This window comes from Cygnus olor, chromosome Z, assembly GCF_009769625.2.
Source record: "Cygnus olor isolate bCygOlo1 chromosome Z, bCygOlo1.pri.v2, whole genome shotgun sequence".
Lineage (NCBI taxonomy): Eukaryota > Metazoa > Chordata > Aves > Anseriformes > Anatidae > Cygnus > Cygnus olor.
This window is the reverse complement of record NC_049198.1, coordinates 11,301,996-11,446,174: the sequence shown is the minus strand read 5'-3', so window position 1 is coordinate 11,446,174 and position 144,179 is coordinate 11,301,996. Positions and strand designations below refer to the sequence as shown.

The following is a 144,179-nucleotide window of genomic DNA, read 5'->3' as shown; positions in this document are numbered from 1 at the left end:
GCCAAGAAGGGTGAGGACCATCTATGATGGGTCTGGTGGCCTTGGTGGAGCCTATCAGTATGGGGCAGGGAGCTGAAACAGAGCTCTGAGCATCTGAAGGAATGACTTGAGTATGAACACAGGCAGGAGATGGGAAGAGGAGTACAAAAAATTCATCTTCAGTAGGTGTACTAGTATCAGCAGGATGGGTTATAACTTTAACGTTTCGCTTAGAAAGAGCGGGAACTTCTTTCCTACTCTTGTTGGATGGATGTGAAACAGCAATTCACCCCTTGGGGAAGGAGCTGATATGTAATGAACATGGCATCCTCCACCCCCCTCCCCAAACACAGGAGAAAAGTAGATTGGTGGAAGTAAAGACTTAAGTATTGTTGACTTAATTCTCTTACACTTTGACCAGCACAGATTTAAGGTACTTGCTCACTTTCCTCACCGTCTACGTACAAACCCATATCTGCCATTATGAACTCTAGGAGAGAACGAAGTATTACTTGCATTATATGGTCAGGTAAGGTTCATGCTATTTTTGGATGAATACAGGGTGCAGAACCCATGAGTGATTTCATTAAGAAAACATAGATTTACAAAAGAATTTACCAACACATGGGCAACAATTGGAAAAATGCAGAGTTACACTCCCAGAGACAGTTGGGCATGGGACACAGGGAGGATTTTTGTTTTGTTTCTAACAAGAAGTAATTCCACAAGTGGAAATCATGTTTATGATCCTTTTCATAAGCCTTTAAAGAAATTTGTTTGTGTTGGACACTAAACAGGATTTTGGCAAAGGAGTGACAAAGAAATAAACTTAACACTCTTTAAAAAGCACTGCAAGAACAGGATAAAACATATATCTTGTGACAGTTAGTATCCTGAAATAGGTTATTTCAAGGAGCAATCGCAAGCAGTAACCATCTGCACTTAAATGCACATCAGACTTCTAACTTCAATCCAGGTTACTTTTCAAAATCAACGTTCACCAAACTCTTGTTGAAATGAGCAGGCACAGAGCCAAGATTGCACATTTATACCAGTAACTTCAGCTCCCACTGAAGTTAATGGAAGATCTGCCATTATCTGAAATAGGAGTTTTTCACACATGGTTGAAGTCTGGTGAGATTTGGGAGCACTGTTTGAAGCCAGATGACTGTATTTGGCTGATTTGTTGTGCCCCTGACTTAGAGTGTTCATGTTTTTGAGGTCTACTAGCAATAGCTGACAAACCTGTTTTGCTTCCCCATTTCACATCCCTTTAAGATACCTATTGGTCATACTTTGCTGAATCAATAGTGTTATGAAATGGATCCGATACAAAACCAAACCAACTGAAAACAATTCCCTTAGAAGTGGCAAGTCAGTCATTAACTCTAACCTCACATTTGGCAGCACATACCTCTTTGAGATACATGGAGGAATGAACTAGGCTGCAAGGTAAGAAATCCTCACATTCAGTCTTGATTTTTACAGGTTACTCTAGTGCAGTCATATTATATATTATACACATTACATGTGACAGTGTCATGCTCAGAATCCATTCCTGGACATCGACTTTCCCAGAAAAGACACACAGTGGACTGGTTTCTTCAGCTGGTTTCTTACATAAATCTGCATAACCTAGGAAGGGAGCTCTAGAAGCAGGTACATCTTCACTGCAGGGCAAGCGTTTGGTCTTTAGCAAAGCTGACCTCCAGAAAGCCCAGCTGCATCTCCCTCCAGGTGTCATCTCTTCCACCCCTCTGTTACCCTGGCTCAATGGTCAGTCTTCTGGGTTGCACCTCAACAGCCCTTGTACCTTGCATGTTAACATCCCACAAGATTTTCCAGGGTTTCTTTCAGGGAACATAAAGTAAACATGTGTCTGTCCATCCCAAAGCCCTGGCAAGAAGCATCCCAGCCCTTCTGATGCACTGCAAGCTGCACAAGGGGAATGAGGATGTTGCATAGCATGGTAGCTCATGGCCAGTGTATTTTCCCTTGCTTTCATGAGATTATAAGGAATCAAAACTTTATTAAAAGCTTCTAATTGAGATTCACAATTCTTTGGTCTTTCCCCAAAGACTCACACACTGATTTAGTTTACAACCAAGAACTGTTAAAAAATACTGCATTGAGAACCGTTAAGGACATCTCAGCTGCCAGGAAATGAAGTGTGAAATGGCAATAAAGTCAGAAAATGCAGCAAACCCTGCTCTCAGTGGCCTGGCTCAGACTCCTGCATGATGGAGTTAGAGATCTGCTGGGGGCCTGATAGGTTTACCCAGCTGTAAGCTGGGGTCCCCTACCTCTGCAGGTTTCTAGCTCAGGGGCTGCCGCATGGATTTTTGGGCTACCTGGTTATCCACCTCCCAAAACTTCTGGTGCGGCAGTGAGATGGGCTAAAGGGAAGGAAGGTCCACAGGCAATGATAGTGGTACCACTTCACTAAAGAAAAAAAAAATGAAAAAAAAAAAAAGAAGAAAAGAAGAAAAAACTTTGGAGCAAGCTTTGGGGACATGGAATTTAGGGTGATCAAGGATTCTTGACTGCTTTCAGATTTCTTCTGTTTAAAGCAGCATCAGCCACCAGTGTCTGCTTACCTGTTGGCTATTTCTCAATGCTTTCTGGCCTGCAAGGACAATTTATCGGTCTGTTCAAGGAAATCTGTAAATCACTGAACTGAGAACAATAGTGAGACACAGAAAAGGGCTGTGACACTCTGTGTACCAAAAAAATCTCCCAGACCAACTAAAACTATCAAACATTACCAGCCAGGCCAATGTTACATGCTTTCAGACTCCATCAATATTTGCCAAGAGTAGAAGAAAATTTCATCCCTTCTTTATGGACAGAGTGCAGTAGAAAGTAAATTTTTATCACTCCCTAGGGTCTTTTGTGAGGGTTCATAACTCAGACTGTAATGACAATAAAATAATATTAATAGTAATGAATATATGCATAATTACTCAATAATAATCATAATATTGTCAATATGACAAAATAATGATGACTGTAATGACAGCCCCAGCATACCAGCACAACAAGGTGAGAGAACTGTCTGTGTCAATCTATGTACCAGTAGTTCTCAGCCTGTATCATCAGCTTTGATTAATTATTTTGGGGTCAGTCAGTTCAGATGTATGTTAAATAATATATTTCCCTATTTAAATCCATCCTTTTCACCAAGCGTGAGGGAGTGGAGTGAGAAGGAGCATGACACTGAGGTAGCTTCCTCCTTCCCCAAAACTACAGCCTCCTCAAAACATGTTATATGCTTTACAACAGAAACTGCATTTATCATAATCCAGGAAAAATCCCTTTATATGCTGCAATTTCCCCTCCTGGCGATGGTGTCAAAAGACTCCAGCCGTGACTTTAGTTCTCTCCTTCCCCCTTTTCTGAACAATACCCAGATATACAACCCATGCTGCTTGATACTTTCCCCTTTGGCCCCGGCTTTGCTCATTTTACACCCATCTTGACAGTTTTGGCCTCGGCCCTCTGCTTTTACAGCCTTTTAGCATTTGTCACCTAAGTGTCTTCCCAATGGCTTCTCACACAACTTCTGCCTTAAATTTTCACCCAGGTGGGGTTGGCTAAGTGCTTTGCTTCTTATGTCCTGCAGTTTCTCTCACTGCTACCCTGTTAGTCACCCTTCTGTGGGTTCTCCATGCATGGAGGCTTTCAAGATTCACTTAGATGCACACAAATAACATTTGGTGTTGGCAATAGTCCTGACCGAAGCAGGAGCCTGGGCTAGATCTTTGGGTTACCTGACCTCCATGGGTCTCTCCCCACTGCTGTTTCTGTGATTCCTGCATGAGATAACATCTGCAGGGATGTTTTCTGTCTCTCGCTTTGCATTTGGGACCTCTGATCTATAACTTTTTGTAGTTTTCGAACTATAACTTTGTACAGCCTTTCTGCTGTCTTGAGAGCACTTGGTCATGCTCAGAACAAGGTCCAGAAAAAATCTACAGTTTCAATGAAATAAGAAGTTCTCTGAAAATTGATAGCACCACCAGTCCAGTGCCCATATGACATGGCTTTGGGTTAAGGTGTGCCTTACACTGACAGACTGTCTGCCAGTGAGTAGACTTCACAATGTTCTTCCATCACTAGATCATGCAGTCAAAGCTTACAGTGGGCTGTGTCCCTTCCTGCCACCCCATACTTATTTTGTTGTCGGTTCCAGGCTGGAGAGCTGGTGGAATGCATTCTTGCAAAGCCTAATCTTAAAACCATTGAGATTTGTATAAAGTTTTGGATCAGTCCTGCATCCTAATTCCAGAACTGGGCAGATGGCAAAAAGTGAAGCGTGTTCTAAGAGAACATATTGGAATATCATAAGAAGCAATAATGAGCAAAATTTGTTTTTTTAGTGAAACATTTAATATGCATGACATACACTACACAATTACTCACATTCTTAAAATGAAATGGATAAATGTTTCCAGCAGGCATCATCTTCTAACAATTCTTTCAAGTTGATGCCAAAGGAAAAAAAAAAAAAAAAAAAAAAAAAGCTAGTAAAAGTTCTGTACAGAACATACCATTATTTTCTCCAAAGCTATTAGACGTGTTTTCATGAAAATTAGAGTCAGGTTAAGAGAGAGGCATCCAAAATATATTTTCTCTAAGGGTGGGGATAAGTAAGTGAATCACGTAAGACCACTGTTTCACGTAAAACATTGTTTCCATTAGAAAAGGGCTGTGGACGAGAGCTTCCAAAACATATTTATCTGTATTTACTATTTCAATAAATATTTAGCTAAGCTAGGTTCAGATCTGATCAAATATCCCATACAGGAGTGTAAAATCCTGAACATTTTATCCTGTTAGCATACCTGGCAACATCAAAATCTGTCCACTTCTAGAAAATGTGCATACCTCCAAGGTTACTGAACCAAACACAAAAAGTTGACCATCTGCTTTCTGATCATATTTGTATTACTGGTCCATTCCTCTTACATACACAGCATGTGAAGTCATCCCAAACCCTCTCTAGTCTGTAAGCCCCCTCATCTTTCCAGGCTCCTATATTTGTTTCTTCAGCCACTATCTCAGTACCTTTTAAGCAGTTTTAGAAAATTCACTCTGATTTCGCTGCTTTAAGAGACTTGTGCTAACTTTACACTAAAAATGTTCTGGTGTTATTCTACCACTCTTGTAGCTGCCTGCTTTTCTGTCTAACCACGCAAATATATATACATATATATTTTTCTTGCTTGTCTATAAAATTCCTGGCATGCAACAGATGCTGACACAAACTAAAAAAGTCCTGCTTGCAGGCTGGGATCATATCTATGTTTTACAGTCAAAAGAAGTCTTTAGATATCACTCACTATTACTACATCTATTTTTGTCATTTCAGATGGCACCTGGGCAATATTTCAAACACCCGGACCTACAAAACATGGGCATGCAATTTCCAAAGTGCTGAGAACAGGTAAGGCACAACAGAGCAGCAGTCAGCAGCCAGGAGAAAAGCAGACCATGCAATGAGCCAGCTGTCCTGGATACAAACACAGCTGTGCAAAACCAGGCAGTGATGGGAATTTGGAGACTGCAGGGCTTGATCAGGATCAACGCTTAAGTTCACGCATCCAAAATGTCCACAGGTTCTTTGTTCTGTTCACTTTTTTCTACTTTTTTTTTTTTTCTTTTTCCCCCAGATCTCTGCTTGAGGATTATTTAAGCAGTTGTTCATCCTCCCCCAACTATCACCTTTCTCTTCCTTTTCCACTGACGTAGTCTTCGTTTACTCAGCAATGGCTACTCTTCCCATCATTTGGAGGATCAATCGTGGTTGCTACCTATAGATAGCAGCAGTGACAGGCTGCCTACACTTCCAAGTGAACACAAATAAATAACGTGGAATTAGACCATCTTTGCTCCATTCACCAGCTTTCCCATGTGGAATAGGTGGCCACTGAAATATCTGCAGCTGCTGTTGCTTTGTCCTACAGCTCTTCCTTTCAGGGAGCACCTCCCATGGGTAACCTCAGCGGACATGCTTGAGCAGCTGTTGGACCAGCTGACCTCCAGAGGTCCCTTCCCACCTCAACCACCCTATGATTCTGTAATAGCAGGTTTACAGCTCACCACAGAGGTCAAGTGTAAGCGATCTGGACCTAGAAGTGATCTGGAGAGATATAGTGACATGGCTGGTTCTACCACTCACAAAGTTACTGAAGCTATAGGCATGTGTCATACACAAGGCCTTGCATGATACCTCAAACCCTATTCAGGAGCAATTAGTAGGTCAATAAGTTGCTGGGGCCAATAATTGGAAGGAGACGTTGCCTGTTATATTAACCCATTGTGAAAGAGCATTGTCTTATGCTATGAACAGTGGGGTCAGACTGGGCCCTTCTATGCTTACCAGTACAATCCTCAATGTGGCTAGTCACATGCCCAAAACATCAGAGGAATGAAGTGCCTATAATCTTCCTTCAGCTTTTCTCACTTTAAAAATGACTTGTAACATTTCTTCAGTGTTTTCTGTTGTTGAGATGACTCATTACACACTATATTGCCATGTAACTGCTTGCAAAATGCCGTTCCCTCTGTTTTCACTGCATATCATCCAGTCCTGCTATCTATGAAGGGTTACAACTGTAACATCTCCCCAGTCTACACTGTTCATCAAGACTCATGGTTTGCACTACTTCAGTTTGTCCATAATTGCTCACAGAAAGAGCAGCAAAATGTCTAGAATCAAACAAGATCTCTACTTCATCACTGAAAGGTTCAGAGATCATTTCACAAAAGACATTAAAAACAAAAACAATTGGTAATGTGGAAACAAACTAGTAAAAGTTGCCAGCTGATATGAGCTGGCAATTATTTTATTTCAAAATAATTAAAAACATCCATTCTTCTTCTGCTGGTAGTTATACTCACTAAATTTTGGATCATTTTGATTATAACCCACACTAGAAATGCGTTATAAAAGAAAATTTCAGCCCATTGCCATCCAGCTGAGGTGTGCAAAGCCACTGCAGAGTCTGACTTTGTCTCTGAAGCTTCATTCCCAAACACAGCCACATAAGGCACAATTAATACACAGTCTTGTGATTATTTATTAGTTATGATGTGCATTCACATATCTATACATATGCCCTTGCTCTTGAAAATGCATTAATGGAAGGGACTGGCAAACTAGTACTCAGGTTCCTCTCCTTGGAGGACAGCCTTTTTGTGAAGAAAACCAGAGAAATAAGAGAAAGAGAGTTATAGCACAGCTCATTTGCCATCTGAGATCCTCTTCACATCCTTTGTGGTTCATGTTGACATCCCTCAGCCACACTGGCCAGCAGTGCACGCAGGGTGACCAGGCTCCCCACATCCCTCCAAACACAAACATTTGAATCTACCCTCCCTGCTAGAGATTTGGCAGAGACAAGGGGCAAAGGGAGGACACTCTCCTTGCTAAATCTGTGACAAGTATGAAAGACAAATCCAGGTCACATATGACAGTGCCCAATAATTTTACGCACTCACAGAGTCAAACAGCAACTAAGAAAGCTTCTGGAGATTTGAACTTTGTTGTTAGGCACATGCAGTCAACCTGTTTCCTACTTCTGTGTCTTTTTCTGGATCCTTAACTCTTCTTCCCTGCATGCTTTCTCCTTTAGTCATACCAAAATTCTTCAGACAGGGACTGTCTTTCATTTCACGTAAGGAATGTGCCTACTGTGCCCTCAGCCCACCATCTAGCCTGAGGCTCCAGAGAAAGAAACAAAAATATTATTACTAAGAATAATAGAATAATGAGTTGTCCTTAGAAACCTCACATGCCCCACTGTGTGTCCTGTTTTTGTCCCCTCCTGTTGACCAATGACTGGGCATATGAAAAAAGATGCTTGATTCAGGGTTACCCTGCGGAGACTGGTTTGCTATTCTAACCAAGTTCTGGGAATAACAGTACATTCTTCATCTTGGAGAAACAAGATACAATAATAAAGACTATTAATGAAATATTGTATTGTGTTCTCATCTTTGGTGAGCCTGAAAACATTTTCCACAGTGAATGAAAATAAATAATCAATAAAGGAAGCTTTTTCTAAAGGAAACAAAGCTGAAAATCATCCCATAAATTTACAGTCAAATGCAGTGTATTTTTATACTGACCTATAAAATGTTTATAAACATTGTTCATTTTCAGTACCATGGACCACTGATCATTCAGTAGATGGCAAGGCAGTATCTGATTCATTTTTACAGATATTTTTCTCACAAAACTTGATTGCATATTCATCCAAGCCCACCACATGCCAGTTCTCCTCTGTTTGTCATAGTAACCACAGCTGAATGCCATCTCAGCTGCAGCAAAGTGTCCTGTGAAGCCTGGAATGTATTACTCAACTCAGAAAAATAAGGGCATGTAACACCAGTGGGTTCACTGTTTTTGAAAGGAGAAGCATCATGTTTTAAAGCATTCAGTACATTCAGGAAGCATACTTCAGGATGCCTCTCCTGGTGTGTTTTGTTTCCCTTACTGCACTGCGGACAGCCCCATGTTGTTATTTCCCTTTTTTTTTTTTCATACCCTAAGTGCAGTTTCCCTGCTCTACATGCATTCTGGCACAATGGGAAAATATTTTGTCCTGTGCTATGCATAGTGATTTCCTCAGAAATGCCCTCTCCTGATGGTGAAAAAGAAAGCAACCTGCTTGCCTGTGACTGCCAGCCAACATGAAAAACCATTTTCTAGCGGTTGACAGCGCTGCCTGGTTCAGAGGCTGTTCATCCAGGAGGAAAAGTGGTGTGATCAGTGGGAACGTAGCCTCCAGAAAGATACCAATGAGCACAGACGATCCATCGACCCCTCAGCCACAGGGAAATCAGCAGATTATAATGGTATAATGCCCTGGGTATACAGCTCGCTCTTGTTTCCTCTGCCACAGCTGGTTCAAGTACACATCTGCATGTTTGACGGTTCATAAATATATACATATATACATATACATGTATATATATATATATATACACATGCACATGAAATAGAAATTCTTGCTAGCACGATTGACTTCCAGTGAAGCTGAGCTTCAAAACTACCCAACTAACCAGGAACCTTAGATCTTATTGTTAAGGATATTTAAAAGCCTAACTCTTACTCCATTGTGCTTTGTCCTTTGATACATTAAGCATCTCCCGCAGCTTATTGAGCAACACTTAGAGGGATCCAGTTTGGTTAGCCTATTTTTATTTGGTTTTCCCGAACAACAAGAGCACTCTCAAGGGTTTTAGAATACACTATAGGAATGTTTAAAATAAGATTTTAACCTTATACAAAATCCAGGGCAATGGGTTATCTTCTCCTAAATCTCACAGTTGCCTTCTTGTATCTATGTGCTAGCTATTCAGCACAGACAATAAGAAAAAGAGCTTCGCATTACACATTTCTTTTATATTTTGTTAAGAGTCTCAAGAGATCATTGAATTCTGTGGAGCTGCCAGATTCTGTCCTTTTATTTACTCTTGACAGTGCGACAGAAGCATGTGTGGTGAAGGAATACAGCAGCAAGCTTACTTCCAGCCTGCTCTGCCCTTTCCTGAAATACCAAGGCTAAACACTTACTTCCATGATGGGAGCAGCCCCTTGTGTCTAGTAGCAAACATTGAAGTGGAAATAGTGTTGCAAAGCAAAAGATGATATCAAGTAGAAGGACGGTGTAGATAGTGGCAGATTTATCAAGGTATCCAAGGAGCTGTAGCCCTTCTGCTAACCTCAAAACTGGGTGGCAAGTCTTCTGTCATGGGGCTGCTATTAAATCATTCCTTGTGGGACAGTGTGGCTTTACCTAATTTTATGCTCAAAGCTGACCTATGATACAATGCAGCCCTGGCCCTGACATCCGTTATAGAAGGTTGAAGCTGGACATTGAGCTGTGCCGGCAGCCTACTGGAGCCACAGAACACAGAACAGAGTTCTGGGGCTTGCAAAAAACTAGTGAAAGGCAAAGGCATCTTGCCCAGGTGATGGTTAGTCACAGCAGAGCAAAAGGCTACACGGCAGCTGAACCAGGGAGAGGGTTCACCAGAGGCTGGATGTCACTGCAAGTTCAGCTACTTTAACCAGCAAGTACGGGACAGCCTTCACCAGGCAGTGAGCACTATATTAACCCTAAATTGTGTCCAGATGCACAAAATTTGTGCTGGTGCAAGTCCTCAGTTCCAGTGGAATTCGCACTCCAGCTGATTCTGGGGGAAGCCAGGACAAGGGACCCATCTGTATGGCTCCCACCTCCAGTTTTGCTAAGAAAAACCCTCTCCCTCCACAACCTCTGCAGTAGCTAGAGTTAGGGACTCAGCTCCCCATCTGTTTGGGCCTCTTCACAGCAGTAACAAACACATTGTGCATGCTATCTAGAACACAAAAGCACCCACAATACAAAACAATAAATATTTTTGGCAGGTCCTTCTTAATCAAACATGTCCAGGCTGCACTCAGAGGGCCCTTCTTGGCCAGTGGGCTTGTTGTGAGCCGCAGCGCACACCTAGAGGAGTCCTTGCCTGCACACTGCATTAGGAGACAGATGAAATCAATCATCACTTGGAAATAACTACAATGGAGAAGTGGCTGGAGACACAGGTGCAGAGCAATGGATGACGAGCTTCCACTGCAGCCATAAATCTGAGCAAGAAACAGATGCCTCACCCACCCCCTAAAAGTGACTTTCCCTCGTGTAACTCAAGCCAGGCTGTGTCTCCTCTTTCAAGTGTCAAAAAGCCTTCGGTGCCTACAGACAGTGTACATGGTGGGAACTGCCTAGGCAAGCTAAAATAGAGGGCACAGGGGAGATGTCTGGAGCAGCAGATCTCTAGGAAACCTTTCCGTGCTTTTTAATTTCTCCTCCTAAATCACATTCTTTCTGCATTCACTCCTTCCCCTCCTCACTGGCAGGGAGCACTGAAGGGGGAACAGCAGGAGATGGTGGGAGAGCTGCTGAACTGCCTGACCTTTTATGCAGGAAAGTATCCCACCAAGAAGACATTCCTTCTACTGCCCTAGTTTCTTTTTTCATTAAATTTGAAGAGGTAAAGGAGGACCATTCTCCCCTCACCATCATTCAACAGGGAAGGGAAGCTGAACACAACACACAACCAATCCCAACTGTGACATTTTCTTGCACGTTTTAAGGGTGCTGGGGGATTTCAAGGCTGCCCAGGCAAGTTCTGATGTCCAGGCCACCAGTCTCAGTGCATCTCTGCATGCTCTGGGATCACAGCCACCACCACAGGGCAGCCCTCTTTGCTCAAGGCACAATGTCACTGCTGCATCAAGTGCATCTGGGGCTCAGCCCTGCTATTCCCCTACTTACACTCTCCTGTGCATTGGCACAGGCTGTGTTCCTGCTGTCCTTCAAGCATGCACATGCCCAAGTTGATACCAAAAGTTACCAAGGGTGGCATAATAATATGATAAAACCTCTTCCATATGTCAATACACCTGTAAGGGTGTCTGTATACCTGTGACTGTTGTTGGCATTGCTTTCACCACATCTCTGCAGCTGGCAGGCTGGTGGGCTCCCAGCAGCTAGGATTGCTGTGCACACTGCTAATCTGATCTGGCTGATGCATCCTTCCCTACAAAAGTGTGGCAGCCCACACAGGAGCAAGAATTGGAGAGTGCATTGAAGCATGCCATAGGTTTTTGGTCTCTTAGTTGCTGAGGCTGAAGATCTGGCTTTTTGGCCACACACTGTGGGTCTTGCCTCAATGCAGAGCTGGGACGTGACCAGGGCACAGTCCCACAACACTGGAGTTCAAAAATGCATCTGCATTCCCTGGAGCAGACATAACCCAAGGGCCTGGTTTCCCAGTGAGAACTGGGAAAGACCTTGAAGCCTGGGCTCAGGAAAAAAAGGTAGAAGCCTAGAAATTAAACCTGCCTGGGTTTCTTGCATGAGAGGGCAAGGCAGTTCCACTGCATCAGCTCTAGTTCCACCTAAAAGGCAGTGCTGAAACTAAGGAGAGCTAAGCAAATTATCTCAGCAACAATGGTGTGAGTCTGAAGTTTAATAACCACTTTCTTCTGACAACTCAAATTACTCTTGTTCAATTGCAGTAACTGTGGTCTAATGCTGATTCTCCTTTCAGTGGCATTAGCATGTATATGGGAACAACATACATTTTGTGCAGGCGTATATGTAAGTAGTTCATATGTTGGGCCTAAAAGCTAGAGCAACAAGTGTCCAGAGATTGGAGTTACAGTCTCTCTGAAATATATATTAAATAGAACAAAAACAGTTTAGTGTAGTATGTACAACATCAAAAAGTGAAGACATCTTTCAGGACTGTCCCACATCGGTGAAGAAATGCCATGTCATATTTCCTAGTGCTACTATTCCCTAAGCAATACAACTTATGCCACAGACTGGAACAAAATACAGCCATTATTTCAGAAAACATTAAATTTTAAATAAACATGAGGAAAAGAAAGGTGTTGAAATAAATTTAACCTCTGATTATGTCTTAGATTCCAAAATAAAAATCAGTCTTGAGTCTTATCAGCTGAGAAAGAATTAACATAGTCTGGACAAAGTTCAGTGTAACCTTGGCTAAGGAGAGCCAAAAGCCACTTGAGCAATGTTTCAGACAACCCTGTGCCCTTGCAGACTCTTTCCCAGAGAACCTGGTTTATTGTGCCCAAACCAGTACTGAAGTCCAGAGAAAATAAAATAACAACCCATATGAGACAGCATCAGTCACTGAGTTCTGAAGCCCAGGGAGGTTAGGTTAAAAACTGCTGCAACTGAGAAAACAAGTTCTCGTTTCAAGAACGTTTGACCGGAATAGCTGATCAGACACCGGGGCTCTGGCCTCCCACCCTGGATCTGCAACCGATTTTTGGTTTCTTTATTTATGTAAAACAATAAGCTGTAATAGGACCTATTTTCAAAGTAACTTAAGACTTGTTGCCAGAAGATGAACAAACAGCTCTGATCACCGAGAAGCTGCTGCAGCAATGCAGTATTGGAGTAATTCAGCTGGTGAGGAAGCAAGTATGAGTGGTGGGATTTAAATCTGCATTCAAAGCAGCAGTTCTGTATGTTGGGTTTACTGATTTATTTGAAGAAATAATATTAGCATCAACAGGAGATCAGGCAATCATTCTTAGTGATGGGAAAAGCAGCTCCAATCCCTTCAACTTTTACTTTAGAAAAAAATATGAAAAAACATTGTTTTTCTCTGCAAAACAATAGGTTGAAGGCTAAGTCTTTTCACTGGGATACAAATTGTATATGTTAATAAACAGCTGCCAAGGATTATTCCTGATGTTTGTAATGAAATGAGATTTAAGTATCACACTTATAGCAGGCTAAAAAGCAAAAACAATCACATGTGAATCAGTTATTTTAGTGCACGTAATAGCAAATAAGGGTTGCAATTTCCAAAACAGTCAGGGAATTGTATACTTGTTTCCCAGTGAGTACCACTAGGGTTTGGGCACAAAAGTTCCTTGAGGTCCTGTAACAAGGGAGTTGAAGATGAACATTTTAAGCATGTGAGTTATCCCACTGACCTAAGACCACCCTTAAAAAGGGTAGCTGGTATTAGGTGGCTAGTATTTCACCCAACAAATCTTTTGACTGAAAGAGCATTTGTTTTCTTTCTCTTCCTCTCTTGAGTCCACAAGCAAGTTCCCACACATCTAAGGTGTGCTGGAGGTCAGTTACCAACTGTGCAGAAGAGGGAATAAAAAGAAAGCAGACTTACTTCTCTGCATTTTTGTATTTCACATCGTGAGACGTCCAGTTGCATATTTCTACTAGGACAACAGACTTCAGTCAGAGTGAAAAGACTTCACTTTTCACGTTACCATGTTCCTTCTAAAGGCTTTTATCTCTCTGGCTGCTTAAAACATACTATGACAAAGCTAGATTTTACCCCTCCTTCCCGTTCCTGGGTTGAACTGGTTGAAGTTCAGGATTGGTTTCACAATCAGATAACACTGAGCTATGCCCGTACCATGACCAAAATGTCCCATCCTACTCTCCACTCATGTTCAGATCCACGTTCCTGCTCCTTCCTCCTCTGGAATCCATTGATCCCACAGCTACACAGAAAGACTGAAATAAGTTGAATTTCAAGTGACATACAAAAAATATTTTCAGCTGATGCATTTAGATCAGCTGTACTCAGTCCATCATCCTCCTTTTGTCTGTGCACCAAGTTTCTGGGTCACCCATGTGTCTTGGGAGCCCACAGTTGATCCTGCAGCCTCAGACACTATGTCAGGACAGGCACTCCAAACAGGCAGAGATGAAATCAGAGAGCACAACAGAGATGAAAATGAGAGACAATATGTGGTTTGCACATGTCGTGAGCTAAGATTAAGACAAAATGAGAGATCAAGATACAACTGAATATAATGCAGGAGACAGACTGAATAGGCGAGGGCAGGAACCAGAAGATAAGGGGAAATCATTTGCCAGAAGGAGACAGAGCTTGAGCAAAACAGCATGCAGAGAAATGCGGTTTGCTGAATGCACAAGAAACAGACGTGAAGAAAACATCCAGCAAAGCTCCTCAGAACTGAAGTGAGGAGCAGCCAGAGAAAGCCATGTAAAGAGAATTATATTCTCTCCACAGTCCATCAAAAGTGTACACTGACATACCCAAGAGCATTGCCTTGTGCTTAAATTTTCAGTGTATGTCATGAAAGGGAGATGCCACCACTCCTGGGTAATGAGGCAGTGGAGATTATGGTCTGACCAAGTGAACAGGATTTAAATCAACAGAATTTCTGCTATGTACAATCAGGGTTTGACTTTTTGCATTTGAAGACTGATGATTAACATCAACTGATTAAAAATGTAGGAATATAAATAAAATGGTGCTGGAAGAAGGGGTTTTACCTTCAGGTGGTTTGATTTCAGGGAAGAGAAAATTATTTGAACTATTAAGAGACTATGAACATATTACTTTTTAGACTACATTATTTTTGTTTTTCCCTTAATTTCAAGTCCGCCTTTGGGAAAAACAACTTGCAGGAAAAAAAGAAAAGTTTGCTCTTACCCAGCAAGCTTAAGAGTGAAAGATGTTGGCAAATTGTACCTCCTGTGGGAAACAAGAGGCAGCAGAACAGTTGTTAGGTCTCAAAAGATCAAATAAAGATCTCAACTATGTCTTGGAAGAAAAAATATTTTGTAAGTATATTTCCCCTATGGACAGCCTTGTCTATACTCAGTCATGCTTATGCTATGTGATATTGTGATGAAAGTTCATATACTTTATGTTCAGTAACATATAAATCTGAAAGAGAGTTGGCTGTACCATTGTCACTGTAAGCCTGCATTTCCTAGAAAAACAGCGATCATTTTAAATCATCCTTATCACTTTTATTAATGCAATTATTTATTCCCAAATCAGAAATCGTGTAAAACATATTTCCTTTTAACCACATAATTCTTTGCTTTCCTTTCAGCCTGGACAGGCTTACAGTTGGTGTTAGTTTCTTGTGCCAGAAAACAGATCAGCCTATTGCCCTCCAATTCAACATCTTGTCTGAAATACCAGCGGCTTAAAACACCTTTCCCATGGAGGGAATACAGGATACCTTCCTCCAAGAAAAGCTGATTTCTAACCACTGCTCCAAAAGCTTTGTTCCGTTACTATGTCATGACATGGCTAGGAAACATCTCTGCATCCAACAACTTCAATGCAGCAAGAAATATGGGGACTTCTATAAATGAAAACACAGAATAGATGAAGTCGTCCCAAAAGGCCATAGCAATTTCCAATACGTTATACCCCCAGAAACATTCTTCCTTCCCTTTCTTCTACCTCACCAGAAGATCTTTTTGTTTTTCTGGCTACATCAGCAAATTGCATTAACAGCAATGCAAATGTCTTTTGTGAGATTAAAAGCTGTACCACGAAAATCATAAAGGGTTAGAGGAAGAACTTTTTGCTTAAATCCCTGTTGTTTAGCGTGGCACTTGAGAAGCCAAACTATTTGATTAGGTACCTTATATAAGTGAAGAACAGTATTATTGCTTATACTCAATATTAAAAACACACACAAAAGATCCATGTGGATCAGATGATCACAAAGCTAATAAACTTCTCATTGACTTCTAAGAAAAATTGCACAAATTCATAGTTATCCAGTTCCATCAGACCTGCTTCCTGTTCCAAGAAGAGTGAAAAAAGACAGTCAAACGAAAAGAGATTCACCCTGAAATTGGCTGTAAGCAAAGCCACAGAAAGACAAATATGCATCTGAACATTATTCCATCCATGCGTTTAGGATAGATTTCGATGCTCATTGATAGTATTTTTAAGAATGAACTAAAGCAGTCCTCTCTAGCTAAAGTCAGTTTATATGCAATCTGTCATATGTTGCTTAAGTTGCAGATCTTCCAAAAATAAGGAAAATATTAAAAGCTGAAAGAAAATATTTTAGAATTTTATTTCAATAAGCTAAGAAAAGATACACAGGGCCAAATTAATCTCTGTTGCCATCACACTGACCACAATAGAATTGCATTTGGAAAGTTCTGCATCAGCATTGCCAACCGTATATCTACATCTTACAAAATTAAAAGCTAATGCACTGAGCCAAATTGCTGCTGCTGTCTGCATGCCTGCAGATTCATTGGCTTTCACAGCCAAAGGGAAACTTTGCCTCAGTTCTGTCACTGTGCAGGTCCAATCCACCAGTTCTTACAGACTAGGACCTCACCTCTCTGCTTTGTTAATAAGGTATGAAGTCAAGATCTGTAACAGTCCTGATTCTGTTATAAAATTGCCCTCCTGGGTGTTCCAGTATTGTATATACATCGAGCAGTGGTAAAGGGGGCACTGTTTGAGAGCTTGGCCTTACAAGTCCACCACTGCCTGCTGTCCATTCCCCCACACTTCCCCAGCATCCAGAAAGATGGATGTGAGTACATTCCCCCATTTTTTTAATTCTCCCCTCACGTACATGCCTTTGTCACAGCCTTTCAAACCTGTCTCCACCACTCCTGAGGCAGTAGGCTCCAGAAGTGCTTTCCTTTTTCTGTCTCAAACCTCTCCCCAACTCATTTCACTGGTTTTACCTAGTATCACCTAGTTCTTGTGTTGTATGACATACAGAACAGCAATCCTCCCTTTCAGTTATCCACCACTTTCCAGATTTTCTAAATCTTAACCATAGACCTCCTCAGCCATCTCCCCACAGACTGAGGAGTCCCAGATTTTGCTGGGGCCTCACACAGGCACAGCAATTTCATGGATCTGTCTAGAAGTCCCAGAGTGTCTGCCTTCGCTTTGTAGTAGTAAACTTTGTTTTGTGGCAAAAAGAAATAGGCAGAAATTGTAATTCATTATAGTTAATAACTATTCAGGATGAAACCAAGATAGACAGTAGATAGGCATAAGGTTTGAAAGCTCAATATTTTAAGATCTCATTACTTCTTTGCAACATTGTTTTCTAGCAGCATATATAATTCATTACTCTGAATTATGGACTTGCACTAACTATGCTAATATTGACAGAAGTTTTATGCTCTCAGGCACAGATGAAAGTATTTTAGCTAAAAGAGGAGGTCTAACCAACTTCCACAGAAAGTATGGAAAAGCTGTGCTAACAAACAGCCACTGAGAACATCCACTTCTGTTCACATCCATTGAGATTAGACTGCCCACCTGAAACTGAGCTATGCTGTCAAAATGATACTCCCGTGCCTCAAATCCTAGACTTGCCCTGCCCTGGGAGCACTCAAATTGTAATAAAGATTTCTCAGTCTTCATCCTGTCCCATTAGGCCTTTGCAATGAGGCATAACGAGGCATTCAGAAGAGCCAGGCTCTGCTAGGTAAAGCAATCACAATAAGGCAATTTATAAAGGTCCTTAATTGAAGTTACTTAGTTGGAAATTTTCAAACATTCAAACACACAGTACAGGGGTTGCAAAGCAATCGAGTCAACAGCATTAGCAGAAGACAAATATCTTGTCAGGATGCATGTTGAGGAATAAAAGTCTAGTTTAGCTTAGTGACAAACCTTAACAATATTCTCCACATCACCCAGCTTTTCAAATATAAAATGTTATTCTGTAAAACAAATGAGAAACCAGCTGATACTATTTTCCCTTGCAGATTCCCTGCAAGGCCAAGTGTCTAAACCAATTGCACTCACATTTCAGAAAACATCAGCCTCCCAGGCTGAACACTCATCTGCCAAATTTTAGCCTGAAAGGTATTTGGGAGTGGGGGACACAAGACCAAATGTTAAATTCCACTAGGGCTTTTAATGGAAGCACTGACAGCACAACATCATAAATGCAACCCTATCTTCCTGGATGCTCTCTCCCCCAGCCACTGGTTGGCTCTTGATTTGAAACCAGGAACTGCTGAGATGTGCCATTTCCAGCTATTTGTTGTGTTACTTATACTTAGTGTAAACTCGTCCTGAGGACTCAGGGCCCCCTTCCTGCAAGCTGATGCATGTAGCCCTGCACAAGCTCCCATTATCTACAACAGGGCTTTGCGTGGGTGTAAAAGTTTGCCTGAGCAGGTCAGTTTGCAAAATCAAAGCCTAAGAGACTGTGCTTAAGTGCATTTCATCTCTGTCTCCTCTCCTCCCTGCAGCTGGGCCTTAGTTATCTCTCCCCCTAAGACATACTTCCTCTTCACTTCAATCAATCAAGGCTCACATCCCAAATTTCGCTGCACTGAACTCCAGACTTTCAAGCTCCCCATCTTTTTACTCAATAGGCATTTCACTATTTTTTTTCCTTTTTTCCTAGTTAACAGCTACGTCTTTACCCCTGCTAAAAGCTCCATCTGCTCCCCAGCAGATCTGCTCAGGCTCAGCTCCTCATAACCTTTACTCATGAATGAAGCTGAACTGCAGCTGATATTTTCATGGACTCGAACACAGACATATTTGATTCCCCGAGCGAGTATTCGACTCTTTGGGGACATTTGTTCATAGTCAAATTCTGTTCTAGAATAAACTTCCTATGGATTTGTTTTTAAACTTTAAAAAAAAAGCTTGTTTGAGCTAAGCTCTGTAAAATATATTTCGGAAGAAAACTATTGCGGTGTAACCAGCAAAACTGTCCTTTTAAGCCTGGCATAATAGTCTTCACTTTGAAGATTTTATTTCAAGGCCAAGCTTGCAAAAAACTGCTTCCATTACACCGAGGATCCTCAATTCTCCATGGTGTCTGAGCCTGGTTTTTACTCCCTTTTTTTGCTCTGATAGTAAGAATCAGGCTGGTCTGCTTTTACAATTCACAAATCTACTATTGGATACTATAGAGGGTCTGTCTGGTCCCAGATCTGTGATCTGCTTCTCAGAGACCACAATTCACAGAGGGGATGATGTTGGAAGGGATCTCTGGAGATCACATAGTTCAATCCCCCTTCTCAAAGTGGGGCAACTACAGCAGGTGACCAAGGGTCATGCTTTTGAGTATCTCCAAGGTTGGAGACCCCACCAACTCCCTGGAGAACTTGTTGCAGTATTGATCACCATTAGAGAAAAAAAAAGTCTTGTTCTGTCCTTATTACTCCTCACCCCACAAGGGATTTATATACATTTATAACCCCACCCCAAACCTTCCCTGCTCCATGCTGAATAGAACCAGTTCTCAGGCTGTCCTCGGGAAGGATGCTCCAGTGTCTTCATTATCACTGGGGCCCTTTGCTTGACATATTCCAGTTCGCCCATGTTTCTCTTGTTCTGGGGAGCCCAGCTCTGGATCTAGCACTCCAGATGTGCCCCATCAGTGCCAAGCAGAAGAATCTCAACCTCCCTCAACCATTTGCCATCCTAAATAAAGCCTCTTGTCATCAGGAGCAAAGCTACACAACTGACCCTCCCTTGTGATTTCATAGAATTCCAGAATGGGTTGGGTTGGGAGGGACCTTAAAGACCACCCAGTCCCAGCCCCCTGCCATGGGCAGGGACACCTCCCACCAGACCAGGTTGCCCAAAGCCCCATCCAGCCTGGCCTTGAGCATTGCCAGGGATGGGGCAGCCACAGCTTCTCTGGACAGCCTGTGCCAGGGCCTCACCACCCCTTGAGCAAAGAATTTCTTCATTGTATCTAATCTAAATCTACCTTCTTTTAGTTTAAAGCCATCCCCCCTTGTCCTATCACCCCACCCCCTGACAAAGAGTCCCTCTCCAGCTTTTCTGTAGCCCCCTTTAGGCACTGGAAGGCTGCTGTAAGGTCTCCTCAGAGCCTTCTCTTCTCCAGGCTGAACAAACCTAACCCTCATCCTGTCTGTAGGAGAGGTGTTCCGGCACCCTTGATCATCATCATATCAGTTCCCCTCCTCTTCTCACCGAGACCTTGAAAACAAAGGCCTGCAACAGGTCCTGCTCTACAGAGTTATTTGGCAGTGCATTTACTGGACTGGTGCACACAGGAAACATTCATCATTTACCAGTTAATCCTAGGTCTTTCTTCAATCCAGAGAAACTACACTGGCATAATAAATTACCAAATTCAGAATTCCAGAGGGGAAAGTTGAACACATTTATACATTGCTTTCCATAGGTACATTCACTATTACTTGCATTGCTGGATCTGCAGCTTTTTTTTTTTCCCCCACAGACATCTGCTTTTCCTTCAGAATAAAGTTTAACTTTGTCATTTTTTTGATAGGGCTTTTTCAGATTGTCAGCTTTAGAAGGTATTCTTTTTGCACTTCCTTATGTTTAGAAAACTGGAAAGACACAATACTGTTTGATAAAAGGACAGTTTGCATTCAGTGTGACTTATCTCCCCAAACTGCATAAAAACTATAAAAAACTATAAAAAGCATAAAAACTATAATCTTGCATTTTTAAATGTGAGGATAGCACACTTCAGTTCTACACATTTCATTCTCACAAGACAGCCACCTTTTTTCACCTTAAAATCTCTGCTGACCAGTAAAAGTAATAACCCAAGTATCCTCAGCAATTACTAAAGCTGAAATTCTTAACTGCAGAGAACACTCGACTTGCTGAAATGTATTAAGTGCATCTTTGACATAATCCCAATTAACTTAATGGATTGTTAGAGTTTGCTCCTAGATTTCTCTCTCATAATAAATAACTTTAGCAGCAGATTTATTAAATAAATGTGCTTTCCCACTTCTATTATAGGGAATAGTCACCTCGCATCCCCTTAGTATTCTATAAGCAGCATGTTTCCTGAAGCTTTACATAGGTATACATGGCAAGAGATACACTGATTTAACTTGTGTTTTTCCAACAAATTCAGACAAAACAGTTTCAATTTTCAATATGCACAGCCCTCCTACCTTCAAAAAAAATGCTGAAGGGCTTCTACCTTCAAATCCAAAGGGCTAAGAACCAGAGGCATCTTGTTTCACGTATTCAGATCTATTTCATTGCATCTTCACACCTCCTACACTATAAAATTAAAAATATATGTATACCACAATTGAACACAATTGACAAACTGACTTTTTTTTTTCCATTATTTAGTTGGTCAAAATAGAACAAATTGTCACAGAATGGTTAAAGTTGGAAGGGACCTGTGGAGGTCATCTGGTCCAATGCCCTGCTCAAGCAGGGGATTCGTGTATATTACAATATACACCTCAACAGTGTAATTTTTTTTCCTCACTCCCTCTCCCCCTCCCAAAACAACAACAAATTATATGGAAAAATCTGCATTTATTTTTTATAATTATTTCTGGGCTGAGACCAAGTTTCCAAGTGGAAGCAAATTTCTATGTCCAAGTTATAACCTCTGAAAAATAGCTTATAATGAGAATGCTGACACAATCTTAAGTGGAGTGACATGAACGGCGCCAATATAATGTAGTCAAAACATGTGGGAAATAAAGTATTTTGTTCCAGAAGGATATGAAATTCCCAACTCAAAATAAAGTATGTGTCTGGTATTTACTGGGTTCTACCAAACACAGCAATTTTGCAAAACGTATAAGGACTTTGGGGAGTATAGGATTTGATCACAATTCAAAACCTCTTAGATACACTTGAGACATGGGGATCCACAAGCCACAGCGGGTAACTTCTTTCCTTCCTTCAGAAAACCAAAGGGGATCCACCCTGAGTGAATAATACTAATTGTTAAAATAAGTGTTCAGCAAAAGATCTGCCTAGAAGAGGCATTCAAAAGCCCACATAAAATACAAAATATTATAAACCACTTAAAATGAACTGTGTAGTAACTATGCAGCACAGAAACTGTAACAGTACACCAAAAATGAAGAGTTTATATGTCTTTTGCAAGTCAGCAGAAGTAGTTTCAACACTGACATGAAGCAGAGCCTTAGATTAGCTATTATCATGTTATTCTTTATTAGTTGTAAAGCCCTTCTTTACCAGAGGGCCCTTGTCCTAACGGATTTACAGTTGCAGGCCCTCTGCCATTTGTTCCAGCCAATTCTTAAGTCCTCTCAAACTCCTAATGTCAAATGGATAAAGAGATCTGCCAACACAAACCCAATGACTGCGATGAAGAAACTGTATGAGCCAGTAAGAAATACAGAAAGAGTTAATCGCACTTTCACAAATCAGTTACTGTGGGAAATACAGAGAAAGAAAATATTTAAGAATGATTTGAATGAAGAGGTAGATTGGTGAAATAAGGGGAACAAGAAAACTGGCACAGAGTAGAGAGCAGCAGACGACACTTGCAGAGCTCTACCACGGCATAAGGCAAAAATGGAATAGACATGAAAAGTAAAAGGAGCAAAATAGGGTGGAAGTTAAGGCTTGTATGGGACAGGTTGATATTGTGCTGCACGGGCAAAGACAGCAAACAGAAATGAGGAAAAACCTAATGACTCATATCTGTCAAAGAGTCACCCCTTTGCCTTCCTTCCCTCCTGCCCTGGCTGTACTGTCTCACTCTTGATGCTGGCTTGGTCATTTGTCTGATCAGAGAGGAGTCACCTCCCCAAAAGAAAACTCCTCTTTTGTTCCAGCTGCGTTATTTGTTCTGTCAAATTAACAGAAGAAGATATGAATAGCATATGAATATATATTCTATGAATAGAATATGAAGAGCAATGGAGAGATGAATGGGACTATCTTTTCTGCATCAGGGAGCCTCTACAAAGGTTGAGCCAACACCACCCCATAAGATGGAGCCCTAATTTGCACACAAGTTTTTCAGCTTTGCTGAGGACCCTGTGGTGCAAAAGCATTTCTGCTGGTAGGAAGCTGCTCAGGCAGGGGCTGCAGTCTCCCCCATCTCTCTGATGGATCCACAACTGAATACAAACACAACTGAACTTCAGATATCTTATTATTAAATATCACTTTTTCTTAGCTATTTTAGCAGGTAATGATGTCTTTCTGAGGACTAAAATGTGCGAAGTTGGAAAACTCACCCTGGTATGCTGCTAGCAACATGGGTTTCACTGAACATTTCACAAATATAACTGCCAGTAGTCTCTTCATACTAGCTACCAAGTCTTGTGCACAGCCCATTGTTTCAGTAGAATGAACCCACAAAAACAGCTATTAATTACTGACTCTGAACCTAAACATACAATGCAACTCCTACTACTCGGTCAAAAAATCAACTTCACATCAGCGCGTTTTAAGCAGGAACTGACAAGTGGTCCCTCAGCTGGTAATACTTAAAATAATACTGACATCTAGTGGCCGGCTCTGCTCATACATGTCTTTGCAGCTCAAAGCTATTGCTGTGTGCATCTACCTGAATTTCTTACCGTCTAGTGATAAGAGTCTTCAGCTGGCAGTGTCACATCCCACCTAGTCATGAACTATTCAATGAAAATGCATCCTAGTTCTACAGAGATGACAATTTTTTTATTTTTTTAATGGCAAGGAAAGAGGAAAAATGCTATTCGTTCCATTTTGTAAATGAAAATTACTACAGGATAAAGAAATTAGGAAGCCAGACAACTAAAAGCTGATGGGGTCAATACTGCAGCCAGATGGGGCTGGAGTGACCACCCTTTCCCAGAAATATCAGGTGCTTGAAAATTGTCAAATCAGATGAGCATGAGTGAGGCACATAAGATAAATACCCTACCCCAACTACTTTTCAGTGTCAGCTAATGGGCTGCTGGGTGGCTCTGCACTAGAGCATTGCCACCTCTGTTTGAGCAGGGTGGAGACTTTGCAGGTTGAAGGGTCCTATGTTACCCATACACCAACACACCTGAAAGAAACTGGGACACTGAGACACCAAGACAGCTTCTCTTCATGGAGAAGAGAAGGATGAAACCCAGCCAGGACAACAAAGATTAGTGCCTTGTCCAGCTTTGTCTGGACATTTAACTTTTTGTTGAGACCTAAAGGCTACAAAGCAAATAGCTCTGCACTAGGATGACCTCCCCCCCCCCCCCCCCCCCCCCCTTTTTTTTTTTCAGAACTAAGAAAGTTCTGCAAACACATTTGAGTGGAACTCATTTTGGCCCAGAACTGTAGCTCTTCTCACTTTAACTGCCAGAATATAGGAAAAATCTAAATAGATGCACTTCCAAACAAACAGCACTGCACATACACTACTCCCACACTGCAGTCGCCTCCTGATACAGTAAGAAGCAAGAACAGACCCCTTACTTGTGCAGGGCATTTACATTTTCTAGTGTAAGACTGAAAAGCCATGCATATATTCATATGCTGAACTGTGGGATGGTTTGGTCAGAGATAAACAAGCCAATCTGAAATTCCCTGAGTGTTGGTTATTAGAGCATTTGTTGATAGAATATAGGTTGATCCTTCATCTTACCTGTTGCAGAAGTAAAATACTCCAGAGATGAGCAAGTCAGCCTTCCTCATGACGGAAATAGAGTTCTGCTATTTTCAAGCAATGATAGGCACATGCTTTCTGGAAACAAGTTACTGTTCTACAGACACACTTCATACAGCTGTTATTTTACTTTTTTTTTTTTTTAACCCTATCAAGAAGAGTCCAAAGACCACTGCTGAACCTCACAGCAGTACCTTGCCTCGTTTCAGAGCAGACTTTGGTGGAAGGCTATTCTCCTTTTTCCAGGTGTCACAGAGTACTGCAGATAAACAGGTACAAAAGCAGACGAGGAAGATCTCAAAGGCACTACTGCAGCTGCTACCAATATCCCAGGAGATATGCCCAACCACACTGTGAGAAGCTGACAGGGGTGAAAGGTACTTTAGGGAGAATTACAAAAGGTAGGACCATAGTAAGATTGCTGATCATTCAGGAATTTTTTTTTGTAGTAAAGAGATGAATTTTATGTCACAAAAAATAGCATATTCCAATACCAGAAGAACAAGTATGAACAGACCCCATCTTGTCAGAGGACAAGCCAAGAAGCTCACTTACAGTAATTCATCTTTACGCATTTGCGAAGGACCCCTCAAATTTTCATATATTTTATAGCATTAACAGCTCAGTGGTGTCTGAAATAATGAAATGCAAAGGCAATAGAGGCAGTATGTGGTCAGCATGATCTGTACTGCTTTTCATCTCAATGCTCTGGCAGAGTTCCGATAGGCTGAAACAAAATTCTTAGCAACTGTAAACATGTTATTCTAAATATCTTGCACAATGAGCATTGTCTTGTTTGAACATATTGCTCAAAGTAGTCATACCAAGACAAAAATGTATCTGCAAAATATCGGGTAATTAGGACATCAAATGGAACTGACACAGGAACATTTTTCCTGAAGGCTGAAGACAACTGTTTTCTAATATCCCCAACCCCATCATTAACACAGTAAGAGGGAGTTATTTAAGACAGTGTTTTTAACTTCAGCTTATTACATTGAAAACAATGACTCAAATCCTTGTCCCACCAAGTCAAAGCATTGAGCAAAGGTTAATGTGTCAAGTAGTGAAGAAAAGCACTCCCGCAAATGTTTCATTTCTAAATGATCCAACTTCCTCTGTGCAATTGGCAACCAGCAGTACAGAAAACTCAAACAAGCAAAACTACATTTGCCATTACAACCTAATACTCTCTGAGCTAGCTTCAAACCTTATTCTTTTCACAACAGTCCTCTATAAAACATAGAAGAGGTTGACCTTTAAAGTCCAAGCAAAGTACAGAAAGTATCTAGGAGGTTTAGAAATACTTTCAGAACGAAGGACTCCAACCCAGCAATACAGGACTAGGACTATCATGGGCTGCACACATGGAAAATTTTAAGTCTTCTACAAAAATACTTGCAGTGACCTTTTTACTCATTGTCTCCCCCGAAAGTCTCATGTCTCTGAAATAAAACACTCTTGAAGATTAACCAAGGGGTAGTCGAACTTTTATATAAAAGTTTTCTAATTCAAAGCTTGTACACTTGTAAAAGAAAAGGCAGTGATTTGATTTTTTTTTATTCCACTTCATTACACATAACGTTTCCATATATGTTGCATAAAAAGATCCATAATAGAGAAAAAAAGCAGTGTTTGGCATCAGAACAGTATTAGCTTACCTTGCACCCTGACTCCCATCCTAAATGCTGTACAGATGATGCCTGCAGAAGTACATCAGCAATCTGTCTCAAGCAGAAATGTAACCAGATACAAAACAGAACTGGAAACTTATCCAAACTACATATAGATTGTGGAATTATAAATTTATTGCTATATGTACCTAGTCTCAACTCTTTTGAAGACAAAACCACACAAAATAGAATGCTTAATTATAAAAAGCTAAATAAATTTGACTTTAATAGAATAAATACACCAAAAACTAAAAAAAAAAATGTCAGTTGTGCCCTTCATTAACATAGCAGACTGCTAATACTAAAGCTTTTAGCAATGACTGATTTAGTTTAGGTCACTATTGCCTTAAGTGAGACTCTGTCCAAGAACTTCCATATGAGGACGTAACAGGTCTCTTCCTTCAGCCAAGGATAAAATCTCCATCTGTAGAAGGCTCTAAGTTCTCATAAAACGCATAGAAATTTACCTACTGAGTAACATGAGAGCTTCCAAGTGTCAAAAGCACAAAAAAATCAAAAAATCATATAATGGTGTAGGTTTACAGTTCTAAACAGTGTTCATCTAGACAGATTTCTCAAAAAATTATTACAGCTTTTAGAAAAATGCTGTATAACAAAAGGATGTATCTGATGAACTTGTGTTTCAAGAGCAGTGATTTCAAATTTGAGCTTTATTTAAAAATGCACAAAACACTGGGTTATAGATTTTGCCTTCCAATTGACAAAAATGTTATTTCTGGAGGAAGACCTGAAGAAGTTCATAAAATCTCAATTTTTAGCTACACAACTCCCCCTCCTCACCTTTTCACAAGGCTTGTCAAGCTCGCAATGTTATAGTCCTGGCAGACACTTCTCTTTTCAACAGGTGCTAAGACTACAGAGCAAACAACCTCCATCAAGGTAATCTAAATATCTAACAAAATCTCTGAAGGAATGCATCCAACTCTGAATTTAACAAGTTAATTTTCAAAAGCTGTAACAACAGCATGTTTAAAAAAAAAAGTTGGAAACCCTGTAGTGATCACGGGGGGGGGAGGGGGGGGATGGATCATGTTTCCAGCAAAACAGTGACAAAATTAAAATACCAAGGCATGAATAAGTTTATAGCATGAGAAGGGATAAGAGCTAGATGATTTATTTACAAAAAAATTATTTCCCAAAACAAAAATGTTTGTCCCCAAACACTTTAATAGACAAGCCACAAACATCCACTGGTTACTGGAACTTTTTCTGATAGATAAAAGGCACATTACTGTGAAGCAGTAACATTAACAGATGTGTCAAAATGAGAAAAAGATACACACACTTTCCCTATCACAATCTCAGAGAGCAACAGAGTCAGGAAGAACAGTTCTACTACTTAAACAGGAGTACACAACACTGACAAATCTCTAAAAAATAAAAACTAAAAATGTCAAAAACATGAATGAAAAGAAAAATGGTATACATAGGGACAAGCAGGCAAAGTAACAAAGAAATCCTTGAACAATGTTAGTTTGTCTGCTTGTCCCTACATAGGAACAGGAGGGTAGTCTTTACATTGTAATTGCTACTCTTTTTCCACACAGAACTTCAGGAACTTTTCAGTTTTCTTTACATTAAGCATTTGCAGTTAAAAATGCCCTTCCTTACAAGGAGACAATATCCAGGTGATATCCATTTTTACCACATGAACTCTCTCACTGTAGCATTTTTCAAGTTGTTAATAATCACTTGAAGGAAAAAGCATTTGTACAGTACTTTCACTGTACACAATAATCCAAGCTAGTACAAAGAAAATTATTTCCTTCAGGATATATGTATGTGAGTTGACTAGTTAGCAAGATTAAAGCATACTTAAAATAGTTGCATTATCACAACACTAAAAAACAGCGTTGACCTATGATCGTTAATTGGCCTGTGTTAGTAATGGCAGCAGCTCTTGCAAACTATTATCATGCTGCTTTTGTAGGTATATACAGGCAATTGTTAAAAATACTTGTCTTGCAATGACAGTAGCCAGAGATGCTTAACTGGTCCAAGAGATGGAAAGATGCTTCCAGTCTGAGCACAAATAGGAGAAATGCAAAAGAATCACAGAATCATCTAGGTTGGAAGAGACCTCCAAAGTCACCTACTCTGATCTCTGACCACTACAGTTCCCTTTCCTAACGGATGGCTAACAGCAAAGAGGAAACAGAACAGGGCTCTGGAAGCTCTGTAAGGGCATTTCACATTCAGGGGGCTATCAAAAAGCTTACAAGACTACATAAAATCAGCACCATGACAAGACTGCAAAGTTTGATTGCTATATACCAGTTAAGCTTCAAATTCATTTAGCTGTTCATATCACATCAATCTCAAGTTTGTTCTTAATATTCAATGTAATTCACCTCTCCCCTACACGTTACATGGTATTTTAGTGAACAGAACTTGTCTTTCCATTTGTGAGAAGAATCCGGCTTTATTTTCAACAGCCCCAAGAATTATTCTGATACATTATCCTATCAGTGAAAGCAGACAACAGAAAACGTTAAAGTTCTTAAGGTGTGAAAAAGTTATTCTTTCCATAGCTACTCTCTATGCAACACAATTAACAGTGTTATGTAAAATCTTACCATTTCTTCACTTCAGCAGGTTTTACCTCATTAACTCCTGCCAAAGTGAACTGACACCTAACAGTAGTCTATTAAGCAAGGTGGCCAAAGAAGCATAAAATGTTTTTGTTTAGCCTTAAGGTATCTAGGTATACTATACCTACAGATTTCTAAGAACGTTCTGGTTGTTCCTCTAGCTTTTGCAGTTTCACAGCAAGATCTATTCATCTTTAGCATTTTGAGAGCCTACCTCCTCATGAAGGACAAAAATACTTTTAAAATTTGACTATTCATCTCAACCTCATTTCCTTCCTCATTCTTCATTGCATCAATGATGAGCATATGGATTCATTCAAAGCCGAAAGGAAGTACAATGAAGACCAAATTAAGCAGTAAGTGTCATACCAAGGGAACAGCTCTGTCACCAAGTTCTCAGCCTTAAATTATCACCAAAACTGATGGTATGTCCCTCTGCTCACAAAAGAGCATTATTTAAGATTCCCCGAAAAACTATCACTGAGCTAAGTGCCACTTATTTCAGTTCTTTTGCAGGTATCTTCACACTTTTACATATGTAAACTTGAGAACATGGGACAAAAGGACTTGGCTCATAGCAGGAAAATATTGCCTATCAGATTGCTCTTCCATACTTTAGTCAACCAGAGCTATAGTCAAAACTATAGTCAAAAATGGATCCTATCAATAAGGGGAAGACAGAAATGGGAAACATGTAGATGGAGAATCTTCTATCAACCTCAATTTGTGTTTCTTCCCTTTAAGCCACACTCGTTTCTGCTTCTGTGGCCATGTAGTGCTGAACTAATCAAAATTACTTTTAAAACATCTGTTTGGTTCAAGGCTACGATCAGATAAATTAATTCCCTATAAATCAATCACAGCAAGCACTCAAAAAACAAACATCCTTCCTAAAAGATCCTACGCTAACCAAATTATGACCAGTGATTAAAAAAATGGGTGAGCAGCCTTTTCCTATCCAGTCTACAGTGAAAGAATTGGATTATTGTCAGATCAAAAAATCTCCACTTTTCAAGCCCTTCAGTTTGGTATTTGAAAATGAGTTTCTACCTGCTACTTCCAAATTCAAAAGACACAGAATCACAGAATGGTATGGGTTTAAAGGGACCTTAGAGATCACCCAGTTCCAGCCCCCTGCCATGGGCAGGGACACTTCCCACCAGACCAGGTTGCTCAAAGCCGCATCCAGCCTGGCCTTGAACACTGCCAGGGATGGGGCATCCACAGCTTCCCTGGGCAGCCCGTGCCAGTACCTCTACACCTCTGAGTAAAAAACAACTGTCCAAAAGTAAATCTTCTATCCTTCTGAGCCTATCAAACCCCACCACCCACAAACACAGACCAAGTACAAGATGATTAAGTGTTCAAAATTCCAAATTACAACAGTTGCAAGAAACAAACAGCATTTTTCATAACAGCTTAAGAAAAAAATAGTGCAGCTAAGTTTCTATTAAAAATAACACTATGTCAACAGAAGTCTTCATTTATTTCCAGGTGTTCAAACTGTTATTACACATATGCCATTTAACTACTTTTTATTTGAACATTAAGAGAATTACAGTTGGAGGGCTCATATTTCCAGTGGCCTCTGTAGTAGATACCACCAGAACAAAACATTAAACATTCCACATGTTAACAATATGACATTTGAGTTACCAGAATTACAATTTTTTTTATTTTTTTTTTACTAACAGATCACATAAGAAATACGTAACTGGGGCATTTCCTTTAACAGAAATATCAAACTCAGTACTGCATTTGTTTAATTTCAATATGAACGTCTCTACATAAGAGCAACATCATACATAACAGTTTGATTTAGCACACATGGTACTTTGGCTACTCTAACTCTGATGTATGTTTCCTCCTATGCTCCATAGTAGGTATAAATTATAAAACATATTGCTAATATGCCCTGCATAAATATCAAGAACCAAATGTATCTTTCTTTTGCAACTTCAGTGGGAAAGCCAACAGCGTTTATTTTCATCTCATATTACAGTCTTTTTCATACATGCAGTTTTCTTCCATGGACACTTCTACATGTATCCTAACTACCATTTTTTCTGCAAGAAAATAATCTGTATTAAAAAAAAAAGAATTTTCTTATCTCAAATCAGAAAAACTACAGCCATAGACAACACATGACAAATCACAACCGTTAATCTCAAAATAACACTGAATGTGTCAAATTTATGTCAACTAACCATCAGTCAGCTGAGGTGCAAAGAACTCCCTCACAATTCAGGTTCTATTTGGAGCTCATTTGTGACACTGACTAGTTTATCTAGTTACCTTTTTTGTAGGACATGCAGATGTTAAGACCAGCGCAAGTAAAATATATTTCAATCAGTATTACAGGCAGGAATATATACCCATCAGATGGAAAACTATTTTCCAAACACACAAGCTAAGTAAAATCAAACGGCCCCAAATTTTACCAAGTAAAATGGGATAAACAGCTCCAGTACTTATCTCCACAAATTCAGTAAGGGGGTTATCTATAAGAAATATTAGCTCTTGATTAACAAATACTGATTTATTTGAACATCTCTACCATCAGTTTCCACAATAGAACTAATCACTATAGTAAAACTTTTTCCACTTACCCTCCCAAAATGAATGAATTTAATTTTCCACCTTCCTGAACACAATTATATTGTACTCTGATATTACAACTGCCATCCAATGACCTACTACCACAGTAATCTAATTGAGGATAATGTTCCTACTATTATGATAATCATGCACTTATGCATTTTAAAGTAGCCACATGGAAGTTTTGAGGTAAACAGTTGAAATCTGGTTGCAGTCAGATTTAAAAGGAAAAAATGCAAAAAACATGCTGCAAATAAAAAAGATCTAGAAACTGTCAATAATGATCTAAAGCAATTTATTTGATTCACTGATCTACTAATCTGAGAAATTTTAGCAAATATTTCATTTATACTGTTTGGTCCAAGTGTCCCTAAACACCACTCGAAGTTGTGCCCAAAAACATCTGCTACCACAACACATCTCTTCCTCTTCTATTCAACTTTTTCATAGCTCTGAAACTCGCATTTCCTGAGCTACACAAAACCAGATCTTAACTTCGAACTATCTCAAGAATCCGTAAGTTAAAAAGTAGATGGAAGTATCTAATACAGTATTTAAGTTAAACAATATATACTTAATTTGATGAGGTCACCTTCCCTCACCCTTCATGTATCATTTGTATTGAATTATAAACTTTGCAGCACAGGAACAGTCTGTGTATGGCACTTAGCAGAACAGGACTTCCAAGTATGTCTGCAATATAAGCAATTATATTAAGATATCCCACAATTAAACAGTAAATCCTGTTTATCTATACAAAATTTAAAAATATTTAAATTTACCATCAAATGGGAAAGTTACAGCTGAACCAATAAATTGTACATTCACTACTTAGTACTACATAGCCTTGAAATGACAGTTTTCATGAAGTTGTTTCATCATCTTCTTTCTATTAATTATGTCATAAAATGAACTCTTCTCCATTTCTGCTAATGTTAAGCTTCTTCACTGTAGTTATTATGTCAGCTAACTTTGAGCTTTAGCCATTTCTCTAGCAGACTGCCCGTTCGCTCTCTAAGTCCTACTTGAACATATTCGTTCTTCTTTCCATAGCCTCATGATGCCTACCAAGATCTCCCTTCAGCTGAGACATCTAGTCTAATAGAACATCCACTGGACACAGGCTTCTCTCCTCAGAATGTACGTTGGTAGACAAGCAAAGTTCATTACTTGTGGATCCACTAGGTACCAGTGCTCCACTGTAAGCACTACATACTTTCTATACAAAAGAAGAACCAGTTGTGCACATGTAATGCACGCAAGGCAAGCCAAATGGTTTGGTCAGACAGGGTGGTCAGGGCAAAAGCATGATAGCCTGATAGTCTGGCTGAAGCAATTTTAACCCTGTATGACTGTTTAACCTGTGTTACAGCTTATTTTAAGCACTATTGTTTAAACAGTGCTCTCAAACAAAAGCCCTACAAAAGCAGGTTAACTGCTATTTTCGATGGAATAACTATTCAGTATGTGTTCAAGAATTAATTTAATGCAAAGATTGAAAAGTGTGCCTAAACAATAACAAAGTTTGGAGCTTTTAAACGCTACCTTACTCTGAGGTATATGTCTATTACTGTAAAAGTTTATGCATCACACTCTAGAAACTAGGGTCCATGAATAAAGGCTAATTGTATTTTCTAAGACAAGCAAGCTATATAAAAATGGGAACAGACTGTGTGGGTGGTGTTAAAGTGTTACTGTTTAGCATAACACTCCATGCAAACAATGCAAAAAAGTCTATATACTCAGGACTGTTTACATCTGAATAAATAGGGAAAATTAGCAAATACAGTATTTAAAATTATCTACAAAAATGTGTTTTTACCAGGTATTCACTGCTTGTATCAAGTTTTAAAGCAGAAAGCTGAGGGCAATACCAAAGGGTATGAAACAAACAAAAAGTAAATGGAGACATTTTTAAAATCTCCTTAGAAAACAAACTGTTAACTAAACTGAAACAAAGCCTAAAGCCAATAGATGGCCTTATCAACAAATGTCTTCAATCAAAAGGCCATAACAACTATGCTTTACATATTACTTGATTTGTTTATTTTACACCATGAGTTGAAAGCAACACATTTCTTTTTAGTAAAGTATACACAAATAGCCTCACTCAGAATACACTTTTAATGCACATAAAAAAAGTATTCATCTTACAAATTGTTTTGCAATCCAAATATACAATAGCTTCGAAAACAATATTTTAGAAAACAAAAGCCAATGTAAAAAGACTGCTTAAACCAACAAAAATGATAAAGATTTCTGTATGGCTGTCTTTACAGTTTTCTTACTGCATCATCAATATCAGAAATCTGTTCCTTCAGCTGGTTCCACTGTTCTGGATTTAAAGAAATACCTGAAATGTATTAAAAACAAATACTTAGTACAAAAAGAGAATTGTTATCAGGATCTTGCATACTTTCAACCAAGACTGATTTCACACACAAATACTGTCACAACTCTTAATGCTTGGGCTACATCACGTGTACTAACAAGTCTCAGCTGCATGGTTAAACTACTCACTTAGAACCCTTCAGTTTAGACCTTTAGCCCAGGTCTGAACAGGTTTACCTTACAAAGAAAACGGGTACAATACAACATTCATTCACAAGTGTTTTGTGAAACACAGTAAGGGAAAGAGAGCTCTCGCCCTCATAGGAGGCAGCACAAAATGAGATGAGATGGGAAACCAAACCTATTTCAGTTGGCTGCTAAAAGCCAAATACCTCTGTAGACTGAACTAAGTATTTTTGATGTACTATACGTCTGGTTTTTTATGGTTTTTTTTTCTCTCTTGTGAAGAGAAAAATGGGGGGGGGCATGTCTTAAACCACTGTGAATTACATATGCTATAAGTAACATTTTAGAGATACTCTATTCTATTCCCTAGCACTCACAAACTAACATGGAAGGATTTTTTTTTTGTTATTGTTTTTAAACTTCAATATCACTACAGATTCTTGTGACATTCAATCAATAATCGCTCAGTACCCCAGAAACCATCTCCTCAGTTCTGAATTTTTACTTCTTCAAGCTTCAGTCCAGGCACATTTCCTTTTACGTATTAGCCTCCTCCTTCTTCCACTAATCTTTATGCCAACTCTATGTAAGTACAGACTCACAGGCCTACCTCTCACTCTCTCCAGCCAGGCTCTTCTACTATTTACCCCCTTTCTCCCCCCTCAGTGATCAGGCTTCTTTCATTGCTTTCTCCCTGTAGGTGGAGCAGGACCTGAAAACAGGTGAAACTATGAATTCCATCTTTGGGACTCATTGCCTTTTTCCCCCCCTCTTCTACCACCAGTGTTTTACCAGAGTACTGTTATTTTAAGCAGCAAACACTCCGCATTGTCACTCTTCTAGCCAGTTTTCCCACCAGTCTTTAGGTGGAAGATTTATTTTGAAAACAGTTATACCAGGCATGCTAACCATTACTGGGGGACCAAATGTCATCGAGTTGCCCCTGAACAACATACTATATGAACTGTACGCAGACATGAATTTAGAGCTGCTATTTGAAATAATCTGACAAAGCAACTCCTGTTGGAATTTTTTCTTCTTTTTTATTATAAAATTACAATTGTTTATATTGTTTGCAGCATAGCTTCGTAAGCAGCTCGTAAATGCATCACTGGAATATTAAACACTCATGCTATCACATTATTAGCATTATCCTAATAAAATGCCGTCCTGTTTGCCTCAATGATAAACATTTCCATCTATATCATAGAGATTGATCATCACTTTGCCTGCCCACCAAGTCTCACTGTTGTTTCCCACTCAAGCTTTTGATTGATGTGCTTTTAATTTCCACCTCAAAATACACCAGTTTAGTCTTCAAACATCAAAGTCTTTTTTTTTTTTTTGTTAGACAGCAGCAGCACATCCAAAAAATAAATTTTCTTATAAGGCGCCCATAATACTCTGCTCATACAAACCTACTGTCAGTGGTTATCTATGAGATGTTGAAAATTCTCAAGCTTTCCAAATATCTATTCACTGTGCTGCTCCTGGACACATCATAAAAATATAAATACCTTTAATCTTCAGAACAGAATGTTTCACACTTACCTCTTTCCTTTGCATAATGTGAAAAATGAGTAAAGTAAGCTTTTCTAAACAACCAAATGACATTAAGGAAAGCAACTATCAACTCATCCTCATCTTGCAGATGGCCCAAGTTCCAAAAACAGTTAAGTGAAAGGATGACATAAAAATTAGGTGTGGGAGTAGCAATTAATGGTTTAAAGGCTTATGTTGTGTTGCAGATTAGACAGACACAAAGTACTAAAACTCAAGCACTTCAAGTATTCTCACCTCAATTAAAATATTTTTTTCCAAAAAAATTAGTCATATGAAATATTTCTATTATTTTAATTTGAGATTTGATAAAAATGAAGAACACAATTGTTTTAAATAATTTAACATTGTATACCAACTAAACCCAAGCCTTTTCAGTCATATTAGAAATAAGAAAATCTGACTGTAACATAGGCGAGAAATTGAGTTAATTCAGTTAATCAACAGGGGAGAAAAAGTATGGTTAGATTTATAGCTCCCATAATAAATTTGCTTGTACCCGATGCCTTGTTTCCATTAATTATGCAGGATCCATTTAGAAAAACAGACTCAGGCCAACAAAACCGCTTCGCTTTTGTTTATAATGAACAGATAAAACTAATCATCTGTTAAAACAAAAATATTACTCTTACAATACCATGCAGTAACAAAGTATAAAAATCTGGTACACAGTTTTCCAATAAATTGCAGGCAATGTTTTAATACAAAATAAGATGAAGCAGAACAATACCTTTTCTGCCTGGCTTCATTTCACCTTCTTGATCCATCCAATATTCTCTAATATCAATTAAGACTTTCCCTTTAAAGTCACGAACACTGACATACCTCATTTTGCCAATCTGTCAAAACACATAGAAGGACCTTTTAGGTATTTTATATATTACACCATTCACTTTTCCAAACAGTATTAGACTCAGACATGTGACATTACCCACTGCAGCTTATTTTAGACATGAGAGAAACAACTAGATCAAGAGCTTAATCCAGAGTAGTCAGTAGGCTAATAGGTAATGACAATATAAATGGATGAAGGACTTAAACCAGTTGAGCATTCAATACTTTTTTTTGCAGAAGCGGCTCTCATAGAATAGAAATACCTATATTCTTATCAAATTGAATTCTTACAAAAGCCACTAATTTACTTTTGTTTTTTATTACCTGTATTATAACCATCTTTGTTAACAGCAGTTCTAAACAAAGAAAGAGGGAGCTCTATTACCAAATCTAAATTTGAGTACATTTCCTATCTACAAAAAAAAAAGCACTGAGATATTCACACAAGAAAAGCACAATTTCTAGAGTAGTCTTAGTGGTATTTGGTTGGTTTGTTTAAAACAAAGCAAATACAGATGGAAAATGAAAGGAAACGACCAAGTGGCCCCACACCTGTTTTCAAATCCTCTCGGTACTTCATTGGAACAGAGGGTAAAAATTTCTCACTTGTAACCGTATGTTCCAAAAAAAACCAAAACTTTCAAAGTTTACCAGCGTGTACCATGGCATGAAATTGTCTTTGTTAAAAATGATGCTTCGGGAATTTCTGTACCACAACAACTTAACTGAATTTTGAGGCCTTTTTTTTTTTTGAGGGGGTTGAGAGCAGAGGGGGAAGCATAGCGCACTGCACCACACTATACATTTAGCCTTATTAATTTTTTCCCACATTTGATAACATATTTATTCACACCAATTCAATGTATGTGAATTTGAGAATCAGAAACTAGATAATGAAAATGAAGCAATTAATTTAAGAAATGCTTAGAGTTCTGTATGTACTTTCCGGATACAGTTCCTGAACAAAGAACACATCCTAAAGCAAACAATTTTAAAACAGAAAAAGTAAAACAGCTTTATTAAGAATATCAAATTTCCTTAACTGATGCACTGACATAATTTAACAGGGGATAAAACACGTCTTACTAGCTTCAAGTCTGACCAGAAAACATGAACTCTTATATCAGTTAAAGTCATCCACAGATGTTTAAGTCTAAGCTGTTACTTCATAAAATAGATGTAAACAAGTGTGCTTTATGTTTAGTTAAAGACATTTTTCTTCTTATGCAGACCCTGTTGAATTATCTCCAAAATTAATTTTAAAACAATTGGAACACCTTTATATACCGTAAGCATGAAGCTTTTTTCTTACTTCAAAGTAGCCTTTAAAACGAACATGAGTTTACAGTTCACAATAGTATTTTGTGATTTATTAAATACTTCCACAGCACTACAAATACAACACAAAAATAAGCTATGATGTCAGAGCAGCTGAGTTCTTTCAGACTTAACTTGGTAACATGGCCATATCTGTCAGCACTGCTGGCAAAGGATATCCTAAGTAGTCTGCATATACAACATTTCTTGGTTTTACACTATAACACTTCACCGACTTCAAGTGGCTTAGGTCTCCTTCAAGTACTAGTACTCCAGAACATCTTTTTATCCCAGGTCTATCAAAGACCACTAGTGCGTTGCCAAGTAATTCCAGATTTGCTCTAAGAAATAAAATCTGATACAATACAGCAGATTAGAGATGCAAGTACAGTAAAAGGGTTGAGGATTTGAATATAAAGACTACATATCTTAATTCAACTACAGTAAGACATGGGTGCAAGAATATAAAGCACGCATTATTTAGCCAGTAAATCAACCTTAACTGGAAACAGGTCCAAATGAAAGTGCTGAAAGGCTTCATGCCTCTGTCTACGTTTCCTCTGAATGCTCATGTTAAATTCAGAACGTTTAGTTGAACTTTATGCAAAACAGTTGTCACTGCTAAAAGCTTTAATACTGGTTTCTAACATACAGTTCTAATTAGCAACAAATGTTAAAATCAACCAAAATCTAGATTTACCCAAGTAAACTGGTTTTTCTTAAGGTCCCGATACCTGCAATTCTGGCACCGAGTCATTTCTAAATAACTTTTTTTCCACACAGCAGCTGATAGTACTAGAATAACTTCACTGGATATAACACTATAATCACTGTAGTGTTCCAAGGGTTGTATTGCTTTAAAGCAGGGCAGTTAATGCTGCTCAACCTTCATACACAAGCTAATATGCTTTTTTATTAAATATCACAACTCTTTAGATACACTATTCTATTAAGTCAAAGATACTATTTCCAGGTTTCCATTACTTAGAATAAAATGCACTGAAATGCTTAGGTTACTTTCAAAGACACTTATCTGACTTCCTGTATGAGTTTCACCAAGTATATTTATCTACATTTTCCCTCTAAAGTGCCGGTTGCTTTTAAACTGCATACACACTGTGAAAGTAGAAATTGCCAAAAGGCAGCCTTCTATCTTAGCTGGTAACTATACGTATAGTGTTAGAAGAAGCACAGTAAAATAACATAAACCCCTAGAATGCAAGGTTCTGTAAACAGCTGAGCTCTGCAGGACAGATTAGATTCAGAACATTAATTCTGAAACTGAGGTGGTTACCAATGCAACACTATTCATTATTTCCACGATCAATCACCTCTAGAGAGCATCATAAGCTTATATATTTATCTTCAGGAACCTATGATAAGTAAAGACTTTACACCATGAAGCTGATGAACTTATTTCTCACAAGTCAAAAAGTAAATACAACTTAACTTTCTAAAAAGAATGAGAGTGTGGGCAAAGTTCGCACAAACTGAAATAATAAATTCTGTGAAATACCTTGTGTAGTGTGGCTCCATTCTGGACTGTCATTAATACTGTATCCAGACAGCATTAACAAACCTACCTATGCCTGATTTGGATAAGATGACATGATTTTTCTCAAACTAACCAAAGCACACGATGCAGAGCTTACATGGGCTTGAAGCCACAGATAGGAATCTACTGCACGAACCCTGAACCCTTCAACATTAACATGAACAAAGCTTCTCCTTAAGACCTCTAGCAGTGTCACAAATTGCAACAAGATAAACTTCTGCACTCCAATTGTGCCTTTAACAAATTCCAAAGTATACTAGGCTACCTATTAAGCCTAAAAAGGCCAAGACATGTAAATAAGATACACTTGGTCTCATACTGAAATAATTCTCTACTACTTAGATTAATTCTACTCTTAATGAGTTTCAAGAATAGTTACACCAACATCTGCTTTAAAAGAAAAAAAAGACCTAGACCTTGACAAAAATGCTGAATCTTCTGAATACAGCAGTCACAAAGACCTCTACTTTAAGTGAAGCTGTATACTTCCAGAACACAGCCTGAGGCTTAAAACATTAAGTCACTAAGTTTCACATCATTTGCTGCCACTCCTACACACAATATGGACATTATAAAACTTCTGACTATCCTATGAATGCTTCACTGACCAATTTCTATCAGTATCAATTCAAGCCACATCTGTGCAAATTCACTTGCACATCAGAGATAATTTTACTGTCACAGGGAAACAGAAAGGAGGTTTGCAGTATTATTAATAGCCCCAAAACAAAAAAAAAAAGTACCTAAAAAAAATTAAAATGCAACCAGAGCTTCTAGCATGCTATCACAGGTACAGGGGAGAGAGAGGAAGTAACCATTGACCAGCAATGCTATTTCTACAGTGAAACAGTTGCACCTTAGTTAAGGCACATTAAGCTGATGTAGCATAAAAAAAAAACACAATGCTTCACATAACAGAATAAGCAATCTAAAAAATATTTGCTGTTGAGTAACTAAAAGGCAGGCAGAGACCAAAGGTTTAGGACACATTAACGGTCAAGTACAACCATTAACACGGTGATGTCAATCGAAGCCCTCCCTCCAACTATACATGATAAACAATGTAAGGACCGATAACATCAAGAGTAACTGCCCTGTATTACATAATCAGTCACGCAGATCTTATTTCTTGAAGAGATTTTTTTTTTGCCATATTCCTTTGCACACCTACAGCCCAAAGCCGCCATTTCTTTTGCCTTACCCAAGATTTGGATCATCTTATTAGACATCCTTCCCATGCCCTTTCACAAACTTAAGTTCTTACGTACACTAATTCTTTAGTTTTTCCCTGCCCTTAACAAGCCACCTAGTCACAGATATTAACTCTTGACCCACTTCCCTAAAACAGGCAATTCAAAGCTACATAAATTCTTGCACAGCTTGCATGTAAGAAACTAAGTTGTGTTTTTGCAGTAGAGAACTAATTTTCTGTATTCCAAGGTAGTTGTGTAGTCGTAGCAGGGAGAAATGCTAAGCAGGTAAGTGGACAGTAGAAGGCCTCACTGTTCCAAAATAAGGTGGAAGCTTGACAAAAGCAGGATGAGCAGTGTGAGAACAGTAAAACAAAGATCACACGTTCTCAAAACATAGGAAAGGGGAAAAGAAAGGGAAAAAGGAGAAATTAAAAGGTTGAAAAAAAAATTGTACATATATGGTATAGAGGAGCATCGAGTAGCTTGTGAACCTGTAGTACTCAGCCAATGAGGAAACAGGGGAGGTGATCAGGCGTCGGGTAGTAGGGAATAAATTAAAGTTATGATTTGTTTACTAAATTGACAGGACGCCCGCCATTGCAATCGCAAATGAAATAGCTTCACAGAAGATCCTGTCTGAATAAAATTATTTGAGATTTTTCTCACATTGCAGTACACACTGCTACTGCTTCAGCTAACCCCAAGAACCATACGCCTTGAGCTCATAAATGCATCTTGCTGAAAAGGAAAAGATCTACATTCAGACGATCTTACAGTCTTTTTGAATGTTCAGTGAGAAAAACCTGCATCACAAAATAAACAAGCGAAACCTATTCCAAGACACCGTCTTATAAGACAGGAGTCAAGATGCCACTGACCTAGTGTTGTGGTTTAGCCCGGCTGGCAGCCAAACACCACACAGCCGTTCGCTCACCCTCCCCCCTCCCTCTCCGGGATGGGGGAGAGAAACGGGAAAGTGAAGTCTGTGAGTTGAGATAAAGACAGTTTATTAAGACAGGGAAAAGAATAATAATAATAATAATAATAATAATAATAATAATAATGTGTACAAAATAAGTGATGCACAATGCAATTGCTCACCACCCGTTGACCGATGCCCAGCCTATCCCCGAGCAGCCGGCCACCCCTCCACCCCGGCTAGCCACCCCTATATATTGTTCAGCATGACGTCAGATGGTATGGAATACCCCTTTGGCCAGTTGGGGTCAGCTGTCCTGGGTCTGTCCCCTCCCAGCTTCTGCTGCATCCCTAGCCTGCTCGCTAGCAGGACAGAGAGAGGCTGAAAAGTCCTTGGCTTGGTGTAAGCACTGCTCTACAACAATTAAAACATCAGCATGTTATCAGCGCTCTTCTCATTCTAATCCAAAACATAGCACCCTGCCAGCTACTAGGAGGAAAATTAACTCTGTCCTACCTGAAACCAGGACACTTAGCTAAATAGGAATGAAGAGTCCATACTTTGTTTTCCAAAAACCTTTCTTTCAAGAGCCCTGGTTAAAAATATTCCCACCCAGAGACTGTCCTGATTTAATATTTACAGTATATTCAAGATGAGTGCTGTATTTACAGACGAAATGATTATCTAGAAAGTTACCATGGACAAAGACCACGAGGGACAGTTAGATCAATTGCCACAACTCAGATTCTTTTCCTCTACTGAAACCTGGAAATGTTTTTTGAGTACCTCATCTGTACCACAGCATCACAACTCTCTTTGACCAGGGCTTCAGGAAACTAGGCTCTACACTACCACAACATTCATACCACCTCAAAACATATTGAATATGATGTAACATGCTACTTTAACCAGGCTTTAAAAGAATCATCAATTTTACCTGAAACATATTCTCATCTCTGTTACTGCTTTGCTTAGAAGAAGCGGCACCTTTTGAACTCTCACCCGTCTTTTGTTTCTTTACAGGCTTTTCTGGAGCTGCTTGCTTTTTCCGCTTCGCCTTGGAGCAAGAGTAAAATAGAAATGCATGAACCACACCTTGCAACTGTTAGTTACAAAAAAAGCTTCCATTAGAGGCTACAAACTACTACTACACACTGTATCACCTTCCTTTTGTGATGGCAGGCCTCCAGTACTGTACAATTTACACTGGAATTTCAAAAAAAATCTCCAAATGAGTCTAATTCTGTTCCCAGTGAAGTTTACAATAATACTCTGGCTTTAAAGAGAGTCAGATCAAAATGCATTTCAAAAAGCCTACTCTTTTTGCGCAGCAATATTATCAGTCCAATAGTTCTAATTAAAAAAATTAAGTCTGATGGAAGTTTCACATTCCTTTCTTCTGAAAACAACAAAAAATGCAGGACAGCTACCAACTTCTAAAAAAATGAAAAATTAAGAAATTGAAAATGAAAAATTGAGATAATAAAGAAAGGATCTGGAAGTCACCTCTATCTGGGGAAAATTTTTTTCTTTATTATCAGGGTCCCATCTTTGTCTATAGCATGATAAATATATTTTTAAAACATTCAGATGGTATTACCTGTAAATCAGATTACTTGCAGGTGCTACGAAGTTACTCTATCAATATTTATATGGTAAGCATACTCTCCCAGCCCATCTCCCTCCCACCAAGAAAACAGTGATACAGAGATACTAAAAGTTAGTTTCACCTGCTAGAACCATATTGTGGGTAACCTCTTTCAAAGAGAAATGGTTGCAACAAATATGGTAGGTTGTCAGAAAAAAAAAACCTTATACCCACTGAAGCAAACGGTTTGAGTACAACTTCTCCGGAATACATTTCCCTACCAAAAAGCCATCACCTGACCATTTTCTCTGATATTTTTATTTGACAGAATTCCTAATTTGCTTATTGCAACTAAGTCACATTTGAATCAATTCAGTAAAGCAAACTAGTTTTTTTCACATACAACATTAAAAGACCTGATGCATCATTACCACCTAGTGTTTCTAAAAAAGGTAATTCACTGTTGTACTCAGTTTTTGTTCATAATGACTGGTACACCAACAAAAACTTACAAATGAAATAAAAATAACTGGGAACATTTGATATATGCATTTAAAAGCAGTTAACATTTAAAAATTAATCAGCTCAAAGACACCCAGGTTGGCCCAGCTTTTAAGTAAGAAACTAGCAGAGAGTAATAGAAAATCTGAAACAGAAAAAGAACATGTAAACAAGATAAGCAAGTGGTAGGGGGATAACCAGGCAGGTGGAGGTTTTGACTTTGGACTTGCAAGGTATCCAGACACCAGAATGAAAGAGGGGGGGGGTGTCTCTCAAAAATAGTCCAAATTCTTGCCACAAGGGGCTGCTTATACCAAAATCTACCTCTTGCCACAAAACAAGAAAGAATTACAGAAAGCTTGTGTCTAGATACGCCATATAGAAAATATGGTATAAAACAAAATGCAACTTAAGAAAAAAGTTTACTGCAAGCCAAAAACCTCTTATCTACCCAAGCCCTAACCCTGCTTTTTTTTTCCTCAAGTGTTTAACAAATCATATGGAACGACATGCACTTTGCCACATAGAAGTTATTACAGTAGTAATGAACCGCATATAATTTTCACCTTTTTGTCAACTTCACTATCTGAATCACTGGCAGATGAGCTTGAAGACACAAGTTCCTTTGACTTAGGCATTCTACAAAGAAAAAGATAGCATGAGAACACTTTACAAGAAATACATCCCATTATATCTGGAAAGCAATCTTCAAACCTGTTTGTAAAGCTTCACCTTATTCGAAATCCTCCTAAATTTTCCTGCCTTTTCATATAAGCTTTAATAAACTGTTCACGCAATCTCAAACACCATTCCCTATTCCCTTTTTTGCTGCAACAGCCTTAAATGCAGCATCTTGGTTTCCAAACTGTTCAGAAAGGGACTTTTTTTCAAAAATACTGCACACTGCTATCCTTAGCTTGAATTCTCAATGCCACATTCATAAACTATTAAGGCCAGAGCATTATCTATATTCTTATACAGGCATTTCGCCTAGTTGAATAAGCCAGCAAGAGCTGTATAATCACCATACACTAAGATGAGCTTCCCCTCAGTAATAGGAAAGTCTGAAAAAACACCTTAGTTACAATGAACTACAGTACTGCAATTAATATTTCTACTGCAGCTTTAACACATCAGTCACTACGGTCTATTCACTTGCCAGACAAGCGGACATTCAACTTTCCTTGAATGCTTGCTGCCAGGTGTGTTTCTACATCTCTTTACTATGCAAACATGTGGTTAGATATAGCAGCTGAAGACCTTGCCTGCTACTAGAAACTCTTTGTGACAAATAAATAGTTCTTTCAAAATAAAAATAACCATCACAGAGAAATTGAATATAAAACTCAAACTATGGAAGACTAAAAAAAATATTAGAGAAGCGGATCTCAGTAAAGGGAAAGGGGTGTTTTTAAACGAACTTGTGGTCAAATAAACCATGTACGCAGGTAAAAATGGAGTCTGAATAATGCTAATGGCTCCATGTGGTTCTAAAGTGGGGCAAGTTCTGTCGTAATAGCTTGGAGCACAATGATAGAAGCTGTAACACTGAAAATGAAACACCGTACGTAGGAGCTAACAAACCACGCTACAGAATGGAGGCAGAGGAGAGCTGGAATGGGACAAGGCAAAGCCAAGCACAGCAACGGCATGAAATCAAGGGGCCGAATGAGACTGATAATCCAGGGTCAGGGGCTACAGACAGAGATTGCAATCCGCATTAAGATGAGAGAGCGACAATATGGAGGAAGGCTGGAAGTGGAAATTGGAGGAAAGAGAAATGGAGGGGATGGCGGTACCCCCTGGGGAGAGGCTGGCAGGCAGAGGGCGAGGCGACACCGCAGCACTGGGGAGAACGAGGGCAGAATGAGACAGACCACGGGAGGGCTAAGGGAAGGGAGAAGAGAAAGAGGAGCCGGGATGAGCTGGGAGCACCGGTAGGTGGATCCCAGCCGCCATTTTCCTCCCCACGTCTCTCCTTGCCCCCGGAGGCAGGGGGCGAAGGCCCGAAGAGGGGGGAGGCGCGGGCAAGGCCAGCCCCGGCCCTGCGGGAGGCAGGGCGGTAGAAGGGGGCTGCGGCTCATCAACGGCGAAAAACAGCAAAACCAGCCCAAAAAAAAAAATAAAAACACAAAAAGGGTCGGGGGTCGTCCGCGGGCAGGCTGCGATCCCGGCGCAGGGGCAGGGGGGTAACGGAGCCGGGCGGTTCCCTGCCGCCATTTTCTCCCTGGCTCGCACCCTCGTTGCCCCCCCAACATGGCAGTTTCTCCTCAGCGCCAGCTCCTCCTCCCGCCCCCGGCCCGCTCCCCGCCGGGGCAGCCCTCCCGCGGGGCGCAGCGGGCACTCGAGGAAAGGAGGACGAGGAGGAGGAGGAGGAGGAGGCGGCGGAGGGGGAAGCGCCGCCGCACGGCCGCCCCGAGCCGCCCGGGAGGCGCCGAGCCTCCGTCAGCGAGGAACCGGAGGAGGAGGGGGGGGGGTGCGGGGGGCGTACAAAATGGCGGCGGGGCGCCGGGGGGGAGGGGGGGGAAACCCCAAGACTCACGTCCTGCTCCGCGCTGGGCTCCGCTGCACCGCTAGAGGAACGGAAGTGACGCACCGCGGGATCCCCGCCCTTGCTCCGCACCACGTGAAGGGGCGGGGGGGGGGAGGGGAGGAGAGAGGAGGGGAGGGGGTGTTTAAAGGGGACGCGGCGCGTTGTTTCTTCCCCCCCTCACGGCGGGGGGGGGGAAGATGGCGGCCGGCCGCTGAGGGGCTGGCAGGGGGGGGGCTGGCAAATGGCCGCTTGCCGAGGGCGTTCCTCGAGCTCGCTAAGGGGACGGGAGGAAACGCGGTGAAGGGGCGCCGCCGCGCCTGCTTTGCATGCCGAGACCGCAGCCCCGGCCGTCACCTGAGGTGCTGTCCAGGAAAAAGCCGCTTCCCCTTTTTTTCCCCCCCTTCGTTTTCCTCCCTGCAGGTGTGTGGCGGGGGTTTGAGCCTCCTTGCCCTCCTCTGGGCGCCAAGCACAGGGATTCCCTCCTGGGGCCGCAGGTTCTCGGTTTCCGTGGTAAACGCTCGCTTTTAGAAAGCTCCCCCTGTCCCGGGTTTCGGGGGACATGACACCACAAAGCAAGCCAACCAACCCCAAAAATCTGAGCAAAAAGCCCTTGAAAATATAATTTGCCATTGTCTGGTGTGTATTCATGCCAAAGCATGCTGCATCTGAAGTGCCTCGTTGGTGCTCTCTCCTATGTCAGGACCTGAGAATGAGCAGTAGGCTTAATTAATTTAAACAAGTGTGCAAACATGTGCTGGGATAAGCCAAAATGACGCCTCATTTTGGGGGCTGTGCCGTTTGCCCCTGTCTTTGTTGATGGAGAAGACTTCTTGCAGTGCAGCAGCCAGGTATGCCGTTGGAGCAGGAGTGGTTTCTCATGGCGTCTTTCTGTATTCGCTTTGTTGCAGTTCATGGCCTTCCTTTGCGGATAAACTTGAGAGCAACATGGGTTTGGGCAGCATCTGTGAACACTTCAAAACATTTTGAGAAACAAGATGAAAAAGCTGAACCTCATCACTCTCTACAGCTACCTGGAAAGAGGTTGCGGTGAGGAGGGTGTTGGTCTCTGTTTCTCAGGTGACAAGTGGTAGGATGCAAGGAAATGGCCTCAAGCTGTACCAGGGGAGTTTTAAATTGGATATCAGGAAAAAAAAATCTTCATGGAAAGGGTAGTTTTACATTGGAACAGGCTGCCCAGGGAAGTGGTGGAGTCCCCATCCCTGAAGGTATTTAAGAGATGTGTCAATGTGGCACTGAGAGACATGGTCATGGTTTAGTGGTGGGCTTGTTAGTGTTAAGTGATGGTCGGAATTGATGATCTTGCAGGTCTCTTCCAACCTAAATGACTCTAGGATTCTATGATGAGATTTATTACCATTAAAATATTACCGCGATCAATGCAACTTCACACAAACTACCACAGCCTGTCATAGTTTAATAATCCCTTTTAGCACCAGTCGGTCATGTAGTGCTGTAAGCATGGCAGGATGACAGTACTTCAGATACTCACTGTCAGTTTACTTTAGCCCCTTTATCATTGTTATTACCGCTCAATCTGTGCTTTTGCTACCGTGACAATGTGAGCTTTTCCTAAAAAAAAAAAAAAAAAAGGGTAAACAATCGGAAACGGGAAGTGTACTCTAGTCCCAGCCCTAGCTTCCAGGTAAAGCTGTTATGGGTAAAGATGGCACAGGGTGCTATGTAATCTGCCCCTGCTGTTCCAAGAGCAGATGTCTCTTAATACAGTATTTAAATTCAAAAGTTTGGGGCTTTCTGGATTCCAAAGATCCCTGTTCATGAGACAGGGCCAGAAGGATAAATAAATTTCAAATGAGGATAATACCAAAAGTCACCAAATCCTAGACAGTGTTTCTGAAATACTTATATAAAGGGAGGTTGAGAGATGAGGTTTCTAGAAGGGATCCATTAGGTTTTCATAGTTTTCACTATGAAGTGAGGTAAATAATCTCTCAGTAGAGCCTTTTTGACTTTAGTAAGAGAAAAACAGGAAGTTAATACCAAAAATTAGAGGTGTGCTCTTTTAACTAATTCTTGGAAATTCCGTGTTTCATAATGTTGTTATATGTCTTGCAAAACAAATAGAAAAATACACAGTTCTTAACTACAAGCCTGACCTTTGGAAAATAAAATGATGTTTGTTTACCTAGAAGTAAAGCACAGTAAATCACGTGCATGTAAACGGTAGTAATTATCACCACTGTGCAAATATCAAGGTTGTCAAGCCATTTATTCATGGAAGATGTAAAAACAATCTCTCAGTACTTAATGCTTAACAGCAAGACTAAAGGCATTCCACACGAGATGGTCTCCATATAGAGAATATTAATGCCAAAAAAAATATTCTCAGACCATGACATAGCTATTGGTTTCAAGGCTTTTACTAACTTTCATATTAGAATAGTAATGGCAGTTCAGGTCTTTGTAATCCCTATCTGCTTTGCTTTCTTATAGGTCAACACCTGGTACACAAAGAACACAAAGGTTTTAGAAGCATCACATTCAGATCAGCAATCCTTTATGCATTTTTAATCAAGTCCCTCAGCCTTGAAATAAATCAAAACGACTGAAAGAAAGAAATTTTTCTGCTGGATCTTAATGAGTTAACCTCTTCCACCTGCAACATTTCCTCCAAAGCAAGCACCAAGTTTATTTTTATAGCTGAATTCCCAAATAGCAGGTCAGTGAAGGGAAGGGAGTGTTTGCTGCATCTGAGGTTTTCATGTCACGTTCTTCTGTAATGATGGGTTTCTTTAAGAATTACTCTAGTAGTTAAGTTTAGTGGGTCTTTAAGCTTTTTGGTAAATTAACCTTACTGTATTTTATTCTATTTAAAAAGAAGAAAGAAGATACTAAGAAAAGATGCTGGCTTTTAAAAAGTGGAGAAAGAGTCTTAATCTTTGCAAGGTAAATTTGTTCCGTTACCTTCTGAGTGAGTCATCTAACCACCCAAGGAGTATAGTTCACCTTCTAAGCTCTTGAAATAGTTTTTTGTAATGGGTTTGTTCTCTCATCAGACACTTCCCTTCAGTAGCTGCCTTAAAAGGGCTTAAATTCTTCTAGTTACTGCCTGATTGCCTCATTTCATCTTACACATCTTCATCTGAGAAAAGTGTTGAAGCATTAGCTTTTTCTTCAAAGAGGAATTATAGCATGGAACAGGAATGCTGAAAAATACAAGCTCATACTTATGATCACGGAGCAATTATTATCGACAATTGTTGACTCTGCTAGTTACAAATACTAGAGTTGGTTTGAGACACATTTTGGGAAAGACAGAATGAGAGACAGCTCTTAAAGTTTTAGTATTCAGTACTTAATAGTATAACAGGTGAGTGAAAAAAATTGGATGAGGAGTGGAAGGCTAGCTTCCATACAGACTTTTTTTTTCTTTTAGCTTCAGGAAAGAAAAAGTGCATTGGTAGGCATTATTTTTGCTTGTATACTGTAACTGATTCATTTCCCCCCCCGTGTCTGATGTGTAATTTCAGTTTGCATTAACACTTGCATAACTTTGCATTATGGTTGAATGTTGGGACTTTTTTTTCGCTGTTGCAAGTAGGTATTATAAACATTGATAACTTTCACATATGATATGATAAGTATTTTGTATTTATTTTACTGACATATATGCTGGTCTCATCACTGTTCAACTTCTAAACCCTCTATTAAAAGGTAACATTTTTTTACTTTAATCACTTAAAGTCTTGGTGAAAACATCAGGTTTTTGTCTTCTCTGCTTATAAAACATAATTTCACTTCAAAAGAATGTTGATAAGGTGATGAACGTCTTACCTCTGTATAGCTCTCTGAAACAATTTCCAGGTGAGAAGATAGTACTGGATTCCTTAAACTAATAGAAAAAGAATCCTCCTATTCAGGGCTTTTACAAAGAGAGCACTAAATGTTAAATTACCTATTCAGGAAATAAAAGTTGCAGTTTTTGTGTGTGTTCTGTACTTGCTGTGAGTAAAACTTTAATCTGCTGCTACATCTGCCCTGCCCTCTGGTGGTCAAACAAGCCAGCTGAGAGCCTAGTTTCTGAGTAAGCTCGAAGGTTGCCTGTAAGAAATCTTACCTACATCTGCTATTAAAAAAAATTTAAAAAAGTACATGCTTGTTCAGTTTCAGTCCTTTATAGAGAAGATTCAGAAATTTAGAGTTTTTCTGTTTAAACAGTCTTGGGGTCCTGTGGTAGTGGTAGGGGTGTGCATATTAAAGTAGGGCTGATGCCACTGCATGTTAAATTGTGGACTTTCTTCTTGCTGTATTTTGGTGATCTCCTTTCATATTCATGAAATGAAGGTCAAAGATTTGTTTTTCTTAATGCTTGCTTGCCATTTTTGTCTATGATATTTTTAGATGCACTGAGCTTTGGACAAATAGAGTAGCTGTACTATTTAATCCCAGTTTGAAGTTTTGTGTTCCATTGTATGTTTTCATTCTGGAAATTCTTGGCTGTTGTTCCGTAACTTTAATAGGAACATAGATGGAGAATATTTTTTTTTCCTATTTGGAAAAAAAATCTTTTGAATGTTTCACTAAAGCTTTTCTGCCTTTCTCCCTCTGCCTCGTGATTTGCAGTTTATCACTCCATTTATTTTTCCTTCCAGTCAAGGATATAGAAATAGGTAAAGTTCAAAATGCCCTAAAGGATCTAATTAAATTTATTACTGCTTCATTTTGCAGTAAATCTGATATACATAAAACAAGATCACATCTCTGTATGATAAACCATTGAGGTTTTTTTAAGTATAGACTATGAATCTGATCCTGTGAGCTAGCAGTAACATAAATAGATGTTATGTAATGGTTTACAAAGTCATCAAGAAGCATGAGGTTCTTATTAGGGAACTGCTCAGAGAAAGATTTCTACCACTCTTTTTTTTTTTTTTCCAAGAATATGACAAATCTTGAACTTTTTTCTGTCATGCTTAATAAGTGTGGCTTCTCATAATATGTTATATTATAATCTTTTTCAAGTGATATATGCACTAAAGATTCAATGTGCAAAATTCAACTGGAAAAGTAATCTGAAACTTCTGCTGAAATTGCGGCTGAATTGAGCTGCCAAACAGGAGCTTATGCACAGACATATGCAGTGCTAAAATCATAAGATATAGGATGGAATATTTAGATTAGACTCATAGAAATTACTTGGATAAAAGAAGTTGTGAAACCTAAGATGGAAATCTATTATGAATAAAAAAGCTTTATTTTTCTTCAGCTTTCAAAACCAAAGGTTTAACAGAGAGAAGATAGTCCACATTCATCAGTCCAAAAGAAATAAGCAATTGCAAGCCTGACTATTTGCAAAATATAACTTTATTGGTACAGTTTTAAAAGGTGTGTGAATGTCTATGTGTGTATATAGATGCATATATTTTTAATGAAATGTGTATTGTATACTTTGTTTTTCAGTATATTGAGAGGTTTTAACTGAAAAAACTTGAAAGGCAGTGGAACAAAGAAAATTTCAATTTCCTTTTTGTTGAAGTGCCATCATCCCATGGTCCAATTATGAACAGTGTTTACTAAAACAAGGAGAGGAGAGTATGGCTATCTCATGTGTCCTGAGTCCATTGAGGATATAGTGACAGAGGTCATGTCCTGTAAGTCCTTCTATGAAGGATTTGTATACAGCCTTCTCCTGAAGTACTCTGTTATTTAGTTGCAGGATGAGGGCTTTTGTTTTTCTAAGCAATAGCAATAAAATATCTTTACCCAATATCTGCTTTCTTCACAGAACAGCACTTTTAGTAAAAGTGCACAACAAAGGTTGGAAATTTATTCCTTTTCCCATGCAGGTTCATTTTCCTATTGTGCTTGATTAGGATAAGAAAGTACAAGAGGTACAGTGCTATTTAGTTCCTGTGTGAAGCTAATAATAATGACCAATGAATTATGTTCAGTGAACTGGCAAGAATGCTTGGCATCTTAAATACCTGTGCTTCATGCGTAGTTGTGATAATGCCAACTTCAGATGAGAATTTACTTTTCTCATTTGTTTTATGAACATAAATACCTATGTTAAATTCTTAGAAACTAAGAAAACTGTTTGTAGTTTGAGGGAAGAGAAACCTGTCATTTTGTGAGAACAATAGAAGATGCCAAATAGGTAGAGCTTGTGGAAAACGAATACCTCTGAAGCGTTCAGTTCTGAATTAATCCAGAAGTGCTGTTTTATGAGCCTTGGTTAGTTTATGAAAACTGCACATCACAGTGCAAAGCACACAAATGAGATGAAAGTATTTAAGGCTTCAAGTTTTGCTGTATTCAGAGTTTTGAGAAGCAGCCAATGCTTAGAGGGAAGGATTACCTAAAGGTGAAATGGTCACCAGGAGGAACAGAACTGCACAGGTACAGGTTCAGTCACCCAGAGGTTACTGTGTGGCCTGCAGTATGCTGCCCCACAGTTTCTAGGAGCAATCTCACGGACTGTTGCTGTGTGGAAACGTCAGATAAATGTGTTGTGTATGCGCAAGTCTTTACCTTCTGTGTATGATAAGCATGGGTAACGATGGGAATTTGTGGACAGGCTGTGGTATGGTGGGAATAGGTCAGACTAGGTGTGCACATGGCTTCGGTTGGTGACAGCTATGTTGGTTTTCACGTCTGTGGTTGTGGTTGGCACACCACGGGCCCCGGTGAATCTGAAGCTTGGTCGTCACACATGGAGCCAAGCCGTAGGTTTTGTGGTCAGTTCTGCATGCATACACCAGCCATTTGTGCTGCCTTCTGGCTGCGTGGCCTTGTGAGCATGGGGTAGCTGGGTACTTGGTGTGTGTGTCAGGGTTGGGGTGGGACAGCTGCCAGCACTGACACCTCTGGTACGTGTGTGGGGACAGGTATAGCACGGGTGGTGGGCACCCCTTGGGTTACTGGCTGCTGTGTGTGCTCCCTGCATAGGCAGGAATGGGAAATCGGCCCTATACTTTGCCATATAAGCTCACGGGTGCACCCGTGGTGCGGTTATGGGCACAAAACGCAGAGTAATGGAGAGAGTAAGGAGGTACGTGCACTGCTCCCTCACGCCTGGGCCTCACACAGGAAGACTACACTTCCCAGGAGCCTTTGCACATCCCGCGCATGCGCACCCTCCGAGGCCCGCTCTCCGAGCTGAGGCGTCGCCGTCGTCTCCCGGCGGCGCCAAGCGCGCGCGCGTTTCCGCGGGGCGGACTACAACTCCCAGCGTCCCCCCCCCCCAACCCGCACATCTCGCGCGTGCGCACGGCGCCGGCCCGGCCGCACTCCGCCGTTGTCGCCGTAGGTGGGTGGGTGGGGGGCAGGGAGCGAGCGCGGCGGCGAGGAGGAGGAGGAGGAGGGAGGAGGGGGGGGTGAGAGTTGAGAGTTCAGACGCCGCTGCCGCCGCCAGCTCGGACTCATGATTCCCATATGCCCGGTAGTTTCGTTCACCTATGGTAAGTAACGGCGCTCGGGGGGGGGGGGGGGGGGGGGGGGAGGGCGGCTGTGAGGGGAGCGGGGAAGGGATGAGGGGGAGGGGATGCAGGGGTGTGTGTGGGGGGGGGGGGTCCTGAGGTGCCTCGCCTGACCAGGCTCGTTCTGCCCCCTGTCCGTCTGTCCCCTGTCCTTCTGTTCCCTTCTCCCCCTCACCCCCTCCTCCTCCGCCTCCACCCCCCCACCTCCCCCCCTCCTCCTGTCATGGCCCCGACCGCCGCCTCCTGTCGGTTGCCGCCGCCGCCGCAGTGCCCAGCCGGCTGGGAGAAGATGCCAAAATGGCCACCGGCAACTACTTTGGATTCACCCATAGCGGGGCTGCTGCTCAGTACAGGTAACCGCCGCCGCTCTTCACTCTTTTCTCCGCCCCGCCCTCCCTCCCCTCCGGCCGGGCCGGCAGCCCCCTTCTCCGTCCCTCACGGGGATCTCCCCGCCCGCCCACCCTGGGGGGGAGCCTGGAGCTCGCTACCCTCCTTCTGGGGGCTTCCTCTGCACCCTGTCCCCCCCGGGTGGTGGTGCCAGGGACCCTTTTGCTCGCCTTGCCCCGCCCGAGGGTGTGTTTGCTTATCCTGCTGCCACCCGTGTCCCCCGTGGTGTGAGGGTGGGGAGGTGGAGCTGGGCACCACGGAGGGAGGAGGAGAATCAGTGGCAGCATCAGGTCCCGAGGCCCTTACATTAAAATGGCCACTTACAGTCAACAACACCACCGAGTTACAGCCTGCCGCCCCCGGGCCCTTCTCCTCCTAAAGCTCCAGTGAGGACAGGGCTTGCTCCTCGTGTCTTTGCCCCCACCTCTGTCAGTGTGGGAGGACAGAATCCTTTAAAATTACACCACCCCAAACGATGGGAGACTGGACGGATAGGGCAAGAGCTGAAGCTCCGGAAAATACAGGGGATTGTCTCGTTCCGCTGAAGCAATGTTGTAATTAATGCTTGCCTGAGAAAATAGGGAATGTATTTCCAGGGCCAAGCAAGCACCTTTTAAAAAGATTGCCTTACTTGGTTATCTGGGACCAGGGGAAAGTCTTAGAGTGGAGCTCAGGGACCTGAAACTGTACCTCTTTTATGTAATATATGACGTACTCCCTTAAATCTTGGTATCTTTGTGCATCAAAGACTGTGTATCAGAGTTGGAAAAAAAAAAAAAAGCAGTAATTGGTAGCATCTATTGTCTCTTTCTGAAATTAATGCTCTTAATTTGGCAACAAAAGAAAGAAAATTACATAACCAGAAACATCTTTACATTTTTGATTTATATTGGAGTAGTACCTTGAAGCTAACATTTGAATCCCCGTTATTTGTTTTATACATCTCTAATAAAGATCTCCCTAAATACCTAAGTCTTGACTAATGGGAAAAACATAATAAAGCAAATATATCAGAGGTTGTTAAGAAGCAAATACAAATGTTAACAAGCTAATGTAACTACCGTTAAAAAGCTAATGTTAACTACTGTTAACAAGCTAATCAAATTTGCATACCTGCGTAGTTTCAGGAGAGTACAGTATTACGGATGTCTTGCAATGATGCCCAAGTCAGTGCATCTATTCTTTCCTGGAAGTAGACATAAAATACGTTTGTTTTCATTTACGTTCAATGTTGAATATTTAAAGGAAGGGATTAAATTTATCACATCTACTAGTTCTTTTAAGATGAGATGCTCACAGCGTGTGTTACTTGACAGTTAGTGAAATTTGAAACTGGGTTCTCATGGGTTGTAGAACAGTTTTTAAATAGCATAGTGGATTTTCTTTTATTTCATTTGAGAAATGATCTTTAGGGGAATAATAAACTATGAGGTCCATATGACTGCAGTTATGGAGATGAATTTTTAAAATTATTTTTCTGTTTGTTGTGAAGCTGAGGAGGTAGGTATATGGCCTTAAAAACCTGAACAACTCAGTCGAACTTTCCTTTTGCATTGCAATATTAAAGTGTATAATTGGAATAAAGTTCAAGTTCAAAACTGTTTTCATGGTTAATCATAAATGTGTTCCTGAGAAAATGGAAAAACTGATCAAAAGAAGGTTTTTCCCCTTTCCTAGCACAAGTATATCAGTAAGACTTTGTGTCCTGTAAATGGTTTGAATGTGTACTGTGTTTGAAAGTGATGAGACACAGCAACCAGTATTAAAGCACTCTTTTCATAAGAGAGAAATTTAATACTTTGATCAAAAAACACAGAAATCACTTGAAGCGGCTGAAAGGGGGTCTCACATTCATAAAGCAGATTTGACAGGTCCTTAGTGGCTTATTTACTGAGTGCTACAAAATGTATATTCTACTCTAGTTAATGTTTTAGAAAGGGATAGAGGCCATCAGGGAAAGATAATTGAAGATGTAGTACTGCAAAACACTCTTTAAGCTTGTTACCAGTATTCAAAGTATCACAATACATAAAAATAATAAAATTCCTGCCTCATCAGAAACCAGGATTGTAGAGAATACGAATGAATGATTATCTGCTAGCTAACACACAGGTGGGCCTCATAAATCTACAGAAGACTTTTTCTGGCCACAAAACTACTCTGTGGATTTCAAAAAGTTGATCAAAATAACAGGTTGTTTTAGGAGGGAAAATTAGACACTTGCAACTGCAGATCTTTTTTTTCTTTTTTTTTTTTTCTTTTTTAATATAGGCCAGTTACAAGTTTTACTGCTCTGGGTTTTGTAGAAAGTAACAGAAATGTTCATAATAAACATGATTAGTCACATTTTTGGTTTCTCTCTTGACAAAATGGCTGTCAAAAATTCTGATGCATTGGGAGAACTTTGGGATACAATTTTAAAAGGAATATCAGTGCTTCTTTATGATGATTTATAGAATCTTGTTGATTTCAGCACTTCAGCTAAGTGCAAAAAAGTCTTTGCAGTTCTTTGTAGAATATAGGCTTTTCTTGGAATATCTCAAAGTGCAAAAGTGTTAAATCTTCAGTTGAAAACATGCAGATGGAAAAATAAGAACTTCGCATTAGAAAGTAGAGGGTCTAAGTAGTTTCTGAGATATAATTTCAAAGGAAAAAATCTGACATACTAATTAAGTGGTATTTGAAAGGTGTTTGCAGCAGAGGTTTTCCATACTTAATTGTAGGCTCATAGACGACCAGTATGAAGCCTTCTGGAATTCTTTTTTCGTAAAATGTTAAGTCTGATTTGCATTAATGGTAGTAAAGACACAATGTATTAAAAGCGTTGGGCTCAAGGAAATGGCTTCTTAAAATCAAGAAATGAGAAGATGATGAAGCTATTACTGACATTGAAATCACTGTGTGTCTTCCTGTGATTCTGGGTTGTTTGTGGCCATGGTGGATCATTTAAATATTGTCTCATCCTTATTGTGCCGAGTGAATGATCGGTAGCTGCTCCTGTGTTAGATCTTGGGTTTGGGAGATTCATGAGCATAGCGTTCAGGAGTTGATAACATGTTTACTGTTGTGACATGTAAGCAGTATAGCTCCTGAATTGACTAGATAAGAAAGGGATAGATGTCTTTTTTATTTGTTCATGAATAATAGTTTTCAAAAAGTACATCTGAAATCTTACCTCATCTCACACTTAATCCAAGGCAGCAAAAGAGCTAAGTGCCCTTTAAACCTATAAATAATGGATTAGAAGCATTCTCGTTCCTTTCAGTGTTGTTACTGCATAAAACTTCCTGCTGCCCGCTTCATTTAGAATTCTTCTGTGAACTGCACAGTAATAATATGACTTAATGAGAGAAGAATCAGATTATGCAAATACCCATACAGGAAATTTCTCTGAATATTGGAATAGCTTTACAATGTGTGCTTTCTGCTGATGGTGGTATTAGAACCTAAAGTTATAAATCTGTGTGCGGTGCAAAACTCATCTGTTACTTATTTCAGTAACTGTTCTAATCTATTTAGGAGTCTGAAATAAATGCGTAATTCGGTGATACCAGTACTCTTCTCTTGTGTGTGTGTGCACATTGTAGCTCACATGAACCACTGTGTGTCTCCGGTTTGAAACGAAGAGTTTAATATTGGCTTGTCTTTCACATGCAAAAAAAAAATAGCATTCTTGTTTTGATGCTGCAGAGTCATTGTTACGCTTTTATTTTAAAGTTGGCTGATTGAAATGTGGGGATGCTGGTGGAGAGATGAGAGCATTGAGAAAAATTTGGATAGAGAAGTGGGCTTTTCTTTGCTTGCAAATGTAATGGTTTCATTTAATCAACCTCCTGTTAAAATTTTGGTTTCAAGAAGATAGAGTAACCCTTTGAATTTCATCTTAGTGATGTTCTTACCAAGGTTCTGCTGTAATGAGATGGGTCATAAATGGGAGATCCTTGGGTAGTTAGGAGTGATTTGTTAACTTTAAATTGTCCTCAAGTAACGTGAATATTATACATTCGGTATTGCAAGCTGTAACACATAAGGGCAAAGGAAGCTGTTTGGGTACAGAGCAAATCATGATGCTCGTGAGTTTAGGTTAAGATGTGGTCTTCTAGGCAGCCATATGGAAGTGAATTCTTGCAGTTATAGCTAGTCTGGCATTCAGGTGCTGTGCTTAAAATGAATGGGGAACAAAAGTAATCATAATTTTATCACAGGATGAACCTACTTATATCAGATTGTAAAATTGTAAATGCTTTCTATCTGTGAATTTTATGACCTTGCTGCTCTGAGTTGCATCACATCTTAAAGGATATGCATTTTTAGCAAAAGGAACTTCTTGATATGATCAAGCTGCCTATATTGCCGATTCTCCTTTGCTCAATCTATGGTAGTCTTAAGTGGTGTCTTAAACCTGCGGTTCCATCTTGCTTAATGTACACAAGAAGCGTCCAATAAGCTACTGCTGTTTATGCAAAGATTTTGGTAGACTTGTTTCCAAACCAGTGAAGTGCCACCCTCAAGTGAGATATGCCAACATTAGTAAGACAATAAGGAGCTCTGGGTTTGTTAGTGTGGGCTGTATGCCAGTTCTGCTGTTGACTATTGATAGGGAATCAGAGGAGGTGGTGGTATCTGGGGAGGAAAGGTGCCTCAGTAATAAGAGGAAGCTTTGTTGTTTGTAAGAGTGAAGTCTGCCAATGAGGTGAAATTTGCAACAGGCTCTTGACTTTAAGAACCAAGCACTTGGGGAAACTTTTCTGTTAATTCTAAAGTCCTTTGTAGTTGTAACCTCAAAATAGATTGATGATTGTAACTCTGGGGTGTTAAATTATTTGTAAAAGTTTGTCTGTTACTAGGTAGGATAAAGTGCAGTTGCATTATTGGTACCTAGAAAAGCAAAGTAGCAGCTAAAGGCAGGAAATATAGAGTGCTTTGAGAATTGAATACATTTTTCCATACTAGTGAAGTTTCTATCATCTAATAGAGAACTTGCCAATTTTAGTGTGTTTTTTCTGACAGGGAAAATGTTAGTAGTTGGTATTTTTTTAGGCAGATGTGACATCTTGAGCTCAGTTCTTTTTGTGTTGTGCTATCATTGTGAACATGGCTGTTAACTAGACTTGAAGAAAAACAGTGTTTTGATGATGAAGAAAGCAATATAGGGATGAGCCGTCTGTGTGCAACTGAGTATGGGGGTGGTAGATACAGAGCATATATTGCATCACTGATGTAGATGCTTGCAGCTATGGTCAGAGGTACAGACAGAAGAAACATTACCTAATTTAATTGGCTTAAGAAGGTGGTGAGAATGAATGTGAAGATTAAACAGTGAAGGTATATTAAAAACATGAGCATATTCATCTTTGAGATGAGTTATTGATAGCATATGATTTAGCTATGTGGTAGCAGTCGGTACTTTTTGTAATAGAATGATACAAAGATGTTTTTAGAAACAGGGAAGAGGAAGAGAAAGTTAAAATTGCTGTAAGGAAATGTCTTTTTCAGGTCATGTGTGGTTGGACTGTAGAATTGCATTATCAGAAGCTGCTAAAATTTAACAGGATTCAAGAGAGTTGTACGCTTGCATACCTTCAGGTCTCCATTTGGATTCCTTGTGAATTGCATTACAATCAATATTCCGTTCACAGAATTGTGATAATAGGAAGTAATATGTTTTGTTAAAGTTATAAAAAGTTATATTAAATCTTCATTAAAGTTTGATGCTTATATCAAGTGACAGACCAGAAAAACAGAAGTAAAGTCTCTTCTAAAATATAAACTAACTTACTGTAACTGAATATTTTATTTCAGCATTTTACGCTGTTTATTGTTAAGTGAGTTCAGGAGAAAAATGTTTAGTATTTTTCACTCTGCCCAGGTTTCATTAACACACCTGAAACTTCATCTGAGCAGTTATTCAGTAGTGCCTCTTTATCCATTTCTCTGTAGAAGCAGCAGGTTGTAGCGCTTCATTTAGTTTTTGGAGAGTTAAGTCATACTCATTTCAATCTTGATGTCACTGAAAGAAAAACTGCAGAATTATATTTTTAGACAGACCTTTTCTATTCTGCTATTGATAGAATAGTCTATGAAACTTTGAAAAATCCCGCAGTTGGGTCTCAATAAGTACAGTTCCTTAATACTAAAATATTCAAAGAAGTTGGAATTTTCAAGAAATGCGGCTTATTTTTTTTGTCTTAAGTTCTAGATATTTGTATTTTTAAAATTATGTTTGAGTAGTTTAAATGTCATGCTAAGATAGCATATAAATCACTTCTTTAAATGAAAAAATATGCAAGAAACATAGTTAAGTTGTAGTTTCTGAGGAAGCTGGTAATTTGGGTTGAGACAATTGGTTTTAGACTTACTCTAAAATCTCTGTCCAAATAGCACTCTTCAGAATGCTAAAGCTGAAAACACAAGAATGTCCTTTGCCTCTAGGAAGAGAGTTTTCAATGTTCAATGCTCTAAACCAAGCTGGAATAGCAGCAGAGTTAAAATTTATGTGTTGGTTGTTAGTACACATGCATAGAAGATCAGCATTTTTATACTCTGTGGGCTTACGTGCATGTGAACTGTAATTCATTTTTAAGTTAAATAAGTTGGTGTGCAGAAATGCAAGGCTTATAGGGAGCCTTTTTTGTACTATCCTCTCTGTTTCCTTTCACATGCAGCATACCCTGTATAGAAATACTGTGTTCTTTTGAAAGTGAATTCCTCTGACAATAATTGCTAAAGATACCGTATTAAGTTGCTTAATGCATGGCTTACTCCACAGACATCCTAATGTGGAAAATAAAGTATCTTACAATCTCAAGTCACCTGAAGTTATATGCTGATAAAATAGCATTATATCCACGTGTTACATTTTCTTGATATTAATAAATAAAAGAAATAAAGAATTAAATAAAGCTTTCTACTTTCAGTGTTTTTTTTTGTTGTCTTTTTTTTTTTAGCAAAGCCTCAATTATTTTTAATAGAAAAGGCCAATGTCTGGAAAAGGGCAAGAGCAAAGTGTACTGCAGAGGAAGATTTAGTGTTTGCTTCTTAAATTTAAGTGCTCTTAATTCTCTGTCACTCTTGGGCAGATAAGTCACTGGAAATCCAAGCCTTCCATCAGTGTTGATCTATAAAAGTAACTAACAAGGGAGTGTTCTGCTGTATTAGATCTAACAGTTAAAAGTTCCCATCTAAGCTTGTTTTTGTGGAAGGATATTACTCACGTGCAAACCTTTATTCAAACCTTTATTATGTAGCTATTTAAACTAGACAAACTCTTATAATTTTGGAACTGGACAATAATGTTTTGCTAAGGGGACACCAATTCTTCATTAACTGCTATTGATCAGCAACATCTGCTTCCTAGCCAGCTTCTGATCTAAAATAATTTGAAGCGCTCTACCATCACATGGAAAAAGAAATAAGGACTTTCAAAATGGAAAAAACACTTTGAGAGTCTATATTTCTTCTTCTATATCAAAAACACTGCTGCAGTTTCCTTGGTGAAGGTTTTTGTGCAGCACAGAAGAGGTTTTCAATCATTCCTTGAATATTCTTTTTTTTTTAAAAAAAAAAAAGAGGAATAAAACTGCCCAACAGAACAAGAGTTTTCAGGAGTTGTTCTCAGGGTGTGGACATTTTGTTGGTGGTGTTTTAATTCAGCTTAACCGAATGTAAGTGTTCAGGCAGGAATTTCCTACCTACAAGCACACTTCTTTTTTTTTTAAGCTATACTGGAGCTTAGTGGATTTCACAGTGTAGAATTGGGCAGAGGTCATCATAACTCTTCGATGCCTCTGTGTTTTGGAATGGGTCCAGTCTTGTTTAACATCTTCATTAACAATCGGGACAATGGGGTAGAGTGCATCCTCAGTAAATGTGCAGGTGATATAAACTGGAGGAGTGGTCTACTCACCAGAGGACCATGCAGCCATCCAGAGGGACCTCAACAGGCTGGAGATGTGGGCTGACAGGGATTTGATGGAGTTCAACAAGGAGATTCACAAAGTTCTGCACCTGGGGAGGAACAGCCCCAGGCACTAGTACATGCTGGGGGACAGTTCTGCAGAAAAGGACCTAGGGGACCTGGTGGACATGAGTCAGGAACATGCCCTTGCTGTGAAGAAGGCTAATGGAGTTCTGGGCTGCATTAGGCAAAGTATTGCCAGCAGGTCAAGAGAAGGTGGTCCTTCCCCTCTATTCAGTGTTGGTGTGGCTACGCCTTGAGTACTGTGCCTGGTTGGTTCTTCAATCCTCGGTACACAAGAGGCATGGCCTGAAAAGAGTCTAAGTGAGGGCAACCTTGGTGGGCCACCAAGATGGAGGGACTGCAGCACCTCTCCTATGTGGAGAGAGCTGGGACTGCTCAGTCTGGAAAAGAGGAGGCTCGGGGGTGGGTCTTATCAACGTCTAGAAATATCTGAAGGGAGGGTGCAAAGGGGATGGAGCCAGGCTCTCTTTAGTGGCTCCCAGTGCCAGGACAAGAGGCAGTGGGCACAAACTGGAACACAGGAGGCTCCCTCTGAGCATCAGAAAGCGCTCCTCTGTGGTGCGGGTGACAGCACTGGCACAGGTTGCCCAGAGAGGTGGTAGAGTTTCTCTCCTTGGAGGTCTTCACACCTGGACACCTGGGCATCCTGCTCTGGGTGTCCCTGCTTGGGCAGGGGGTCGGACCACATGCCTTCCAGAGGTCCCTTCCAACCTCAGCCATTCTGGGATTCTGTGACTTAAAATTTGCAAATGGAGAAAAGTTTTCTACATGTTACACTGGTTGAGAATCATAGATCTGAGTATATACAATACCAAATGCTGATACTAACACTGCAGCTACATTCATAGTCTTAAGTCTAGCTTGCAAAGTATAAAAGCAAAACACACCTGTCTTGGGAAAACTTCCTTTGACTTGGTGAAAGAAGTTTCATACAGCACACAGCAATATGGACAAGGCTAACTTCTGCAGTGGCCTTTGCTCTGGGATGAATTCTGCAAGATTGCAGAACAGTGCATCCCTTTACCCCCTAGAAAATCGAGTTGATAGGGGATTGGAGGTTAGTGTGGAAAAAGATGTATGGTCACAGCTTGCTGCAGAGAGTCTTATCTAGGAGGGGTAATATCATATTGGTATTTCATATATGGCACTTTTCCCCAGGTATTAACGCATCAGAAAGATTTGATTAGTATTTTCCAACATTAATGCTGTAGATATTAGTATAGATGTTCTTCAAAGATTGAGTCAATGATTATTTTTTTTTTACAAAAAAATACTTTTCTCATGCACTAGTCCAATAATTGTGAATAAAGAGCTCATTCTCAATCTGAAGGTTTCTTAGGTACCTTATGGAAGATAAGAGCAAGCTAGGTATACAGTGGGGTGTAAAATTTGAAAAGAAGCAGATTTATTTGGCAGTAAGAAGCAAAGAACATGGGGAAATATGGATATGAATGGTAGCAGTTTAGGGCAGTTAGGGAAAGACAGTAAATTAGGTATGGTGCTGGAAATGACCTTTTAAAGCTGACTGAAACATCTACAGAACCTGGAGCAGAAGACTTTAGTGCAATGTTTAGACTGTAAACTGGCTGTGGCTGGGATAGTGAAAGTACAGTGAAATCTGAACTGGAAGATCCTTATTGATTAATGTGTGTTGTTCCTAGAAAAGAGAAATGGAAGTGAGCTTGGTGGGGAAGCACTGTTCCTATTATGATCAGCTAAAGAAATAGGTTGGCATGAATTGAAAATATTTTTTGAATGAAAATCTCTGGTAGGTGATGTATTATTAGCATTATATTATTAGCATAGTATTATACAGCAAAAGTGCAATTTGAAGCTGCCAAGTCCTTTACTAATAACTTAAATCAAAGAATTACGTTTATTTTGATTTTGTTCTTAGAGTAAGTTAAAACACTGTAAGAATTGTAATATGAAGTTACCTTGAATTGAGTGGTCATAAGTTGTGTTTACTTTAAGTAAATGTTCATCTAGGACTCCTTTATTATTTCCTGGAAATAATCAGAAAGTGACTGGAGGAAACCCTGAGAAACATAATCTAACTTCAAAATTAGCTGTGCTTTGAGTGTAGGATTAGAAGAGATGATTTCCAAAGGTTTGTTTCAATCTAAATTATTTAGTGTTTTTAAGCTTTGCCCGTTTAGTAAAGCCAGTTGGTCTCAGTGGAACTGCAAATTCAGAGGTGCTTATAAGGATGTGAGAATTTATTTTGGGCAAGAAAAGATCTGACCTGCACAGAAAAATGGCTTAGTTAACAGACCATTGAATTTGTTTGTGGCAGCTGTGCTGCAGTAATTGTTTGCGCTGCAGTAATTGTTTGCATGTTCTTAGCCCATAGAACATACGGAGGAATTTAGTTCAACTTTTTCCCACTGTGTTGGGTGATTAAACTAAACTGAATTACTTTCTTTGTTGTGTTGAAGAACATGCACGTGTTTTGTTACTGTAGGTCAGCTGACATATTCATTGTTGCTCTAATAACTTGATCACATGCCTAAGTCTTTGGGTCTTGTTTACTGGGACTAAGTTAAAATATTTGATGAGGTGCAGTGTGGAAAATTATTACTTAATGTAGAGATTAATAAAATAATTGTAGAGAAGTACTGGTAGGGGTAGTTATTAGAAGAGTGATCATCAAATAGGAATAATTACAGTGGACTTATCCAGGGTTTGGTTGATTGTTATTTAGTACTTTAGTATGGCATGTCTTAGTGTTTGATGCGAGGGAGGTACTGTCAATACATGGGTAGCTTTACAAGAAGCTTCTCTGAGGAAGACAGACTGGAAAGAAAGCACTGGGTAGCAAGCACAGCTGAACCTTCATCTGAATTGGTGCCATCCATAGCCACAACAGATGAGTAGGTAGTAAATAGGTGCAAAGATGCATTGCAAGAAAGACGGGTGGAACAGGGGGTCTGACCAAATAGTCTGAGAGGAGGTAAGTTGTGCGATGAGGCATTTGTCCCTGAACAAGGATAAAACCTCCTGTGAGTCAAGTGACAAAGTTGGCACAAAAATCTTTAGGTGTAGGTTAATTACATGGAAGAGTCTGGTCATCTTAAATGTTAAAAGGTTTTCAGTAAGAACTTGAGGAGAAAAAGGAAGCCCATACATTTGGAAAAAACTATGTGAACTTCTGTAACAATGAGTAGTTCTTTCAAAAAGGAAGAAGCAACCAGTTCTAGAATATTTTTGTTGTAATCTTGCAAACTCGATCACTAGCTCTGCATGATGTTGCAGAAGCAAGGGGAACAGGTTTGCTAAAGTAAAAATGGTAATAGAACTGTATTGGCCTTAGAAATCAAATGATCGGGGCTGTTAATTCTATACCATGATAAGGAAATTTAATACAAAAATAACAAAGAAGAAATGAGACCGAGTAGAATCTTGTTAATAGTACCATCATGATCTCTTTGCACTGTTGAATACAGAAAACTGTCAGGTAGCTTTAATCATGTATTTCTGAGAATAAAAGCATTTTCTTTGATAAACTGGCTGATAATGTTACCACATAATGTGGTGTGAGCACTGTAGTGCTGTTACTGGGACAAGAGGGAAGGGCCTCAAGTTGCAGCAGGGGAGGTTCAGGTTGGAAATGAGGAGACATTTCTTCTCAGAAAGAGCGGTCAGGCATTGGGACGGGTTGCCCAGGGGGATGGTGGAGTCACCGTCCCTGGGGGTGTTCAAGGAGAGGTTGGACGTGGTGCTTAGGGACATGGTTTAGTGGGTGACATTGGTGGTCGGGGGGTGGTTGGACCAGATGATCTTGGAGGTCTTTTCCAACCTTAATGATTCTGTGGTTCTGTGATACTATTTTGTGATAGCAATTTGAGCATGGTTTCATGAAACTCGAAGAGCCAATTTTTGCTGCCTTGGCAGGTCCCTCTCCTTTCTCCCCCTTCAAGTTTTTTTTCCATACATATGCCTCACGTCAGTTCTGGCAGTCAGACTGTTCTGTGAGCTCCAATGTTTCTAACTGTTCTACCATGTCAGAAAATGGGCCAAGGGAAAAAAAAATCTTGTACTTTTCTGCTAGAGTAATGAAAAGCAGAACTAGCCCAAGGAATGAAATATGGCATGGCCAGATTTGGTATATGGGAGGAGGGAAGAGTGAGAATGAGGATGGGGTGAAGCAAGACTGACCCTTTGTTGACAGTATTGGACTGTTGATAGGTTCACGTGAAGTCCAAGTGAAAGTATAAAGCTGCCTGTTTTCCCAGTGTAATACATTCTGAGGAGATGCATATGATACTGTGAATTACCTCAGAACTTGTGAATATTTAACACTTTTGTGCTGCTAGGTACATAAATACCGCAGCCCAATTTTATAGATTATCATTCACTTTTACCATCTTAAAATAGTCTTCATGAGTTTTCTGACACAGTTGATTTCTGACCCTATGCTAACAAAACAAAGGCACTACCTATATAGAACAGGTAGGAGGAATTGTTTCAAGCAGTGGTAGGAGCTACACCAAAGTATTTTAGGTCTTATCCTTCCACTGTTAACATTAAGAAGCTGAAAATAAAATGAAATATAATCGTGAGTACAACTCACAACTGCGTTCAGTTTGGATGTACTGTAATTGGTCTTTTAACAAATGAAATGTCAGGGGACTATGGTGGGAAGAAGGTAGAGTCCAGACATGGAAGTCCAGTAGTAATAAAATTTTCTCTGTGTGTTTCTGCCATAAAAATGGCTTTTTAATCTGTTAAAGTCAATGTGTTCTGCTCTAATTAAATGACGATTTCATTTTATTTTTAATTACTAAACACAAGGGAGTTATGGAAATGTTTTTAGCAAACATTTCTACAGCACAAACGTGCTTTGTTTCTGATAGTTATGTCAGGGAGAATATTGCTCTCTTCGAAAAACTGTTGTGACTTCTTGTTCCTTTTGGTTTTGAATATGAGCATTCTTCAATTCCACTTTGCCACTGAATGTTTTTCTTTCAAGTGAGATATCGTTTCTATTTTCTTTAAAATAGTGGATATTATCTCCTCGATAGACATGAAATTGGGTTTGAATTATCTTCTAGTAGTTCTATGGAGATGTAAAACTCTATATAGATTCTTAAGTATTATTGAACAGTGCTAGAAATGTATAAAAAATCAGAATAATCACTGAATCCCCATTTCATATCATTGTTCCAGATAATGATATTTTGCCCAGTTTGTTTCATTTGTTTAAAAAGCAAAACTACTATTGTAAGCTTTTAATCGTAATGGGTACAGAAGTAAGACAGTAACATCAGTTTCTGTTCAAATAATTAAACCTATTATTTATTTTCTGTTTCCACAGTTAGTAATTACTCATTCTTAGTAAATAGCCGCATATTAATGTCCTACCTGCAAATATTAGAAAGGCACATTAGTCACAGCATGTTCCTGGAAGATTGCCAGAGCTCTGGTGGCAGTCATCTTGCTTGATTTGGCTGTCTTTTGATGATGCTTCATGTGGTGAGGCAGTGTACTTCTGTGCAAGTGTGGCCAGTATTTTATAATTCTAAACTTTAGCGGGAAAAGCCTGGTATTAGAGGTATGTTTTGAAGTGTGTCTGCCTTAACTTTAAGAGTTCTGAGTTAATTTTCATGGAAGTCTTTAAAAGCTCATAGCTTTAATATGGTTTACTGAAAAACATCATGCAAGTGCAGGTCAATAATAAGCTGTCATAGAAAAGTAGTATTTTTCTTAATTTGACAGGTGGTTTTATTGAAGAACTAATGAAGCACTTACAAACTTGTCAGATATGAAAAGATAATGGTTTGAAACATTGAATGAAAGACTTGTGTTCCACTGCTTCAGAAAAAAAATAACCACAGAACAAACCCACAAACCCTCTCTAAGAAGAAAGTCATCAGCCACTTGATATTTCTATATCCACAGAAGCTTCAAAATAATATAGTGTTGTTTTTTAAGAGAGTGAAGAAGAGGTAATACTAGCCATTGAAGTGTATACATAGGTAGATAGACATTCCTGGTTTGTTTATAGAACAGACAAGTATTGATCAAATCCAGGATTTTGACATGTTTACATATGAGCTTAATATGTTGAATTAATCTAATTATTTACTTACTGTCTTTTTCCCATGTAGCCAGCAGCCTGCTTCGGGTGTAGCCTATTCCCATCCAACTACAGTTGCTAGCTACACTGTCCACCAGGCCCCAGTCGCTGCACACACGGTTACTGCAGCCTATGCCCCAGCAGCAGCTACGGTTGCAGTAGCCAGGCCTGCTCCAGTAGCTGTCGCAGCTGCTGCAACAGCTGCTGCATATGGAGGCTACCCAACGGCACACACAGCTACAGATTATGGTTACACACAGAGGCAACAAGAAGCTCCACCACCACCACCTCCTGTCACTACACAGAATTACCAGGTATGTTAAAAAAAATGCTCTGTTTAATGGTTTTTAAATGACATGTTGAAAAGGAGAGGCCTGTTTGGGTAAGAGAATGTGATGGTATTTGTTTTTTTTTTTTCTCCTTCTGTGAATCACAGCATGAGTACAACACAAATTACTCAGCAGCTGAAACTGATTGTGTGAAATGACTGCGGTCTTGTGGCCCACATACAGAATTGTCAGCAGTACTACTGCAGGATCTAAGACATTCACACAATAGTGAACTGACATTTACCTCCAACTGATTTTGTGAACAACTGCTGAGAAAAGTAGTGCTGTCTTGGCTAGCCTAAATGTTCAAGTAGCATGTGTTAAATCAGGTCATGGAACTGACTTAGCTGACAGAAATGTTTCAATAAAAATTTTCAGTGGGAGGTAGAAATTGTTCTCTCATCAGATTCGTGGGTGCCACAGGAGTTGCAGCACCAAACGTAAGAGGATAGAAGATTGCCTTAGGAGAGGAACCACCTTTTTTGGCGGCTCTTTGCACGAGCGAGGTCACTGCCTAACCTTGTGTGACTACAGACTGCCACAAAAGGGAACTGTTTCTCTATTTTCATCTTTCCCTGTCTTCTGTTGACACTTTCTTGTGTTGAGTCAAGCAGTTGTCAGCATTCGGGTGGGTCAGTTCAGGAAAAGGATCCCGTAGAAAACTAACCAATGAAAAAAGGAGGATCTTTCCATGGGATTAACAAGCTAAGTTAAATTTGTTTGCCTCTGCACAGTTGTGATGTCAGTGCAAGAGGTAAAGGTGCAATGACACAAGGCTGTGAGGAGAGGTGTGTTGGTTCCTCAAACAATTTCCCATTCTTGCACTGGCTTAAACGTAGTATGACAGCATCCTGTTACTGAATCATATTCCTTCTCAGTTCATGAATAAATAAACTTGCAGTATAAATCAGAGTGCTTCATCCGTTTTGCAGCTGGAAGATTTCAATCTGTAGAGGTCATCTTGGGACTTTCTAACATACGTGTTTACTCCTGTCCAGTTTTTAGAAGAGAGTTAGAAGTTGCAATTTTTCCTGTCTGTCTAGATTCACATAAAACAGGTGTATATGGACTTCAGTAATTCTAGCTGATTGGTTTCAGTCAGACAGTTTAGATGCAGAAAGAGTAGGGGTTTTGCATGGCCAGGTAGTTTTCCAGTGGAAACGTGAGCTTTATTTGTATTTTTAACAGCTTTTTTTTCTACATTAGCATTCATTAGTGTAAGTCTTCAGTGGATATCTCTAGGCTGGTGTGTTTATGTACGAGAATTATATAAATTTTGTGACATGGCTCATATTTAAAATTTGCATTTACTAGTGAGGCAGAGGATGTTGAAGTAGTATGTCCCATGTAATATCTCTCTAATATATTAGTTATAAAATTATCAAGGCATTATATAGATTCTAATTAGTGGTTTTGTTTGTTTAAAAGGATGGTACTGTTGCTCTGTGTAATCAGTTCTTTGGTGCAGTTTTCAGAATTTGTTACATATGATAATGCATTGTATGTAACCTAGGAGTCCTTCCAGTTGGGTGTATACTCACAAGGTCGTTAAGGTAGTCAGTTATAAGAAGTATTCAGACAGATAAGAGAGTCCCCTAAATTAAAGAGAAAAATAATTCCACTTTATGGAGGTTGGATGGAAAAAAGTACTGTTATATTTCTTGGAAATCAAAAGAAATTTCATGTGTCAATAGACTAATGTAGCTCATGCCTTGCTACCCAGTAGTTGGTCAGTTAGTAACACTTTACCATAAATATGTTAAGGATGAGAAAATACACATACATGCATATAGTGGTTTCCAGGACCACCTCTTCTAAGCTTACTTACCATCTTCTGAGTTTTGGCTGTGTTGACTTGGCTACTTGCCTTGCCCTTCTAGACTAGTTTATGGTTCCCTCATGGAACAGTTGATATGTCAAAAAAAGAAGAAGGCTTTAAAAGTGTCGCTTCCATACTCTAAAAAATACAACCAAGAAAAATATTCTTATTTATGGGATTTTTAAGGCAAATATAGGGTGATGTTTCTAACCTTGTGACTTTTTTTGTGGTTTATGGAAATTCACATTTTGTGGGAGATCAGTGTTGTTTTTTCCTTCATATATTTTAGAAATTTGATATAGTCCCTATGAAAAAAACTACAGAAAAGTAGTTGCTTTTCAGTTACAAAAATAGTGTGGAAGGGAATGTGATTTAAAAGTATGAGGTTAATTTCTATATTAAGTCTGAAATTATCAGGATTGTCTTCTGTATGGAAGTATTTGTAAACAAATTTGATTTCTTTAATGCATATATCTACATATATTGTCTCCGTAAATAATTTTTTAAAAATAATCTCCTTGAGTATAGACTAGCAGGAAATACGTTGTTTTTATTTTTGACTCTGCTAATGATCTTTATTATTCCAGATACCTATTTTAAGGAGAAAATAACTGTTTTCTTTTTCTTTCTTTCTTTTTTTTTTTTTAATTTTTAGGATTCCTACTCATATGTTCGATCTACTGCCCCAGCTGTAGCTTATGACAGCAAACAATACTATCAACAGCCAACAGCAACTGCTGCAGCTGTGGCTGCTGCTGCCCAGCCTCAACCTTCAGTAGCTGAATCATACTACCAGACAGGTGGGTTGCATGCTTCCAGCTCCTGTCATTATACAGTGAGGGTAATATATTAATGCCTTAAAAGTATGTCCTTGAACATATCACATTACCAAGATTTTTTTTGGTTAGTTTTCTCATGTAATCCTTGTCAATATGTAGAAGAATATGCTGCATCTAGAACTTAAATGTTATTGGGACGTTGCTGTAAGCAACTATCTTTGAGTTTTGGGTTGTTATTAAATGCACATGAAACATGCTTCTAGGCAAACACTTTGCTAATTTGTCTAGAAAGTTTGCTAAACTAGGTACAAATAGCCAATGGTGGGTTCATATGATAATTTGGTTAGACTTCATTTGTAATTCTGTGGTTACTTAATGATGTATGTGGTTCTTTAATTATTGGTATCATGACTGCTACTAAGCGTAATTTTTTTTTACATTAATGAGAAGTAATATGAAGGTTTAGGTGTTCTTTGCCTGAGTATATTCCAGTAAAACCACTGAATGAGAAGGTTATTTGAGAACATGGCAGCATAGTTTAAAAAAATAAATAAATCTGAAGCTTATTAATGTGACCTAAGGCATAATTACACAGTTGTGTGTTACACAATTGCACAATGCGTAACCATGATTGTTAAAAATAGTAATAATATAGTAATAAAGGAACCAACCGAAAAAACCACCTCCCCTTGTTATATTTAATTCCCAGAATGTTATTAGGTATTAAGCATTATTTAATATGGTTTACACTGCATTCAACTAAAACCTATCTAAGTTCGTATACTTCTGTTTTCTATCTTTAGCTCCAAAAGCAGGATATAGCCAAGGGGCAACTCAATATACTCAAGCTCAACAAACGCGACAAGTGACAGCTATAAAACCTGCAACCCCAAGTCCAGCAACAACTACATTTTCCATATATCCAGTATCCTCTACTGTGCAGCCAGTAGCAGCTGCAGCTACTGTTGTTCCATCCTATACTCAAAGTGCAACGTACAGTACAACAGCGGTTACTTACTCTGGTAAGAGTTTTGCATATTATGCTGCTGGGATCTTTGCAATTATTACAGAAGATTACAGGATTTAAATACTCAGAACATTTGTGTTCAATTACATCATAGTCTACTGAGAACTATCAGCCAGTTACGTCAAAATGTTTTGCCAGTATAAAGATTTATCTTTAAAAGAATTTTGATGATTAAATATGCCTATTTTGTTACATGTGAAAATATAGAAAGTATTAGCAATGGTATGTGCACAGTGTTTTGTGACTTATTATAAGTTTTGGAGAAAAGATGGGGGAGTAGAAAAAAATGAAGAGACACATCCACACAAATAAAACCCAGGGAAATTGTAAGAGAGCGTGATGCTATCAAACAACAGAGAGGAACAACGCAATATAAATCTTGTAATTTGGGGTTGTATTGGTGCAAAATGGGAGGAGAATGTGTGCTAAAAAAATAACAAAACCACTTTCCTTTAAACATTAGAAATCCAAATCCTAGTTAAAGGTGAAAAGAAACTTAAGGTTTATGGCTGGATGTTGATCAACTGGCATGTTATAGCTACCTTGAATTTTTTTGTTTTGTTTGTTTTCTGTTTAAAAAGGGATTTTAAAGGGACTTCCTTTAAAGAGAACCTGATCAGAGGATTAAAATAGTTGAACCAGTAGATGTAGAAAGTTTATGGGAAAACTAGCTCAAAAGTATGAAAGCCCAGTTTCCTTGATTTATTCAGCTTTTATACTAGAAATCAAGCAATGCATACCTGGGGTGTGTTGCAGAGGTTTTAGCAGACAAGCAGATTTGCACTAAAACAATTTAAATCACTGAAGTAGAATGTAATAGCACTAGCAATTCTGTCTTTTTGTTTTTTTCCCTTCCTTTACATAATTTCTGTCCTCCTTTCAATTTTGGATCTTGAACAGTAAATCTGGTTCCAAAAGACTATTTATTCCAACTGGCCTTTGAGAAATATTTTATTCTTGTTACGTCATACTCAGTCTTGCCAGATGTACCAGGAATTTTCACATATTCTTTAGGGATGCTTTGATATATCCAGCAACATAACTGTGTGTCTGCAAGGATGTCAAAAAAAAATCAAATATTCCCAATACAAGTGGTATGCTGTACTTGTATTTGTGTACTGTGAAACATCAAGAAAAACTTGGAATGTGTAACATGATATCAATAAATTGTTTATATCCCCACACACACTCTATTACGCAGCATGCTTGTAACTACTGTGTTATGTAATTGATACATGATGTACTGTACAGTGATGTAATATTTATTTTATTTTTATCTTTGAGGTACCTCTTATTCTGGCTATGAAGCTGCTGTGTATTCAGCTGCATCGTCCTATTACCAGCAGCAGCAGCAGCAACAGAAACAGGCAGCAGCAGCTGCTGCTGCTGCTGCTGCAACAGCTGCTTGGACAGGGACCACCTTTACTAAAAAGGCACCATTCCAAAATAAGCAACTGAAACCAAAACAACCTCCGAAACCACCCCAGATCCACTACTGTGATGTTTGTAAGATCAGCTGTGCTGGACCACAGGTACCTGTATTATGTAATATTCTGCTATACGTTTTTGTTGTAATTTCTTCAGCTAAAAAAATGACCCCTTGTAGAATACTTGTTAAATTTTAAAGACCAATTCTGCAATTTTATTAAAGAAATAATTAAATGAAAGTGTGTGCTATTACAGAGTTACTATGAGAAGAAAAAAGATGCATCCTGTTAGATTGTACAGAGAAGCTTCAACAATACTTTGAGCTCCAGAAGTATTACAAACTATGGTTTTGATTTGCTTTTTTAGCATAGCAAAATTCTTAGAAAATACGTTTTTCAAGATTGCTCAGTTATATAAATTTTGTCAATGCTGAGCGTGAAAATTTGTTCTTCATTGTATTCCATCATTCCAGTTTAGTTTCACGGTGGGTAGAAGTGTGTAAAAAGTACATACCAATTCACATAAGATCTGCACGTGCTTGGTTCAACAGTTCTTTAAGTAAATCTATCATTATTTCCCACCCTGTATCTCTCTAGGTCGCCAGTGCTGTTATAGGAGCAAATCTCAACTTCTGCATTTCATTTTCACCACAGCTTTATGTGCTACCTTCTTTTGAATCAAATTGTTTTGCTCTCAGGATACACTTAATTAGTGTAATCGTGCAGGTTGAGGCAGATTCAAAATTGAGAACAATTCAATGCAATGCAGGAAACTGCAATTGAGATACAGTTTTGTGATCATCTCAAGTTTTCAATCACAGTATCTTTTGAATTGTACTTGATTGAGGCATTGAGCAGGTAGGGGAGGAAAACCCGGATTGTATTGCTTCTAACAGTGGAATTCTGGTGGAGGAGAAGAAAATTTCTTGGCCTTACAAGTGGCCTGCTTATTCTTTAGAGCATGTCATATAAAATAAATATTCAGAGTAGGAAGTATTTCTTATACAAAGCATGTATTTTATCTTATGTTCTATGTGTATTCAGTTGAAAGATGAACAAGCAGTACAAAGGTGGTTTACTGTGTATTATTTATTTAAACAGACTTACAAAGAACACTTAGAAGGCCAGAAACACAAAAAGAAAGAAGCGGCATTAAAAGCTTCCCAGAACACCAATAACAGCAGCACTTCTGCTCGTGGAACTCAGAATCAGTTGCGCTGTGAGCTTTGCGATGTGTCTTGTACAGGAGCAGATGCGTACGCTGCCCACATCCGTGGAGCCAAACACCAGAAAGTAAGAGCTTTCTTTGTTCTTATTACAAAAGTCAGTTGTATATTTTTCCCCTCATCTTAGAGAGGAGAAAATGAGCAGAAAATATAATTTGAATTGTTTTGTTTAAAAATGTTTAGTTCTGCTTTTTGTTTCGAATGTAACTTTAAGCTCAGTATTAGAAGGGCATTTTTTGGAAAAAGGGGGAAAAATACTGCCACTGCATCAATGAGAGGGGGGATGTATTAGGGAAAGGGTGGATATCATAATCATAATCATAGCATGAAGATGTAGAATAAGGTAGGGAAAAGAGTCAGTAAGGACATGTTGTAGCATGCTTGTCTTCGCTAACTCTTTCCAAGACTTCTCTCGGTAGTCAGTTTATTTGTTTGGTGCTGTGAAGTTCACAGTGTGCTTTGAGATGCTGCAAGCTGAATCAGTGCCAAGGGACAGGACAGTTACGCATCACACCTTGGCATTTCTTGCAAACAAAATTCCTATATGGGAGCACAGAACAGTGCCCCATAGCAGTAGACTTTATAATGAGCGTGTTTGGAATACTTACAGTAAGCATGCTTTCCCTGCTATCTGGGTGCAGTTATGTAGGCGTTCTGGAATGAAGACTACAGGCTTCACTGTGACCCCTGTGACCTCTGTTTTGAATTTGGTCATACAATAGTAAATGGAATAGCACTGTAGTGCATGTGTTTATATATTACAGATTTTCTTCATGATTTGGGCAAGATTGATTTCAGTAACAAATACAGTATTAAATTCAGCTTTTACAGCTCTTACCTTTCTATCTCAGAGCACTGTACAAAGTGGCATCAGTAACAACATTCCGATTAAAATAAATAAATCTCACCGTGCATTTAAAAGTTTCCTCAATATGAGTTTTGTTAATGCAAGAACAAATATAATTTAGACTAGTCTAGTGTTTTTTCTTTCACAAATACGTTGAGCCATTAATTTTTTTGTGGTGTGCCCAGTAATTGGATAGGTATATGGAGTGTGGTATATATTACCCTCATACATGTGGATGTAGCTTTCTTTTCCCTGTAGATAGTCACTATCTACTGCTAATTTAGGTTGTCATCTGTGTAAAACTGAAATCTCAAAGGAATATATTACTTTGACACACTATGAAGAATCCTGTACATTCTACTGCGAAAGTCATTTTGAAGAGTTGCTTAAACTTGTAGTCTGTATTCCAGTGGAGAAAATATGATTTACTTTAAAAAGAAAAAAAAAAAAGGAACAAAAAACTAAGAAGTGTATGTATACTGTTGTATGCGTATTATTATTGTCTACACGTTTGCATTAACGGTGTGTCTAGCAGATTTTTTTTTACTGCTACGTTCAAATCTTTTCTAATCTTTAGCTTTCATTTTGTGTGTTTGGTTTTTATGGACTGCTTGCATTTCTTTTTCAGGTGATGGTCAGCTATTCCCAAAAAGAAGTAATATTCTATCCTTAAACACTAAGAATTTAAGACAAAGCATGTGACTCTTTGCTTTCTATGAATTTTAAAGAGCTCTAAAATACCTCTTACATCCTCCTTAGTTGCCTTTGTGGATGTGCTTAATGAGAAAAACAACCTTTGTCTAAGGAGTCTCTTCAGTTTTACTATGTAATTTGGCTGTTCTTTCAAAATGAATATACTTAAAAGATAGTGATCAAAAGAGATAGAATTGTTGAATTTGATTTAAATAACTTTTTCTTATAAGGAGTATTTGGAACCAAAGTAATTTAATGTATTACGCTTTTTGAAGAGAAGAAAAAGCAACCAGGCAGCAAAACAGTGACATTGAAACAGTTTAAGCAAACTCCTTCCTTCAGTTTTACCGGCCTTTCAATTTATTGGCCTTCTCATCCACATAGCTTTTGGAGGAAATGCTGAACTTGTGATGGAAATAAGCAATCTGAGATGATAGTTAATTATTTCCTTGTTACAGATGACAAAAACTTCTACACTTTCATCTTTTTTTTTTTTTTTGCCAAGATCACTCTTTTCTTTTTTTTTTGTATCATACTACAGTTTCTATACCCTATAACAAGTTAATTTTTTCCAGTTGTCCCAGGGAGATTATATGAATTTCTCTTTATTCTTGTAGGTAGTAAAGTTGCACACAAAACTTGGCAAACCCATTCCTTCAACTGAACCAAATGTGGTTACCCAGGCAACTTCCTCAACATCCACATCTGCTTCCAAACCAGCTGCGTCTGCTTCAAATATAGCAACTAGCAGCAGTACTGTGAACTCCTCTGTTGCATCCTCTGCAGTGAAAATTCTTACTCCCACGACAAACACACCACTTAACACGGCGTCCAACAACAAAACATCTTCAACTGCTGCTAATATAGCTGTAAAGAAAATATCTACACCGAAAATAAACTTTGTTGGCAAGTACAGAAGTCAGTCTTTATTTTGAAACCTAACCTATTCCATAATTTTTTTAAAAGATCTTAGTGTAGCAAATACAAATGTATTTAGTTAACTATGCATGAGTAATAAATGATAGGTGAAGATAAAAATGCGTATAAAAGTTTTGCTTCACAATTTGTGGTGTTTTCTGTCCTGTTGTCTCCACCTGACCTTTCCTGGAGGCTTCTTCCTCTTTCATAAGAGCGTTTTGGTTTCTTACTGCTGATGCAGTATTGCAGTTTATAGTCCAGTTGTTCTTAATTTCAGTTTACAGTCTGGGCAGCTAAGGCAGGCAGGCAGTTGATAACTGGACAACTGAAACATTCCTGTAACAGTGGAAGTGTAACATGGAAGCTTTTGAAATGAGCACCATAGACATACAGAGATGGGAAGCAACTGTTCTGAAATAAACTATCCTCCTCTTGAGGGAAAAAACCTATGCAGTTGCAATATTGAGACCATAGTACCTTTGCTAATACACAAATTATATGGTTTTAAAGTATGTTCTTGGGTCCATTTACAAAAAAAAATTGATGATGAAAAGAGATTATTACAATGTCTTTGTCCCTTTCAGTCTCATCTATTTTGAAAAATCATGAAAGTGAATGATGAAAATTATGTAAAGCAGTAGGTTTTTGTGCTAAAACTAATATTAAGTGTTTAAAACAAACTTGAATGTTTTCAAACTTATTTATTTAAAAAAATGTTTAATTATATTTTTAATATGTTTAAGTTTTACCTTGTTTTAAAAGACTGATAAAGCTTTGGCCAGGACATTGATACTTGTACATCATGTGAAATCACGTTCTCTTTTTATGGAAGTTAAAAAATTTAATGTTTTGATTTGTAGGTGGTAATAAGCTTCAGACAACAGGAAGTAAACTGGAAGAAATGAAATCAGCAGAAAGTGTTAAAACAGCTCCTGTTGCCACGGTACAAACACAGGAAGTAAAACCAGACACAACAACTGAACCAGTGACTCCTACAACTCTTGCTGCCTTGCAAAGTGACGTCCAGCCAGTGGGCCATGACTATGTGGAGGAGGTATTGATACAAAAATGTTTATTTTAACTATTTCAGTGAAAATTTGTTCATCATGAAACAAGGCATTGAACCTGCAAAGGCTTGTGCAAATGTACACGTTTTTGTATTGTGTATGTTTTGAGTAGAGTGGGGCAGTCTTCATGTTGGTGGTATGAGATGTGGATGAAGTTACTAGGACCAGAATCTGATGTAAATTTTTCATTATTTGCAGGTTTGCAATTATGAATTTCAACTCTGTATGTTCAGGTTAAAGTTTAAAGCTGTGTCCTCATTGGAATGGAAGAACTCAGTTCGTTACGGAGCACAATGGTGTCACTGGCATAAGTGAAAGTTCTAGTTTGCCTTCTTTCAGTTATTGTGTGAACTTTAATTTACCAGATGTTGTGTAGACAGTATCCAATGTCACTAAATTAAATTCATTTTTACATCAGTTTTGGGTTTAAAACAAGAAACAAAAACAGCAACAACAACAAAACCCACAAAAACAACTGTTAAACTTTATTTTTCAGGTAAGAAATGATGAAGGAAAGGTGATCCGCTTTCACTGTAAACTTTGTGAATGCAGTTTTAATGACCCTAATGCCAAGGAGATGCACTTAAAAGGGAGGCGGCACAGACTTCAGTATAAGGTTAGTAAAAATGTTTATGCTTCTATCTGAAAATCTGTTAGATGACAGCTGACTAATTGCACAATCTTACATTTAAAGAATAGCTAAATACTCTGAGTGACCAGCACATTAAAGAAGGTAGAGAAATGCACTCACCTTCTAGTTGATTTTCTTCAGAGTATAGTCTTCAAAGTAGTAATGCAGACTATGAAACTGCATTTTGATTTTATTTGTTTTTTAAACATTTTGAATGTTGCTTTTGGGAAGTTTTGCAACATTAAAAATATGGTGCAGCATATGCAAGCAACAGTAGGTTCTTTTGTGTTGTTTACCATTAATTTCAAACAGTGTAAAAGAACAGTGCTTAATATTTTGGCAGGATAGACCAAATAAACCTTTTGTGAAGACATTTGATAAACGAGCATTGGAGCTCTTTTTCCAGTCCTGAATGGAGAGCCACCTGTATTGACATATGGTGTGCATTTTGATTATTATGAAACAATGTAAGAAGAATCTACTGTGGTCTCAGGAGATGTAACTAGCTTGTGTAATCATGAAGGGGATGAAAGAAGAGAATTGCTGGAAAAATGTATTCAGTAACTCATGGCTATACATCTGTATGAGGTACCTTTCAGGAATAGGGTATCAGGAAGCACACAGTAGTTGTGAGGAAATGTTTTTTCAGGCTACAGAATAGTCACCCAGGTACAGAATGAACAGCAAATTACTTGGTGTTTCGTGTAACATTTTAGTCTTAAATTACTTTGTTCCTGATGTAGGTAAAGAGGGGATTTGTGCTATTTGTAATACGTTATTTCTTTAAAATACTGGACAGCTACTTTTCTTCAACTACTCATTCACTGTAGTTCTAAAACTGCATTTTACTCCCCTGTTAAATGTTCCAGAAAAAAGTCTGTAATTTTGAGATGACAAGAGGAAAACCAACATTTCATTCATTTTTTTTCTGAACTAGAAAAAAGTAAATCCAGATTTACAAGTAGAAGTAAAACCCAGTATTCGAGCAAGAAAAATTCAAGAAGAAAAGATGAGGAAACAGATGCAGAAAGAAGAATACTGGAGAAGGCGAGAAGAGGAAGAACGCTGGAGGATGGAAATGAGGTAATGCATTGTTTTATCAATGAATGAGACAAAGCTGCAGTCAGATTAAAACTAACTCTGCTTTTGTAGTTAATTCTTTTAAATGATGTGAGAACTCTGTACTGTCTTGTTTTAAATTAAATTGTCATTAACTTACTGGGGTTTTCATTTGCTAGTGTTGGAACCCTCTGAGGAGGGCTGTCGGAGCCCTCTGTGGACTTACTAGAATTACTTTGCTATAAACAAACTCACTTTCAAAAAGCCATTCATTTTTATTTAGCCACTGGAATTCTCTGGTATTTGCACAATTACTAGAAATGAGTTAGTGAGTACATCCAAGAATTCTTTTAGAAAGTTTGGAAGTACTAACAGCTACGTAAAGAGAATTCTTTGTTTGATGCCCTTCAGGCGATATGAAGAGGACATGTACTGGAGGAGAATGGAGGAAGAGCAGCATCACTGGGATGACCGTCGCAGAATACCAGATGGAGGATATCCTCATGGTCCTCCAGGACCTCTAGGCCTGCTGGGAGTTAGGCCAGGAATGCCTCCTCAGCCCCAAGGACCAGCTGTGAGTTTAACTTGAGGGGAAAAAATTAAATCTTACTTACCAGAAGACACAGTTAAGACCTATAAATTATTCAGTGCTGAGTTTTCTCTGTTGTTTCTTAATAAAGGATTTAGAAAGGTGAAGAAAAAATTACATGCTAATGAAAGTGTGTAAACCTTGTGAAACCTTTCTTCCAAAATAAGTCCACTTACTATGACAATAGGATGCCTCGAAGACAAATACTGATGCTTCTGAAATACAAGTCTTTCCGGATTTGTGTATTACTTTTATTTAATTGCATTATACAACATTATTTTCTTGATCTTTAAAGGTCCCTTCCAACCCAAACCATTCTATGATTCTATAATTGTGGACAAATATATGGGTAAAAAGTGGTTGGATCATCAGTCCCAGAGGATAATGCTTAGTGGTGGGTCCAACTCTCCTTTGAGGTTGGTAACAAGTGGAGTACCACATGGGTTTATCCTGGAATTTGTCTTGTTTAGTACCTTATCAATCATCTGAAAGGTGATGGAGTTAGTGCATCCTCATCAGGTTTGCTGCTGACGTGAAACTTAATTGGCTCAGGGTGGGGAGAACAACCTGTACCTTTGAGGATAGGATTTCCATCCAGATGGACTTAAGCGAGCTGGAGAAATAGGCTGGCTGGAAATTTATGCAATTCTGCAAGAAAAAATAGCTAGTGCTGCACTTGGGCAGGAGTAACCCATTGCACTGGTGCAGGCTGGGGAGTGACAGGCTGGGTAGCAGAGCTACTGAAGGGAACCTGGGGATCTTAGCAGACAGTAAGTTGAACGTGAGCCAGTAATGTGTCCTGCCAGCAAGGAACACCAACAGCATCCTGATCTGTAATAACAGGACCATAATAAATAGATTATAGGAAGCAATCAGCTTTCATTAGACTCAAACTGCAATACTGCATTCAGTTTAGGGCTTGCTAGTACAAGAAAGACATTGATAAATCATAGCAGGTTCAGTGTGGGGTCACCAGAATGACTGGGGACTGCAACATATGTGCTGTGTGGAGGGATCTTGCCATTTTCATCCTGGAGAAGAGAGAGCTTCAGTAGGTCCTGAGAGCCTTCTAATGCCTGTGCCTTGGAAAGACAATGGAGTTGGGCTCTTCATAGTCGTGAGAGAGCAAGATAGAGCCAACTTAAGCTGGCAAGAGAGATTCGGACTGAATACAGGAAGTAACTTTTTCACAGAGATGTTGTGGAGCCTCCATCTTTGGTGTTTTTCAAGGCACGACTGGATAAATCCCCGACCAATGTGATCTGATCTTGTAGCTGACTGTGGTTTGCACAGGAAGTTGGACTAGAGACCTGCTCAGGCCCCTTGCTATTTGAATTCTTTGTTCTATAACAGCAACTATAGATAGGTAATTTTGCAGCAGTGAATAAGTATGCAAGTATTTCCCGTTTAATAAAAAGACAATAGATACTTATTTTGGGGGAGAGGAGTACTTTGGATCTAGAGATTTCATAATTGGTTTTATTTCGATACAGTTTATCTTTCCTCAAACATGATTGTTTGTGAGCAATATAAGTTGTTAAGGACATCTCAGTTCATGTTTTGTTACATTTCAGTCATTTGAGGTTTGAATATTCTGTGAACTTTGAAATGTTCCCACATTTCAGAAATACATTTTTTTCTCTGTTTAGCCTCTACGCCGCCCTGACTCCTCTGATGACCGCTACGTGATGACCAAACACGCGGCAATATATCCAACAGAGGAGGAACTTCAGGCAGTCCAAAAAATTGTTTCTATTACTGAGCGTGCTTTGAAACTTGTTTCTGACAATATGACTGACCATGAAAAAAACAAGAGCAAAGAGGGAGATGATAAAAAAGACAGCAGTAAAGACAGGTATTTTTTTTTTTTTTTGAGAAATTCATCTTTTGTTTCTAAAATCATCTAATGTTTTTCCTTGTACTGTTTTCAGTGCTTCCAGGGATCCTGTTCTCTTCCTGTTTTTATACTGCAAATTTTGATGAGGACTGTGTTCCTCAAGAGCATGTGGAATATTCCTACTTCATTTAATTTTTCTATCTGCAAAACTAGCTTTAAAATTTTAATACTATTTTAAATGCAACTTCTGGCTATAATTTACTTCACAGAGCTCTGAAAGGAGTTTTACGGGTAGGCGTTTTGGCTAAAGGTTTGCTGCTCCGTGGAGACAGAAATGTCAATCTTGTTTTGTTATGTGCTGAGAAGCCTTCAAAGACGTTACTCAGTCGTATTGCTGAAAGTCTTCCCAAACAACTTGCAGTAAGTACAGTTTAGATTCTTTCATCTGATTTTTTTTGTTACTGTTTAAAAAAAAAAAGTGTCCAAGTCATGTCTGCAGGGCTGACTGCTGCATTCCATAACTCAAATTGAATTTCTTTTGTTTTTCTGGGTGTTTCCGTCTGAATTCAGTGACCACGCTGCATGTTTTGCTTTCTGTACATTGTGTTTACAAGTGTCTAGGTGTTTATATTAGTGGTGTAGTATTAATCATCATTTAATAGACTTCACTTAACTGGAAAATAAAAATGAACAGAAGATGACTTTCTGTTGTCCATTTACCACCAGTGACAGAGGTAATTTGTGCAGTGTTAAAGAAAGCTTACTGCTTGAGGGTCAAAGTTCTCCATTAATGCCAGTCTGTTTCCAGTATGTATGCTTCGTAGTTCACAATTAAATTAACAAATTAAGTCTGTAGCTTCTTAATATGGTACCATTCTTAAGAGTTACCAAAAAATAAAAAATAAAAAGGCAGTCTTAGACCGTTCAGTGGAACTCATATAAACTATTTGCTATATTCCTATAAGAAATGAGTATTAAGTCTTTAACTCCATCGCTCCTTACTGAAATAAAGCCTGCCCCCCATCATTATAGAAAGGTTGCTTGTGGCATCAGTGTTTCAGTACAGAATCAGTGGCATGGTAGAAGCATTAGCAGGATCAGATTAATTAGGAAATAGTCTTAGGTCCTGCTCAAAGTAACACAGCAAGAAAAGCTGAAAATTGCAAGTCTTGGTCTGTCTTTGTAGAGAACTGACTTCTAGTTTGTAAAAGGAAATGACAGAGGTGCCAACAGCTTCTTCTTGAGATATTTAGAACTATTATATCATTAGCAAGATGCAATGCAGAGTAATCACCTTGTAATTCTTTAATTTTGCCATGGTGTTTGTCTTAATCTTTGTTCTCATTTGAAGATGTTGCGACAGCCAACTATAGAATATGCCTAGCAGTACCCAACCTCTAAGTAAGAGCTGGAAGGAGGAGAACCACTGAGGCTTTGTGCTTTTTAAAGACTCATATGTTCAAACAGGAACTATACCCAATTGACATTTCAAGTGGCACTGAGTCTTTTCTTTATTTTAAATGCTGTCAAAGTTTATGTTGCGTAATTTACTTTGCATATGAATTTCCTTTATGGGTAGTTTTGCCTCTTTCTTTTGCATGCCTGGTGACTGCTGTGTATTTTCAGTAATGATTTGATAACAGTATGTAAGTCCACAGATCTATGTGCATCTATATGTTTATATTATATATATATATTTAATTGCATCTACTCTAACGTCTTTGAATACAGAGGTATCTGCTTCATATAATTAATACTGCATTTCTGTCTTTCTGTTAAAAAAGACTATGTTGAAGTCCATTTTCTTCTCCATACTTTTATTGGTGCTGATAGAAATCTCTGTTTCCCAATATTTAGGTAATAAGTCCTGAGAAATACGATATCAAGTGTGCAGTCCCAGAAGCAGCAATAATTTTAAATTCATGTGTGGAACCCAAAATGCAAGTTACTATCACGCTGACATCTCCAGTCATTCGGGAGGAGAACATGAGGGATGGAGGTTGGGAAGTTGTTAACGATGTTACTTCTTTCTTATGTATTTTATATGTTTATCTATTCTGCTTAAGATGGCGTTAAGGTCCTGGAAGGTAACATGCTGGCACAACTAATACTGATTGAAACCTTGTTTTTCAACAACCAGTCTCAGCAGACAACAGTTGGTTAAAATAAATGCTTATATGATGCATTTATTTAATTTTTTGAAATTGTAACTTTATGTCCAACCTCAGCTTTCTGGAAAAGGTACAAACCTAAGTATTTTTTCCCCTCTTACAAAATTACTTGGAAAACTAAGTATTTTACAGCGTGTGGCTATAAACTGGCTTTGTAGAGCAGTCTTGCCCTAAGATAAAGATTATATCCTTTTAGAAAATCAAACTATATGGTCTTGGTTTTAAACTGGATCAGTATTACCATCACTTACACTTCCAATTAGCAGTACCACTTAAAATACCCTTGTGTTGGTAATGGTGCTTCTAACTTCAAAAGACAGTGCGATTTTTTCCAGCTCTCTGAGGTTGCTTCTTGGTCTGGAGTGCTTTTTGAGTACGTTTAGGCTCCTGGTATTACAATCAGTCTTCTATCCAACTGGCAAACCCAGACAAGTACAGTAAGAAATGGCTTTGTCATTGAGCTGAAGCAGAAGGTGGAGCTTATAAATCAATTTACATTTGTGAAGTCCAGTTTCTCTGGTGCCAGCAGTGTTGCTTTAGGGTCTGTTCTATAACACTTTCAAAGCTCCAAAAGCTTTTAAGCCAACAAGCATGATTAATGTCTGCAGTACATTGGTTCTTTTTGTTTACGGGTCAGATAAAATTAACTTTTGTTTCCTTTTAATCCTGTATTTTCATAGTTGAAAGACATGGCAAACAGGGTTCTGGTGATTGACAATGAACCTACAAATAAGAAATCTGAGGTTATCTTAACGCTTCTCATGCAGGTTGAAAAATTGTGTTTGTTTATGTATACATGTGCTTGTGTATATACATATTTATATAAGCCACAGTTTTTTTATTCCATCTCATCATTACATGTCCTCTAAAATACTTGAGGTTTTATACTGTATTAGTAAATGTTCCGTAGCTGTGACTAGTGCATCATAAGCAAACTGGGTTAACAAAGTCATCCTATGTAATCAGAACAAAATCAAGATGCATTCTGTAGTTTGGATGACTCCTGAAGAGTCTTTGAGTGCTTTGTACATGATTTTTAAGCTGTACGTATCATACCTAGCTATAAACGCTTTGTAAATGTACTGTCACACCCAACCAATACAACTTGGTTTTTGGCAATCTTAAGTGTCACATGACTTTTGGTTTGTCTGTGCTGATTCAGACTTTGCATATTGCTTAAGTCCTTAAAGAATACTTCCACTTAAAATCTTTGATTATTAAATTAGATTAATCATTAAAAGAAGTTAACCTTGAACACTATGTTAATTTCTTAGTGTACTGTGCAAAAGTGCAATATTGATTCCTGCCACAATACTCAATTTCAATTGAATTTTTTCAGGCCTAAAATTTTATGATGCGGTCTGAAAATAAATTTCAAATGCCTACAATCAATCCCTTAATTTATGCCTCCTAAAGGAAACAAACCTGTATTTTTGTCTGACCCACACTTGAGTTAAAATGATCGTTGTGAGTTTATTCACTGCTGAATGCAGTACTGCCTCTAGGCAAGCCAAATCAAGTTAGTTTTCTCTTCAAGACACTGAGCAGTGTAAAATGGATGTGCAGTAAAGTTCACTCTTGAAACGAGAGAAAATAGAAGACTGAATTGCAAATTATTGCAGCAAAGAAGGCCTTATTATGAAGACTGCTGGTTATTTGCTGCAGAGTTAACAGTATGTGTTTGTGTTTTTTTTTCTTACTGCAGCTTCTCATGCTCTGTGTCTTACAATGGTTTAAAGTTTTCATTTTTTTTTAGCTCGCTTGGGGAGCTAGTGCAGGTGATAAGGAAGGCTTTACCGGAAGAACCAGTTTGAATAAAGATGAGACTGAGACTTGCACGTGGAGTAGAATCGTGTTTGATGTGTAATAATCCCATTACATGATAAAAGGCAAAAAAAAAAAAAACACAGTGTGAAATAAAATTGTTAACCGCATAGCTACTGTTCCTTACAGTGTTGTGCGTTTGACAGTTTCCCAAATCTGATATATTCAAAGTGTTCTAACCCCTGCTGTGGAATCTTTCCTTCAGCAAACAAAGTGTACATATTTATAAACGCATATGTGTGTGCGCGTGTGTTTTTTTCCATCCTTAGCTAACAGCCCCGGTCCAAAGCCTTCTAGCAGAGGGACTTGATTCCTGTCAGGGGTTGCTGCCAAGACATCGGAAGGATTTTTGACCAAGGTTTTCTAAAGCTCAGTGTCACACCTGCCATACATTATAAAGGAGGGGGTTTGGATGCATAGTCCTAGCATCTCCTGTTACTTTGTGTTTGGCTTTTTTTTTTTCTTTTTCGTCTTTGTCTCTCTCTTAGAGTTAAGCAGTGTTCACACTAGTTTTGAAATAGTTGACTGGGTAATATGTATTTCACGTAACAAAACTTAACAAAATTGATATACCTGTTAACTTTTAATGAAGAAGTAGTGTGGACACGGCATGTCTAACTGAAGATTAACCCCTTATATTTAGGCTAGTAATAAATATGTAGGGTGAGAATTCATGCTTGTGTTTTGTAAATTAATTCAGTTTTGTGTGTTAGCTTAACAGGGTGGTAGGTTAGGAGTCTGAATTTAGTTAAATAGTCTTTAAGGGGTTAATCCTAAAATGTGAAACAGATGCAAAAATCCACAGATTAAATATTACAAGAGTTCCCTTATTTTTTTTAAGTCAACATATTCTCAGTTCAATAAGTGCCTCGGCAACTTCTGACTTTCACAGTCTTTTTAAGTTTCAAGGGTATTCATATGATTTCTATTACTAGAGGAACACTGTAGATTGACATTTCCAGCACTAAGTGCACTTCTGTGTGCTTACAATGTAACAATTTTTGATAAAATTATTTTCCAAATTGAAGTTTTAGAGAGCTAGAATTCAAGTAATCAGAGTTTCAAATTACGTAGTGAATTACTGTGCTTGAAATTTGCAGTGTTACCTATTTGCATATTAGTTTTATAAGAATGTAAATAATTGACTCTTTAGGCTACTAGAACAAACAAACCCATATTTTGTTTTAAAATTCTCAACTTTACTTTTCCTTTTTTTTCCTGCTGTGGGTTTTCTCTGGGTGTACCCCTTGTCTCTAATATCTAAGTTGTACCTATTTCATCTATTATCTTACCTGAAACCTTTCTTGTGTAGGTTTGGGTTGGTTTCTTTTTGTTTTGTTCCTTTTTTTTTTTTGTTTGGACTTTTTTGATTTTGTTTTAAATGACAGTCTAATTGTCTTCATTTGCTCTGTAAATGCTTTTGTTAGTTTCGTATTTCCACTTTAACATGTGGTCCATAAGTTGAGTATCTGTGAGAGAAGATAACCTTGTTTTTCTCAACTTGGTTCTTACTTTAAAATCCTTCTCTTTTTAACCCTGTGCAGAGCAATAAGAATAACATACAAAAATGCCTAAATCCGAATGTAGTACCTTAGATTAAATTCAGTTATAATATTGGAAAGTTGTAGCACCATGCTCGTTTACAGCTTTTTTGCTCTGTGTAGTAAAGAATCCTGCTGTTCGTTATGTATTTGTTTATGTGGCAGCTTCAGAGCTGTCTCTGCAGCATCCCTAGAATTTTCTCCATGTTGGGCTGTTTCATAAGTCTCTCTGTTTTTTTAATTCAATTCTCTGACTTACCTAAAGTTATATCTTGCTGCAGTAAACCATATAGTTTCACACAGTCCGTTCCTGTGAAATGAGTGCCATTGAGAGAGGGCTTTTTGTTTCTTCTTATCCGGTATATTACCAGTCATGCTACCATTTTTTGTTGTTGTTGTTACTAGTCACAATAACCATTTTCATAAATAATAAAATAAAAAAATTACGTGCATCATATGCTTATAATTTTAAGTAACCTGAATATACCATTTCAGATTGGTCAGTGTGGTTCCTGTTGTTGATTAAACCAGTTCCAAAATGGCCTTATGGTCTACTCTATTTAGGTAACAAAGCAGTCAGCTTGGTAACTTAATTAAACCCTTTTCTAAATATTTAATATACAAGATCTTCAACATTTTCTTTCAGACATTCTGCTTTTGTTTTTTAAACTATTCCTTACTTTTCTTATTTCCTGCTGTATCTTAATTAAAGCAGTCCCCTTTCAGATCTTTCTTTACATCCGAAGTTATATTGGAGCACATGTATTATGGGTTGAAGAATTTAAATGAGTAAGAGAGGTTAGGTACTAGAAGGTAGTGGAACTCTGTAATATTGAAGAGCATTTCAGATTCCTTTAATTAGCTTTTAAAGCAAAAATCATTTCATACCAAGGTTAAGGTATAATAAAAATAACATCACTACTAAACGTCTAGTGCTTTTGAGATGTGTTATAATTCTTTTGAGGACTAGGTCCCAAATAACAGATGACAGTTAAAACATACAAGAAACTGAGATTAAATGTTACTACTTGGTTAAAGTGGATTTTTGTGTTCCTTCTGTCTTGTGTGTTCTCTGTGCTGGTGCACTGTGTCCAACCATCCTTCCTTCAGTATTTAATTTTAGGGGATACGTATTTTTCCAGTGGTAGCTTAAATAAAGAAGTGCTAAGCATTGCGTAATCTGCAATGCGTTTGAAAATAACCTGAGAGCTAAATGAAGTTTATTATGCTCTTGATCTTCATGCTGGGTTGGTGCCCTAATCCTAATTGAATACCTTTTATGGAACATTTACACTTGTTTTTCAAGGGTTTAAACTTCAAATGGCATGTGTGACATTGAAGCTACTTTAAGGAAGTGTCTTGCTCACCTGGTCAAACACCCATTCCTCACTGCATTTTGCCAATTCAATCCATTTTAGATGTAACCTCGGGTATGGTGAAAGACCCACCGGACGTCTTGGACAGGCAAAAATGCCTTGACGCTCTGGCTGCTCTACGCCACGCTAAGTGGTTCCAGGTTCGGAACATCATTTTACTTTCTTCTTGTAGCCTTATGAGAGATTAGTTCAGTTGCGATATAAATGTTTAATTGTGTGAAAACACTCAGCGTTGTTCATGCTAATAATACTTACTATTTTTCTGGTCCCTAAATTTAAATGTAGAAAGTTGAGTATGGAGGAACTGCTTTATGCAGTTATTGCTCATTTGACATGATTTTTTTTTCTGGTCATTGAGAAGGCGATGTTGAAAGTTTGACTCGCTTGGGGTGATCATATGTTGTATATTTGTTATATATTCCATAAGGCTGCAGAGTAACTTTGCTTTAAATAATGGAATATGTGTTTAAAGCTTTGTGTTTAGATTTAAGACTTTTTTTTCCTATTTCTTTCAGTGCATTAAGTGTAGGGAATGAAAGGTGAGAAGCAACTGTTTGGTTTAGTGACTTTGCATTCTGGCAAAGGCACAATAAAGAAACCAAACAGATTCCCTTGACCTTTCAGTCTCTATACCGACTTCTTAGACCTTTACTTTATCCTTTTTATTTCTAATTTAGAAAGATACTGTATTTATTGTTACAAGTGAACATAGGTCAAAGTGTACAGGGGATCAAGAAATGTTATTCTTGTATAACCTGTGCACTTTGACTTTTACAAGCTTAAATTACTAACCCTGTATAAAATACTGCTGTAAATGGCAGCTCATGGAATAAACTTGTAGAATGATTTGTTTCAATCTTGTATCTGAGCTTCCATTGAACAGTGGTGTTTTAGTCTTTCAACAAGGCCTATTTGCTGTAGGTTCTGGGATTGATTAATTTGATTTTGTATTGCTCTCAAGGCTAGAGCTAATGGTCTGCAGTCCTGTGTGATTATCATACGTATTCTTCGTGACCTCTGTCAGCGTGTTCCAACTTGGTCTGATTTTCCAAGCTGGGTGAGTAATACTCTTCCTGAATGAGTCTTTTCAATGCACATGGTGCTACAAGTAGGGCACTGGAAAGTGTTACTGCAGTTAAGTGTAGACCTCTTCAAAAAGTAGTATGGTTTTTGTGCTTGTATTTACAGGGAATATAAAGAGTGCCTCTAAAAACTTAATTTTCTGAAGTTTAGTCATTTGGAGCTGGAATTTTTCCAAAGGAATTTTCTTGTTCTTTGGAATTCTTTGTGCTTAGCATCCTTTTTCTAGATTATAGGTGTTGTTTGTTTATTTTAACTGTATATAAAGAAGTCTGTTTGGTTGGTTGGTTGGTTTGTTTTGTTTTGTTTTGTTTTGTTTTACCACCCAGTGGTGGTTAGAAATTCCTTGGGTTTTAACTGAAACTGATTTAAAGTCATGTCAGCTATGCCCAGGTACCTCTGTGATAACAGAAAGGTCACTTTAAAGAACAAATCACAGTAATTCCTTTGATTGTTAATGTGACCCTTCTCCAAGATGAAATACCACAGTACTAGTCAGTGAATGTGTCAAAATTAGCATCGTTAATCATTGTCACTTAGAAAAAGATCTCTAGGTTGAAACCATTTACTTTTGATAATTCCTGCAGCTGAGCATTCTTGTAGCATTGCTTATGCATTGATTATTTTAAAAGATGCTCTACAGGAGTGCAATTTGTTTTCCAGTCTATGGACCAGCCAAAATTAATCTGAAAGAAAATTTCTGAAATGTATGTAGGTAAACTGACTGTTTTGTTTCACAAACCAAATCGTGTTGCATTATACTGCTTCCCAATATAAACTTTTCAGTTTTCACAAGAAGAGCACTAACATCGACAAGAGAGTTTCAGTGGTTGGCATTCTTTGCATGAGAAATGTGTTAGACTTGCAGACAATTCTATTAAATTAATTCTGATAGTGTTGATTGTTTCTGGGAAAATGTAGAAAAAGTTACATATGTTTTTTAAGTGTAAGTAATAATATATAGATATCCAGCCAGTTTCTGTGCTACGTGTCTGAAAGATACACTGTATAAATACAGCATAAAAAAGCTAGAAAATTATGTAACTGTCCTCCTAATTATCACTGTGATGCTGAGTTGCCAAAGAATAAATCCTGGTGTGCCTGCAGAAAAGCACCCTTACAGCTGTTGCAACACGCGTGAAGGTGAAGAACAAGGAATGTTGTTTCTTCTTTGTCACGTTGTCTGTTCTAAGGCACATCTAAAAGGAAGAGATGTGTGTGTGAAGCCTAGCTGCATCTTAATTCTCTACAAGAGTGTTCCCTGGTTTTCTGAATTGATTTTTGACAATGCTGGGATGCATTGTCAAAATGTCGGTGATGTGGACCAGCACTGAAGTCTGTGTAGTCAGTAATTGCTCTAGCCTATTGGCAAAGTCTTACTGACAAAGCAGTTACAGAATGAAAAATTGTGATTTTAAATATCTGTAATTTCTGCTGGTTACAGGTGGAATTTCACAGATCGAAGAAACATACATATTTTTCTGAATACAGAACTTGTCCTGATGTGTGTGCTAGAAGCCTGTTACAAGTTAAGGAGTTTTTCAAAAAGAGCCTAAGTGTTCCTAATAATAGAAAATCTTAGGAAGTTTAAACACAGACATTTGTAGTACCCTCCTTATTTACCTAAAAATAAAAACCAAATTGGAAGAATTTTGTCAATTTCCTACAAGTTAGAAGGAATGACTGTTCAAGGTTGATTTTACAGACTTGAAATCCAGGACCTCACATGCACACGAACACTAGGGCATTGTCCTGAGCTTTTTGGTTGCAAAACAATGAATAAATGCAAAAACGTGTTTTTGTTGTTGTTGTTGTTTTGGTTTTTTTGGTTTTTTTTTAATTTACTGATGTGTTTTGCTTCATACCTGAAAACAGCTAAGTTACTGTTGATAGAACTCCAAAGCTCGGTCCTGAGTGATATAGTGGAACTATGGAAATGCCTCGCTCAGGAATTGAAATTTATCAGTTAAATGGAGCTAAAATGGAAAGGAATGAACACCCTTAATGAAGAATTGTAATCAACACTGACTATAATTAGTTGCATGCATCAGAATATGCATTTACCCTTAGAAAGTGAAAATAAAAGGCAACATTTGAAACAGTGTAAACTCAGAGGAAGGGAAAAAAAAAAGACATTGTTTGAAAATGATACTTGCAAATGAAGTGGTACTGAAACATCTGTTCAGTGCTGGAAAAGCTAAGGAAAGCTATTCCTTACTATTGCAAATCTTTTTAACAGTTTTCTGAAAAAAAAGCCTGTAATAAAAAGAAGCAATGGAAATGGTCACAGAGGAAAAAAAAAAGAGTATTTAAAATACACCTTTTAAAACAATCATTTAAACAATTTTTGATGTGTAAATTTTTGAAAATCTGTTGATCAATAAGATTTTTTTAAACTTGTTTAACATTTGAGTTAGTGTTAGCCTACATCCAGAAGAAGATATGCTGTGAACTTCAGTTTTGTTAAACTGAGGAATTAGTAGCAATTTAGATTAAACTTAAAAAGATCATTAAACTTAAAAAGACCATTAAAAAGACCATTATTTTTTTTTAATGATTTGAGTTTCTGTGTTCTTATAGGAAAAAAAATAAATTTTTGTCATATTCTGTTACTCTCATTAGATACATTGTGTGCTGTTTATTCATCTGGCTGCCAGGTTTAGATAACCCATCATTTTTCAAGCGTTCTCAAAAAATTGTTGGACAAATAGGCTACGTGCATATGTACTTTACTACTGTATAAATTTCTAAAAGACTTTTGGGCAATCTGTGATGAGAAGAGGCATGTCCACATTGGTACGCAATGTTAATCTTGCACCAGCTTTCTTTTATTCACTTTTACAAAATATGCATTTTTTTTTTCTATTTTAACTGAAATTGCTCTGTGATGTGTTATGTTCTTCAAAATTTCTACATCAAAAGTTGTTGAGTGAACCTAATAAGGCTCAACAAGTCCAAGTGCAGGGTGCTGCACCTGGGTCAGGGCAATCCCAGACATGAGAACAGACTGGGAGAAGAACCCACTGAGAGCAGCCCTACAGAGAAGGACTTGGGGGCTCTGGTGGACAAAAGCTCGACATGAGCCAGCAGTGTGTGCCTGCAGCCCAGAAGGCCAACTGCGTCCTGGGCTGCACCAACAGAGGGGTGGGCAGCAGGTGGAGGGAGGGGATTGTGCCCCTCTGCTCTGCCATTGTGAGGCCCCACCTGGAGTGCTGCGTCCAGGGCTGGGGCCCCCAGCATGAGAAGGACATGGGGCTGTTAGAGCAGGTCCAGAGGAGGGCCGTGAGGATGCTCAGAGGGCTTGAGTATCTCTTCTGTGAAGAAAGGCTGAGAGAGCTGGGGGTGTTCAACCTAAAGAAGAGAAGGCTTCAGAGTGACCTTATTGCAGCTTTTCAGTACTTAAAAGGGGCTTACAAAAAAGGTAGCAACTTTTTGCTCAGTCAGATAATGACAGGACAAAGGGAATGGTTTTAAACTAAAGAGGGGAGATTTAGATTAGAGGTCAGGAGGAAATTCTTCACTCACAGGGAGGTGAAGCACTGGAACAGGTTGGCCAGAGAGGCTGTGGATGGCCCATCCCTGGAAGTGTTCAAGACCAGGTTGGACAAGGCCCTGAGCAACCTGATCTAGTGGGTGGCATTCCTGCCCATGGCAGGGTGGTAGCAAGTAAATGATCCTTCCAACGCAAGCCATTCTATGAAAACTTCTGTATAGAACAAGAGTAGCAGCTTTTTTTCTGTTTCAATCAGTCTTCATTAGCTGGTTTTCTTATTGTTGTTACAGGCTATGGAGTTGCTTGTAGAAAAAGCAATCAGCAGTGCTACTGGACCACAGAGTCCTGGGGATGCACTTAGAAGAGTTTTTGAGTGTATATCTTCAGGAATCATCCTTAAAGGCAAGTTGAATTTGATCAATGTACTTAATACTGAAGTAATATAAAATATATAGTCTTGGTCAAAATAAGGTAGAGATGTGCTACTAATAAGCCTAACCATTCTAGGTGGCCCTGGCCTTCTGGACCCTTGTGAAAAAGACCCTTTTGATACACTTGCTGTAATGACAGATCAGCAACGAGAAGATATTACTTCAAGTGCACAGGTAAGGGAAAGCATGTGTGACATTACTAAAAATGAAGGCATTTGTTGTTTGTTTTTGAATGAGGCTATGTGTACATGAATTTTCCTTTCTTATAAGAACATAGTCCAGTGTTTTAGATGATGATCCTGAAGCTAGGCAATGAAAATGTCACAGGAGAGGATGCGGAGCAGTATTGTGTTTTGCACTAAAGTAAATGTGACAAGTTTGGAGCGCTCCTTTCTATATATGACCATAAGGATGCTCTGTCTGCAGCAGTATTCAGTTAGATTTAAAATGATGTTGGAACTTAAGATCATATAAATAATTTTGTTTAAATTTAAATATTTATCCGTTTATAGTAATGACCACTCACACTTAGAGCTGAATAGCTCACTGACTATGTTGAAGTTGAGATGCTGGATTTTGTACAGAGGCAACAAATGTGATGTGCATATATTAATTACTCTGTTGACATTGTGGGAAGCAAAAGGATGATAGTGAGAGCTAAGGATGATATTATCTTACAGTTTCTTCATTGTTTGACAAAGTACTCAAAACTGACATCTATTTATAACTGAAATGTCCTCTTTCTATCCTTTTTGTAGTTTGCATTGAGACTCCTTGCATTCCGTCAGATACACAAAGTTTTAGGAATGGATCCATTACCGCAGATGAATCAACGCTTCAACATCCATAACAATCGTAAAAGGAGAAGGGACAGTGATGGGGTTGATGGATTTGAAGCAGAGGGAAAAAAAGACAAAAAAGATTATGATAACTTTTAAAAAAAGTTTGTCATTTTATTCTAGGATTGAAGGTGATAAAAAGTCCATTTGTTGCCTTGCTTTTACTTCATTCATAATAATGTCTGTTTAAAACATCCAAAACCACCTCGGGAATTAGATTTGGAAGAGAACAACGTAGCTCTTCTGTGAGGTTCTGAACATTGTAATGGATGTGCCGTATCAGACAAATTATGGATGGAAAGACTACAAATGGAAACTCTGTCATTGGGGAAAAAAATAGTTTGAGGTTTTTACCCTCATTGCGTTTTCTTTAAATGTGTTGCTAACTTCAGTAAATTTTCTTTTTTTGTCCTTTTTTTTTATTAACAAGTGCGTTGTCTTATCTCAACTGTATTTAATGCAGCGTTTGTGCTTCTGTTGGTATGTGTATTTTGACATTTTATTTAGAAGTTTTTTTGTTTGCCCTTGACACTAGTTGTATAAGTTACTTTGTGTTAGATAGTATAAACTGTTCCTCTCCCCATTAATATTTCACATAACTTTTTTTTTTGTAAAGTGAGACTGCAGGATTGGTTTTTTTTCCTAAATGTGAAGGGGTTACAACACAATTATCCTGCCATTTGAGTGCTCAGAATTAAATGTTTTTGCCAATCTTGTGGCATTTGTCTTCTTAGTGTGATATAACAGTGTAATTAAGACAAATTTGTGTTAATCTAATCAAGTTTGCCGTTAGTTGTGCATTAGCAGTATAAAAGCTAATATATACAGTATGGTCTTGCAACAGTTTTAAAGCAGCTGCATAATTGATCAAAGTTTTGCATGATGTTTTTGTTTTTGATAGAAGGGCTTTTAAAACTATAATTTTAGATTAAATGCGTAGTTCTTCGTATGATTGACTTTGTGACATAGCAAGGCCAAAAAATAACTTTCTGAATTTCTTTTCTCAACATATGAGCAGAAGCGGGCATTTCCCATTTGGACAAAGTTAGTCATTCTTTTCAAACAACTTTGTCAATATGATATTAATGCCTCTCAGCCCTTAAAAAATAAATGTTTGTCATATCAGTGCCTGTGAGGTTATTCCTTATAGCTATTCCTGTATAAAATTTCTGTGATTTTTTTCAATAATTCAAATTTTAAAAGTGAAGTATTACTAAGTGAAGGTTATCAAAGTAAAAACCCAGAAAATTATTTGATGTGGCCATAGTGTATGCTTATGTCTCTTTCAAAAAGCTAAATATAGCAGTGGTGTAAGTAAAGTTACATCATACTGTTGATGTATGCTCTGGTACACAGGTGTGATTTGTTGTCACAGCACTACAGTGGAATACTCGAATAAAAACTAAAATTTATTAAATGACTTAAATTCATTATACACTGGAAACTGAAGTTTCAATTACTCTGTTCAATGTGTATTATGCTTTGTTGCAAACCCATAAAACACACAGATAACATAGACTAACATTCCGGTATCTAATCACTGGCTGTATGAGAGTATCAGGCATCACAAATATCATTTGTTGTTTCTGATACAGTTTATTAAAAAAAAAAAACATTTTGTTCCAGTTTGTGGTTGAATTTATCTTTGACCTTTTTAAATAAAATAAGTTTTGGAGTAGGGGGATACTTTTGTCTTGCAACACCCACTGCTAACAGCATGGGTCTATGGAATGCAAATAAAATATTTTAGAAAATAGAAGCAGTCTTAAAGAAAAATGTTAATACAGTGTTCTTCAAGTATCAGAGTGCAATTTTAAAAGGAGTGAGTATTAGTGGTGAGCAAATAAAGAGAAAACATTCTCATTGTAAGAAAGATTTCTTAAATAATTTCAGTATCAGAAATACAGTAATTAGTGTGTGCTTTAAAATTCCTTTTAAAAAAAAAAAATTACACTAGTTTCTGTTGTCCAACCTTGAGGCGTAACTTCCAAGTATGTGCTTGTTCTTAGTCTTTTTTTTTTTCTTTTTTTTTTTAAGAGGAGGATGTCTTGGTGCCATGGTGTCTAGTTAGCCATTACTATTTATTTTGAAAGCTACAGGTGCTATTCGTGTGGCTAGTTCAACTCCATACCAAAGTTTCTTTCCTCATAAAGCTAAAACTTGTCTATTCAGGCATGGGACCCTCAACTTTAGGATTAAAAAGGTCAAAGATGTATTTTGGATTTCCTGTATTTTTGTTCTGCTGGCTTTTATCTCTTAACCAGTTTCTGGATCTTTTGAAATATTGTATACTTAAAGTGATTCCACATTAAATATGAAGCTGTGACCATGATTTTTGCGCTGTGTGGTGAAGAGTGAATTTCGTTTTTTTGCTGTTTTTCCTCCCCATTTTAATGGGCTTTTTTAACTAGGTAACTCCTGGCTCTGGCAAAACTAAGAATGGAAAAACAACATTTTAAAATGTACAGAGATAGTTTTGACTTCTAAGTATTACATTGTGTGCTTAGGGAGACAAAACTTCCATTCTCTTTCTTTCTTTTCTCTGAAGGCTGTAAGCCAAAGAGTTTTCTAGCCAAAAAGGCTACAAATTAAATTTCTTCTGATAGATTATTTTGTAAATCTTCTAAAGAGTTTTTCATTATTTTTTATTCAGCGTGGGATTTCTCAGACCTTTTCAAATGAAACGGAAAACAAATCTTCTGGGGGTGGGGAAGAAATCCAAGGAGTGTCATCTGTAGTATAGTGTTACCACAAAGGTTCTCACAACCAAATAAAAATCAGGCTTAATTCTGTAAGTAGCTGTTAATTTATATTCACCCATTTTGTACCATTTTCTCATTTGGATTTATGAAAATTGCAATTGTACATATATGTTCGTAGTACTGTTTCCAGTTGTTCATTGGACTGCTTTCTGATGTTTACCTTCTGCATTTTAAGAAATGCTACCCTAATAATACTTGGCAAGTTTAAAGTTACTAGCAGGGTAGTGTTCATGATTTTTCATAGCTACCAGATTGGCAGCAGGGGACTTTTATCCTACACAGTGCGTACTTTCCCACTTAATGTTGCCTTAACATAACAGCATTAGAAATGGTCATCTAATTAATACAATTATTTTCTTAAACTGCTTTGCAAATCCATGTCTATTAATATTTATTCTGAAGCCAGTGAATAATTGAAGGACAGTTTAAAGCCTGACAGCTTTTAGAGGCTCAGCGTAGCTTACATGTATTCAAGTACATTCTACATCAATCCTATTTCAAGTTGATGTCCTAAAATCCAAAGACACATAGAAGGTATCAAGAAATATCTGTTAATTTTTGAAGTTTCCTACATTTGAAAATGTTAAGTTTGCAGAATGGAGTAGCTGACAAAGAGAAAATAAATCACTTATTCTACAGCAGAAGGTTACTTCATCATTAAAAAGGAGATTAGAAGTCTTGTTTCTACATGATTCATAAATGTTGCTCCTTACAAAAGCCTTTTTTCTTTCCTCTTCTGCATACTGTGTCATGTTTACATCAATTGTATGCATATGATTAGGAAGCTCTGTCCAGAATATGAGATACCTTTGTCACAGATTTAACTGCAGGCATATGTTTAGAGTTATCAGTAATTTGCTGGTTGTGCAAGTTAACGGTTTGCTATTAGGACAGGAAGCTGAGCTGTATTGCTGACAGTGCAAGTCAGAACGTTATGAGAGAGGTTAAGATGCCTGAACACAAGGGTTTAGTGCCATTTTATGTGCTCCTAGGGTATGTGGTGCTGCAAAAGGGGACAGGTTTTACAGAAGTCTGACTGTATCAGCCAGCCCTGTATGTATATTTCGGTATGTGACATCTAAAATGGCATTGTTTAGCTATGTATTGCACCATGTATTCATTTCCATGATATAAAAGCATTGGTATTTTTACCTTTTTAGAGTTCGTGCCAGTGTGGTCCAGAGCATTGCCGGTATAGTCACATGGAACAGCTACACCGAGGTTGGATAATCATGGAGAAAGCACTGGCATTAGCAATGCTGTGTGCTTGTCACAGAAGGAGGGGAAGCTCAAATGCCTGTGATAATTAAATACTATCCCAGTTTCTCCCAGTAATGATGACCATTTTTTAAAGCATCTGTTCTGTGATTTACTTCTGCCCAAGGTTTTAAGAATATGTAGGAATCATGGTCTACAGCTCCCTCACAAGGGGAGCGGAGGGGCAGGCGCTGAGCTCTGCTCTCTGGGGGCAGCGACAGGACCCGAGGGAACGGCATGGAGCTGGGACAGGGGAGGGTCAGGCTGGGTGTTAGGGAAAGGTTCTGCTCCCAGAGGGTGCTCGGGCACTGGGACAGGCTGCCCACAGCAGTGGTCATGGTACTGAGCCTTCTGGAGCTCAAAAAGCATTTGGACAACGCTCTCAGATGCACGGTCTGATTTTTGGGTGGTCCTGAGTGCAGCCAGGATATGGACTTGGTGATCCTTGTGGGTTCCTTCCAACTTGGGATATTGTGTGATTCTATGAATCATTTACTTGACATTTTTTTCTTCCAAGCTATTTTAGTAACTTTTTTAAACATACAATGGCTAACTTGGTTGGATTGTGTTCTTACTGCTTAAATGGAGTAAGAAAGCTGCTCTGCCAGCACAAGAGACTAATCGTTTCTAATCATTTACAAAAAACATTTATCACCCATATAAATATTTAACCTGTACAAACATGCACGTTAATTTTCCTGTTTCTTATGTTGAGCAATCAGCGTTCTGTGGCCACGTCTCAAGAATGTCACTCAACAGTCTTTTTCCAGTCCCAAATGTATTGTTTCTGATAATGTAGCTTATTTCAAGTTCATTATGATTTTGGTGCCATTTTGCAGAAACAAGGACGTACACATATTAGCAGGAAAGATAAGTAGGATTTTAATGAATTATAAGAAGAAAGGGAAAAGAAACTGAGTAAAACAGTATCAGAACAGAACTTGTTAAAGGGGTCCAATTGAAGAAATAAAATGAGGAAGGCTCTTTGCTGGAGAACTACCGATGAAAGCTAAATGAAAAATTGAAGAAAAGTGATGTCAAGTCATGAAACAGATGACTACAAATACAAATAGTGCAGGAACATGAAGAGAAAGGCTCTGTCTCATGCAGAGAGAAGGGCCAGTGCAGTTATGTGATTTGCCACCCATGCCAACTACTGCAGTGCTCCACTAAAGCATAAAAGACAAAAAGTGCCAGGTTATTGAGGAGGTTGAGAATGAAATGGTTTAAGCTGGTTACTGCTCATGTGCTAGGACGAAAAGGGAAAGGGAAGATGAAGAGAAGGGACTGACCTTTAATGCATCCATCTTAGTTAGCAGGCAAAGCTGTACATCTGGCATTCATGCCTTGTTCTGCTACGTTTGAGTGAAGGGAGAGTCTGTGAGCAGTGCTTAAAAAAAAAAAAAAAAAAATCGAAAATCAGGATGCTGCACAGCCAAAAAAAAAGTGCAATTTTATGCAGGAAATCAACCGCCTCAGCTGGGCAGATGCTTGAAACGTGTCCGTGTGCTCTGAACAGCAGAGAGCGCTCTTGTCATTAGCAGCAGCTGCCATCTGGAAGGGGACAGTTAATTTTCACATCACTGTGACAAGCACGAGGCAAAAACTGATCTTTCAGCTACTCCGGTGTTCCTCTCTATTGAGAAAGGGTGCACTTAAAAAAATAAAAAGAAAAGAAAAGAAAAAAAGGCCAAAAAACACCCTCGGTGCATCAAAGTTGCCATGGCAGCAAAATGCAATATAAAATCACTGCTAGAGCATAAGAAGAGATCAGTGGTTAGAAGCCCAGGCAGGACTATCTCATGAACAAAGTAAAGAAGTAAATACTTTCTGAGGTGAAGAAATTAAACATTCCAGTGAGTAGGTTTGGGAGAAGAGAGATTCATTTTGTTGAGAGTCACTTTGGAGCTGCAAAGAAGAAGTGAGCTCTAGAAGTTTTCCCAGGTAAAGAAAGATTCATACTGACAAAGAGGTTATAGAGGAAGACTTGAGAAAATGTGTGTCAGAAGAATCTGTCTTGCAAGTCATTTGGAACAGGAAGAGAGGCATTTTAGATGTAATTCCTGTATGAGGAGATAGCATATTTTTGCATTCTTGCAGCCATTTCTCAAGAAACGTCTTGCAGCTGTGTTTGTTGTCTGCCTCTCGTGCTGTCAGGGTTGAATTCAGGATAATGGATTCAGGATAAGCATTCCTCATATGTTAGTGGTAAATCATAAGCCAGGATTCTGGATGCCTCAACTATGATGTTCCCAGCATGCTCTCCATTATATCCAAAGGCATAAGATGTGCCAGTTCACAAGCTGCACAACTGATTCAGAACTCGTATGACAAGAGCAGCCAGAGCAGAAGCGTTTCCTAAGGAGCAGCAAAGCAAAATGAGAGAAAGCAAACCTGAATGACATGGACTTGGAACAAAGCCCTCACAAAAAACTTCCACACACCCCCTCTGCTCTTTTATGTGTTTCCCCTGAGGTATAGTCCCTCTACAAATATCACCCATGCATTAGGAAAGAAAAAAGAGTTTAAAGTAACTAATTTCCCTGGCAAAACGTTCTGGAGTTCTGGAAGTGCAGGCAAGTGCTGGAGTCCCCAAGACAAACAGCCAGATTTCCAAATACCCATCTGACATCCAACTGTGCCAAGCCCAGCGCAGACATCACCACGGACATGTTTTAAGTCTAGAAAGTTTGGTCAGGAAACTTTCCACATGCCTAGAACTAAAAACCACAGTAATTCCAGAGAAAAGTGTTCTAGCAAATGGAAGACAGTTGCTAACATAGAAGAATTTATGGTTTAGCAGATTTCTTTTGCAAGATCTGCTTCTTTTTAAATGGTTTGCTCCTTCAAAGATTCATTTTCCTAGCAATATAAAAGTTTACCTTGCTTAGACAAAGGTCATTTTGGAGTCAGGGACAAAAATGGGAAGCTAGATCCAGCCCCTAGACTCACATTTGTGTTTTACCATTAGTTTCTGCTAAAAGACACATAGCTTTCCTTAATGGGCGAGTTCATGCCTGTTTCTTAATTTATCCATGTTGGCATTTTTAGTTACAGCAATTATATGGGAACTGGGGACGACAGCAGGAGCGTTGGGCTGGATGGCTTCTGTCAATACCCAAGATACATGATTAGTGTGAGTCACACATGCATTTTTCATTAGGAAATCAAAGCCAAGAGTATGTCAAGGGCTTAGTAGGCAAATTAAAAGAATCACGTTTTGCTTCAGTCATGCACTACATATAATTTTTACTGATAAAGTAGAAAATGGAAGAGACGGGACATTGCTAGCACAAGCTTCAACTCTGTATCTGCTTTACAAAGAGAAGAGGCTGCTGTCTAGAGCAAACACCGAATATTTCTCCTTGCTGGTGCACTGGAACCTGCCTGTCCTGTCCTGTCTGACTCAGATGCCGGACGGTTCTCTCTGACTTCTTCCAGAGCGAGACCACTCATAGCCAGCAGGAAGAGTACTGCAAGGAACAGCTATTTAGCTAGACGGACCACATTCTCACCTGGTGATGGATAGCTAGAAATCTTCCCCAGGAACTTCCTGTCCGCATTATATTAGGAGAAGTTACTTAGGTGGAAAGAACCTGGGCTGCCTGGTAACTCCAGCAAGGACTCCTTGGCAGCTTTTTCCACCACCCAGCTCAGGGACTGGCGTCCAGACTGGGAGCTGAATATTTCTTTCCTTACCTGGGGTTCATTCCAAGGCAGAAGAACGGATTCAGGCTCTTTGATGCCAGCAGAACTATATCTACATTTATCTTTCTTGTTTTCTAACAATCCTTAGCAGGCCCCTTTGCCTGCAGGTTGAGAAAAAATAATGTTGGGAGGTGAGCCCTGATGTAACTGCCTCTCATCCAGTCCTGGCATAGGCTTGCTCCTGGTGAGGGTGGGCCTTGGCTCACCCTTCATGCATGGTTAGAGAGAAGAAGTCTGCAGCTTGATGTAATTTGGATTCAGAGCCTTTGGAGAATAAAACAGAGGTATACCACACAACAAAGATGACTCAGCGTGCCCAAGTAATTGTGTTTGCTTTCAAGAGAGCTAAAAAAAGGTGGAGAACTTCCCTTGCTCCTGTGGTTTTTGTTTCTGATGCACGTGCTTCCTTGGGTGATTAGAGATATTAGTTACTTCCTCCTCTCCCACTTAAAGCTAGGAAAAGGAGGTGGTTCTGCTAATAAAAGTGAAGTACTTTGTTCCCTCAATTTTCACAGCTCTCACAGCAATATTTTGCTTTCTATTCTCAAGTTTAAAACATGAAATTCCCAAGTACGTCTCCATGACTCCAGTAAACACTCTGCTTCAGGGTGTGTTCTCAGCAGTGAATGCCTCCATCCTACTCTTCATTATGTTGTTGTTAATAAAGTCTTGCTTTTTTCTTTTTGGCAGATGAACCCCAAATGGCACGCAAACCTGGTAACTGATGGGAGGCTCTCATGGCATCTCTCTACTGTCTTTTAATACCTGGCTTGACACTTGACCAGGGCTTAAAAATCTCAGTTTCTTCAACGGGCTTTGGAAGGCCCTTGTAAAGCAAAAACATTTGGTAATTAGGGGATGGATGCAAAATTGTAATGGCCTGCATCACTAGGGCTGAAGGAACTGCTGTTTCCCATCTGAGTCATGACGAATGGCCATGTGGGACCTCCCAGACAGTTTCACTTCAGAAGTTAAAATGCATCTTTTCAGCCACCTTCAGAGAGGAACTGGGCACATCCTGCCCCAGGGCTAAGTCACAGGATGGTGCAGGAGTCATAGCAGGAGGGCTCTGCCGAGGAAAGCTGCTACAGAGCTGCTTTACCTTTACTGGGGATTTTTTTTTCCATGGTCTACATAGTGTCACCCATCAGGCATGCACACACAATCCTCCCCAGAGAAATTAGGTTCTCCCAACAATGAATAGAAAATGTTACTTAAAAATTTAAGTACACAATGCAACCAGTGGAGAAAGCGAGTGCAATAAAAAGAAAACACAAAAGATTAATATAGGAGAACAGCATTACACAATCTCTGACCATATACTTAGTACCTGAGAGTAAAAACAAGAGCTCCAAGCTCCAAATGTTACCTTGAAGTTCACTATAAAGGTGCCAGACTGTGAAGGAAGAAATCTGAACCAAGTTTGGAAACTAACTCCCAAAGGGCATCTGAGAGCACCTGCAGATGAAACTGTCAATCCAGCACTAAAGCCATTGTCTTAGAGTCTTCTTTCATCTGCTTCTTGTTTTTATAGAACTGTCTCAATTTATATAAAGCTAAGACTTTTAATATGAAATTGTCTTAACCTGTGTAAAGCAGAGACAGCTGCTGGTTGTTTATGGGCAGACTGATTTGCTGACCTTTACCCACAGGACATGGCAGTACATTTCTCATTTCCATTTTTTTTTCTTCTGGTAATTTCCAGTAATCTGATATCCAATTTAGGCTTAAGTCTTCTACATTTCTTGCATACTGCTTTCAACTACTTTAATGTGGTCTCATACCTTTTAATACAATAAGCTATGAATTATTTAATTCAGCAATACAAATAGGGAGTATCAGACCCACCGTGTCTGATCCCTGAATACTCAGAGTAAATTAAAACACTTTTCGGATACCTCCTACCTCCTAAGCATGCATGGCCATCTGTGATGCTCTGGGGAGTATCAGCCCATTTATACCCTAGAAGTATCCAGATTTCTACGCCTAAGGGCAATTTCTCTGGTAGTGCCCAGACAGGAGTAAAACAAGAAAAGTCTTAAAATTCTATCTGGGTAGCTTTTCTGGAAGAAAGAAGAGGATCAGGAAACGTTCACAAATAGGAGCTTTGTCTTTGTGAGTTTCTCCTTCCAGCTGCCACTTCAAAATCTTTACCTGTGTCACCACTGAAAGTGCATTTTCTGGAAGCAGTCTCCAGATCTGGATCCAGCCCTGGTGAGGGCTCCAAGGGGCAGCACAGCCACAGGGTCCTGACAGTGATTTCCCACCCTGGAACAGAAGCTCTGCATTCCTCTGTGCCTTTGCAGGTCTACAGTAGGGCAAAGCATCCCTCTGTTTTCTTCAAAATAAGGAAATAGGGAGCAGAGATTCAGATGTAGTCATGGATTTTACTGCTCACTTTGTTAAACCTGCCCAACCTAGAAAGTCTGTGGGGAACAGGGAGGAGACCTGTGTCTCCATGAATGTGCACAAAGAGTGGCTCCCAAGCTGGACTCCTCTCTGAATCTCCTTCCTTGGAGTCCTGAAGAATGACGGCAAGGCATTTCTGCCATCACAAACAATTCAATTAATAGATCTTTGACTTGACTCCAGATCCGATTTGGCAGGAGGCAAACATTCAGATCCTTCCCAAGAAAGGACATGTCTCCCAGCAGAAGTGTTGCCACAACACCAGTTTTAAACACCCAGAGGCTACTAACTCAGCCTGCGGGTGGGCTTGGCTCACAGATCAGCAGAAAGGCTGAAATGTGGCATAAAGTCGTATTCGGTGATCTTCGCCAACTGCACTCCAGCCAGTGCCTGGGATAATGCCTTATCCAGGCTGTGTGGGACCCACAAAACCAAGGCAACCCTGACAAGGAGGGAGGAAAAGAAAACAGGAGATACGATTTTTTGTAGCTAAGATCTCTGAAAGAGAACTGATAGGAAAGCTGCAGATGGCTCCTTTGTGGCCCCCCTCCATCAGCTGCTCCACCGATCCCTGGGCACAGCTGGGAATTCAGCCCAAGGAATTACTCAAATTCATGGCATGTAAGTTTTTTAAACAAAGTAATCTCTGTCCATGGGAAGAGTGGAGCTGGTCTGCGAGTTTCCCTACTGCAGATAGCTTTAGAGGTAAATACTGCGATTATATTTTTAGAAGGAATGCAAAATATCAGGAGCAGGTTTAATAAAAAAAAAAAAAAAAGATAAAATGAGGGCAATGAAATACCAGATGTTCTTCACCCACTGTGGACAAGCTAGAATTCAACTCTATATGAAGTTTTACTCATCCATATTTGCATGACTGTCATTGACATGCATCCAAATTTGAATTAATTTAAATGACAGGATATGATATACTCACTTTTATCATAAAATGGACTGAAAGTTGGTGGAAGCACAGAACTAGACTTGCAATTTGGGAGTTACATGGGATGACAGACAGCAAGAATACACCACCCCAGGAACTGGCTTTGGCTTTTGTGAATACTCCACACAGATCCTGCAGATTTTGAGAGAAAGGGAGAAGACAGTGCACAGAGGTCCTCCGGAGGAGGTGAAAAGGAATGGAACCCCCGGTGCCCTGTAGTTTGTTGGGGTGCAGTGACTTTGGCTGGCAGCTGGCCTTTTCAGACATGTATGAACTTTCCTGAGGGAAGTTACCTTGCCTGCCTTAACAGCTTTGTTTCTTCCATTCTAAAAACATGAAAACCTTCACCAATGACAGCAGGATCTAAATCTGGCCCTCAAATTACTGGAAAAGAGCTTCAAATCTCTTCTGCAGGGGGTTCTGCCCAGCACAGTGGAGTCCTGGGGAGCAAGCCCCCAGACAGAGCACTCCTGCTTGCACCCATCCTCCTCTTCCAAGCATCCCCTGCTTATTATCTGGGGGGTGGACACGGGGCTGTGGGGCTATTTGGCTGATGTAAAGTAGTGGCCACATTCCGATTTTTTGGATGCTGGGCTTTTTTGATGAGATGTTGAAGAATGAATTCCCATGTGCTCTGTGGGAATTAAAGCTCCTTTTGCACTTTCCATCTGAGTTAAGACTCTGGCCCAGTGTCAAAACATCCCTTCCATATGTGCTATGCCATTAAACAGCTGTTTTTTTGCCTTAGGCTGCTGTAAAGTCAGGGAGTGCTTTGAGGTAACCCTGCGATTGCCACTGTAATTCCCAACCCTTATTTTTATATATATATATAATATTATCCTCTTTCTTTGCATATATCCCATTTTTTCCCTCCCCCTGGACTTACACCAACCAGTGTAATTTCACGGGCCATGCAGCCGAGAGCAGATGCAGCGCAGAGGAATGGGGTGGGAGCAGCTGTGGGGAGAAACATGAGAGCGTGGGATGACGCAGCAGGGCAGCCCTTGTTGTGAAACTGCTAATGAAACCTAGCCTTCGAGTTTTCTGGGGTCTGGGGTGTTTTTTTATTCATTCATTTATTTATTTATTTTTAGGCAGAAGGCGGTTAAATCCAAAGGGCCGCTTGTTCTTTGCGCTTGGGCTGAAGCAAGGGGAATTAATTTCCTTCTGAATTGCAAGTCACTACATTTTAGCTCTATAAATGCTGTCTTAGGACTGCATGCACTTCTTTTTCCTCTACTTTTTGTACGCCCGGGCTTGGGGTAGATAAAGAGAAGTACTACAGCAAAAGCAGCGGGAGGAAATGAGACGTGCTTATCGTTAATATTTCATATGTTGTTGTGTTTTTTATTTCAAATAAAACCTTTTGATGCTCACGTCCTACAGCCTAGTGACACTTATAAAGCATGCTTTATGTGGGGGAGAAAAAAAAAATCCATAAAGTCTACCCCGCATGCAAATCTCCGCCTGGGCAGCTGTTGTTTCAGCGGCGGGGCAGCCCGCCCCGCCCACGCACCGCACCTCAGCCTCCACCAGCACCCGAACAGCCAGGGGTTAATTAACAGCGCTAATTACCCGCTGCGCAAAGGCGGCGCCGACGCGGGGCTTCAGCAATAGGAGGAGGGCGCGCCTGTGACTGATGGCGGCGGTGCCCAGTGAGGGCGGGCGCGGCGGGGAGGCGGTGCCTCACAAAATGGCCGGCGGGGGCGGTTACGTGCGCCGGATGCTGCCGCTGCTGCTGAGGTCCCGCTGAGGAGAAGCCCTGGGGAGTGGCGGCGCCGCCGGCTCCTGGGGCGGTTGGGCGGCTGGAGCCATGTTGAGCAGCGGGGCCAAGGCGGCTAAGCCGTCCTTCGTGTCCTACATCAGCCCAGAGGTGCGGGGCTGCCGGGTCCCCGCAGCGGCGGGGAGAGCGGGTCGGGGGTTGTGAGGGGCTGAGGGGGCTACGCGGGGTTGTGGGGGTCCTGCGTGGGACTGTGGGGTCTCCTTGGGGTCTCCTCCCTCAGTCCCCTTTCTTATAGAGTCTTCTGTGGGTGCTTTGGCTCGAGTGTCTAGGTCTGTTCACTGAGGGTGTATTGTTAGTGCTGTTAGTTCAGCGCTGCGGTTGGGCTCTGTTCATTCTTATAGCCGGCAAGTAACAGTTGTCCGGGAAGGTTAGTCTTCGTGAAAACTAGCCGTTTGTCCTTGTGTTTTTTGTTTTTCCTTCAGGATTCTTTGTAACTTGTGTCACATTGATTCTTCTCAGCTTCTATCCTCGTGATAACTATAAAAAAATATTTTTGTTATCTTGTTAATTAGTACTGGGTTTATCACTGACAGAACCTTGAAGAATCTACTGTTTTATTTTTCAGTGTCTTTGAAACACCCATGCGATTATTACAGCCTGTTCAAGGCAACTATGCTGTTTAAAGTTTATTTTCTTATTAGTGGTAGCAATTTTGTTTTTATAGTCTTCTTTTTTTCAGCCTGATGACCTGTAGTCTTGTCATTTTACTTCAAAAGCTTTCTATCTTCTTTGTATACTCCCCAGTGAAAAAGGATATAAACAATAGGTACAAAGATTTCTGGAGTCTGTGAGTAAATCCATGTGAAGTCAGCCTTGCATTTTAGAAAGGTGTTTACATAGTACAAATACACAAAAATGTTTATGCTGTGGAAACTGAATTTCTGTGAAGGTAGGAGCTTCAGTTGTTGGACTTACTGAAAGATATTTCACCACTAAAACAAGCATGCTGGATGATTAAACTTGACTGAAGAAAACAGGCAGCAGGAAAAGTTGCAAGTCAAATATATGTAGTATGGTAAGGCAGCAAACAATAAAGAGGACTTTAACATGATGGTAACTACTGTAGTGCAACTCCTCAGGTCTTGATGGCTGCAAGAACAATAATGAAAGCACTTAAATTGGAAGATGAAGTTCTTAATGAAATATCCTGATGTAGCAGAGCTTGCCCTCATGTGCTTTTTATTTGTTCCTGTTGTTTTTAATCATCTGCCTGATGCACTTATGTTTAAGGAGTTCGTTGGCTGTTGCAGTGGAAGCTTTGAAATACAGCCATGACTTCTGCCACAAAACTACGATCTTTTTGCAGTGCCAAAAAGCTCCTTGAAACTGAGGTCAGATGCTGGTAGCAACTAAAGCAAGTTTAACTCATTGCCCTGTCAGGCACTGCTGCCTTTCTGACAACCTGTAATTGCCTTATGGGATGGTTACACAGGAAGCTGAAGACTTGAGTGGTTCTTACTAGGATCAGAAATACAACTTTAGAGATATGGTGAAACCTTTTGAGGTTATTGGGGATCTGGAAAAGCATGGTATCTATGCTAAAATAAGCAGAAGTGATTATCTGTCAAGGAACTGTATTCTGTGTAAACATGAGAACCGCCTCCTGAACACAAATTTTCTGTTTTAACTGCCATTTAGTTGAGTTTTAAAACTGGGACTGGATTGGTAGAACAGTGGAAATACTTCAGTCCCTCTTAGTTTGGTCAACTGGTAACTGTCATCAAGGTAATGTAATTGCCATGCTAGGGCAGTTGTTAGATAACCTGCTTCTTTCAGTAGTAGATGCTCAGGGAAGTGCATATGTGACAGATGTGTTTAGTGTGGTCCTTCGTCTGGTAGACTCTGTCAGAAGGGGAGAAAGTGCAGTTCAGGAGCTTTGAGAGCTTGAGGATATATCGAGATAGAATCTGAGTTCGTGGTGGGCTTGTCTGTGAACGTGTGGTGCTTTGCCTTGTCTCTCTTTATGCTTCTGATTTGTAACAGGACTTTCTGTCACCCCCAATGCAATATAGAGCAATATAGTAGTGTTATAGTATAGTCCTTCATGCTGCAAGTTTCAGATTCATTGGGCTTGTCCTCATTTGCCTAGAAAGTTGTTTGAGACCTTGCTCTAGGTTAAGGGAGCCCTGCAAAAAGAAAATGCAGCAGGCAGAGCTGAGTTTTGTTCTAGCCCTGGCTTGTTTAGTCTCCATTCCTCACACCTGAGGGCCACATGAGGTAATGTTCAATAAAATCAAGTTAGCTTTAAAATGCATTTGGTTTTTGTTTGAATATGAAGAAAAACAGGAATTCAGTTCCTGTTAATAACATATGGCAAGATGGAAGTAAGGTATGAACAGAAAATGCAATTTATTAAGGAACTGAGGTGGCTTCCGCTGTGTTTCCCAGGATGTCTGGAGAAGTGGAGTTTTTGACAACTGACTAAATATAACCTAGTTATGCTCTGCTATATGGAACCACAGATCAATCATAGGTCTGTTGAGAGTGAGCCCATAGGATGTTGATATTAATGACACACTTCCCCTCAGGACAGACTTGGCTACCCTGCAGGAAATGGGGTGAGCAGTAGGGTATGAGAGTCAATGTTTTGACATGTCTGATCACAAGCTAGGACTGTTTGTCTATAGAGACACAGAAACCGGGACCAGTGAATGATTTCAGGTTTTCTTACTTTAAAATTTCAGAACAGAAAAGCCTTGCAAGGTTAACAAGCTGGATCATACTTTCCATAAAAATCTCAATTTGAATAACAATTGTGGTGTCAAATTTGGTTTGAAGCTTACTGTTTATTTTTGTGTGCATTCTAAAAAGTTAAATCTTTCACGTTACTCGTTATAGGATATTAGTTCTTATATTTATCCTTAAATTTAAAACAAACAAAAAATTGTTTCTTGCTTGTAAATCCTGTGATGCTCTTCCATATAATTTCAGAACAGCTGTAATGGTGCTGAGTGGTTGCTTTGCCTGGTCAGAGCTCTGTGAATGGGTATGTGTGTGGAGTCAAAGCAGGATTTGAACGAGGTGCCAGCTGCTGCTTATTTATTAAATGCAGAATGTGTCCTGGGTGGAAGTTAAGTAGCCCATGAAAATATGGTCTCCCACAAATACTTGTTCCCTGTAAATCTTGGCGCTGTATTATGTGTTTCGATGCTCCGTCTGAATTAGTAGTGGAGGTGAAGCATGGTGTAAGGAGTAAAACTTGCTGAAGTGGGCAGCTGGGCTCTGAATTGACGTGGGGGAAGCCAGGCGCTGAAGTCAGAGGAGATGAAGAGAACAATGTAAGGAAAGAGGAAAGGATAACAGATGAAACAGCCATGGAAAACATGTGCTATGATCTAATGGGCTATTGGATAATGGAGCTATGGAAGGAAGGAAAACAGGTGTTGAGATTATTTTCAGTGATATTTTAATTAAAATATAGTAAGTATCTCCCCTGGATTTTACAGAATACAGCATGGGATTAGGTTTGCTTGATCAAGGAAGTCATTCAGAAAATACCAAGCATGGATTCTGGTTTGTTTCTGAATGCTCTGTATATGCTAAGTGTGTTTACAGTATTCTGTTTTTTTCATGAAATTCCAGTAGAGCTGTTAAACGTTAATTTGATTTATTTTACTCAGAAATAGCACATTCACTTGTTTAGCACAATAACTTGCAAGTATTTCATTATACAGTTTAGCTTTACAACTGAAAGACAGCTTCCTTAACTATACATTTCTCAGCCCTTTCAGCCTTAGAGTAAACCATAATCAAAACGAAGTTCACAGCAAGCCTCGGCATAATGTAGGGCTTTTCTGTGGAGTGATTACTTGTGAAAGCTACATAATACTAAAATATTTTGCATTCTCACAGCACTATCTGCGGTCAGCCTTGAAAGAACAGATGTTTCAGCCAGTGCTCTTGAAACCTTGGAAGTGATAACTAACTGGTTCCTTTGTGACTTGAGTCTAGTAATTGTTGTTTTCCCCAACATGTTTACTAAAATTTTTCTTTCCACTGCTAGAATTACCTCTAGCAAAGATGTCTGGCTATGGGCAAGTGGAAACTTCACTGTGGGGTAAGGTAGGTTCAGAGATTACAGCATGTAATTTGCTGTAGCAGACCACATATATGGTTCCCTCTGCCATGATGAGCAATACCCTGTATTATTAGGCTTCTATATGTATTTTGCAAATTTTCCAAAGAAATTCTAAATTTCCCAACAAAATCCGAGTAATCTGGATGCAAGCACGCAGGGAATGTTTCTCACTTTTTGTCCCTCTTTTGTCCACAGTTTATTTCCCTGTGGAGTGGGAGGTGAGGAATTGCTGTCAGTTGTGGTGAGTCTCCAGGATGCAGAACAGGATGTGGGATCCCTCTCCTGCCCGAACTGTTAGGACCCTGTTAAAACAGCATAACAGCTGCTTGACCTTACTGCCTTAAGCTTGATGTTTGTGGCTTTTTCATGCTTTAGCAAAAAAGCTATCTCCCCAGACAGACCTGGGGAATACCCTGTAGCCCCTCTGCAATATTTTCTTCAGAGAGCGAGCTGAATGCAGTCCCTGGGTATTGCAAACTGCGGTCGTCCCTTGTACTTGAGTAAATCCCTGGGCTGTCTAAGTATTCAGAATAGAAGAGGCGAGCCTTTCCTTAAGAAAACTGTGTTCTTGATTATTTGCTGCTCTTGAAGCAGAGAATCTGCAGAGTGTGTGGTGCCCCTGTCCTGGGCACTTGAGGGTTGTAGTGCTGTGCTTTGCTCTGCTCAGCTGAGGCTGGCTTGGACTAATGAGAAGGATGGTACATAACAAATCAGTATGGTGTGACATGCTTTCAGCCTGCAGTTTCTGTATGAGTGGGTACTCTGTACTGTTATAATGGATAACTATAAGGTGTTGATATGTTGCCTCTTGCTGTTTACTCAGATAACATGGAAAAAGGCATGTAGTACGTGGTAAGTGTGGGAAGCATCTCAAAGTAAGAAGCTTCTAAAGCCTCCAGTAAAGCAGAAGTCTTTGTTTCTGTAATTTTTGGGGCAATCCATACTTCCTGCATGGTGTCATCTAGGTATCTGCTTAGTATCTGCTTAGATAGCCCTGATAATAGGGTTTCTGTGTTATGTCTTGAGTAAGAAGTACAAAGATGCTGCTTGGGGCACTCAGAATGAGGAACTCCAGGTGAAGAAACATCTTTCTAGAGGTGTCTGACGTCCAGTGGTCATATACAGAAACTGTTTGCATCCTTAATTTCAGCAAATGGGTAAAAGGTGAAATTTCCTGAGGCCTGAGCAGATTTAGCAGCTTGTTGAAGGGGACAGACCTGCTTCTGATGCTTCCCTTGCTTTTGTTTCTGTGCTTGTCTCCTGTCCATGAGCCAGTTCTGCTAACAATAAGCAGTAACAGAAAACCAAGCATAGCAGAAGTACAGACTTTCCAGCTGATCTTATGACCTGCGAATTACCTCACCAAGTAGGTGCCCAAACCTGTGAGTAAGGGGAGGCGGGGGTATAAACTTCATGCCTGTGATTAAGGCGATGTTGAGGAGAAAGGAGTGACTTAAGTGCCAGTTATCTAAGATCTGTATTGTCCCAAAGTGATATCGGTTAGAAAAATAAAGTTGAAACTGAGAAGAAAGACTAGCTAAACTTCTGGGTTCCTACACAGCTTGTGCTGATTCCTGGGGGGAGTTAACAGCTTTTCTTTATAGAAGTATTTGCTTTCTCTCTTAAAAAGAACAAATATGAAAAGCGACATTACTAGAATTTAACATTTTAATAGCCTTCCGTGGAAAATGATTGAGGCAGAATGGATTAATCAGCAGAGTTCATCTGTTTGTTGCTTGCATTCTAGCCATCCCTAGTGCATATGTATGAAAACTGTCTTTAAAATATCTGTGCTTTTATTGTGGGAATGCACGTGTTGACTCTGAAATAGAGCTTACTTCTAGAGGCTCAGTGGTTGGAAGCTGTTCTGTAGGAGTTCTGCCTGCAGTAAGCACTTCAGTTTGTGTTTTTTTGTCAACAAATAGTGAAATTGGATTTTTAAAATCTTAGCTCTGCTACACATTTGACTGAAGTCTCTATTTTGCTGTGATGCTATGTAATTAAAATTCTCACTGCTTTCAGAAGACAGCCAATTTACCCTCTAACCACTTTTATCATACAGGCAAGTTATTTTGAACCTGTTATAAAAGCTTCATTGCACTTTAAAAAAGATAGATGTAAGCTCAAAGGACTTCTTTGGGGTCAGTAATGTTTTTGGTCTACTTCTCTCACAGCACCAACACAGTGATGCTCATATCTGTAGGAGCGAAATTTAAGCTATTGGTTTGTACACAGAAGTTATTACATGCCTGATGAGATCTTGCAGAGCAAAGGCTAATGGGGAAAACACCTAGTTAGTGTATTACTTTACTGTTCTATAGCAGTAATTGTTGGCATGTAGTTTGTAAGGGAACAGTCCTGCATTTGGTTGTGCATAAACAGTGATGACAGAAGGCATGGCTATACAGACACTAGGCAACCCAACATTTAGCTTAGAGGCACTGGTGGTGAAGACACAACACTGGGAAAACTCATTTCTTCTCTGCATGCAGCAGTGTTCTGCCTGAGCCATATTTGTATAATAATTTTTTTAACTTGCAAACGGGAACTTTGATTAAAAATGACTTGTACAAGATCCAAACTTGGGAGTCAAAGGCAACAAAGTGTGTTGTATTTTCTGTGTTAGCTACCACCTATGGCTAGAGATTTTTCTTCATGACACCACCACTTTTGTTTTTTGTGAACCTTTACCACCGTCAGCCTGCCTTGAAAGCCTCTGCTGCTCTCATGACACAGTTTCCTGGTGTTTCTAATTTTGCTATGCCTCCTCAAAGCTTTGTTTTGGGTCTTCTGAGCTTTGAGAGCAAGTGTTTATGTGAATGGCGAAGGGAGACTATTTTTATGCTCTCAGGGGTTTTTTTCTGTGTTTAATCCAGCAAAACTGCTATTGCTTATGTCTCCTTCTGACTGCTTGCCTTGATTTGCAAAGTCTGACTCTGGATGCTGGTCACAAACTAAAATTAGTTTGCTGTGGCTCCCGGGGGGTTTCCCATTAACTAATAGCCTTCCATAGAGACTCCAGTGCGTGTGAAGTGACTCTGGCTGCAGGAGGAAGTTCTGATGGGCTGAGCAGGAAGGGTGTAGTATGTCCTCTGGCTTAATAGTCTTTCAGCTGGAGATTTTTAGCCCAACTGTCAGCACCTTAAGGATAGAATAAGTGATACTGAGAGTTGAATAGATCTGTTCTATGCAATTTGAGTCCAAACTAAAGGATATCCTATGACTTGTTTTACCTCTTGGCTCTGGGATTCTGAAATCCCTTTCTCTGTAATTTTAGGAATACCATTCAAGTGACTGACTTTGTTTGCAGTAATGCATATAAGAAAAGTAGAAATGGGTAATGAAGGATGAAGCACGGAAAAATCACAAAGAGTGCATTAGAAACAAATACTTAGTCATGTGGAAAAGCTTTTGAATGAACTCTGGGAGATGATGTAATGCATCAGGTTTACACATACCCTGTACCGAAAGATTGTGAATAGTGTTAGTAATGCTTTGTTTTTGTCTGTTCCTTGTGCAAGTAATACATTTCCTTTTTTGTGTTTCTAACTGGTACTGTGGGTGTCAACCTTACTTATCTAGCTAGTAGACCACTTACCTTAAAAGGAAGAGCGTACTGCAAACTTTTTGTCCTTAATTTGGAAGTATTCTCAATAATTTTCCCATTAGCTAGAATGTGAGGAATTAAAGAGAAGGTGCAGTCACAGCATATATTAAAGATATGATCTTGCAAAGAAGTAATTACTCTTCTCTTTCTAGGAGATACAGATAAAGGAACCCATAGAAAAGGAAGTAAATCCTCATTTATTACCAGGTAACTTGTATATTTAGAATTATATAATTTACATTTTTTTATTACTTATAAAGATTCTTATTTGCGTACAGTAAACACCCAAGTGACATCTCTGTCCAGAGTTGTAAAATAGAGGTTTGGGAGTACCCACCCACACAGGTTGAATGTTTTAAGTATCTGTATCTGCGTGGACTACTGAAAAAATATAAAAACTGTTTTTTTTTATAGAGAACAGTATCTTCAGGTAAAGCTGCATGTGGCAAATTGTCCATACTTTAGTTTGTCCTGTTTCTTAAAGGTGGCTTTGCCTTTTGTCCTGGAGCCGAAGAACAAGAACTAGTGGAGACGTAACTTCTAGTTGCTTTGCTTCTAGTTTGAGCTGTTCAGGCCGTTCAATGTTTCATTCACTGTTAAGATTTTTTTGTTAAATTTACAATTCTTTCTCTTACAATACTGACTGTGTTTTCCAAGGTCAGGAAAGATGAGGTTGCTAAGATAATGTACAAATAAAAGCTCAGAATAAATTAGTGTTGTTTTGTCAGATTTCTGTACTTTCTAGAAACAACTAGTCTGACTGTTCATATCTATTAAAACCTGTCTTTATTTTTTAAACTTGAAATTCAGTTCCTGCTAATTTGAATAGTAAAATTTAATTGACCATTATTTGTATAAACTTGTTTGAGAAACTTAAGGTAGTGCTAGGACATATAAAATCAGCAACATCTCCAGTCAAAGCTACAAAAACTAACTATGATAAGCTTGTAATAATTAACTCTAATGTTTCAGTATTGTTAAGAGTTTAGCAGTGTGGAAAACTGGAACAGTTTTCAAATTGTTCATTGACTATATTAACTGTTCTTTACTGGGATTTGGGTTTTTCAGGTATAAGTTTGCATGGTAGCTCTTTACTACTGCATGTATTATTCTTCTACCAGTTAGTTGGCAATGATAGAGATGCTTCTGCATGCAGAACTCCTAAATGTGTTCAGCTGAACAGTGTTCAGTCCATCCTTTGAAATCTTAATAACAACCTGGGAAGCTCTCTGAGTACTTATTCCAGGAGCTGCCTCTTAATATTTGCCTAACAATGATGATTTATCTTCAGGCAAGCAGTTACAAGAAGCTGTTGGGAAGTAAATACTGAGTTTAAGATAACTGACATATCATTATTTCAACTAATGTTACAAGTTTGTTTTATACAGGTGAACTGCTGCTATGTGAGGCGAGCACAGTATACAAGTACATACAAGAAGATGGGTCAAATCGTGGCACCTATGGGAAACTTGTATGCACAAACTTCAAGATTGCTTTCCTTGATGATGATTCTGCTTCAGATGATAATGTAGGAAGACAAGTCTTCTCGTTATGACCAGACAGGCTCTGAAGAAGTATAGTGTTTCTTTGACTAAATAATCTTACCTTTCCTTTATATAAGAACACAGACTGAATATAGATTTATGGAAAGTTTTTTTTTAGTGACCACAAGCTCATGTGCACTATCTGGTCCATACATACCTTTCCCCAAGTTCTAATGACTATTTCAGTGAAAATATTTTAAGTCTATATGTGGACACTTACAGTTAGATGTGGTTCATAATTCTTTTTATCTTGTGAATTGGTAGTTATGTAAAGCTTAATTTAAAAGAATGGATTGGTTTGAAAGCTAAATCTGTAGTTAGTTTAAACTTGATTTCTGACTGCTGATCTAATTGCAATTGTAGAAGTGTCAAAATGTTGTTAGACATGTTAGAAATTTCAAACATTTCTACTGTTGTATAACGTTAGACTTAAATTTGGGCTACATCTGCAGAACCCTTCTAGGGTTGCACAAGACCGAGTGGGCTGATATGCAATGGAAATGCTCCAGATAAATGTTTGCTGTGTGGCTCTGTTATTCCAGAGTCAGGTGTCAACTGCAAAGACTTCAAGCTGACAAACACTAGAGAAGCTAAAAAGTCCCCAGTTCTTAGAAATGAGTCTAGTTTACTTTTTTTAGATGCCCAAACTGATGTTATTACTCCTCTTTGTCAAAGAGGAGTGGTAATGCCACACTTCTGTGGATGTGCTAGAGCATGTAAAGCTCTATGAAACTTATATGAACATCATACAGGTGTTACAAGTGGAGAAGCTAGTATGGCTCTCAAGAGTGCAGGATGACTTTGAAAGTGAACAAGAATGAGAATACAGTTTGACATGTTGATTATAGTCAGAAATTTCTCAGGGTAAAATTCCAGGGAGTTCAATGCTGAAAACAAAAGCTTCTGCAGCAAAATAGAGATTTTTGGACAGCCTGGAATTAATTTGGACAAAGCTTCAGAGCCCTTTCCCCAGATCACATGAGGTGTATTTTAAACCTCATAGTGACCTTGCTAATTTCTGTTCTATCAGCAGCTTGTTAAATCCTAGTTTTATAGCGTGCTGAGGTCGACTATATTTCTCTCAGTGGAAGTTTGGTGTTAGTCACTCGATACATAGTAGTGCAGACCTGGATGTCATTTGAGTGAGATTGGCTGTTCACAGCCGTCTTCATGTAAAATGTGATTTGTCGATGTAGTGTACCATAAGCCTTCTGGTAGTAGTATTTAACATAAATGTTTAATTGTGGCTTTACTTTTAACCATATCCTTTAAGCTCTGAATTCATGCAATTGTATAGGTGAAGGGAGCCTGACAGAATTGAGTTGTCTTTATTTTGCCCAGTGGTAAATCTGACTCTTAGGTTGGAACATGTAACTCAAGAAGATGTGGGATATTTATTCTCTTAAGACACTGTTTCCTGCCAGGTTCCCACAGCAAGGAAATTTTTCATAAAAAGGGCTTGGATTACATCAAGTTACTGTATTTCCTGTTTACTGCAATGATTCTAGTTTAAAATGTGACCCTTAATAGAAATGCATACTTCGAAGTTATTTGAAAAGTAGTAACTATCTACATTGCAGGAACAGTTAAGACTTAATCAAACTGGATCTGCAGTTTATAAATTATGCCTATATAACGTGCATCTGTTTGTAATTTAATAACTGTTCAGTGTTCTCCCTTGCATAGCTTATAAAAATAAAACTGATACTAAAATGTACCAAATACATGCTTCACTTGTAAGAAGGTGCTACTGTTTAGTGTGAGATTTCTGAGATTTTTTTCATGTTCTAGGAGTCACAATTTAAGAATAAGATCATAGGAGAAAATGACATAACCCTGCAATGTGTAGATCAAATCTATGGAGGTAGGTCAGCTCTTAATTTAACATGTGTCACACTTCTAAATGCATTCTCATGCCAGTGTTCTTGTTACATACCCATACCTGTTTTAGAAAATGGGTAGAGTTCTTGCTTTTGAAACTAGGCTTGGACAGTCTGTAAAGAGCAACTGCATTTGTTAATTGATGAAATGTCAGATGAGATCTGTCAGAGAATACAGCTTCATCTGTGAAGCTTATCCAGTCTACATTTTGATTACTTACCTTGCTGAGACATACAAAACAGTTCCTTCAAAATGCTGCGATTCACGCTGTACAAACTCTCTGGTTAAGATAGGTGTACAAGCATCTTATTCCAGTGCACCAACTATTTCCTATAAATACGGAGATACTAACTTCATTTAAGCAATAGTACTGCAGAGCAGTACAGGTGACAAATTCCTCAAGAATACCTCTTGTTTGTCTAAGGGATCTTTGTTTCATGAGATTCTTCTTGTCTTCAAGATATGGAAGATAGTAGAAAATGAATTTTTACTTTACAAGCCAAACGAAATGGACTTGGTGTTTTTGCAGCAGGGCCTACAGGTGTGCCTGTATTGCTTTCTCTTTAAAAGAAGAGTACACAAGAGTGAGGCTGATAGTTCGTAAGCAGTAGGGAAATCTTTATTGAGTAGCCTGACTTTGGGTTGGTGTTCAGAGTATTTATGTATGTTGATGTGAATTGGTGAAGGAATGGGCTAGGGAGAATATTGAAGCATGGTTGTGAGACACTATTTGGTTTCCTTTCCAGTGGCCTATCTGGCAGTACTTGAAGATGTGAAATGGTACATTCTCAAACAGAACTGAACAAAGGGTTGTCTTCAAGGCTTTATGATGGCTTAAAAAAATAATTCTTTTAAGGAACTTAATACAGACAGTTGCCTGGGGACTCTTTTTGTCAAAACTACTAAATTATTCCTTATGCGTATCAAAACTTTGTTCACATTCTGGCTGCGCAGTAAGTTCAGAGGTAATCACTGAGCAGCTGGCTTACTTTTAAGTTCAGTTTCTATCTTATAGTGAGTAGCTTGAGTGGGTTTATTTAAAAAAAAGTTGTGTGTGTCAGCACAACAGCTTGCAATACTGTTATAGGGTGCTTATTTTGACTTGGGCTTGAATTTTGAGATGTCAAGCAGGGATAGTTTTATCAAATAATGACAATTTTTTGATATTTACTTCTTAATTTTGTAGTTTATGATGAGAAAAAGAAACTTCTAACTGGACAACTGAGAAAATACCCAGAGAAGCTAATTATCTACTGTAAAGACCTTAGAGTATTTAATTTCTGCCTGAGATATACAAAAGAAGAGGAAGTAAAAAGAGTAAGTATAGTAACTTCATTTGTTTTTCCTCTTTTCAAGCTTGCTGTTGGGTGTTGGTTTCTTCACTGGGGATGAGAGAAGGATATGGTGTACTCTGAGAGATCCCTTTAATTTCAAGTGCTTTCTGAGAGAGTAAAAGACTTCGGTATTTTTTTAAACTAACCTTATTAAGTAACATATAACAATTAAAAACCATGTGCACTGGCTCTTTGAAGAAAAGTGGAGTTTGAGAGTATTACATATAATTAGCTTCAGCTTAGGCAAACTTGCTATTCTGTGTTTTCAAGATATTTTACTACATTATGAACTTCAGCCTTGCTCGTATGGAAGCAGTTACTTTTCTGATAATTTGAATTCTTTTGAGTTAATCTCCAAACTAGGAGTCTTTCTAGCTTTAAATAATAAGTCATTTAACATGTATAATGCTTCTCACGGATTCAGGTAAGTATATTGCTCTGCAGACAGCGGAGAAGGCTTTCCAGAAGCTACTTTTCAGCTGTTGGGGATAGAACCCGTGGAACATTTTTTTAAAACATGGGAGAGAGGATTAAAAAATGATGTTGTTTACACTGTTCTATTAGTCTGTTTGGGTGTTAATTTTTGGTCCTTTCCTAGATTGTCAGTGGCATAATTCATCATAGCCAGACTCCTAAGCTGCTTAAACGCTTGTTTTTGTTCTCTTATGCATCAGCTGCCCCAAATAACTCAGGTAAATGTTTTTATATTTTTAGGTTGTATTTGTTGCATGCTATGAGTTCCTTAAGCAGTCTGGGACACTTAATAGCTGAGTATGCACTTGCCTTATGACTCTGTCTGGTTAGCAGTTTGCTTCTGAAGATTCTAACAGTGCATGACAAGAGAAAAATGACTTATTGATTAAAAATATCTAAATCATCTACAATTGATCTTCGTGTAGTTGCACAGAAATTTTCCAAGTAAGAGTAATATGTGTGGATTGAAAACTAACTGTTCAGTATATGCAAATGATTTTCATGTGCTTCTGTCCAGAGTAGTCTCATCTAGAAAATATTTTGCTTAATTTATTATGGTGTTCTGTACCATTGCAGTGAACCAAACTTCCTGCTCTTAATTTTTAAATTATTAGAGTTGCAGTGGCAACTGACGGAAGGAATTTCCCTTTTTTGCTCTTCTTACAAGCAATCTGCTTCTCCCAGACATCTACAAAAAAGTATAGGTTTGCATAATGAGGTTTGAGCAGTTGTCTGACTTCCTCCTTATCTCATAGCTAACTTATTACATAACCTCCACACTTGATCAAACTTGGCTGAATAATATGGTAAGCTGAAAAGTTCAATATAAACAGTTGTTAGTGCATTCTCTAGCATTTCATAGTTTTGACTTCACCTGACATAATAGTGCATTTTTGAGTTAAGAACCTGATTCTTGGTGCACCAGGAACACCTGCCCCTTTTGCAGAAGGATGTTTTGATGTGCCTGTGGTGTTAAAAGGACACTTATCAAAATATTTCAAGATTACAAACAGTTGAGGTTAAGTGAAAACTGGAAATCAGCTAGCTGTGTGCATGCCCATCTCTTCCTCCCACTTGCCCTTCACCCCTCAGTAGACTCAACTGGGTCAGGTTTTCCAGGGCCACATCCATTTGGATTTTGAATATATCCAAGGATATATTCATTCCACAACACTTCTGGGCAAACTGTTTAATTATTTGACCATTCTCATAGCAAATAAGTTTCCTCTTACATTTAAATGGAATATGCTGTATCTTAACTTGTGTATGCTGCTGTTTGTCATGTCACTACATACCTCTGAGAGTCTAGCTCCATCTTCTTTACTCCCTGCTTCCTCCATTCATTCTTAATCAGGAGTTTATATACATTGAGATCCCATACAGCCTTCTCCTCCAAGCCTGACTGATTCCAGCATTCAGCTCTCATATCTGGTGCTTCAGCAAGCCCTTATTGGGACTTTGCTGGGCTTGGTTCAGCATGTCTGTGCCTGTCTTGTACTGGGGAGCCCAGCATTGCATACAGCATTCCAGCCATGGTTTCGCCTGTGCTGAATTGAGAAAAAATCCATGCCTCACTCAGCCCATATGCATCGGTTTTCCTAATGCAGCCCATGAATATGTTGGCTTTCTTTGCTGCAAGGGTATGTTACTGGCTCAGGTAGTTCTTGAGGCTTCAGCTGCAACTGGTATTCAGTTGGAACTACAAACATCAGGAAGATTATAAGTTTTTCCAGGTAGAGACTAAGCAAATGTGGAAGAAGCTTAATATTTTATAGCAACATTAAAGTGTTGTATCAGAATTCCTTCATAATTTCACAACTGTCTTCAGTAATAAATGCCTACTTCTCATTCTTTAAAAATTGGGTTTTGCATGTCTAGTGGTATGACTCTTCAAATCTTAACTTGTCTCCTACAGCTTGTACTGTTCTGTTTCCAGCTGTAGATTTTTCATCTGCTTTACCTTCTTATAGTAAAAAAGTCTCAACTTGCCATCATGTCTTCCATGGAAACTGTAGCTCTGTTTGGTATTTGTTAGCTATTTCAGCGTTGCATGATGCTTAATTATGACCAGTGTCTAAGACGATTGGCATTGCTCCGTAAGTTGTGGCTTGTAATTAAGATCTGTGGCTAAATCAGCCTGCTGTTGTAACTGCTGCTGATGTGGCTAAATGGAAATACGGAGAAAATCTTGGTTGAATTAACTGCTGTAATCAATTTTTCCGTTCTTATCAATTGTCAATCTTCTTGTTCTTATCAATTATCAATCAATTATCAGTTCTGTTCTTATCAAATGCCTGAAATGTTGTCTTCAGTGGGAAACTCCTCTTTTTGATGAAAGAATGAGCATTAAACAAAATGCAATATCTGAATTATCATAATTGATGTCTAATAGATGGAAGAAACCAAACAGTCATGTTTGATACTCTTGAGGACTGGCGTGCTGAGTTGGAGCGAACCAAAGGGAACGTGCAATACAAAGTGGTGACTACCAATGAAGGCTACAGAGTTTCTGAAAAGTAAGCTTCCCTGTCTAATGATGACCTTGTGTATATATACATCTCATTAATACTTGTAAAAATTAATGCTCATCATCAAGAGGTAGCATTATACCATTTTGTAGGATCTGTTTCAGTTTTGATTTGGGACCCCAGGTCATTTTACAGAACCCTGAACTTCAGTGTTAGGTCAGGCTTAATCCGTCAAGTTTTGAATATCTTCAGGGGTGAAGAATACTGCCTTAATGTGGAATAGAAAATCTGTACATCTAGTACCTACGCTTATCAGTCAAGATGATGCTATCAGTCTTACATCTTTACTTTGGTAAGACTTAAGTTAACATGCAGTTGAAGTTTCTTATTGTTTTAGCTGGGGGGAGAAAATAGTTATCTTAAGTAACTGGTTTGAAGTATATCTGCAAATGTGCTAATGGAAATTAACTTGCATCTCCTGTAGTGGAAGGTTAAAGATGTGTTCATCTGCCAGTTTTGCTAGGGAGTATCTGTGGGTGATTCCTTGATTCCTTTGAGATCTATACAATACTTTGCATATTACTGTTCAATAGTCAAATCCTGAAAAGCTTCACAGACCTTGGAAACAAAGACCAATTTTCAAAGTAGAGCTAGATCTTATTTGTTCCATCTGGAGCGGTCTTGAGACCCAAACTAAAGTGAAGTATGTATCATTACCTCTGTGGCCCTTAACATAAAAGTGCTGTCTGATGCTGGAAATTCGTAATATATTAAATGACATCCTTGAATTGTGATGAAAACAGCTTACAAGAAATAAAAATGGAAGTAGTTATCTAGCATTACAGTGGTATCTTTGAAATGTCGAAGAGTGAGAGAGCCAAGGCAGTCTTAATGATCAGTTTTGGATGTTACAATTAAATGTAGGAGTTAATTGCAGCATTGTAAAGGTAGGGTAGTGTTGCAGTGAAAATAATGAACATCTCAAGGTTGGAAGAGAATACGTTATCCAGCTGAATATAAAGCAAGGGTGTTGAGGACAATGTAATTATCTAGTTAAAACTTTTCTAGTTGTAAGAGTGAATACGTAATTAGCATGTGGGGTAGAGCACTTGCTGTTACTAAAAGGAGTTTGGAGATGTTCCTTTTTCAGTTCTCAAGTGCAAGAAACTTTTTTGTCATCTTAGGTTGCCTCTGTATTTTGTCGTTCCGATATGTGTTTCTGAAGAGAGTATCTTGAAGTATGAAGGCAGAGGCATTCCTGTAAGTACATTTGCATGGCTTCTCCTACTGAGAAGACAATTCAACTAACGTTTTAGATGTTACTGCATATTATTTTGGAACTTGTTTTTAACAGGCCACGTTTAGAGTACTTAGTCTCTAGAAGGGAAAATAGGTTTTGGAAGGAGAAGCACACAGTATTCTGTATTCCCCTAAACAGTGTAGAACAAAATATATAGTCTGCTTCAATTCAAAGCACCATGTACTTAAATAAAATGCCTGATGTCCTATATTCCACACATACTACTAGTTGTATTTCCATCAGCCTGTTTTTCATGAGACTGAGTACTGGCTGACATCTAGCTGAGACAGGATGTAGGGCTTGAAATGCTCTTTGGATATTGAGGTGAAGACCATGTATGTTCAGGTAGAGTTGAATACCTCCAGTACCCTACGGTACTGATAAGTAGTATGGCTGTAATGATGCAGCATTTTTTGCTAGTGTAAATTGGTAGCACAGAACTCTTAACTTCCCAATTTGGCTTTTTTAATATTTCTTATAAAAGGATACTGACTCCTAATTTCACATTGAGTTTAAAGATCAATTTAAGAGGTTCAAGCAGGAGTTGTGACTCAAATTGTTTAAGGGAAATAAACTTTGAGAACTGACTTGCTATAGGGAAAGTCTGCAACAACGCAGTTTGTTTCAGTTGCGGAGTTTGATATCATGTTTCATGTGCCTAGGTGACTTTTCATGCACAGTTCATGTGGAAAGGCATGACAGTATCTATTGAGTTATCTCAAGGCCGAACTGTAAGAAAAATGCTACCATCTGTGTGGAGAAACTGATGACTAGTATGAGTTAGTTACAAGAGCCATCTTTAGCATATCTTCCAAAATAATTTTGGCCATAGCTATTTTGATCCATTTTTCACCTGTGAGCACAGTTGAGAAAGCAATGTTTTGATATAATCTTACATCTTATGTATACTTATTTTTTCCTGTGCTTTCATAAAGCTTAACTTAAAACTTCCAAGTGATAATGCAGTGTACTGAGACATATAGTTGGGGTGCAAATGTAAGAGTGTGCTATTACTGATGGATTCATTGAATGCACCAAACACTCAAAGCACAGCATAAAGAAATGTCTTGTAATGACTCAGTCACTCAGGCAACTATTTTGTACAGGACAGTTTACCAACTTTTATCCACCTGGTAAATGTCTTTCTGCAGATTTGGTGTTGGTCTTGCCATAACGGTGCTGCTCTTCTCAAAATGTCTGCATTTCCCAAAGAACAGGATGACAGTACTTCACAAATGCAAAAAGCCTTCTTGGATGGGTCAGTAATAGCTATTCTGTCCACAACACTTTGCTTGGTATGGACCTTGCTTCTCTTTTTCCATATATGCTATATCTTTAAGCTTGCACGCATCAGGAAACAAGTTCTAGATCTAAAAGTAGTTCTCTCGAGTGGAGTGGGTTTAAGTCCTTGGCCTAACAGCATCATTGGTTAGTTGTGCTGGACTGCAACATCACTGAAGGCTTACTTGCCTATAAATATGTATGTGTATATATACACACCAGAAGAATCTCTGTACAAAGGGGCTTCTTAAATAAAGCAGCACCAAATTCTTTAGGTCTTAAGTACAGTGAAAGTATCGTGAACTGATAGGCCTACTTGTGTTTGCAAGTAAGTGAAATTCAGACTCTTTGTATCCAAACTTGAATTTGCAAGCTGAGGTTTTAATTCTTTTGTAAACTCAGCTGTCCTTTCAACTAGATTCTTACTCTTAGGTAACTTTAGATAAAGTGGCCCAGAATGGCTGAGACAATTTATTGGTTCACATTTGCTACTTTGATTATGTGGTGGCAAGACAGTACTTCGTTTCAGTCAAGTTAGTGAGCTGATTTTACTCAGCAGTTTCAAAAATGCCAAACATAACATAAATCCTTTTAAGAGCACAGCTGCCTGTCTGGGAGTTACAGTAATGACTTAGTGCTCTTTTTTCCCTGGCTGTGTTTTTGTAACTTGGGTCCAGGAGAGAACTTCTCTCTTAGGAGCAAGCTATAAGATCAGGTCGGTACATACAGTTTGTAATTCTTTACTGCTTGCTTCTTCATCATAGATGGAGAGCCTGTTGATCATACAAAATTAACAGATGGTAACTTGATTAGGCTCTTAAACCTCTTTTTGTTTTTAAAATTATTCTTGCGAGGGCTTTTGACCCTTCCTGCAGATTCTTCAGCATTTTGCTCTGAAATGGGGAAGTTTACTTGTCTTGTGTCTCTTTTTAATGCTATTTCAAAATGTGAAAGTAAAACTAGCAGTAAGCTCTAACAATGTATAACTGATATTCTGATCTCTTGTCTGTGGCCATCTGAACTTGTGAGAGGTATTGTTGTATGTATTTTTTGCTGTGGAGTGCAGGTGGTTAACCGCTAATATTTAAATATATATATATAAGTTGTCCATAAGGGTGTGTTAAGCCATTGTGATGGGTATCTGAACTCAACCACACAGCAGATGTGTACTATTAACAGCTTCTTTTATTGAAATTGTTTAGTACCAGATCTTCTGCCAGAAATTGTCAGTTATGATACTATTTCCAAATTGAAATGATTGCTTTTGCTCGATTCTCTTTTGATCTGATGCATCTTCCAGTAGGTATAATGATCTGCATTCTCACATGGACTCCTGTGGTTCTTACTTAAAGCAGGGTCCTGTTCTACGATAAACAGGAAACTAGATACTCTCTTGTGTACTGGCCAAGTGTTTGCTTCTGAAGTATAGGCTGGAGTAGCTCTTTCCAAATATTGACAATAAAATTCAGTCCGACAGAGATATTTACTAATATATCTGTTCAAGTATGGCACTCATAGACAACCTCTGGAGTCTGAATGAGAGTGGTCATTCTGGATCCAAATCAAAGCTTTATATGACCTAGCGTTTTTGTCCCTTCCTAGGGGAAAAATGCAGATATGTAAGGAAGTATAAGGCAGGTATACTGTCCTGAGTCAAAACAAATAAAACAACTTCTTTTATTCACGTTTCATGAGCAGACCTGGCAGTTAAGTGTCAGAATGCAGCTTGATAAAAGTCGGGAATAATAAGTGTCTACTGAGAGACTTGTGTGTTTCTATCCATCTGGTCTTTCTGGATTTGCTTCTATATAGTCTGCTATTAAAATAATTTCGGTGCCTGACCTGTAGTGAAGACTGCCTACTAAAGAAGCAGTAATAAGTCAAGTATTCTTTGTAATATTCATAAAATTGCACAAATATGCATGAACATCACTTTGTGTAAGAGGTCAGAGCAGCAAAACTTGTCCTAAGCTTGTAGGCAGTATTGTCATAAGCTTCCAGCCAGTATTTAGATATGTATGGAGGCCATTAACTTTTCTGGGTGTGTATCTCTTAGTTTTACAGCTGTTTCCCAAACCATACCTATTAACTTTGTCTTCAGTGGTGGTAGTTGGTGCATGGTTTGACTTGTGAAGGAGAAGGCTTTAATTTCTTTATGATTTGATCTAGAATCTACAAGACAATTAGCAAACCTCCCTATGAACTCCTGAAGACAGATGACTTGTCAAGCAGCCTTCCATCTCTGCAAGATATCCAGACTGCATACACAAGATTTAAGCAGCTATTTCTGATAGGTAAGGCAAACTTTACTTGTTAGTCTCTAAAGTGACTGAGAAGCAAGGCATGACAATGCTGTTTCATGCCTAATGAATGTATTGCTTGTCTTGATTGGTGTCTGGCTTCTGATGGTGGTTAAAAGCAGACTTTTAAATATATAAATGAGAACTGTGCTTAGGACTGGCATACTAATGGAGATCTGTAGTACTTAGACTTAGTACCTCTAGCTAAGCAGTCACAGTATCTGAAAATCTTTTTTTCAAGAGTGGCTATTACTGGAGTTTAAATGTTAGTTTGAATACATTAGCTGGATTGAAATTGATGTGAGAGACTTTCAGTTTTCTCTGGTCCACTGAAATTGAGTGCTCAGTGTAAAGCTTTTTAATCCTTTGGGCTATGTCAAGAGTTGAGAGTAAATGCTAATTAATTTTTCCCTTGCTTTTGTTGTAAACCAGTTACACTTCAAAATGTATGAAGCATGAGCCTGATTAAAATTCTGTTGTCATTCTCTCTGTAGAGCTATACATAACTACTGTAAATAGCAAGTCCACTTGAAAGGGGTGGAAACTGGAGCCATGTGAAAGCGTAATCTAGGCTTTCAGGCTCTTTTTTTGGAATCCTTAACTATTTTGCTGCCATAAAACTACTTTGATCTCACATCCTAGCATAACAAAAGCTCCACACCAACTTGCAATTGTTCAAAATGTGCAATTGGACCATCTTGGAAAAGTGGGTCTTTACAAGATAATGAGTGTAAGTGTTGCAATATCCTCTGGTGACATGCTGAACACTGGGGACAGTTCACCTAAAGCTATTATGTTAGACTAAAGGAATTGATCATCACTGAGGACTGTATATTTGTAGTGTATCATACAGTATCTAAGTCTGGTTGATTTTATACATGGAATGCAGCTGGTAAGTTGAAATTGATTGTGAATTAGCATGAAAGGCTTGTGTTAAATTTGCAGTAAGTATTTTGGTGACACTGAAGAGAAGTCTAGGATATGAGGTATTTGGTGTTTGAGGTATTGGTTTATACTGAAGATATTTTTCTAGAATACACTGTCAAATTCACAGTGAATCCTTCGTACTACTTAGGAGCTAAAAACAATTGCCTATATTTTCATGTAATTTCTAATACTTTGCCCTCTTATAGGAAAAAGGCCAAGGTTTGAATTTGAGTTGCTCAACATGTCACAAAACATTGCAAGTTAAAATAATGTAAGACTAGTACACTTACAACATTTAAAACAAAAGGAAATATGCATTCCATTTTATCATACAACTTTTTAATAAGTTTTGTTAGTAGACTACAGCTCACTGAATATAACATTAAGTACTAGGAGTCTGAGAACCATTCAGGCAAATTTTTGTGTAAGTATTACGATCTGACATGAATCATCTGCCTTAACATTGCTTTTCAAAATCTGAACACAGTAACCATTATTTTTGTTCAATGCATGCCTAGTTAATTTGATTTCAGTAACTTTCAATGTGGTTTTAAACTTCCTGAATACATGCCCAATCTGAAGAGAATTTTGAAATTAAAAAAAATCCTTAAGAAAAGCTGAAACCAATAGTAGGTAGCTTCTTGAAAGAGGATTTTGATGGGAAAACTTGTATCTTTTTACATTTCAAATAATGGGAACAATTTTGCAAGGACAAATGCTAGTTCTGCTAGACTGATCACAAGTCTGTGTATGCCATTTCTTTGCACACCTTTAACAAGACTTTAAGTATATCAGTTCTCAAATCCTACTGAAGTATTTCCTTGCCCTTGAAGATGGGGAGAAAGGGAAAGCTTGTTTTCCATTGTAATGTTGTTATGAAAATATTAAGAAAAATGCCACGATTAAGGGTAAAGCTAGCTGGAAGTGTTTTGTTCTGGCTTTTAAAAAGAAGTTCCTGTTTTGACTTGGAGATAACTTTGGCTGGAGGGGAAGTGCCAGACTAAGCAATTGTTTATAGAGGCCTGCATTCAAGTAGTTGAGTCTAATCAGTGCAATGGAACAACAACAATAAAAAACATACAACAAAGCACAACACCAAATTTAGCTACTGAGATTTTTGAAGTAAAACTGAATTCTATGTTGTCCGTAATGTAAGAGAGCTAATGCACATTTATATTACATGAAAGTGTAATCACTTTGGGTGAAAATGTAATATTTCTGTAGGTAAAGATGACAAATCTCTTTTCCTTGGCATCACGATTTGGTTTGGAGGTTTTTTTGATAGGACTAGAAATTGGTGCTATAATCTTGCCTAGGTTCAGAATGAATAGAAGTCTTTCAGATAGTGATGATAAGCTAAATGGAACATGAGGCTTGAATGCAAGGGCATATTCTAAAACTTGGATGGAAAGAAGGTGAACTGGGGAGTAAATGGCGTCTTTCTTGAAGTACTGTAATATACATACTTTAAAGGTATGTATAACTTTAAAGTAAAATACTTTTATACATACTTTATACATACTTTTAAACTTCCAAGTTCTTAAAATTTGGACGTGAACTGGAAGATGTCAATCAGAAAAGACTGGAGAAAAATGTTTAATGTGAATAGAAATGACTAGAGAGCTTTGAAGATGCACTATAGTGCTTAAGTTGCAGAGAACAGTTGGGAGTTAACATTGGAAGCATATGGAGAGACTTAGGTGAAAAATTATACAGAAGCATGAAGAACTGAAGCATCAGAGTGGCACAGCGTTGAGGAGGAAGTGTGATGTATCAAATGGTATCAAATTGTTTTAATAGAACTGTCATAGACCCTGGGCTTCAAGGTTTGTGTCTTATGCAGGAAAGGTGATCTCTTCTGGTTTTAATTGACCATATAGGCTAGTGACAGCCTTTCAGTTTCTGAATATTGACTTTGGTAGAAATGAAAGCAATAGAGGTTTTTGTTGTGTTTAACCAGCTACAAACATCCTAGAGAAATTCGTAAAAGTTAAATGACTTGGTGGTATTATACTGGTCTCCTGGTTTATCCTAGTTATTGCCTTTTTGATGTTTTAATGCCTCTTTTATAGTTGCAGTGAAAACCGCTTAACACTTGTCTTGGTAGTTTTCCATCTCATAAACTTGTGTAACTCCCTTTTAAAATACACTTGTTTCTGGCTCCGATAGTAGTGACTTTCAAAATCCTACCTCCTTATGTTAGGCTTTGTATAGATTGTGCTTTAAAGTCCAGGCAACTGGAACTCAAAAGTAAGAATTCATCCCCTCTGATTAAACTTATCCTTCTCCATTTTTGCCAACAGATTTATTTACTTGGTCTGGTTACTATGAACCTACAACATACTTATTCTAAAAGCCTGTCATGCTACAAAGCTTTACTTGTGCTTGTATTTGTAATGCTACTTTACTTACTGGTTTAATTATAAATAGTGTCAACTTTCCTAGTGATTAGGATTTAGTATTTCGTATTGGTTGTTTTATAGCGCTTCATAACTGAGGAATAATATAATGGATGGCTATTAATTAGCACTACAAATGAGTAAACTTTTTTTCAGATAACAGTACAGACTTCTGGGCAACTGATGTGAAATGGTTTTCATTACTGGAGAGCACAAACTGGCTGGAGATTATCAGGTTTGCTATATTTATAAATATCTAACTTTCTGGGTTTCAAGTTTTTGTTAAAGGAATTTGTGTGCTTCCAAGAGATGTTTGTATTTCAAGAAACTGTTACTCACCTTTCCAGTAGGAAAGAAAATGAAGACAGACTTATTGTCCTATGTATATCTTATTTCTATGATATGACAGTATTTTTGTAGTGCACAATTGTGTTAAGCCTCCCATATTAAAAGATGTAAGAAGCAGCAGATCATTTCTGATTACAACTCGTTCAACAAACCTATAAAAAGCTACAGATCAGTAACTTCCCTCCTGTACTTAGTCACCTTCTTTCCAAACTGAAGAATCTTTTCTTGCATGAAACCTATTCCATGTCTCTGACTAGCCTTGCCATTCTCTGTACTCTCTACTTCTATAATATCCTTTAGGATGGGATGAACTGCAAGATGTTAGCCCACCACAGATTTATAAAATGACAGTTGTTCTCAGTTTTGTCCCCTTCCTCTCCTGATTGTTCCTCAAGTTCTTTTTCTTCTCTCAGCAGTCCACAGTGAGTAAGTCTTGGGAATGGTGTTTGGCTAACGCAAGGCTTGTTGTAGTGGAATGTTGAGGCTATTTTATTTTTAGTGTTATTTCGTGTTGGCTTAATTGTCTGTCAGCTTATTCTGTGATTGGCTTGTTACTCTGAAGTATTTCTGCGGTTTTCTGCAGTCAGCTTCAATTCTTTGTATTCTGAATAATAAACAAATATTGACATTATTGTTTATTCCTTATTCCAGAACTTGAATTTAAGTTGAATCAGAGGTTCTAATGAAGATTATATGTTGAGAAATGCATGGATGTAACTTATAAGTAGTTAAAAGTACTTACTAGCCCAAGTTCCTATCCTTAAGTTGTTTTGAGACTGGTTACTTCCATACTTGGATCCAGTTGCTTCCTGGATTAGTCTATTCTTAGCTCTTGGAATCAGTAGGAATGCCTTCTTAACTATTCTAGATGCTTGAATAAAGAATTTAGCAATTCCACGCTTATAAAATAAACTGTCAGCTTTGAGATCTAATCTTTTACTAGAATCCTAGTTTCTGTGCAGACTTTTGCTGAAAATAACTTTATGAAGTTAGGACTAGAAACCAACCATGTTACATCTGGTTTTACATGATCTGTAATCCCTCTGTTATCTTTAATGACATTCTCTGAATAAATATTTTCTGCCTGCTTACAAGACCTTGTTGCTGATCCTTCTGGTGCTCAAAAAGATTGTGGGAGAAACATACTATGTAGAAGATTTGAAAATAGCTGAGGCAATGTACGTCTCTTCAGGATAAAGATCTGGATTTTAGCAGTAGTAACACTTTAGTCTATCTTCTGGTTTATACTGATCCTGAATAGAGTACTGTATTATGGATGTGCAGACGTAATATGAAAATAAACGATTCTTTGCCAGATAAAGATACCTCTTGGAAGTCTTGAAACTAAATGTTTTTTTATTTATGGAAGTTGAGCATGTCCTTTCCTAGTTTTTAAAGGACTAGGCAAGCTTCAATAGTATATTTTCTCCCCTTTTAAGGGGAGACTAATGTGAAAGACATGATTTTAAAAATGCGTTTAAGATGTTCACTTCACCTTTTTTGTACCACAATAGGCGAGTCTTGAAGAAAGCCATAGAAGTTGTTGAGTGTTTGGAAAGGCAGCATACAAATGTTCTCCTTATAGGTAAGTATTTCGTGAGCCTATCCTATTTAATATATATTTCCTCATTTATATATATTATAAAGATATCTTACATTTAATTTTCTTCTGATCTCCTTTAAATGTAGCTTAAGCTGTAAGCTTGTAATTAACAGGAAAAGCTGGTACAATTCATAAGCATCTGCTACTTTATGCTAAAGCTCACACATCCCTGGAAATGCTTCCCGTAGCTTAAAAACAAAGCAGAAACAAACAAAAACCCAACTGACCAAAATAAAAACACTAAGTATAGTTCCAGGCAAAGAAGAATATATTATGAATGAGTAAGCTGCTTATAAATTTGCACGAAAGTCATTACCTCCTTATGTGTTCTTATCCTAATGTGCTTTCATTAAAGGTCGTCTTGGACCTTTTGCTGTACTTTCAGGTGGGGAGGAGCAGGAGTTGCACACAGAACTTAGAGCACGAGAACTTTCTGAAAGGATGCCTTTGTTCTAGATGCACACTGAATAATATGCTATCTCCTTATTAAAGAGTGTGTTCATTGTACACATCTCGAGCAGTTTGCCTAGATTGGTTTTGTGTGATTACTTTCCTCAATCTTAATGTCAACCATTACCCTATTTTTGTGTTGTCAATTGAGGGATTTTTCCCCCACGCTGCCATTTGAGAAACTTGTTACAGTGAGATGCTTCTAGAAGGCACTTGAATGGTAGAGTATGCTTAATGCTTGAGGAAGCAATTTCAGTGCTGCTGCACACTCCATGTGTGTATGTTTAAGGATACTTCAAGTCACAGCCACACCTGGTGAAAAGATGTATGCAGGTTAGGAAGAGTAGGCTTGAATAGCTGTCCTGGTTGCATAATGCAGGGGGCTAATATGTGCACTGTAGTAGAGCAGAAAGAGTAGGGACCAAAGTTATAGTAGTAAAAACTTGCTTTTTAGGTATAATTGTCAAAGTTTTATCCTGGTATAAGTGTACATAAAAACACTTAGGTTTTCATCAAAAAAAAGGATTAGAAATACGGTTTTAGCTCTTCCTGTGGTATATAATTTGTAAGGAACTGTCTTCTCTGGGTTTGCAGTACAACTTTGTGTAAAGCCAGCAATTCTTTGATTCCTTATCAGAAACTTTAGAAATGGCTTAGTAGACAATGTAGCCTTTTCTTCTCTTCTGTAGAAGAGAGTGCTGCTGATCTGTGCTGTGTAATCTCCAGTCTGGTTCAAGTGATGATGGATTCATACAGCAGAACAAAGTCAGGATTTCAGAGCCTTATTCAGAAGGAATGGGTAATTGGAGGACATGGCTTTTTGGATCGTTGTAACCACTTGCATAACAGTGACAAAGAAGAGGTATGATTTTTTTTCCTTACATGCTATTTAAAAGTTTACTTAGCATAAGGAGGAAATTAGATGTCTGCCCAGAAGTTCTAATTACTCTGAGGATCTTCAATTTTATATTTTGATTCATGGCTGGGTGTTTTTAGTGTTACTATTTTTGCTGTTCAGAGTTCAGCAGTGTCCTTATAACTAAAAAGAATACTAATTTCACTTCTGATCCTGGAGTATTTTGAAAGACATGTATTTCGTGTACTTTTAAACTGTGTTAAATGGTGAAACTCATAGAAATTACGTAGTGAATTACATTTTTGTCACATGTAGAGTTTAGTTTTGTACTGTATTTCTGGATGTTGCAGTCTCATTTCTACATATTTGTATTTTGGGAATAAAATAGATTGTACAGAAAGAAAGCCCTAGGTGTAAACTGTTTAGTTCTGATCCAGAATGGCTATAAACTAGTGTTGCTTTGTCAACTGAGAGTTGCTGCTGTGCAGCCTTTTATAGTCAGTTAACCTGAATTTGCACTCACTAGAAAGTATTAATCTCTTCTATCAACAGCTGGCCAGGGATGATACTTCTGAGTTCAGCCTAAGTTATTTACAGCGAATTTTGTAGTTCACCAGATTGCTTTCCTTAAGACTTGTATTTGGGGACACTAAATACTGTAATATAATTGGTCTGTGTGATAGAACACTTTTTCTGAAACAGATGCAATATTTTCTTTTAGGCTCCTGTTTTTCTGCTCTTGCTAGATTGTGTTTGGCAGTTGGTACAACAGTATCCTGCAGCATTTGAGTTCACAGAAACATACTTAACTGTCTTGTCAGACAGCCTCTATGTGCCAATTTTTAGCACTTTCTTCTTCAATTCGCAACATCAAAAAGACACTAACACGGTAAGGGTTTGTTTTGTCTATGCAATGTGTTGGAGAACAGGTTTGACCAATGAGCTAGGGATGCTCAAAAAAAGTACTAGCAGCATGCTTTTTTCCTATTTTTTTCCTATTTAATCGAAGGATAATGTGATGCCTTGAAGGTGAATGAGTACAACTTGAGTTGTAAGCAGTCAAGTTCAGTACTGAGTCTATGATGACAATATGAAAATAACTCAGAAATAAATTACTTCTAATGTGGAGCTCTAGTTTCATATTTATTGCTCTCCATTGAAAATAGAGCTCTTTAACTGAAGGAAAGTATCCCTGTCCTGCATAAGTTATCTACAAAATCATTATGTACTGTTCTGTTCCAAAATCAACGCTTCTTGAATGTTGCTTTACGTTGGGTTCATGCTTTTCTGTAATCTAAGAAGCTGGAAGCAATGGGGGTGTCCTCTGCAAGGCTGAACGGAGACAAAAAAAGAAAGTCAAGACCACTGTCTTGCATATAAAGTACTGACCATAACATTTAAACTGGCAGCACTACATAGCTGCAGTTAACTTTGAAGTTTGGAGAGGTTTATTCCATAATCCTAACATGCCCCCTATATTTGAAGAATTCAAGTGTCTGTCTCCTGTCCAGTTTTCAAATCTTTTTTCCCTCAGTTTTTCGTCTTATTTTCAGCTGTGAAAGACATTCTTGGTGGTGTCTAATTACACTGTTGAAATGAAGTACTGTCTTAAGTTAGAGAATACTATACAGATAGCCTTTGTTTTTACTTAATTACATCTAATAATGTTGTCCAGCTGTTGAATATGTAGAAATCAAGTGTTGCAACTCTATGGGCTTCTCTATGAAAAGCAAGCTTCTTAATTTCACCTTGACTTGGTCAGAACTCCTTTATAGTAGTCCTAATTGTGACCTGTTTGTTTTGGCAGACTGGTGAAAGCCTCAAGACACAAAGCGGTCCTTTCAGATTTCTTACTGTGTGGGACTGGTCTGTGCAATTTGATCCCAAGGCCCAGGCTTTTCTGAACAACCCTCTTTATGCAGAGAAGCCAAAACCAGATAAAAGCCAACGGAAAACTGCACGATTCAAAGTAAGATATTTGCTGCTTAACCTGTTATTTCTATCATTTCAAAATAAAGGTACAACTCAGTCATACTTCCAATGTACTTAGTGGAAACATTAGTGCCAGCATTTAATGGACAAATTATGTACACGTCAGACTCACATGGGTCTTAAGAATGCGGCTTGCATCTTCCTCAGTTTTCCAATCACTATTTTCACAGTTGCTGTGCCTAGCCATGAACTTCGACTTTCTCATTGTAGTTTTGTGCAAGTGCGCTAATAGCTTCTCATGGGACTTAACATCGAAGTGAGTTGTAATGATGGTTGAATTGATTTTATTTTGTTGTTCCACAGAATATTTAATTGAAATACATAACAGGTTTAAAGCTGCCTCCCTAAATTTGTTTTGAATGTAATGGGAGTGTGTGCATGCATTTAAAATACAAAACCCAGAAACAAACAAAATTTGTCCAGGGTATTGAATATTATAGATGGATCACCTCATTACTGGAAAACAGTACAAATTCAGCAGAAAGGGTTTTTTTGGTACCTGTTTTTGATTTTCAATTTCCCTGTTATGTTGGTTAAACTCTGTTCTGTACAAAAGCATTCTCAGGTGAGATGTTATTAGTGTGATCTACAGCATTATGTAGGGAAGTTGTGTGGTGGGAAGCAATGAGGAACTGATGAATTAACCTTCAAAATCAAATACGTATTTCCAAGTTTAAGCTAGCCACACAAAAAGTAATTCTTTCTTGAAAAAGAAAAATGCTTTTCATACAAGTATGCTTTATCTAATGTTCGTTTCCCTGCTACTATAGCAGTGAAGTATCTTCAAAATAATTTGTGCGAAGTATTCGGCATATTAATCATTGAAGAGTTAACAGTTTTAGACACTACAGCAAAGGTGTAGCTGTGTTTAAGCCACTTTATTGACTGCAAGTATTTTCTGAATACAATTTAATATTATTCTTTCTCTTAAGAAATGTTTAAGTCCCATCAACATTTATCTTCGTGTATTTATCTTTTTTCTCTTTAAAGCATCAGAGGCAGCTTTCTTGTCCATTGACACAAACAAAATCTTCCCCAAAGAGAGGATTTTTCAGGGAGGAAACAGATCATTTAATTAAAAACATTTTGGGTAAAAGAATTGGCAAGTTCATTAATTCTTCAGATGAACCTCCTAATAGCTTCAGGGAATTTTACGACAGCTGGCATAGTAAACCTGTTGACTATCACGGTCTTCTGCTACCTCGCATTGATGGGCCTGAAATCAGAGTCTGGGCACAGCGGTATTTACGATGGATTCCTGAAGTTCAGCTTCATGGTGGTGGTACGATAGCCACAGCTGCCAAGATTTTGGACTTGATGGAGGAAGTGCAGAGCTTACAGGTGAAAATGGATGAAGAACATAGTCAAGCTATTTCTGGAGACATACATGCTGTTTCAATGCTGAGAAATTCTGCCCGTTTGTCATCTTTGTTTCCATTTGCTTTAATTCAGAGACAGTCTGTCAAACCAGCTTTACCCACTAGCACCTGGAAAGACTTGGAAGATGAAGATGACTTGGTCAAGAGGGATGATGAATTCGTTGATCTAAGTAGTGATATGTTAAAGTGTATATATTAAAGTATGAATTGTATGTGGCTAAGCTCTGAGGTTAAAATGTTGTGCTGTATCCTAATTTAAGGAACTCAAGTATTTGCAGCCTGCTGAGTGGATTTGTGGGATTTAAAAAAACACCTCAGTTAACTGAGTGTATTTTGAATTTCTATTTCACTATAACAGTACTGATTGCAGAAACACACTTGTAGTGTAGGTGTAATAAAAACAAGTCTAGGCTGGAGCAGCCAGCCATATGGTTGGTTAGTACAAAAACATTTTCTGAGGTAAAGATAGAATACTAAATAAATACCACAACAATCATGAGGAATGTGCAAAATTAGTTTTAATATAAGCCCTCTTCCCCTTATGTTAAAAGTACTAGAAACTATTAATACATCTGCATTTCTCCCTGATGTAAAATAAAGAGGGGAAAGTGTAACTAAATGTGCTTTTAAGCAAAAGCTTTTTACAGCTGAGGAATGAACTTGTGGTCACCAGGGTTTTTCTGTCTGTTGTGGCATCAACTGAAGTCATGTGATTGTCAGCCTCATCTTTCCTGACAGTGTTCATCTTTGGCTTGCAGAACTTTACCTTGTGTAGCATTGTAATAGCAGCTTGGCTTTTCTAAGCCTCTGCATGCACTTAGCTTAAGGATCAGATGCAAGAGCTAACCTAAATGTTTCAAGTCTTGTGTGTCTGCTGTGCTGTACTCCCTTGCTGACTTGAAATATTAAGTTCCAAATGTTTGCTGTTAATTGTAGGAAATAGTCTGACAGATTCCAGATTGTTATGGGTATTTTTTCCCCTCTCCTTTTAATGGAGAGATCTTTCTTTCTAATTTCTGTGCTTATCCCAGTTGCCTTTGAGGCTTTCTGAAGCACTGAGACCCATCACACAGAAGCGAAGACAGTCATGGATTTGCAGTCTGTTGCCACTTGTCATGAGTTAGTGGTACAGCTTATGAATGTGGCTTTCATACTCTATGAAACACTTGCATCCTGTTTGCTGGATGTTAGAACAGTACCTCAGTGAAAAAAGCCATGAAGAAATGCCTGACTTTTTGATCTACTGTGTATGTTTATATAAAAAGTATTTTTGCTGCAAGTAATTGTCCTTTGTAAAGTTGAGTATTATTTGACTGTCAAATCTATTTTGAACCCTTAAATTCTAGAGTACCCCAAGAAGGGATGCAAATCATATAATATCAGTCTCTTGGAGAGGGCAGACATTAATGGTTTTCTCTGTTCTCTGTACTCTTGCACCAATTTAAAAATCCATGCTGAAATATCTACGTGGTGAAGTTGTCACTTAAATTTCATCAGCTCAGTGTTGTTAAACTGGGTTACTGATCAGTCACTTCACAATGAATCGTACTTAATATGTATAGCAAAATATTGTCTGCAGCCCTCTAAAAATATACTATGTTAAAATAAATGTATTAATGGGAGAAGGGGGAGACCTTGATGCAACTCTATGCCAAAGTGAAACTTCTCAACTCTTGATTGCCTTAAGTGTTAGTAGCACAAGGACAATACTTGAGTTTGTAGCATTTTATTTAAAAATGCGCCAGCACTTACACTTCCTTCTGTGATACATCTCCTTTTTCATAGCTAGCATTTGCTAGAATGGGCTGTCCAGTACATGTCCTTCAGGCTTGATTGTAGCTCAAGTGATTCAGTTTTGCAGTAACTCTTGCATATTAAATGAATAATGCATTTTTATGGAGAAGAAATCTATCATTCTAAGGTCATTTGGGTTCAAGGGTTTTTTAAACACTGCTGTTAGAAAAAAACAACTATTACATGGATTTTTCTATACTTTTGATCAAACTTGTAATGTTTCAGTCATGACAATTACATATTTATATTAATAGATGTTGGACATCTGTTTTGTACATAAGTTATCAAAAGTTTATACAGAAGAGAAATATATTTAGAAATCTACATGAGAACACTTCTAATGTAGAATAAATACCATTGTTACTGGTTTTCTGCACTGTTGAATTGGAAATGTACTTAGTATTTTTACTTCAGGCTTCTGTTTATACCTCTAAGTTTTTACACTGAATGCAAGCTAGAAACTGTAGTTGGCTTTAAAAAAAATGCAAAGAAGACTGGTATTCCTCTCTAATGGGCTGTTTGGAAAGTGTCAATAAAATACACTTTGACATATTTAACCTGAAATAAGAATGTATAAGCTCATATTTTGCAAAATGACACTAAATCATAGTGAACTTGACAATCTGCAGTGCCAAGACTTACTGAGTTGTATGCAGGGTATTTACAGACTTAGGGAAGGAAGCTGTGCGGTTTTGGCCTGGCTGTGCTGTTGGACAAGTGCATCAGTTCAGGGAAGAAAATTCAAAGTGATGCCATAGGATGACTGTGGGAAACTACTGAAGTGGTCTAAAAACCACTAGAAAGTGGCTGCTGAATGGTGGTATTTGGAGGTCTATTGAAATATTTCAGTCATGGCAGTATACTTGTCTTTCATTAAGTAGTTCCTCTACTTCATGAGAGCATGTTGTTCTTATAGTATTAAATGAGGCAACTTGTTGAAATAACAAGTTGAAATAACCTTGAATCAGATGCACAATGAGCACAGATTGCAGGCTGGTCACAGAGTACAAATGAGAAACATCTTTTTTTATTATTTTCCAAAGATGACAAATTGCTATCACAAATTGCACATTCAAAAACCATTTTCTAAAGGGAATGCACAAAATTGTGATGAAGTTTAAGACAGGCTTCTTGAAGGAGCAGCTCACAGGCTGTGAAGTGCTGGGTCACATTGTAATGCAAGGTGTGCCACTGCCTCTCCCACATCTTCTAAAGATCAGCGCGTGTACTTTGACCGCTTGGCTTTAAGGCTGCATTCACTGGGCTGAAAATGTTCAGCTATTGGTGGATGCTGTTTTGGAATGCAAGTATGTGCTTTATAGGGGTACTTACAGCCAGCTTAGCCTCCCGATCTGTTCCTTCAATTAAAGCTTTTTCCTTTCATGGATTTCTTTCAGGTTAGAGCCATGTAGCTGTAACTTCTTAGGATGTAGTAAAGTACTTTCTGTAGTGGATGTTTTAACAATGGCTTACTATGATGAATTAAATGACATTTCCTCATTGGCATTCACCTGGGCTGCATTCCATGAGTACTTAGGGGCAATGACAATACCCAGAATATTCATGCATTCAGCACTTAATCTATGAACTCTTAATCTCTGAACTACTTTTGTTACACTGAAGATTACCTTCATGATGGTTGCTAGCTGGAAACTTCATACACAGTACACACTGCCTTGTACACACTTGAAAAAAGCTTAGGTTTTATGTAAAACTCAGTTTAGAAATTACCTGGACTGGACTTCATTTTCTGGGACAGGGAAGAGATGGATTAGTGAACTATTTTGAATCTCACAAAGAGCATGAAGAACTATGTAGGCTCCAACATGATGAGGGTAGTGGTTGAAAGGGGGTGGTGGCGAGATCTTTGTGATGGTCTTAGGTCCTTTTTTTCATTTATAGTAAAGTTATTTTGCATCATATTCTTTCTGCCAGCATTTGCAGAATGGCAAAACTCTTGCCTGGTGGGTTAGTAGAGTTATCTTGGAAAGGAGCCGGCACAGATGTGCATAGCTGCTGTTTGAGCTGGAGAAACAGCTATTTTCTCAGTTCTTTGTGTTTTCTTCGACAATTCAGTAAAATGAACTAAGTATTCCCCCCAGCGTTTTGCCTGGCTGCTTGAAGCAGGCAGATTACTTTTACCTAGGAAGTGTCTTTGATACGTTATTTCGTGAAAAGCAGAACTATGAAGGCTGATTTCCCTGCCATTTTCTTGTCCAGCCACACCGCAGTTCTTTGAACTTCCTCCTTTCTTCTAGTGTGTCCTACCCTTCCTCGTACCATAACATCTGTCTTTCCTCCATAAACTTCCTCTCTATTCTTAAGTCACATGCTGTGTTAGCAGTTAATAGGTCTCTCACTGCTACTAACGTGCCGGACAAGCCACATTCAGTATTTCTGTTCCCGGGGGACTGCGTAAAGGGCCATGAGTTGACTTGGCCAGGCCAGAAAGTCTCCAGCCTGCTTGTTGGAATCTAATAACTCTTAAAATCTATTTCTGTCAAATATGGTCAAAATTACCTACTACTTTCCAAAGCTTTGGTGCGAGTGGGTGGAGAGGAAACATTAGCTGCCCTGTGTGGCCACTAAGGAAATGAGGGTGAGAAAAGGAAACTTAAACCCCTGTGCCTGCAGCTCAGTTGTGATTTCAGCCTGCAATTTTCAGACAAAAAGCCATGCAGCTCACAGATAGGAAAATCCGTTCATTTACAGTCAGATCAGGTATCTGGGCTTTCTTTTAAGGCAACAGAATTTTTATTTATCTTGGTTAATGTCTGTTTTTGCTCTCTGCAATATTTTTCGTTACACTGTAGGAGCCAAAATTCAGGCTTGTGAACCTGTTGAGTTTCCTGGAATTTAACTGCATTTGTGTGACTTCTGAAAGGTCACTTATAATCCTTATTGTTAATAGTATTCCCATTCTGGGGAAAAAAAGTAAGTAAATCCAATTAAGAACAGCTAGCAACTAGAATTTATGTAAAATTTTGCTAGTTGAGTGTAAATCTTCGAATATTTTGTAAACACTATCAAGCATTTAAATGTCAGAGCTCTGTAGGCTAGCTGGCTCACTAAGCAGTAAGTGGGATTCACTTCCTCTTTTCGTTTCTGCAGGCATTGTTTTAAAGTATGTTTATGCATGAATGTGATGACAGAGAAACATATTTTATGCGAAGAGCTCATTGCTTCATGTTTTGGTGATGATGCAAGATATTTTAACTTTCACTGTGACCCTGATGCACAAATCAAAACAGGATGCTTCTTACCAAGCTCCTGATGTTCCCTACACAGATTAATCCAGTTTGTTTCCTACAAGCCACTTCCTCTATTTTCTAGTTTCCCAGCCCAGACTTTCCACTGTGGGTTTGCTCTTAAAAAACATCTTTTTGACATTCCTTTCTCAAGGCTCTTTGTTGAAATTTGAAAAAGATTGGTTCTATGCTTGCCATGGTTTTTCCTGTTGTGCTCTCCTGTGGTGATGGGAATATGTGAAACCCAGATAAGAATTGCTACAGATGACTTAACTCATAACAATTAACATGCAGTCTTTTCAAAGTGCAGGGTTGCTCATTTCCCCATCAATGGAGCACAGCAGTTCTGGTAGCTGTCCTGTAATAAAAGGTAATTATTTAGAATAAATAAAATCCTATCATGGTCCATTTTTCTGTAAATAGAAACTGCATCAAAGAAAAACCAGGGTGATAATCCCAAACTACGCTTTCTAATACAACACATCTCCTGTAGCTTTCAGTACACTGGTGCACTGGTACCAGCACTGGAAGCGATGGTCTGCTCCCAGCAGTGCCTGGCTTTGGGTTACAACTGATGTGGTGCAGCTGAAGAGGTCCCGCTGTGCCCTGTCCCGGCAGTGCGCTCCCACCGCCTTGCCATTAGTGTCATGTAGCCAGCAGCATGTTTTATGGAAAAACAGGTTTTGCTTTTGTGGGTTGGTTTTCTATCGCATCAGCTTGTTGACACGAATCACCCTGTGGTGGTACAAGGCAAAAACACAAGCAGGCTGTTGGAGGATGCCCTGTGCCATGACTGGGGGTTGTCCATTACAGAGGAGGTGAAAGATGGAAGCACAACTGCAGTAAATGTAGCTCTGGAACTGCTGTGTTGTTGAAAAAGAGAATTCCTGGGAACCGCATCTAATGTGCAGCTAGCTGAAAGGTTTTAAATAACTTGCACGACTAACTCCAGCTATTTAATACTTAGGAAACAAATAAACAACAAAAACCACCAACCAACCAACCAAAGTTCTGGTTTGAGGTTGCCTGGAAAAGCTTTACAGGGTG

General features: G+C 38.7%; 3 protein-coding genes, 1 long non-coding RNA gene and 1 other non-coding gene across 8 annotated transcripts; 4 read left to right on the top strand and 1 right to left on the bottom strand.

The window, feature by feature from the left end:
- Positions 1 to 33,610: 33,610 nt before the first annotated feature.
- On the bottom strand, positions 33,611 to 46,243 carry SUB1 (SUB1 regulator of transcription). Its single transcript, XM_040541004.1, has 5 exons — positions 46,110 to 46,243; positions 44,134 to 44,206; positions 42,416 to 42,535; positions 36,391 to 36,499; positions 33,611 to 33,936 (listed from the first exon to the last, which is right to left on the bottom strand). The coding sequence occupies exons 2-5, from the start codon at positions 44,203 to 44,205 to the stop codon at positions 33,857 to 33,859; spliced, it is 381 nt and encodes a 126-aa protein (XP_040396938.1). The 5' UTR covers position 44,206; positions 46,110 to 46,243; the 3' UTR covers positions 33,611 to 33,856.
- Positions 46,244 to 46,315: 72 nt separating this feature from the next.
- Positions 46,316 to 49,808, top strand: LOC121061731. 2 transcript variants are annotated; one of them, XR_005815236.1, is made up of 3 exons: positions 46,316 to 46,520; positions 47,009 to 47,147; positions 48,573 to 49,808. It is a non-coding gene; the product is annotated as an uncharacterized LOC121061731 (long non-coding RNA). The 2 variants fall into 2 exon arrangements; XR_005815235.1 differs by having other exon boundaries at positions 46,316 to 47,147.
- A 3,527-nt stretch (positions 49,809 to 53,335) lies between these two features.
- On the top strand, positions 53,336 to 97,339 carry ZFR (zinc finger RNA binding protein). Of its 3 annotated transcripts, none has more exons than XM_040541181.1 (20): positions 53,336 to 53,539; positions 53,826 to 53,910; positions 68,036 to 68,318; positions 70,808 to 70,952; positions 71,735 to 71,953; positions 73,243 to 73,490; positions 74,487 to 74,678; positions 76,769 to 77,057; positions 77,930 to 78,123; positions 78,633 to 78,752; positions 79,705 to 79,850; positions 80,238 to 80,400; positions 82,065 to 82,270; positions 82,522 to 82,672; positions 84,110 to 84,251; positions 89,207 to 89,304; positions 90,126 to 90,221; positions 94,028 to 94,139; positions 94,245 to 94,342; positions 94,927 to 97,339. In XM_040541181.1, the coding sequence occupies exons 1-20, from the start codon at positions 53,503 to 53,505 to the stop codon at positions 95,104 to 95,106; spliced, it is 3,204 nt and encodes a 1,067-aa protein (XP_040397115.1). In that variant the 5' UTR covers positions 53,336 to 53,502; the 3' UTR covers positions 95,107 to 97,339. The 3 variants fall into 3 exon arrangements, 2 of the variants coding, with proteins under 2 accessions (XP_040397115.1, XP_040397114.1); XM_040541180.1 differs by having other exon boundaries at positions 76,769 to 77,069; XR_005815294.1 differs by lacking the exons at positions 89,207 to 89,304; positions 94,245 to 94,342; positions 94,927 to 97,339 and having other exon boundaries at positions 76,769 to 77,069; positions 94,028 to 94,046.
- Positions 65,144 to 65,280, top strand: LOC121062398. The gene has a single exon (XR_005815533.1). It is a non-coding gene; the product is annotated as a small nucleolar RNA SNORA66 (small nucleolar RNA).
- A 10,410-nt stretch (positions 97,340 to 107,749) lies between the features above and the next one.
- On the top strand, positions 107,750 to 140,831 carry MTMR12 (myotubularin related protein 12). The gene is made up of 16 exons (XM_040539941.1): positions 107,750 to 107,959; positions 115,707 to 115,761; positions 116,943 to 117,082; positions 118,890 to 118,962; positions 120,166 to 120,296; positions 120,912 to 121,005; positions 123,180 to 123,303; positions 124,440 to 124,515; positions 125,707 to 125,813; positions 128,006 to 128,130; positions 131,619 to 131,697; positions 133,325 to 133,395; positions 134,553 to 134,725; positions 135,441 to 135,608; positions 136,527 to 136,688; positions 137,702 to 140,831. The coding sequence occupies exons 1-16, from the start codon at positions 107,900 to 107,902 to the stop codon at positions 138,287 to 138,289; spliced, it is 2,226 nt and encodes a 741-aa protein (XP_040395875.1). The 5' UTR covers positions 107,750 to 107,899; the 3' UTR covers positions 138,290 to 140,831.
- Positions 140,832 to 144,179: the final 3,348 nt, after the last annotated feature.

Bases quoted from the DNA above. Each gene is read 5' to 3' on its own strand.
- MTMR12 (XM_040539941.1), top strand. From the start codon at position 107,900: ATGTTGAGCAGCGGGGCCAAGGCGGCTAAGCCGTCCTTCGTGTCCTAC. The intron at 115,762-116,942 runs GTAACTTGTATA...TGTTTTATACAG, and splicing joins AAATCCTCATTTATTACCAG to GTGAACTGCTGCTATGTGAG. The intron at 125,814-128,005 runs GTCAGTAATAGC...GATTTGATCTAG, and splicing joins CAAAAAGCCTTCTTGGATGG to AATCTACAAGACAATTAGCA.
- ZFR (XM_040541180.1), top strand. From the start codon at position 53,503: ATGATTCCCATATGCCCGGTAGTTTCGTTCACCTATG. The intron at 82,673-84,109 runs GTAAGTACAGTT...CCCAATATTTAG, and splicing joins GTCTTCCCAAACAACTTGCA to GTAATAAGTCCTGAGAAATA. The intron at 94,140-94,244 runs GCAAGTTGAATT...TAACCATTCTAG, and splicing joins TTCAGGAATCATCCTTAAAG to GTGGCCCTGGCCTTCTGGAC.
- SUB1 (XM_040541004.1), bottom strand. From the start codon at position 44,205: ATGCCTAAGTCAAAGGAACTTGTGTCTTCAAGCTCATCTGCCAGTGAT. The intron at 42,536-44,133 runs GTGAAAATTATA...TCTTGCTCCAAG, and splicing joins ATAGTGAAGTTGACAAAAAG to GCGAAGCGGAAAAAGCAAGC. The intron at 36,500-42,415 runs GTAAAATTGATG...GTGTTTTGACAG, and splicing joins GAGATGAGAATATGTTTCAG to ATTGGCAAAATGAGGTATGT.